The sequence below is a fragment of the Phocoena sinus genome, chromosome 12, assembly GCF_008692025.1.
Source record: "Phocoena sinus isolate mPhoSin1 chromosome 12, mPhoSin1.pri, whole genome shotgun sequence".
NCBI lineage: Eukaryota > Metazoa > Chordata > Mammalia > Artiodactyla > Phocoenidae > Phocoena > Phocoena sinus.
In genome coordinates this window covers 78,698,465-78,842,643 of record NC_045774.1, presented here as the reverse complement: position 1 = coordinate 78,842,643, position 144,179 = coordinate 78,698,465, and the positions used below count along the sequence as shown (strand labels likewise).

Sequence of the window (144,179 nt, the reverse complement as noted above, 5' to 3'; positions counted from 1 at the left end):
AAATATAATGGCCCAAAACATCTAAGTTTGGTGAAAGACAAAAACGTAAGATTGAAGATGCTCAGAAGGAAAAAATACAAAGAAAACCACACCTGGGAATTCCCTGGCGGTCCAGTGGTTAGGACTCCATGCTTCCACTGTGGGGAGCCTGGGTTCAATAGGTGGTCGGGGAACTAAGATGCTGTAAACTGTGCAGCCAAATAAAAAAGAAAGAAAGAAAACCACACCTGTACACTTCATAGTCAAACTGCTAGAAAGCAACATTAAAGAGATCTTGAAAGCAGCCAGAGAAAAATGATACATTGCCCATAGGGGGACAACCATTTGACATACATTTCAGTGTATTTGACTATATACTGAATTCTCACCAGAAACTATACTGATCAGAAGACAGTGAAACAATATCTTTAAAGTGCTGAAAGAAAACTTAAGCTGTCAATTTAGAATTCTATATCCAGTGAAAATGTCTTTCACCTATAAAGGCAAAATAAAGACATTTTCATGCAATAGAAAACTAAAAGAAATTCACGATAAGAAATGCTTTAAAAAAAAAACAAAACTTCTGTAGGCTGAAAGAAAAGTGAAATGGAATGGAAACTCAAATCTTCAAGAAGAAATAAAGAGCTTTAGAAATTGTTACTATGGGTAAATATAAAAGACTACTTTTCCTCTCTTAAAAACTACATGACTATTTAAAGTAAATATTAAATATTGTCTTCTGGGGTTTAAAATACACGTAGATGTAATACATATGACATTTACAGCATAAAGAATGGTAGAGGGGATAGTTAATTGGTTTATAAAAAAGCTTCATGGTTTCAACATTTTTATGTCAAGTAGTCACCAAAACATTTTTATGCAAAGAGATCTAGCTAAAAAGTCTATAGATAAATAAAATTAAAATTTTGTTAAACATTCAAATATCAAAAAGAAGGCAGACAAGGGAGAAAAGAGGAATAATAGAGGACACAAACAGAAAATAATAATAAAATGGGAGACTGGTTCAAGACGGCGGAGTAGAAGGATGTGCACTCACTCCCTCTTGCAAGAGCACCGGAATCACAACTAACTGCTGAACAATCACCGACAGGAAGACACTGGAACTCACCAAAAAGGACACCCCACATCCAAAGGCAAAGGAGAAGCCACAATGAGATGGTAGGGGGGCGCAATCACAATAAAATCAAATCCCATAACTGCTGGGTGGGTGACTCACAGACTGGAGAACACTTATACCACTGAAGACCACCCACTGGAGTGAAGGTTCTGAGCCCCATGTCAGGCTTCTCAACCTGGGGGCCCAGCAGCAGGAGGAGGAATTCCTAGAGAATCAGACTTTGAAGGCTAGAGGGATGTGATTGCAGGACTTCGACAGAACTGGGGGAAACAGAGACTCCACTCTTGGAGGGAGTCCAAGAGTGGAGTGACCCCATAGGAGACTGAACCAGACCTACCTGTTAGTGTTGGAGGGTCTCCTGCAGAGGCGGGGGGGTGGCTGTGGCTCACCGTGGGGACAAGGACACTGGCAGCAGAAGTTCTGGGATGTGCTCCTTGGCGTGAGCCCTCCCAGAATCTGCCATTAGCCCCACCAAAGAGCTGGGTAGGCTCCAGTGTTGGGTCGCCTCAGGCCAAACAACCAACAGGGAGGGTACCCAGCCCCATCCCTCAGCAGAAAAGTGGATTAAAGTTTTACTGAGTTCTGCCCACCAGAGCAACAGCCAGCACTACTCACCACCAGTCCCTCCCATCAGAAAACTAGCACAAGCCTCTTGGATAGCCTCATCCACCAGAGGGCAGACAGCAGAAGCAAGAAGAACTACAATCCTGAAGCCTGTGGAAGGAAAACCACATTCACAGAAAGATAAGACAAAATGAAAAGGCAGAGGGCTATGTACCAAATGAAGGAACAGGATAAAACCCCAGAAAAACAACTAAATAAAGTGGAGATAGGTAACCTTCCAGAAAAAGAATTCAGAAAATGATAGTGAAGATGATCCAGAACCTCGGAAAAAGAATGAAGGCAAAGATCGAGAAGATGCAAGACATGTTTAACAAAGACCTAGAAAAATTAAAGAACAAACAAACAGAGATGAACAATACAATAACTGAAATGAAAAATACACTAGAAGGGATCAATAGCAGAATAACTGAGGCAGAAGAACGGATAAGTGACCTGGAAGACAGAATGGTGGAATTCACTGTTGTGGAACAGAATAAAGAAAAAAGAATGAAAAGAAATGAAGACAGCCAAAGAGATCTCTGGGACATTAAATGCAACAACATTCGTATTATAGGGGTCCCAGAAGAAGAAGAGAGAGAGAAAGGACCTGAGAAAATATTTGAAGAGATTATAGTCGAAAACTTCCCTAACATGGGAAAGGAAATAGCCACCCAAGTCCAGGAAGCGCAGAGAGTCCCAGGCAGGAGAAACCCAAGGAGAAACACGCCGAGACACATAGTACTCAAATTGGCAAAAATTAAAGACAAAGAAAAATTATTGAAAGCAGCAAGGGAAAAATGACAAATAACATACAAGGGAACTCCCATAAGGATAACAGCTGATTTCTCAGCAGAAACTCTGCAAGCCAGAAGGGAGTGGCATGATATATGTAAAGTGATGAAAGGGAAGAACCTACAACCAAGATTACTCTACCCGGCAAGGATCTCATTCAGATTTGATGGAGAAATCAAAACCTTTACAGACAAGCAAAAGCTAAGAGAATTCAGCACCACCAAACCAGCTCTACAACAAATGCTAAAGGAACTTCTCTAAGTGGGAAACACCAGAGAAGAAAAGGACCTACCAAAACAAAACCATGAAATGCACTTTTCTAGCAATGCAGTTGACCTTGCTTTGTCATTGGGCGGTTCAGTGGATGACCACCGAAACTGTTAAGAATTATATTTTTAAAGGTAAAATTATGACTATCATACAAATATAAAATTAACACATATCAAAGGTTTAACTCATTGATTGATGAAGGAACCAGTAAGATGTTACAAATGGTTCCAAGAAGAGTCTAAAGAACAGATAGAGATGATAGAGATAGAGATAGAGATATATCATCAAAAATACTAAAATAAATTTGTTAATAGATACAAAGAAAGGGCCCAGGAGTGGGGCATGGGGAAAGAAATCAGTTGCCTTTCCACCAGACGAAATTCATGTTCATTACTTTGTCTTCTCCATCTCACGGTGTTTAAAATAGCTCTGTTACAGACAATGAAAGACACAGACCCTTACTGAATCAGCCAATATAAAAGGGTTCACTGAAGGATGCTTAGTATTCCATTGAAAAGACAGCCAGTAATCTTTTTTCTTTCTTTCTTTCTTTTCCCATTTCAAAGTCTTTCACAATTTTGCCTGGCAAGCCATGAAATGCTATTAAGACATAAGAAAGAATAAGAAAAAATTTTATGTAAGGATGTGGAGAATTCTAGACTGTTATTAAGTTATAAAAAAGTAGGGAGCAGAGGTGGTCCCATAAATGTAAAAAGGATGTGGGAATAAAGAATATATACATTTCGGTATATATATGAGTAACATATCTCTGGAAAGATTTTTTAAGCACTAACACAGTCCGTTGTTTCTGGAAAGGGAAAGAGGGTGGCTAAGGATCACTGATGAGAAGAAGCATATATATATCCTTCTATGCTAAATATATACAAATATGTATATATATCCTTCTATGTTTTATATATATATATATCCTATGTTTTTTATATATATGTATATATATATCCTTCTATGTTTTTGAATTTTGAAACTTGAGATTATGTTTCTTAGTCAATAAAGTAATATTTAAAAAAAAAAACATAGAACCTACATATTTCCACTTTTCAAGTAATCATAGAAATCACCTTTTTCTTTTTCTTTTCCTTACTTACTTCCTAATTCTTCATATTCGTTTTTATATAAACAAGACATAATATGACTGAATAATCATATTTTTAGAACTCTTCTTTCATTAAAATTTCACAGCAAAAAACTTTGATCCTAATAGGCAAATACTTAAGAATACCTTGATGGTTAAAATTGAGTAAATTTTATGTTATGTATATTTTACCGGAATTTAGAAAAAAGAATACTTTGTGTTTTTCAGGTACCAAGATGATTCTTTACCCTGCAATGTGTCTGGACTGAGTCTCTCCGTAACAGGTAATTTTCTCCCTGTGTTTGTCAAACACAGGATATGTGAGGAATGCTGATAGATAAAAGCTCAGAGGGGGCTGAGAATAATAGTCAGCTGATGTCAGGAAAATCTCCCCAAAGCAGGGCCTAGCACATTACAGCAGATCAATAAATCTTTGTTGAATGAATTAATGAATTACTTCTAATCATCATTTACCACTGTTTTCATACTTGAAATTCTGGATCCTTTCATCCATTATTTATCCTGCTTCTCTGATCCATCAGTCAGAGATCAATTTGTCATAAGCCTTGAGAAGTAAGTCCTCTTGGATTCCATTTGGAAGGGAAAGATGTATTCAACAAGTTTCTGTGTGGAGGGTTAATCTGAGGGACTGACTAACTCTCACCTTCTACAAAGGTTAGAAAAAGTTGTTTGAGCCTCCAGGAATTCTCTCTTAAATTCTGTGTGCACTTCTTACGGTAATAATAACCTTCTCTTCCAATCTGGCAGCAAATTCAATTTAACCTAAAAATATCAGAGGAAGACAAAGCAATATTTTCTCTCCTCAGTGACTCTGCAAAGAACACATTTATGTTCTAAGAAAGTCTTAAAACAGAGCGCAAAAAACAAAACACATAAACCTCAAAGCTTTCCTAAATGCACTAATATATTCAAATAGTACAACTCTGACACCAAGTGGTAAGAAAAGGTATAAGCATGTTGACCAAAAAATATTATAGCTGGTATTGTTATGGAGCAAAAAATTTATACAGTGTTATGTTCCTGTCTAAGACTCACTGTCGATACCATCTAATCATTTTTTAAAATAACGTTAGAATTTCTCTCTACATAGAGCTGCTATAAGAATTAAGTTAATTTAAAAAAAAATTTTTTAATGCCTAGCCTACAATAAGTGCTAAATAAATATTAACTCTTGTTAGTCCCTAATTTCATGTCTGCTAGGTGATAGGGACCCTAAGCAAGCTGTCCTTGTCCTCAAGGTGCAGGAGTGAGGAAGAGAAACAAGGAAAAACCAAATGAAACAGTGTTAACAGGTGCTATAATAGACATGTTAAGTAGATTTTGGGAAGGCACACAAAAGGGAGAAGTCAATTCCATCAGAGTGTTTTCTCTGAGAACTGCTCCCTCCTCAGACACAGACCTTTAGCAACTACATTAGTAATCTGTGACCCTGCTTTTTGGCCATGCATCATTGACCCAGAGTTGTACACTTGTCTCAGGCTGGGCCCATCTAATATGTTCTTCTAGGAATTTGGATTTGAAATTTTGATACTTTCATTAGTCTGAGATGTCCACTTGAGCAAGGATGTAAACGGTTCTCTGGTAAGGTGGTCATGTGTACAGAGAAATAGGAAAAGCCTGCCTGTGGAAAAAAACAAAACAGAAGTACAGAGAGAGGCAGAGATGAGAGAGTTCATGTGTCTCCAGAGAAACAGAGGATCTTCTTTTGAGGAACAAGCTGTTAGGTGTCCTAATGGTCTTTCAAGACTTGGTTCAAGATCCAAAAATAGCGTGACCTGCACCCTGCCCTTGAGTTTTGAGAGACACCCCTGTATCCTTATAATAAATTTGCCTTCCTTGCTAAATCTTGCCTTAGTGAGTTTGTTATTTTCCACTAAAATAATCTTAGCTTAGACACTGGATAAGCTCAAACATTAACTTCCCATCCAAAATGTTCCTCAATAATTCTAATTTTATTCTTTTAAATATTTGGGTACCACTGTTACATAATGTAATTCTATACTAATTTTTTACCAGTGGAGTGACTGTATTTTTATAGGATGTAAAATGCTATCAGTCTTGATTCTTTGATTGAGAGAAAAATATTTATGCAAACTTACAGAGAAAAAAGATCATTTGAACTTAAAATTTTACAAATGTAATCATTTCACAATATATATTTGTATCAATTATCATACTGTACACCTTAAATGTACACATTGTTATATGTCAATTTTATCTTAATAAAGCTGCAAAAAAAAACTTCATGATAAAAAAAGCTTTAAAAATAAATAAATAAATAAAATTTTACAAATATTTAACTTGAACATTGTTCCTAGTTAAATTAACATACAGGCAAAACATGCAAGTTTATGCCTCACAAGCGTAAAATATTAAGATGGAATTGACAGAAAAAAATCATTTGGTGTAGATATCAAGTAAGGAAGAGTGTTAAATTGCTGGCAACCAGGCCTCCACAGCTTATGCATGCCACCATAGTCATTCTATTTAAGAAAAAAAATAAATCAAATTTTGTAAGTAGTCTTTAAATCTAGACTACACAGAAAGTTTTAAGAAAGAAATCATCTAAAGCAGTGGTCCCCAAACTTTTTGGCGCCAGGGACCATTTTCGTGGATGGGGAGCGGCAGATGAAGCTTCACTGGGTAGTCTGCTGTGCACCTCCGGCTGTGCGTCCCGGTTCCTAACCAGTCCGTGGCCCCGGGGGCTGGGGCCTCCTGATCTAAAGCACCATCTCCAAAAGACATTTCCTTTGTCTACTTTTTTTTTCCCTCAAACATAATTTTTACACAGATCATAATAAATACACAAATTTTTACCTGGCTTTTTTCCCTAATAATTTGTGAATATTTTCCTCATAATTAAACAATCTCAAAAAATATCATTTTTGGTGATTGAAAGATGGGGGTAGTGGTAGGAAAAATAAAGAGCTTGACCGTATAATCTGAGCCTTCTTTGGGTACCCCAAGTATCCTATTTTTATATGGTACCTCTACAGACACACACACACAGACACACACACACACACACATTCCCCTGTGTCATGCATAAATAGGGACAACAGGCAGGGTCACATTTCTGTGAGTAGTCTGCTGGCTAAACAGGAGTAGAAAGGAAGTGAACATATCAAACCATTGTTCTATTCTAAGCTTGGTTTACTTCTATGAGTTCCTTGAATATAGGGCCATGTTTTATTTATGTGTTTATCCCCCCAAAAGCATTTATCCTAAAGTACACATGAATGGCAAAAGAAAAATGCGTATTCTCAATTTAGGATAAAAGGTCTCTTTCAGATATCCACTCAGTTCCGTCCAACCTTTCACATCTAGATGTAATCAGCTAGAACTGCTATTCCACATTTTTCGTAAGTTCCTAACCTTCCTCAATTCTTCTACATACCTACTAGGTGGAGCTTAGTTCATTGTCACCTCTGCTTTGATGTTTGTTTCTGCACAATCTATTTCTGTTTCGTACCAAGAAGACTCAGGCATGAAACTCAGCCTTTTACTCAATTCAAAACACACACACCATACCACATTCCCCCAAAGAGAAGAGAGAGGGAAAACTTGCTTATCAAATTTCTTATGATTCCAGTAGAATTTACTGAGGATTGAGAGAGGAGATGTGTCTCAGGAAAGATTTTCATAGTATAAACACAAATTCAAATGGCCTAGTGGACATTACTGACCTGAAAAGTCCGTTTAAGATTATACCGGTAATTTTTCACCAGTTGTTTTGCTCTTCTTAGGTCCAGTCTCAAGCCATTCCCTTTCATCTCCATCCTATTTCTCATTTCCTTCTTTCCAAATTGCCCCAAGAGCTCCAAATTTTTCTTACTCTATTATGGAGCACTAGTCAACAAACCTAAGAAGGGATAAGTGGAATAATAACACCTCTAGTTTAACAGGATCTAAACTTCTGGTTTTTAAACAAAGAATAAAGTAGGCAGCTCCCTCTTCTCCGCCCAGAAATCATTTAAATCCCGTTAAGATAACAAGAAAAAAAATGTATAATTCATCTTTGAAGAGAATCGAGACAGCCAATATTTAAACCACAGTATAGTTTCAGGAGAGGAACCAGAGAAGATAAAATAAAGTCAGAAGGAAAGAGGACGTCTGTTGTTTAAAAGCTCAGAAATAACCAGCAATGTACATTACTCACAGGTAAATGACACCATATTTATTAGTCAGAATTCTCCAGAGAAACAGAACCAGTAGGATATTTTACATATATAAAAGTATATAAATATAACATATATAAACGTATTATTATTATTATGCTTATATATGTATAAAGAGTTGTATTGCAGGGAATTGTCTCATGGATTTATGGAGGCAGACAAGTCTTAAGATGTGCTGGGTCGGTAAGCAAGCTGGAGACCAAAGAGCCACTGGCTTAGTTTCATTCTGAGTCTAAAGACCTGAGAACCAGGAGAGGTGATGGTGTAGCTCCCTTCCAAAGGCCAGCAGGCTCCAGACCCAAAAAGATGTTTCTGTATGTGTCCAAAGACAGTCAGGCAAGAATTCTTACATGGGGTGGGGTCAGCCTTTTTCTTCTGTTCAGGCCTCCCAGTGATGGAAAGAGGCCCATCCACATTAGGAGGGCAAACTATTTTAATCAGTCTCCTGATTTAAAAGTTAATCTCATTCAAAAACATCCACAGAAACACCCCAAATAATGTTTGACCAAATACCTGGGTACCTCATGGCCCAGTCAAGTTGACACATAAAATTGACAGACACACATTGAGGTATAAAACTGAGATCATTTGTCAAAAACAGGAGACACAGCAAACACAGACTAGTAACAAAATCATTCCTTTTGCTCCAAAAAGCAGAAAAGGAAGGGCTAAATGACAAATAAAACAGACAAACCCAATTTGTACAAAAGAGTCTGTCCCTGTGCCAGTGGGACAGGAAGGGAGGGAAGCAGGAAGGTAGGAAGAAAGGGGGGGAGGGAAACAGAGAGGAAATGAGAGGATAAAGGAGGGAAGAAAGACTAGGCTTCTAAGGAAAAATTTTCAGGCCTGGAATAGGCCCTGATGCCTTTCCCACATAGGCCTCCAGCAAAATCTGGACCTAGAAAAATTCACTTGTTTCACAGATGGAAAGTCAAAAATGAACCAGAAGAGAATTCATACACATGATATTATATCAGGAAGGGGGTGAGGAGATGAACAGTAAAAATAGGGGAGATGAGGAGCATTCACGAAAAACTACTGCCGTGGGCGCATATGAAAATTACAATAGAACATTCTGCCACAAGCTTTAAAACATAATGAAATAATGCTTGTATTAAGCAAGAATACAAAACAATGATAAGAAAGAGGTAATGAGACAATCATAAACCATAAACCATTAACTAATAAACCATTAGCCAACTTAACTAAGAAAAAAAGGAGCTGGAAGAAAGCATAAACATAGAAAATATAATAAGTGGAAAATAATCATAGGTTAAAAAAAAAAATTGAAATAAGCTTGAGACTAATTTGTCCACATCAAATACATTTTAAAAATTGAATAAAATGGATAATTTTCTATGACAGTAAAATTTACCAAAATAGACTCCAGAAAAAGAGAAAATCTAGATAAACCAAGGATCATAGAAAATAAAAGAAAAATGTTAAAGAGAACACTCAAAAGAACAAAACAAAACAAAACAAAAAAGCCCTGATGAATTCACAAGGAGATGTTACCACATCTTTAAAGAATAGATTACTACAATACCATTAAATTGTTCCAGATCATAAAGAAGGAAAGTTTAACATGATTTTTTATGAACCGAACAGGACACTGATACTAAAACTTAACAAAGATTGCACAAAAAAGAAAACTATAGGCCACTATTATTTATAAATATTAATTAAAAAATCCTAAGCATACTATTAGCAAAGAGAATCCATCAGCACAGTAAAGGAAGAATACACCGTGATCAATTGTGGTTTATTCTAGGAATGCAAAGATGAAACAATATTTCAGAAAGTCTTTCTAAATATGATGCAAACCCAGAAACCAGAAAATAAAAGTTTTATAAATTCAACCACCTTTTAAATATCTAAAATATTGCAAATTAAAGCCACCATAAACAAAAATACATTGCAGAAAAATTTTTATAATTCATATTACTAAAAAATGACTAATATATATGTATTTATATCTATGTTTTATAAATCAATAAGAAGCCCAACAGCCCTATAGAAAAACAGGCAAATTGTATGAGGAGACAGTTCACTAAAATGTGAATACAAATGGCTCCTTTTCTACTGAAAAAGTGGACTACCCCTCTCATGATAATAAAAAAAATGACTCTGAGTTAAATTTTCACCTATCAAAATGGCAAAGAGAAAATCACTGATACACTTTGCTTGCCACACTACTGCTAGAAGGTAGATTGCCACACCCTGCATGGAAGGCAGCTAAGTATCTATCACAATTCTAATTGTACCTATCCTCTGACCCAGCAATTGCACTGTTGGAATTTATCCTGCAGGTACATTCATTGATTTGCAAAATGATGGCTGTCCAAGATTAATCACAGCAGTATTGTTAATACTATTAAAAGTTTAAAAATAACTTAAATGCCCACCAATAGGGCCTAAGTAATAGATGATGGTGCATGATATAATGTAAGGCCAGGCAGCTGGGAAAATGTGGGATGTATCACAATACACTACAAGAATGTAACATGTTAGTTAGTTTTTAGGACTACAAGAATCTGGTCTTTACTTGCTGCCTTGTGCAACCTCGTGTATTCCTGAGTCACCAGTTGTTTATTGTCCTCTGACAAAACATCAGCAAAGTTAACACCAGTGCCCTCCCCCACCTTTTGCAGCTGTACCCATTAATGAAAAGATGTGTACTTTGATGAATATATTTCACTTGAGTAGCCCCAGAACACATTTATGCTTGCTGACCTGGGTGAGCGCAGTAGTAATTCACTTCTGGATCTCTGGGCTACCGAGCAGGAGTCACACACTGCTTGTTTTCCCCAAGTATGTTTCCGGAAATCCTTTGTGATTTCTATGCCATTAATATTCTATGTTTCAATGCTGGTCTTTTAATTCAAAGAAATTCGTTTGGTTATTTATCCAAAGGATAAATAAACATGGAAATGAAAACCTACCAGCAGCTGTTAAAATTAAGTACATTTTCCTGGGATTCCAGGACAGTTGAGTGGTCTGGTAGTTAAGGGTTCATAACCTTAGTTAAAATCACAAACTCTAAACCAAATGTTGATTATGTTGACCCCTGTACTCATTCTCAAGCCTACTTTCTTCTGATATAGTTTTCCCAGACTATCTCTGTATTAATGGCCAAGCATGGCAAACCAACCTATCCTTTTAAAAGAATTCATCTAATTTGAGACATCAGCATAAATTAAATAAAGACAAACCATAAGCACAAATACTATACCCAAAAATGCACTTTATCAATCTTGTATCAGTACTGGACTATAGTTTCAACTTCTTGCTTTTAATCTCCTACCATGCCTACTCCAATCCTAAAGAAAATACTTGTGTACTAGTAAATAGCTGTGGCAGGAAGTAAGGTGAGTGGGGGGAAGAAAGAAGGAGAATTTTATTGACTTGAAAAATAAGTGTGATCTTAACATTTTGCTTACAATTTGCTAATAATCCTGATCCGAAGGTAATTTAAACCATGATTAGAAATTAGTAACATTTTTAAAGACACTGAACATAAGTCTATATGTTTACATACCAATGAAATTATTTGCATAAAAGTATTTTTTATTGTGCAAAAGAAGCATATGTAAGGTATTGATTCTATCATAATAATTATCATTATCAAAATTGACCTATTCTATGTAAAAGAAGTATTAGATTTAACAGCAGATAAAGCAAGGAATTCAGAAACACATATTTCCTCCATTAAAATGTTCCATATCTTGAAGTGATTGCTCTGTGACACCAAAGAGTATGTTTGTGTATACAAAATACTTGATGCTTAGCATCTGGGGTTCTCTGGACAGACTTCAAGGGGATTCATAAGCCCTCTTTGTCTTTTTTAGTATCAAGAACATTTCCCTTATTTTTAAAATATCAACTCAGATTTAAGAAATCAATATCATACTTGATGAAAACTCAAAAATTATTGCTGTAGTTAAGGTTAAAAAAAAAGACCCTGCCATCACGCAGATAAAGTAAGGACTGAGTTGTAGCTGCCACAGCAACATTTAGTCTTGATCATGTGACGTTTGTAAACTTAAAATCTTGAACACAGGCATCCATTTAAACACAGCAGATTGAAAATATAGAAGTTAGTGTCTCTCCCCCCTGAAACCCCATTAAAATGATGGTAGGCAGATTTTTTTTAAACCACAAAGAGAAAGAGGATAAAAAGATCACAGCAACAATATTTTAGAGGCTGGAAAGCAGATGGATGAGTGGTAACTGATGTAACAAATGAGAGAATATTAAAACGTAAGCCAGCATAAGGGAAATACAGAAACAGACTGCAGGATCCCAGCAATGCTCAGAAAATTGAGGCACCAACTACCTTTAAAAGCCAAAGTTGGTGATTTTTTAAAATAAGATCCACAGATGAATCTTAAAATAAAAGATTGATTGAAACACTGTGTAGTTAAACCTCCATCCCCAATACCTCTCCCAACACGCAGGCTACTAGCCCCTCCCAACCCTGGAAGACAGCTAAAGCTTTGCTCTCTGGAAATTGAACCATAAGGACTTTGAACTCAGGGATAAATACTGAAACAAGATGATCATGTGAAAGTTAACTTGCTGAATAATGAGATCTCTGACCCCTATTCCTAGGAGAAGGAGGATTTCCCCTAGCCCAAGAGAAATTACTTAAAGGTCCTGATAACAGGCCCTGCCAAATGATCCTACAATAAAGTTTACGTTTGACTAGTTCTCTATAAACACCTACAACTTCAAATAGTCTTGCACTGCCTTACCATTTAATATGAGCAGATGGCCAAGGATCACCAGATATTTCAGGAAAATTCTCTAACATGAAGACAGTAATGATAAAAAAGAAATAAAAAGAACTTGAAATAACAAAATATATAGAAAGAAGAATAAAACGTTACAGAATTTATTTTTACCCTTGGAAGTTAAAAATGTAAAAGCAACATCCTCTTCTATTCACAACAGTGTAACTGCTTCCAGACCAGCCCTCAGAAAATTAAAAATAAACAAACAAAAAACTATACAACTAGACAAAATATATGAATTCATTGTTGATATAAATCAGATATTAGACAATTAGAGCACAGGAGTGATCCCTAAATAAAGGGAAACACATAGGTGAGTGCACCACACACATTTGACTGAACTTTCCCTTGGGAGCACATCCTAGACTGTGGCACACAGAGGTGGAGGCCAAGTCAAATACACAGGTCTCACTGCTTGTGAGGAAGCAAAGATCAGAGCTCAGGTCTGCTGAGGCTGGAATTTGTGGGGTAGGGTGCTGGAGAAGAAGTTATATAGAGAATGAGCTCCAGAAACCTGCATCAAAAACTCCTTAAGATTTGGGGTAAATACTAAAGATAAGACGATACAAGGCCTGGTAAAGACCAGCTACTGGAGACCTGTGAGCTGAATGGAGGTTGCATAGTCCAAGAGATAGAGTCCCAACTGCCAGATGGGAGAAATATCACTGAACAGACTAGACATTCGACTGAGATCACAGAAAGTCCACACCTTAGAAGTAGGGTTGCTTAAGCTGTAAAGGAAGGGCTACCTCTGTACCTGCCCTAACCACTTTTTAAAAAGCCTCAAAAATATCAAGTTAATTTTGCAAGTAAATTGAATTTAAAAATGCAATTCTCTTAAAAGGAAGAAAATAAAATCTGGGCTCAAAATCATATACCCGCCACAATGTCCAGTATTAAATTAAAAATTCCTAGGTATACACAGAAGCATGAAAATATTACCCATAAGCAGGAAAAAAACAGAGACTAAAAATAGACTCACAAATGGCAAAATTGGGGAATTAGCAGACAAGGATTTTAAAGCAGGTTTCATAAATATATTAATAGATGTAAAGAAAACATAAGCTGTGAGTATAAAGATGGGGAAAATCCCAGTAGAGAAATTGAAACTTTACAATAGAAACAATTCTAGAACTGAAAAATACAATATCTGAAAAGAAAACTTCATTGCATAGGTTTAATGGCAGATCACACATTGTGTAAGAAAAATAATCAGTGAACTTAAAAACGGGAGGAGGCAGTACAAATATCCAGATTGAAGCACAGAAAGAAAAAATGTTGCATATAATTATGAGTTCCTCTGTGACTTGCAGGACAAAATTAAATGGTCTAAAATGTAACTGAAATCCCAGAAGAAGAGAAAGAAAAGAGAGATTGAAGCAGAAAAAAATATTTGAAAAAATAAGGGCCAAAATTTTTCCAAATTTGATGAAAACTATCAATTCATAAATCCTAGAAGCTCAATACACTCTGAGCAGTAGAAGCATAAAGAGAACAACAGCTATACATCCGAAGGAAGTGAAATCACTGTCTCAAAGAGGTATCTACCCTTCATGTTCATTGCAGCATTACTCATAATAGCCTAGACATGGAAAGAATCTAAGTGCCCATTGACAAATGAATAAAGAAAATGTGATATATATATTTTTTCATATATTTACATTCACTAATATATATATATATATATATATTATTCCCCCATTAAAAAGAAGAAAATCCTGTCATTTGCAACAGCATGGATGGACCTAGAGGGCATTATGCTAAGCAAAATAAGTCAGACAGGGAAAGAAAAATACTGTACAGTCTCACTTATATGTGGAATCTAATAAAGCTGAACTCATTATTTACAATTGCTAAGACATGGAAGCAACCTAAGTGTCCATCAACAGATGAATGGATAAAGAAGATGTCATATGTATATACAATGGAATTCTACTCAGCCATAGAAAAGAACAAAATTTTGCCATTTACAGCAATATATATGGACTTGGAGGGTATTATGCTAAGTGAAATAAGTCAGACAGACAGAGAAAGACAAATACTGTATGATATCACCTATATGTTGAATGTATAAAATACAACAGACCAGTGAATATAACAAAAAAGATATAGAGAACAAACTAGTGGTGGCCAGTGGTGAGGCAAAAGATAAGGGTAGGGGAGTAAGAGGTACAAACTATTAGGTACAAAATAAGCTATAAGGATATATTGTACAGCACAGAGAATATGGCCACTATTTTATAATAACTATAAGTGGAGGATAACCTTTAAAAATTGTGAATCACTATATTGTACACCTGTAACTTATATAATATTGTGCAGCAACTATATTTCAATTATAAAAAAAGAATAAGTCTACTTGCAGAAAAAAAAAAAAGCCAAACTCATAGAAACAAAAGAGTAGAATGGTGGTTGCCAGAGGCTGAGAGGTGGGGGAAATGGGGAGGTGTTGATCAAAGGATACAAACTTCAGTTATAAGATGCATAAGTTCTGGGGATCTAATATACAGCATGTTAACTATAGGTAACAATCCTGTATTACAAACTTGAAAGTTTCTAAGAAAGTAGATCTTAAATGTTCTCACCACTGGAAAAACAAAAAGAAAGAAAGAAAGAAAAGGGAAAAAAGATACCTATGTGAGGTGATGGAAGTGTTAACTAACCTTACTGTGGTAATCATTTTGCATTATATACATGTATCAAACCATTATATTGTACACCTTAAACTTACACAATGTTGTAAGTCAATTACACCTCAGTAAAACTGAGAAAAAATCTCAATAATAAGAAAAAAAAGAGAACCACAGCAAAGCATAGTCAAATTGTTGAAAACTCAAGACAAAAAACAATTTTACAAGGCACCAGAAGAAAAAAATACATTATATTCAAGGGGAAAATAACAATTATCACTGAGTTCTCATAAAAGACAATGCAAGCAAGAAGAGAATAAAATGACATCATTTAATTGCTAAAGGAAAAAAACTAGACTTCTATGTCCAGTGAAAATATCCTTCAGAAATGATGGTGGAATAAAGATATTTTCAGATAAAACAAAACTCAACAGAATTTGTCAGCATGAAATGTTAGAGGAAATTTTTCAGGCTGAAGGAAAATGATACCAAATGGAACCTCAGACCTACATGAAGAAATGAAAAGCACGAAAAATAGTAAATGTATTGTAGAACAGTAACTGATACTTTCCCAGCTGCCTAAAATCCTATAGGACTTAACTGAATTCATCAACCCACATATGACGGTAGTCTTTTGTTCAACAATATACGATGAGACTTGTTTAAAAAAAAAAAGAATCTAAATCAATTATCTAATTAGAGCATTAGAGTTTATATACATTCTTCAACAGCAGATGTTTGATCTTTGGTGCTATCCCGGGAGGTGGGCATTTCCAAATTTGAACAATGTTCATAGAATAGATGAACTGAGTAGCTGTAACACCTTGCCTGCAACCAATGAATAATATTTCCCCTGGAAGTTTATTCTATTCTGATCTACCTAATAAAGTTCTTATTATCTGAAAGATCAGGAGGAAGGAAAAGACAGCAGAATTTTAAAATTCAATAGAACAGCTGCAATAGAAAGTTGAGGAAATCATCCAGAGCATAGAAAAAAAACAAAAAAGATGAAAAGTAGAAGAGAAAATATTAAGAAAATTAGAGGATCAGTGTAGAAGATTCAACAGCCTACAAATTAGAGTTCCAGGGCTTCCCTGGTGACGCAGTGGTTGGGAGTCTGCCTACAGATGCAGGGGATACGGGTTCGTGCCCCGGTCCGGGAGGATCCCACATGTCGCGGAGCAGCTGGGCCCATGAGTCATGGCCGCTGAGCCTGCGCGTCCGGAGCCTGTGCTCCGCAACGGGAGAGGCCACAGTAGTGAGAGACCCGCATACCGCAAAAAAATTAAAAATTTAAAAAAAAAGAGTTCCAGAGAGAAAGAACAAGAAAAAGAGAAAATTTTCAAAGAAATAACTGAAGAAAACTTCTCACAACTTTCTAAATTGAAAGAGACTAATATATCCCCCAGTATAATAAATAAAAATGGATCCATTCCAAGATATGTCATCATAAAATTTCAGTACAGAGATTCTGGGTGGGAAAGAAGGATATATGAAAAGAATCAGGAGTTCAAGATGTTTGAGAGCTGTTCAACTGCAGCTGCAAAGCTTTCAAAATTCTAAGGAAAATTCATTTCTACCCTAGAATTACATACACAGCCGAACTTCCAAACAAGTACAAGGATAGAACAAATACACTTTTAGACTTTAATATCTCAAAAATCTTATCTCCTATTCACTCTTTGAATTAGTTATCTATTGCTACATAATAAATTCCCCTAAAATTTCACAGTTTAAGGCAACAAATATTTACTTTCTCCCAATTTCTGTGGGCCAGCAATCCAGGGGTGGCTTAGCTGGGCGTTCTAGCTAAGGGCCTCTCATGTGATTGCAGGTCAAGCTGTTAGCCAGGGGTGCAGTTATGTGAAGGTGGCACTTGGGCTGAAGAACGTACTTCCATGGTTATTCATGTGCTTGTTGGCAGGTTTCAGTTCCTCTCAGGCTGTTGGTAGGAGATCTCAGTTCCTCAGTACATGGGCTTCTCCATACAGCTGCTCAAAACAAGGCAGTTTACTTCCCACAAAGCAAATAATCTGAGACACAGAGGCCAGTTTCCCAAGACAGTAGCTATAATCTTTTATAACCTAATCTCAGAAGTGAGATAACATCACTTCTCTCAAACACTGTTGGGAGAGGACTGCACACGGTTGTGAATACCAGGAAGTGGGGATCACTGAGGGCCATTTTGGAGGCTGGCTACTACACCCTTTCCTAGAAGCTACTGAGGGATGTATTCCACCAAACAAGGAAGTAAATCAAGAATGAGAAAGAGTGGGATCCAGATAAAAAAGAGAAAGAGAAAGTGAATCCCTAAGAAAGCAGTGAAGTAAAAAACCCAGGTTGACAGTTGAGTCCAAGACCAGAAACAACCAGTGGAGATGAGAACAGGAAGATACAGGTCTCCAGGAAGTCTATCACTAAGAAGAACAAGAACTAATAAATTGGGGCAGAGGGTGGGGGTGGAATCTGAACACATTGTGCTGAGAATTCTATTTCTAGCAAAATTTGGGGGTAACTTTGGTTAAAATGTATTGAAAACTAAGCAACCAAAACCATTTTAAACTCTAAGTTAAATACATAAATTATAAAAGAAAATAAGTATAATCCTGGTATACCACATGAATAAAGTTATAGTAGTTTAAACACTAGAAATTGAGTTAACAAATAATATTATATAACCAAAAATGGCAGGAGGATAAAAAGACAGGAATTATCTGTCTGTGTGAGGGTGTATTTGGATAAAGGAGCTAATCATCATCTTTTATAGTTGCAAGTCAATAGAAATTATAAACTTAAATATTAATAAAAAGCTTAGGTATGTTTCTTAGATATATGGAGGCAAATATCAGAAACAAACAGCTAGAAGATTTGAAAGCACTTGCCTTTGGGGAGGGAAATTCTGAGTGGGACCGGTGGAACAGCAGATAACAACCTTTCTTTCACCTTATAGAGCCATTTGATACTTTAAAACTACCATGTAGGACTTCCCTAGTGGTGCAGTGGTTAAGAATCCGCCTGCCAATGCAGGGGACAAGGGTTCAAGCCCTGGTCCAGGAAGATCCCACATGCCACAGAGCAAGTAAGGCTGTGCACCACAACTACTGAGCCTGCGCTCTAGAGCCCGTGAGCCACAACTACTGAGCCCACGTGCTACAACTACTGAAGCCCACGTGCCTAGAGCCTGTGCTCCGCAACAAGAGAAGCTACTGCAATGAGAAGCCCACACACTGCAACGAGGAGTAGCCCCTGCTCGCTGCAACTAAAGAAAGCCCGTGCACAGCAACGAGGACCCAACTCAGCCAAAGATAAATAAATAAATTTATTTATTTTTGAAAAACTACCATGTATATCTATAACTTAGACTATTTAAAATAACATTTTTATTTACTGAACCTAATTTTAAGTTCAATTCGACTTTAAATTTAGCACTAAGTTAGAGAGACATTGTTTTTTTTTCTGTTCACCCACAGTAAAATAAGTTTATTAGACTACATACATAGATATTCTGAAGATAAAATTATACACCTTGTAGAATATGGTAACAATTGGGAAATTATCTTTAGAAACTGAACTATACTGTTTATATCAATGTCTAAAATGTAACTTTACTATATAGCATATATTGATACTATCTTTAAAACTGACAATTCCTCAAAACGCTATTACAAAACAAGCAAAAATGGATGTTACCATAGTTTTTCATATAGATATTTAGGCAACATGAATTTAGTTGACCCCAAAGAGGTCAACTAAATTATTCATTATATTATTAAATTGCAATTCAAGCTTCTTAATATTTTTAATGTTATTTTTAAAAAATATTTATTTTTATTTTTGGTGGCATCAGGTCTTAGATGTGGCATGCAGGATCTTTCATTGCGGTGCGCAGGTTCTTTGTTGCAGCACGCGGGCTTCTCTCTAGTTGTGGTGCATAGGCTTCTCTCTAGTTGTGGTGTGCCGGCTCCAGAGTGCATGGGCTCAGCAGTTGCGGCACGGGGGCTCTCTAGTTGTGGCACGTGGGCTCCAGAGTGAGTGGGCTCTGTAGTTTGGCGCACAGGCTTAGTTGCCCTGAAGCATGTGGGATCTTAGTTCCCCGACCAGGGATCAAACCCACGTACCCTGCATTGGAAGGTGTGTTCTTAACCACATAGTCACACTTTTTGTTCATCTTACTGGATATAACAGAATCTTTGATTTATTTTGATGTATTAAAAAAATAATTTGTGTCAAGTAATGAATGTCTTTCTGCCTAAAAAACAAAGGAATAAAGGATGGGAGGGAGGGAGGGAAGGAGGGAGGGGAGAAGGGAAAATGTTTCAGGGAGTACAAATTCTTGAGTGTAGGTTAGTTCATTCCAGAGCAGATTAGAGAAGAAAGCCTCTGTACTATGGCAGCCCAGCTGTTGTTCCCTTGTCCACCTAACAATCAAGCCTCAGTAAATGAGAGCTCAAGGAGAAACACTAGCCAGGAAGAACCAAAAGTGTGCTCCTTGCCCAAATGCTGCACTCAAACAACATAACAAATTTGTAAGACAGAAAATTTTACACAGGGTAAGCTGCAAGTACTGGAGTTTCATTTATTGCCAGAACCTTTGGAGTCATCAGGAGTACTGTTTATTTAAAGATCTAATTACTCACTCTTTCTCATAAAATTCAAATGAAAACCTTAGACTCTCTCCTTTCTCTTCCCTCCTTTCCCTTCCTGCTCACTTCCTTTCCTGTTCCTTTCTCTTCCTAATCTTTGCCTATTTTCCCCTTCCCTTCTGCATTCAGGGTGACGAGGAGGTGAAGGAGGATGTACCCGCCAGCGCCCAAGGAGATGGAGTATAAAGCAGGGAGGGGGAAGCCACCAGGAGGCTCTCAGCGGTGCGCAGTGTGCACACCAGCACCAAAACATGCAGGACTGGGATGGCGGGTGGTTGCGAGGACGTGGTAGGTGAAGGAGACATTGAGATTGGGAGATTGATACAATGAGAAAATAAATTGATTGAAACAATCAGCAGTTAGCTTTGAAAATAATGAGAGCCAGATTTCTCACTGTTGGAGAAGGTACTTACATACATGGAAAGGGAGAAGACCAGAAATAGCCTTGATGTGCTGAATTAGAATTGTAAGTATCAGTATAAAGGCATGTTTTAAAATTTCCTTCGATGGGGCTTCCCTGGTGGCGCAGTGGTTGAGAGTCCGCCTGCCGATGCAGGGGACGCGGGTTCGTGCCCCGGACCGGGAAGATCCCACATGCCGCGGAGCGGCTGGGCCCGTGAGCCATGGCCGCTGGGCCTGCGCGTCCGGAGCCTGTGCCCCGCAACGGGAGAGGCCACAACAGTGAGAGGCCCGCATAGCGCAAAAAAAAAAAAATTTCCTTCGATGGAGCTATATTCAGACTACTCCTTCCTCAGCGAGCAGTGACCCAGTTCACACTTAAGACAGTGCCTGTGGAGACCTTAGTTATAGTAGAAAAGGGGTAAAATATATTTTTCTTCTTATTTTTTCTTAAAGGTCACTGACCAAAATCAAAGGCCAAAAGAATACCATAAGTAAAATTTTTAAAAAGGAAAAAGTAAACGAAGTGATAAAATGTTGTATTTATTTACAGTAAAACTGTCCAGAGAATATAAAAATCAATGTAAATACAGTTTACTTCAGTGTGTATGTAATACACATGCAATAATTCTGTATATACGCAATATGTGATAAAATATACTTCACCGTACATGTCATGCTGGCAAATACAATAGAAAAAAGAGCCTGCAGATTGAGTGAAAAAAAAACCTCCCGTGGAAGTTGAGAACAACATTCTAGCTGGCAGTAAAACTGCACAGCAGGTGCCATTTGGGGAATAAAAAGGAAACATATTTTAAAAGCCTAGTAGTTTTTTTAGAAGGTTCTCAAAAAAAATGCCATTTTCTTAAAAAATCATTTTTTGTTAACTTGAAACTTCATGTTTTCCGTTTTCCCCATAGATTTAATAATTCCAGTCAACATTCTAATGGGATACTTATATCAGAACTTAAAAAAATATGATCTTGAAAATCATATATTATGGTTAGGTGAGAATAGAAAGCAATGATGGGGAAAAATAGTGTTACCAATAATTCAAATGTCTTATATAATAGAATAACAATAATCTTAAAGGTATAGTGGTAACATTGGAATAAAAGACCATTGATGGAAGAAAATGGAGAGTACAGAAATAGACCTTGTTATTGGATTTAATATAAGACAAAGGAGGAATTACAAATCAATGAGAGAGGAGAAAAATATTAAGGAAATAATGGCAATTTGTGAATTTTTTTAAGAAGCCAATTTAAGTGTTCAACTCATCCTCTATTTGCAAATAAAATTAAAATAGATTAAATATTAAAACCTTAAGAAATCAAAACCAAAGAAGAAAAAAACTTAGATAATAAAGGTAAAGATTTGTCAAACATCTGATGAAGCTTATTAAATACAAAAGGAACATAATATTGAAAATATAAAAATATTATACATATGCACCTAGATAAATTAACTGAGATACAAAAGAAAGTAGCGGACTGGAAAAAGTATTTTAACAGCAAAAATGACAAGAAAGGGGCTATTTCATTAACTTTACAAAAAGTTCATACAAATCAGTAAGAAAATTGCAAATGATATCAGCCAGTAATTCTCAAATGAAAAAACAAAATTACCTCAAAATAAGTTACAAAACTGTCCTTACAACTAGTCAAAGAAATGCAGTAATTTAAAAAGAAACACTTCTACATCAAAAACCAAGATAATATTTGTGGTAGACTCTTACCTTGGTTTTCTCTTTCAGTCTCCAAAACCTTAGCCTCAAAGCCTTTGCCTGGCCTGTCCTCCAATCAATCCTTAACTATTATATGATTCTTACCCTGTCTTAGTCAAGCTCTCTTATTCAAAGACCCACTTTACATCAGATCCCCCAAAAAGCCTAATAAATATCCCAACTTTGCCCTCATCCTTCTGAGATGCTCCTAAGGTTCTGTCAAGGTAATGAATGGTCTCCTTTACAGAGGGAAGCAATACATTCAGCTTTGCCTTATGACCAGGTTATGTTGGTGGTGTTCCAGGAAAGCTGGTGCCCACAGTATGAGAGCAAAAGACTGGAAAAATACATTCTAAATGCCTAATTAAAGGAAAGTTCCTAAAATGTAGTATATTATTTCGAAGAAATAGACAAATGCGGAATAAGTGGGAAATGCTTAGGTTATATTAAGGTTAGGTTATATTAATAAATTAAGTTAAATATAATAAAACTGTATTTATAATATGGTTCCATCTGTGGGTTCATAAAGGCATGTTAAGAGAGAAAGGAAAGGAGGGCGAGACAAAGAGAGGAAGAAAAGGAGAGGAGAGAGAGAACAAGAGAGCATGAGAACAGTTCCTGCTTGCCTTTGAGTGTTGAAATATAAATGGGTTTTTTCTGCTTTTTTTATTTTCAAATTTTCATGAATGAAAACAATTTAATAATAAAAGTATTTTGAAAAAATGATTAGGAAGTAATTTTTTTTTTTTTTTTTTTTTTTCTTTTTTAGCGTTACGCGGGCCTCTCACTGCTGTGGCCTCTCCCGCTGCGGAGCACAGGCTCCGGACGCGCAGGCCCAGCGGCCATGGCTCACGGGCCCAGCCGCTCCGCGGCACATGGGATCCTCCCGGACCGGGGCACGAACCCGCGTCCCCTGCATCGGCAGGCGGACTCTCAACAACTGCGCCACCAGGGAAGCCCAGGAAGTAATTTTTAAATATTAGCTAAAAATAAATAGGACGAAATGCTCTTTCCCAGATTTGTATGCAGAGTACAAAGGCTATGAAGGTATGTAAGTGAGAGGGACATAATTCATACAATGCTCCCTCTTCAGCTATTGAAGCACCCTCAACCATAAAAATTTTTTAAAGTTACTAGTCAGAGGACTGCTGGTGAAGAGAGACCCTAACTGGTATTTAAGGAAAAAGACAGACTATTTAGGTCAGGTAGGTATACTTCTTTGAGTGTAAATAATCATTGCATCACATTTTCTAAAATCAAGGTGGTTTCCATAATCCCCACAAATAATGGGGCTCTCTTATTGTCTTATATATGTGACAAGATTAAAATTATTAACATAGGGGATGCACAGCTTCTTTCTTTCCTTTTCCCCCAAACTGCTTCCACAAAACATTCAGGGACTGCCTACTTAAGCTTCTTCCTTCGTCCCTTAGGAGTGGAAAAGAAAGGACTAGAAAGAACTACAGTTCTCAGGGGACGGCATGCTTCTGGGAACACATGGCTTGTGCTCCAGAAGCTAGGAGGAAAGTGGCAATCAAGAGACTTTTAGGGGAACTTCCCTGGTGACACAGTGGTTAAGAATCTGCCTGCCAATGCAGGGGACACGGGTTTGAGCCCTGGTCAGGGAAGATCCCACATGCCGCGGAGCAACTAAGGCTGTGCACCACAACTACTGAGCCCACGTGCCACAACTACTGGAGCCAGCACGCCAAAAGCCCATGCTCTGCAACAAGAGAAGCCACCACAAGGAGAAGCCCGGGCACCGAAAGGAAGGGTAGCCCCCGCTCCCCACAATTAGAGAAAGACCACGTGCAGCAACAAAGACCCAAAGCAGCCAAAAATAAATAAAAAATTAAATCTTTTTTTAAAAAAAAGATTGGAATTTCTTTTGGAGCTGCACTTGAAATGTAACACCACTCCCACGCTGAAGCACGAGAGCCTCCTTTTGCTTCATGACTCTCATGTTAAACTCTGAATTAGTAAAGGAGTGTCACTGATTCTTTTTAAGTATGCATATTGAAAATAGAAAACAGAATTGAAAAGCAAAACTGGATTTTCATCTAGAATTTATACAAAGAAAAGAGAAATTCTGCATATGGTAGATAAGAGGACAGGGGCTGGAAAGGTATGTTTGATAGTGAAGGAGGGCTCATTTATCTGGACCTACCACAGCTGGAAGGGAAAATCTCTCTTAACTACCAAACTCCCCTAACTCTGCTTCATATTTACCAAGCAACATTATATGATTTCTTGGTTACTTTGGTACCAGCGAATGGGTGCCAGATAACAGATACAGGTAATCCAGCCGATGGAAACACTGATATTTTAAAAATTAATAAAGTGATCTTCTAGCACACACAGACACACACAGACACACACACACACACACACACACACACACACACACTGACCTACTAAGTGCTTGGCTAGAGTAAACCAGTTATTTGAAAGCTGTGATTATTAAAGTTCCAGAACTCTAAAGAAGAGAGATCACATCCTGGCCAGTGGTAATTTACCAGAATTTAGTGCTGGTCAGTGTGGGCCAAACATCACCACAGGTATTAAAACAAAGAAAAAAACCTCTGATGCATTTATGATCATTAAGAAACTATTAATAGAGTATTGATTTAAAATTCATAGAAGTACTGTAGAATACCAGTCAATAATAACAACAACAAATCCCATTAACTTGTTAGCAAATAGTAAGATTATTTCTTTGAAGAAATTTCATATGTTGGGTGAGGTAGTGCTGGTGTCTGCCAACCAAAGCACATTCTTCATGCACTGAAAGCTGATCATCTATTGTTCTACTCAGCCATGAATATTTGAGAGAATGATCACATTAATCACATTAGTAATAAAAACCACATCAGTACCAGTAATAATAACCCCAACAGCCTTGAGTCTGAAAGATATTTGGTGTTGGTTTACACATATCTATGTGTATTCCGAATCATCCTATAACAGGACACGTTACAGCATGGACTGAATCACATAAAAGCTCTCACTTCAAGCCATTTAAATGGGTGTGTTTTGCAAAATACCAAAAGACCCTACTATACTACTATGTCATCTCTTATAATCTGTCATGGATATAGGGAAGTTCATAAGGGACTCCAGCATCTTTGTGTATTTAAAGCTCATGGGTAACACACATTAAGTAAGAAGTACGGCTGAATTTTTTTAAAACAAAGATTAAATTATAATAAATACAATAAGAATATGTAAATAAAACCATACACAAGAAGGCAAGCAGGCAGGGTGGTTAGTACTTGAAATCAGTATAGTATTACATCATGATTTAGGATTCTTCTGAGTTTGTTTCACAGACACACTACATATTTAAAATAATTTTGTGGCTAGGAGTTTAATTTTGGTGACTAAAAGTTAAAATAACATAACAAAAAGTGTTAGAAATACCTGAAAAATACAGAACATTTGTTGAGTTGTTTTGCGCACATTGAGTAGCAGAGGAAACTTGATCTCAGCAGCTGCACATTTAATGTTACCACCTCACCTCCATTAACAGCACAATTACCTAAAATAAGCGTGTATTCAGAATCCTCTGGTGTTTTGATGTTAGAATCTTTGGTTCATCAAGTCCAATGAACAACTATTAGTTAAGTACCTTCTATGTTCAAGATACTATACTGTAGGAGGCATAAAGAAATCTTTAAAAATATTTCCTGTTCTTAACTAACTTACAAATTAGTTGCTTCCAAACTGTAGCTATTTGATGTTAGTTGATCATATCTCCTTTGTATTTATTATACTTTCAGAATAAAGGCTGAAGTTTTAAATAAAATATAATGTCATCGTTTTAGCATCAGCTGTGCTTTTGTCAAAATTTGACATGGTGGCATTCAAAAATGTTAAACATAAGCATTCTTGGAGAGTTTAAATACGGTCAGATTGAGATGAGGTTTTCTTTAAAAAATAGAGGCAAGAGTATAATTTTGAATGTGAGAATTGATGATGGTTGTACTTGTTAAAGAAGGAAAGGCAATGTGCATGAATCATTACAAACCTACTACTACAGACTGACAACTGAAATAAACAAACACCCAGGGGCATTGGCTCCATAACATTATTGTCACTTGCGCAAGGCAGCAATTTAGGAGGTTGAGAACTATAAGTGTCCAGAGAACTTTTCAGATGACTATAACACCATCAATTCAAAGTTCCTTTTTATTAATGTATACACAAGATACATTTGATACAAATGTATCTTGATACAAAATTCTTGATACAAAATCAAAAAGTAGAACAGGATATATGGTAAAAGGTAAATCTTCCTTCCACCTTAGTACTCTTCTCAGAAGAAAATGACCGCTACCAGTTGCTTGCAGCTAAAACAATCATTTATACGATCTTTCTTCTCCAAAACTTTTCACTCTTTCTGTACTTCTACTTTGTTGTCTCCAACCTTAATCAATACACTTATTCTACACGGTGTTTAAAGAGGACTATATTACAAAGTTCACACTCTGAAACAGGCTAATATAATAAATATGAACTGCTAAAGTTAGCCAACTTGTCAAGATTATGTTAATGGTCTTTGGATCCTTTTCTTAATTATGAAAGAGAACTTCTCACCTTTATCAACGTGTATTTTCAGAACTAGATAGGTTTATCTGAAGCAATCACTATGCCAGGGTGAGTGGAATTAGCCTGAGTTACACAAATCAAGCACACCTTGGAGCTGGGGTCATCCCCAAAGCCATTGAGACAAGGTGGAAATGGACCTTGTTGAGGCACCCTCAGGGTCTAGGACCCTAAAATCTATTTGTGACATTGACACAAATTTGAAGAAGACACAACTTATTTGATTTTTAATTTAGAAAAACAAAACAAAATACATGACTTGCCTGGAATTGTGAGGATAAAGTGAGTATATTTAGCTATACAGGATTAGGAAAAGTTCTTCTATAAACTTAATAGAAAATTATTTAATTGATAAAATTATTTCATATTACACTCTAGTGGGTTTTTTTTTCTTCTTCTTCTTCTTGTTTTTTATGTTTGGCCACCTTGTGTGGCATGCGGGATCTTATTTCCCAGACCAAGGATCGAACCCACGCCCCCTGCAGTGGAAGCACATAGTCTTAACCACTGGACCACCAGGGAATTCCCTATAATCTAGTGTTTTAAATCTATTTTTAGGTTAGAGAAATCTCCTGATGATTATAGCAGGTATTCAGAAGAATACTAGGTTTTGTGTATGCCCACAAAGCCACTTAGGTTGGAAGACTGCTGAGACTGATGACCTAGACTTCACTAAGTTTGATTTCACTTTATTTTACTATGAAAAGAGTAAAAAGAAATGCAAAGATTAAACAAGATATAATGGTACAAATGAGTGGATGGGGTTCCCTGATTCTTCTCTTTTTCCTCACAGAGGTATGTCCTAAGTTCTGCCACAAAGGAGAGGCCAAGTCAGTGCTCAAGGACTGGTTCTATTACCGTATGAGAAAAAATGTTCACCTCCTAGTGCACCACTAAGCCTACTGAAATTCCAGTCCAGTAAGCTTGGCTACAACCTACCAAACCTATAACAGGTCCAGACTCCAGAAAATGAAGAGACAAATTATAAGATAATTCAGCAAATATTTATTGAATACCTATTAAATGTTGTATCTAGTTTTATATTAGGTTCAATTTTTCTGCCATTTTGAGGGAAGGTAGAGATTCCTATGATATTTTATAGAAATGGGTCTATCTCAATAATCTATCTCAATAATACTAGAGTAACTGTTTTATCAAGCAGCAGGTTGAACTGTGGGCCAGTATTTTTCTCTCATTATGGTATTACTGCAGAAGATTTTACATAATTATAGCAATTTTTAAAATTTCTTAGGGATATGAGCCCACGTATTTCTAGTTCATTTCTAAAACCCACATATTCCAGACAGATTCTAAATCTATTAAAGACACCAAAGGCAGACTATCCTATCCACATGACTTAAAAGAAATAGATCAGGGACTTATATTTTTCTCAGGTGAGTTGATTTAGTGACAACAGCAGGTATGAAGGAAGTGGCACCAATTTCCTGTTCTGCTGTTCTTTCATGCCCCGCCTCTGGGTAGACATCTTTCCCAGTCCACACAGCCACCCCAGGGTAGACAGAAATGGCTACTTCCATGGTGTTAATGGCTCCTTCAGGACCATGCCTTGTCCATAAGTCATCCACAAAGCCCGCTCTGGGGAAAGGGGCTAGAGAGGCAAGGTAGGGTCTCAGCACTGGTGTTTATAGCTATAGTCCAGAGTTTACATAATGCACCCTAGCCTGTTCCTGTCTATCAGAAGCAGGAACTTGTCCTACTCTGCCATCTTTGCTACATAAGAGGCAAGGGCCTTTGCATAGTGAAGACCCATTCACAGAACCAAACCTAACTATCTTGCTTAGGATTACAAAGTTCAGTAATATGTAGAAAATAAAATACTTTCATGGACATGAGGTGCTGACTGGTATAAAATATTCTCTAATTTACTATATAATGCATTCCATTCCAAACTAAATTATGAGTTTTTCCCAAGAGGAGATAATCATAAACATTCTTTAAGTAATTCCTCATTAAAAGCCTGACATAACCTCCTAACCAAATGAAATGATTTCATAAGAATGTAATCTCCAATTTGTCACATTATGGCTAATGGCTGATATCTATTCTTAATAATATTATACTATTTGCTTTTTTTTTTTTTTGGCTGCATTGGGTCTTTGTTGATGCACGCGGGCTTTCTCTAGTTGTGGCAAGCGGGGGCTACTCGTTGTTGTGGTGTGCAGGCTTCTCATTGTGGTGGCTTCTCTTGCTGCAGAGCACAGGCTCTAGGTACGTGGGCTTCAGTAGTTGCAGCACGCAGGCTCAGTAGTTGCGGCACATGGGCCCTAGAGTACGTGGGCCTCAGTAGTTGTGGCGTATGGGCTCAGTAATTGTGGCACACAGGCTTAGCTGCTCTGTGGCACATGGGATCTTCCCAGACCAGGGATCGAACCCACATCCCCTGCATTGGCTGGCAGATTCTTAACCACTGCGCCACCAGGGAAGTCCTATTTTTTTTTCTAATAATCAAAAGCAAGGTTGTAGTACATGCCTGTATTATAGGCTTAATAGTCACCATATAAGTTCTACACCTTTAATAAATGGTTTTTTCATGTTCATAATAATAAAGAAATAGAAAATAGAGGAATCAACTGCAGTTGTCCAGAATTCAATTCTGACTGATATATAAAATAGTTTTCCCACTTCCAAGATTATAGAACTCTTTTGTTTTCACACCTAAAAATTTAAAACTTCAAGGATGTTGCCCGTGAAGAAAAATATACAAACTGGGCAAGTCTACAATGACAATATTTTTATTTCTAGAAAACATGTATTTTTATGAAAACGGTAAGATAATACTGTTAAACTTTCGAGTTTTGAGGAAAATGCCTTAAAAATATAGCTTTATTTGTTAGCTTAAAATTATTTGAAAATACTGAAAAACACTAGGAAGAAAGCAAGCTACCTACAATCCAAAAACTATTTAAAATTCCATAAAAAAGAAGACAAACTCCTCCATATCAACCCTCTAATCTCTTTCCTCCAGAAGAGCCTATGCTACACAGATTAGCTATACAGACTTATAAATTTACTTTTTAAAAATGAAATCAAACTGGCCTGGAATTTGCTTTTTCTTTTCAATTAATCATGGATACTTTCCTAATCAGTACAAATAGATCTACTTCACTGGTTTAAATAGCTGCAAAGCATTTCATTACATGGATGCTGCATAATGTTTTTGATCATTTCTCTATCCTTGTAATATACCTTCTGGTACATATTTTATTATGTCTGTGTGATTGGTGAAAATACTGTGGTCCCTTTACACTGGGGTGGGGGAAAAAATTTGGTAAACTTTGAGGTCACCAAAGCATCTTCTTGAAAAACACAACTTTAGAAAATAGCTTACACTTGTATTAGACTATGCTCTTGAGGAAAAAAAGATTCAGAGAAAGAAAAGGAATAAGAAACACACATACACATATATACACACACACGGATGGAGAAAGAGAAAGTAATTATCTTGTGTGTTTATATTTATAATGAGCCAATATTAAGAAAAATGGATGAGAAAGCTAGTTATAAAATGAGACTTTTAACCTCAAAAGGTGAAGATGTATAGAGTCCGAAACTCTGAGTGCAAGTTAACCCATACTTGCTTTGTGCTGTAAAGATTAAATTTGTTGGCCTGCAGAAGAGATGAAGTAGTTCAAATTGCAAAGTGAAGTTAATGAAAAATGCAAAACCCTAATCAGCTTTAGTTGGGAGTCAGCATTACAGAACAGTACTCTCAGGAAATTATGTTGCAAGCCATTACTACAGTGTTTTGCCCGTTATCAACTGGAAGTAAGAACTGAGGCATAAAGAGCCAGAAAGAAGCAAGCCATCAGCCAACTCCAATAAACAGGGGAAATACAACGATGATCTAGGAAATACATTTCTTTACCATTTTTATGCATTATTTCATGTTTCAAAGTTTGCTTCTAAGACCACTGATTATATTCTACCTCTGGGATCATTACCACAGGATAATGATAAGAGAGTATGAACTCTGGAGTCTAGATGGACCTGGGCTCAAATCTCAGCTCTAAACTTTTCTAGCTGAGTCACCTCAAAAAGTTATTTAGTGTATTGGGTCTCAGTTTCTACTTATAAAATAAACATAACAGTAGATGTTCAGTAAATGTTGGTTATGAGATCTTGATAATATACCTCGAAAATCATACTGGGAGCAATGCCTTGGCATGAACAAAACACTTAATTACTCCAAGCACTGGTTCTCAAATCAGCAGCAGAAGCATCACCTTTAAGCTTATTAGAAATGCAAATTCGTGGGCCTTACCTAAACCTACTGAATTAGATGGCCTGAGATGGGGCCCAGGAAACTTTTTTATAAGCTCTCCAGATGATTCTTATGCACTTGCCTTAGAGTTAAGCTAGACATGATTTTTATGTGATCATTTCCATGAATGAACATTAAGGGATCCAGCAATCACCTACAGGGCTGTTATCCATCAGGCACAGGAGGAACAGTGTCTTAGGCCTGTGATACTTTTAAAGGCTTATGAAAATTCCAGTTATAAGATAAATAACTATTAGGGATGTACAACATGATAAATATAATTAACACTGCTGTATGTTATATATGAAAGTTAAGAGAGTAAATCCTAATTCCTCAAAATAAGGAAAAAATATTGACTCATGAAAAATGTTTTAATATTATTCCTCCTAAAGTCAGAAAAACATTAACATAGTGACAATAATAAATATATAATTGTGAATCCAGACTGGATTGTATCTTTATACCAAAGCAGTTTTAAAATTAATTAACTTGAGCCAAAGCAATCTTGAGAAAGAACAAAGCTGGAGGTATCATGCTCCCCTGTCTTCAGACTATACTACAAAGCTACAGTAATCAAAAACAGTATGTACTGACACAAAAACAGACACATAGATCAATGGTACAGGCTAGAATCCAGAAATAAACCCATGCACTTATGGTCAATTAATGGACAATGAAGGATGCAAGAATATACAATGTGGAAAAGACAGTCTCTTCAATAAGTGGTGCTGGGAAAACTGAACAGCTAAATGTAAAAGAATGAAATTAGAACATTATCCATACCATATACAAAAACCAAAAACCTCAAAATGGATTAAAGACTGAAATGTAAGACTGGAAACCATAAAACACCTGGAAGAAAACACAGGCAGAATACTCTTTGATATAAATTGTAGCAATATTTTTTTGGTTCTATCTCTGCTTAAGGCAAAGGAACCCAAAGCAAAAATAAACAAATGGACCTAATTAAATGTAAATGCTTTTGCACAGCAAAGGAAACCATCAATAAAATGAAAAGACAGCCTGTTGAATGGGTGAACATATATGCAAATGATATGACCAATAAGGGGTTAATATCCAAAATATATGAACAGCTCATACAACTCAATATCAAAAAAACAAACAATCCAATCAAAAAATGGGCAGAAGACCTGATAGACATTTTTCCAAAGATGACATACAGATGGCTAATAAGCACATGAAAACATGCTCAATAATCGCTAGTTTAGAGAAATGCAAATCAAAACCACAATATCACCTCATACCAGTCAGAATGGCTATCATCAAAAAGATCACAAATAAATGTTGGCAAGGATGCTGAGAAAAGGTGATCTTTGTACATTATTGGTGAGAATGTAAATTGGTGCAGTCACTATGGAAAACAGTATGGAGGTTTCTCAAAGAAACTAAAAATAAAACTACCACATGATCCAGCAATTCCACTCCTGGGTGTACATCTGAAGAAAATAAAAACACTAACTCAAAAAGATACATGCACCACAATGTTCACAGCACCATTATCTACAATAGCCACAGTATGGAAGCAACCTAAGTGTCCATCAACAGATTCAACAGATGAATGGATAAAGAAGATGAATGGACATGGACATCTATACATATACTACATATATATCATATATATAGTGCTTCATTGTATGTGTGTATATATATGTACACACAATGGAATACTACTCAGCCATAAAAAGAATGAAATTTTGCCATTTGCAACAACACAGATGGACTTGGAGGGCATTATGCTTAGTGAAATAAGTCAGACAATGAAAGAGAAATATTGTATCACTTATATGTAGAATCTAAAAACTGTAACGAATGAATATTACAAAATAGAAACAGATTCACAGATACAGAGCAGCGGTCCCCAACCTTTTGGGCACTAGGGACCTGTTTCGTGGAGGACAATATTTCCATGGACGGGGAGGTGAGGGGCAAGGTTCAGGCGGTAATCCAAGTGATGGGGAGCAATGGGGAGCGGCAGATGAAGCTTCACTCGCTCACTTGCCGCTCACCTCCTGCTGTGAGGCCCGGTTCCTAACAGGCCACGAACCAGTACTGGTCCACGGCCGGGGGGTTGGGGACCCCTGATATAGAGAACAAACTAATGTTTACCAGTAGGGAGAGGGAAGGAGGAGGGGCAAGATAAGGTCTGGGAATCAAGAGGTAAAAACTTCTATGTATAAAATAAATAAGCTACAAGGATATATTGTACAGCACAGGGAATATAGCCAATATTTTATAATACCTTTAAACAGTATAATCGACAAAAATTTTGCATCACTGTGTTGTGAACTAATATTATAAATCAACTACACCTCAATTTAAAAAATTAAATAAAAAATATACATAATTCCAAATTTAAAACTACCTATTATCCGCAAGATATAACCACCGTTAACACTTTGGCTTTTTGGCGGTGAGGTGGGGCTGGGAGACTGTCTTTTTGCTCTGCTTATAAATGCATATATAACAGAGACCAATGGAATAGGACTTTTAAACACTTGATAGATTTTTGCCAAATTGCTTTCCAGGTAGTTGGTTCTCCTTTAAATTAATAGCATCAGTGAATGAGAATGTTCACATCACAGCATCCTCACCAACTTTAAGTATTATCTTTAACATTTTTTTGTTAATTTCATAGTGGGAAACATGGTTATGAATGTGAACTTATAAAAAAATAAATATTGATGGCTGTGAAAAAAATTTTTTAAATATATTTCTTACAGAGGAAGGGCCTATGAAGACAAAAGCGCCTAAGACCCAGGAAAGTAAAAATCCAACCCTGGTCACCTGAAAACTTGACTGATAATTTATAAATGTTGACACTGAAGGTGCCTGGTAGAAATTGACTATTACAAGAAATTTGTTATTTTGAGGGTATATTAATTAAAAAAAAATATTAGTTTGTTTTTCACTTAAAGCGAAACAGGGGCTTCCCTGGTGGCGCAGTGGTTGAGAGTCCGCCTGCCGATGCAGCGGACACGGGTTTGTGCCCTGATCCGGGAAGATCCCACATGCTGCGGAGCGGCTGGGCCCGTGAGCCATGGCCGCTGAGCCTGCGCGTCCGGAGCCTGTGCTCCGCAATGGGAGAGGCCACAACAGTGAGAGGCCCGCGTACCGCAAAAAAAAAAAAAAGTGAAACAGTATCACTCAATATCCTCAAGCAACAAAAATAGCAAATGATAAATTATATTCATTATATTACTCTTACTAAATCAGTAAAGGTTATTAGTTCATTTTAGGAAAAGATTTTAAAAGAAGTTTTAAACAAAAAGGTTTTCAACTTATGCCTTGGTTAACAGGACAATTAAACTAGTTAGTTCATTCCTCAAAGATTGCACTAAATCATAGTTTATCTGTATCATTTTAATTGCTGTTGAATTTTCATGGGTATGGAGCATAAATTTTTGTTTTTTAAGGAGGGATAGTGAGGGATTTAAGAAAAGTATTTAATTAGAGGACTACACAGAGGAAGGAGTTGAGTTTCGTGGTGGGACCATGCAAGACCTCTTTCCTTTTCTGTATTTTCCAAATTTTCATTAATGCACGTGTCATCTTTGTAATTAAAAGGAAAAAAGAAAGTAAAAAGAAAAGCGTACATGACATAGTCACCTGCAATTACAAGGCCTGACTTGTAAGACAGGGGACGAGCTTTGAAGTCTCAGGCACATTAAAGGACAGGATATTTTTTTTTTACACTGTCATCCAAAGGGTACTGTAGAATCCTCCCTGATGAATTATTTTGAAAACTTCTTTAAAAATGAATGAAGACCACAATCATTTCCCCCACATGTGATCGCGCTACCTCACTCTACCTTTTCTCTTCAATTGGCTACGGTTTAAACCGAAGGCCCCCTCAGAGGAATATGAACTCGGAACATTTCTCAGGCCATCGTGGTGCCACAGAAGCCGAATGCATCGCCGGCCCGGCCCGGAAGCTCAGGTCTGCCATGGGGACCTCGGCGGGCGCTCCCGAGGTCGGACCAAACGTGTGCGGGCCGAGCCGGCACCGTGCTGGGCCGGTGCTACAGAGGGCCGGGCGGCGGGCGCCGCAGCCCGCTCCACCCGCGAGCGAGCTCGGGGTCCTGAGGGCGAGCCGCGCTGGGGTCGACAGGGTCGGCGGCGGGGGGGGGGGGGCGGGGGGGGGCGGGGGGGCGAGCGCGTTGTGGCGTCAGCGGCAACCGTGGGGGAGGAGCGGCGGCTGGCGCTGCTGTGGCGACGGACGCGAGGCGCTGGCGGAGGAGACCCACCACTGTCCACATGGACAGTCGCAGAGGTCTCGGCTGATACATTCGCGTCTGGGCGGGGTGGGCGGACGGCCTTAGCGGCGGCGGCTGTGGCTGCGGCTGCTGAAAGGAGCGGAGGGCCCGGGGGCGCCTGACGGTCGCGGAGACCTCACAAACCCGGGGCGGGGGGTGCGGCCATTTTACGGCCCGGGACTGAGGGAGGCGTGTTTGTGTGCTCGCCCTCAGACTCTCTTCCTGCGGGCCCGCCGCTAGGGGAAGCTTCTCGGGCGGCCTGGGCGGGCGGTGGATGGGGAGTCGCGGGCCGAGAGGCACCGGGCCCGGGAAGCGCCGTCGCCGTCGTCGCCGCTCGCGTTTGCCCGGCGGAGCCTGAGGAGCCCAGGCCGCGGGTCTCGCCGCCCGCCCGCGGATAGGCCCGGGAGCCGGCCTGCTTTTGTGTAGGCCCGTCCGGACGGGGGAGCGCCGCCCGCCTGACGGCCGAGTCTTAGACCCGCAACCCTGCGGCGGCTAACCTCCTGCGGCGCGGCCCCTCATCCCGGCGATCGCGGCGGCGGTGTGGGCCATGGATTAGGGAGGCGGCGGCGTGGGAGGAGGAAGATGGCGGCTGGCAAGAGCGACGGCAGCGCCGGGGAGATTACTTTTCTAGAAGGTACATCAATTTCTGCCCTCGAGGGGCTGGGGGTGGGGAACTACAGGAAAATGTGGGCCCCTGATTCCCGGCTATTCAGGTGTGGGCGCCGGCTGGGTTTGGGGGGCTCCGGGGCGCTGGCGGGCGCGCTGGGTCCGAGTCCGTGCGAGCTAGGGGCTCGGCCGGGAGCCGGGAGGCCGAGGGGGCGTCGGTGGACCGGCCGGGAGCCGGAGTTGATGCGTGTCCTTTGACATGTTTTTTCTTTTTTTGGTTTCTCCGTGGTGGCCTAAGGATGAGAGCAGATTACGCTCGGGTCTCGTTTGGTGTTCATGGAAAGTTTCAAATCGCTAAGGTTGGGTGAAATCGGGGGCCAGTCCACGTAGGGAGGGGAGAGGTAGTTTCCTGAGCTTGTTTTATACGCCCGTCCCCGTCTTTCTTTTTTCGCGGAGCTTCAGGCTTCCTCTTGCAGCCAGCATTCAGATTAGGCCTGGCTCTGTCAGGTAATCTTACGAAATGTGTTTTGTTAACGATATTTTAGAAAATAATTTATCGGAAAAAAAGAGAACGAGATTCACAGTGTCAATTTTGGGACAGTCACCCAAGCTGATAGACGAAGTTTGAGTGGTTACATTTTAATTCATTTGTGAGGGAAAGTTAAACATTTGCTGCAGGCGGACTAAGCCAGTCTTAAGTAAGAAAAGCCATCTATTATTGTTGGGGATAATGGGTAACAGTATTGGCTCTTGGCCCACATATAAGGATCCCTAAAATACGGCTAGATTCGTTGTCGTTGTGGAACTCTCAACGTTTATTGCGTAATTCGACTGTGGATTCACCGTTTGTGCCGGTAATTAGGTTTATAAATATGTTTGGGAGAGCGGGTTTATGAGTGTGGGTCTATCTGCTGTGCGGTGACTTAAAAAAAGATTTAACTCCTCTTCGGATAATGTTGCAAAGATGAATTTCATATGGGGTAAAAGGAGTACTTTAAAGATAACTAGTTGGAAACATTTCTGAATTAAGAAAGTACAACTTCACTGTGGTACAAGGTCCTCTAAGAGGGTGTGTGGAAGGGTGGGTATGCCGAGTTTACAGTTTTATTAACTGCACCTGGAATAGGGCCTGGAACACAGTAGGTACTCAGTATTAGGCTAATGAACAAATGGGTACTAATGGAGCTGAGTGGGAAAAGAAACCTTAATTTTCTTAATCTTCCTTGGAGTGTAGCAGAGCCAAAAACAAAAATTTACCTTGTGTGCAAACCAGCCTTTATTTAAAAGTGATGAGAGTTTTATATGAGATTTGTGGTAAGAAGGTGTGGAAAACTTGCAAGTTTTTCTGGGTTCACTTCGTATTTCTTTTATTCTATCTCCATTCTTGTTTGGGCAGAATGGTTACCTGTCAGGGGCTGAGAGTGGTGCAGCTTGTGTTACAGGTGGTGCTATGTGATGAACATAGGGAGAATAGAAAGAGCATAAATAAGGCCAACAGATACAAGGCCAATGTGAAATTTAAAACTGTTGCTTTTAGTTTATTCTGACTTAAGGGTCTGTGAATTGCTCTAGGGGTTAAACTTGAGTTTCACCATGTCTCCTTCAGCATTCTCAGAAAGCAAGTGAATGGTACCTTGTTTAGAATATGAGCATAAGGGAGAGCAGGCATTTCAGTTTTTCGTATACTGTACTGAATCTTTTGAAATAAATGGAATGATATTTAGTACTTGTATTTTTTGTGTTTAATATTTTGTATTTAATTCTTTTGGTTCTTTACACTTTTAATGATAAAATACTCCAATATAGCTTGCCAGATTTCATTCATCAAATATTTATAGTGGCCTACTCTGTACTAGGCACTTTACCAAGGTGAATACAGCAGTGCATAAGACAGTTAGGGTCCTTGCCTTTATGGGACTTACATTTTAGTGGGAGGGACTTTTTATAAATAAGTAAAAGTTAATCCATTTAAAACACTCTTACCCCATTTTTTCCACATAGTTTCCTTCTTCACTTTATTTAGATCTGCTCAGACCTGACAACCTACTTACAGTGTCATGCTGCCACACATGTACAAACACATGGTATTCCCTTTAACTTTTATTTTTCATGGTAGCACTTTTCACATGATAAATTTGGTATTCCCTTTAACTTTTATTTTTCATGGTAGCACTTTTCACACGATAAATTTATGTCTTCATGTTTTTTAGTCCTATTAAAATATAAGCTCCGTGAAAGCAATGGCTTTCTCTTTTCACCATCATATTTCTTGCATGTGGAGCATATTTATTTGTTGTTAGTGAAATAAACAGGGTGATAATAGTGTGATAAAGGCTATGGAAGAAAAATACAGAGCAGTGGATGAATGAGAAAGCCATTTTACAGTGTTAAAGTCAAGAAAGGCCTTACTGAGGTCACACATGTATTAAGGTAATACCTTAACTGTGGGACTAGAGTATGACAGAGGGCATGATGTCTCTAAAGGTTCCAAGATGATATAGGATTCCATTTGTTTAAAAAAAGGAGGTCATTATGGCTGAAACATAGCAAGCAAAGAAGAGAGTGATATGAAAGAGAGGTAGCAGATCATGCAAGATCATGAATTTTTATTTGATTCTAAGAAGTAGGAAGTCATTGAAGTGTTTGGGACAAAGGAGTGTAATGATACGGTTTATCTTTGTTTTAAAAAAAACCGCTTTGCTCCTGGAGTGAGTTAGAGGAGAGCAAGAGTAAAATAAAAGCAGGGGTATTACTTAGGAGAGTATTGTAGCAGTCTGAAAAATAGATGGGCTTGGATTAGGATGGTAGCAGTGGCAGTTGGGGAAGAGGAGTGGATAGATCGAAGATCCGTTTGGATGTAGAGCTTACAGGACTTCCTGATGCATTGCATATTGAGGATCAGAGTAAGGGAGGAATCAAAGATGACTCCTAGGGTTTTGGTTTGAGGTGTTGCAGGGGGGCGCGGGATTCCATTCACTGAGATGGAGTAGACTGGCAGAGGAATGAGAAGTAAGTTAATAGCTCTACTTTGGTCTCCTTAAGTTTGAGGTGCTTGTTTGTTGTCCATTTTCTAAATTATGTTTTACATTCTTATAAAATATTAAGTAAAAAACTAATTCCATTTCCTTTTCTGGCTTCTTTAGGGAAAAGAGACCTATTGGTTACTATTGTACTTTATTTTGTTGGTATAGTATCACACTGAAATTGTGTGAATTTAATTAGACCACAGCTTGTATTGAATTTTTTCTTTCCCCTCTTTGATTTGTTTCTTTCTCTTCTATTCACTTAAGGTTGTCTTCTGCCCCTTTTCCACTTGTGATAGCTAGTTTGGCAGATTTCTCTTTTGTTTATTCATTCAAAGGATATTTATTGAGCAACTGTAACATTGTAGGTACTGTGCTGAGAGTCACAGTGGGGGAGGGAAGGCGGTTTCCCCTTGGAGTTTCCAGTCCAGTGAGGGGAGTCAGTAATCAAATAAGCATACTTGTAAGTGTAAAATTTCAACTGTCAAGTGCAACCAAAGGGGATTATTTGTAATAATGAGAATTTGATCTAATCAGGGCAGTTTGAAGGGTGAATAGGAGAGGGAAGGGTGGAGAGATAGAGCTTTCCAGCCAGGGGGAATACAATAGAGGAAGCATGGCACGTTTAGGGAACTGAAAGGACAGTGTGGTGCTAGTAAGGAGAGTGGTACAAGATAAGACTGGAGGTTAACGTCATCAGCTTTGTTTCAGAAAAGGTCATTGGCTCCCACACGGAAATAGCTCTAGAGAGGGGCAGAAGATTGTTGTCGAGATCAGTTTGGAGACTTGTAGTATAGGGCAAAGGTGACGGTAGTTAGCTCGTTCTTGTAACCTTTCTTTTGATATTCTCCCCCTTCTTTTCTCCTCTGTCAAGTCTACCTCCTCTCTCATTTCTTTTTCTTTATTATACTGTTCTTGTTCATTCTAGCTTTCCCATTACCTTTTTTCTTCTACCAACTAATTGCTTCACCAATATTTTCTCCCATTTTTTCTGCTTTCCCTTTCATATGTATGTATGTGTGGGTGTGTGTATTTTCTACTTTGTTTTCGTTCTTTTAATGCTTGCCTTCTCTCTTATTTGAATTCTAGTTTTTATTGTTGTCTTTCACTTACTACTTTTCTTTTTCTAGGTATTAGCTGATTGTTCTTGATATATTCTAGATTGACTAGTGTAGTGAGACAGAACAGAATGAAGTTATGTATTCCGTATGTCTAGACTTCTGTAAGTTAATTGTTCCTGTTGCCATTACAAAAGTATGTTGAATGTTTGAAATCAAGTGGTGTAGAGGGGTTATATGACCTAGAGCAAGTAAGTGGGGCAGTCAGAACTGGAGCTTGGGACCTGTCCTATAGCCTTAACCTCCTTCAGCATTTCCTTCCTTCTTTCCTCCCTCCTTCCCTTCTTTATCCCTTTGCTTTCCCATTCTTCTTACCTATTTAACCTTGGGGGTGGGAGTGGACAAGAGACGGGAAAATAATAGGGAGTTATGGGGAGTTACCATTTACTGATGAAGCAGCGCTCTTAAGAGGGCAAAAGCTGAAGCCACAGGTCTCTTAAGGCCCAACTTCAGAAATTATACAGTGTCACTTCTGTCACGTTCGAGTGGCCAGAAGGCCACAGAGCCAGCCCAGATTCAAGAGGAGGGGAAGGAGAACCATCACTCAGCAGGAACAGTGGGAAAGAATTTGCAGCCATCTTTAATCCATGCAGCCATCTTTCCTCTCCCAAACCTCCCTGTTTTGGGGTTTTTTTTTTTTTTTAATACTTTCAACAAAGTCATAGTATTTCTTAAACTTGAAAATGACAGTTCTTTTGAGATCCAAAAATTTCTAATTTCTGGACAGTTTAGGAAGCCAAAGGAAGAGAACAAACTAGACCACACATTTGTAATTTGTTTCAAAGGTATAAATAGCAACATAAACAGTCATTGGTTAACTTTCCTTTGATTAGGGACTGATTCAAGAATTTCTGAAACCAAGCAAGCATAAGTAAGAAGAAAAGAGGAAGAATGTTAGGAACTTTTCCTTCCTTTTTTTCTTTCATTCAGTGATGTCTGGGTCATGGTGGAGTTGTTATTGTTATCTTTCTCATTTTCATTACCTAAACTCTTAGAAACATGGTCACCACTATTTACAGTATTAAAAATTAAACATTATCTTGATACAAAACACAACAGTTAATCCATAAAGTCAGAGGCAGACTGTTGATCACAATTACAACCCACTTCATTTGTACAATTAGGTCACATTACTTGCAGTGATGCAACAATGGATGATGCAGTATTGTGAGCTGCAAATTATGGTTACCTACATCACCTAAAAAACAGAAAGTAGATATGTAGTATCCATTTGACCCTAAAAACAGAGTTACTTTTAGCCCGTTTTTTGGGCTACCTTAGGGTCTTGTACTTCTCAGAGCCTTCTGCATCCATCACCAGCAATTAGGACCTCTTGTCTCCTGGCTAAAATTGGAACAGTCCTAGGCAAATTGGAACATGTGGACACTCTGCCTTGTCCCACGTTAACAGCAACTACTTTGAGGCCATCTGAAACTATAGGCTTGAAAAGTAAGACAGCAAGCCATATTCTGACCTTGTTTTGGGAGAATTTTGTTTTTTTTGCAGTACGCGGGCCTCTCACTGTTGTGGCCTTTCCCGTTGCGGAGCACAGGCTCCGGACGCGGAGGCTCAGCGGCCGTGGCTCACGGGCCCAGCTGCCCTGCGGCATGTGGGATCCTCCCGGACCAGGGCACAAACCTGTGTCCCCTGCATCGGCAGGCGGGACTCTCAACCACTGTGCCACCAGGGAAGCTCTCAGAGAGTTTTTTTTGTTGTTATTTCAAATACATTTCATGCTTGGTTTTGAATATGAGGGTTTTTTTCTCCCACATTAACTGCGTTACAATCTTTGAAATATAGCAGGGAGAAAAAAACCAAACAGTGCTGGTGTACAGTGTATAACAAGTGTACTTTTTTATTTTTTGCAAAGACAGAAGCCATTTTTAAGGACATTAAGAGCTAGAAATTTCCCGAGACTTGTTTGTATACTATGTAATAACTTTGTTGTCTTTCCTATATTAAAAAAAAAAATCTGCAAACTTTCTGCCTCCACAACCTCCTGTGTATGAATCTGCCACTAAATCTTGGAGACATGGTGAAAATACTGCCTTTTACCACCATGACCCCTGGTGACTCTGTCTTCATGGAAACCAATATCTTCTCTGCCTCTGAAATTCCTATGCCACTGTTTGGATGAGGAGGGATTCCATATTTTGGCATTTAAACTTCTTTCTTCAGCTCAGGTTTGTCTCCATTCTCTATTATCACAGGAAATAAAAAACACTGATTTAATTTTGTCAGTATAGCAATTAAGTCTGCAAATCTTCATCAGCGTTTCCTTTACAAGTTTGAGTACCAACTCCTGAGTCTCCTTGTCTTCACCGTTCATAGGCTTTCCCTGTTTTTCAAGTTTATCTTCTTTTAATTTAAGTTTAATTATGACACTGTCAATTTTCTCCTTGTTGAATGATGCATTTGCACTTTCAGAATTAAAGTGTTTCATTGGTCCATCTCACTGAATACTGTTCCCCTGCCATCTTGATGGAGTTCTCCCCTTTCCTTGGAGCAGAAGGAGCATTTGGAGCCACTTGTCTCTCGCGATCATTTCTTAGGTTATTCGTTTTCTCTCTTTGGAACTTTGTGTGCTTGTGATAAGTATATTTTAGAGATTGTGTATTCTGTGTGAAGATAGAACCAACTGCATTACTTTGGGGTAAGGTACCCACTGCTTGGTATTTCCATTCCATAGAAGATCAAGATGCTTCCAGCACCACCAACAGCATCAAACTGCTGCCTGATGTTGGCCTTGGACAGAACTAACTTATGCCAGCATCCTGCCGAAAGATCCATAGAAACCCACTGAATGGAATGAAGAGGTAGATAAACTGAGGGAACACTGAACAATACAGCTGGATCCTGAGGCAAAGAATATTGTGCTTTTGGTGGTTCACAGAGAAGTCTAATATTATTCCCAAGGATATAATATATTCAGACTTCATCTTCAGATAGTATTGGACAGTCTATTGGTCTGTCTCCTGTATCAAAAAATAAAGGTTGTATAGATTAGGAATTTAAGAAAACTCATCTCAGCTGGGTGATTTTTCTGCTTCATGAAGCGCCTGTGGGGGTTATTCAGTGGTAGCTTGGCTGGCCTGGAGGCTCCAAGACAGCTTTATTCAAATGTCTGACTCTGGCCGGTATGGAAAGTTGGGCCCTTCCTTCTCCATGTGGTCGAAAGGCCTCTTCATGTGGTCTCTGCAGCGGGGTACCCATACTTGTAACATGGTGGCTTAGGGCTCCACGAGACTGCCTGTGGAGAATCTTGACAGGTTCTTGAGAAAGACTGGGGCTAAAGCACTACAGAGCCACCTAAAATTGCTTTATTGAGATTTCCTGACGTTTGCATTTAATTCGCTCTTTACGTTTTCTTTTAGTGCTTTTATATTTCTTTTTTTTTTTTTTTTTTTTTGCGGTACGCGGGCCTCTCACTGTTGTGGCCTCTCCCGTTGGGGAGCACAGGCTCCGGACGCGCAGGCTCAGCGGCCATGGCTCACGGGCCCAGCCGCTCCGCGGCATGTGTGGTCCTCCTGGACCGCGGCACGAACCCGTGTCCCCTGCATCGGCAGGCGGACTCTCAACCACTGCGCCACCAGGGAAGCCCTGCTTTTATATTTCTAAGTTGCAGAAGTTAACTTCTGTCTCCGTGATCCTTTTTTAAAAATTCTATTTTTTATTATTGTAAAACCTTATCAATAAAAAATTATTAGGAAATATTTCATATCTGTGGAATATAAAGCATAATATAGCAAAAGCTCATGTTCTACTTCCTAGCCTAAAGAAAACATTACTAATACAGTTGAAGCTGGGCTGAACCCTTTCTTTTTTTTTTAATTTTAAACAATTTTTTAAAGAAATTTATTTATTTTTGGCCGCGTTGGGTCTTCGTTGCTGCATGCGGGCTTTCTCTAGTTGCGGCGAGCGGGGGCTACTCTTCGTTGCGGTGCGCGGGCTTCTCATTGCGGTGCTTCTCTTGTTGCGGAGCACGGGTTCTACGTGTGCGGGCTTCAGTAGTTGTGGCTCCCGGACTCTAGAGCGCAGGCTCAGTAGTTGTGGCGCACGGGCTTAGTTGCTCCACAGCACGTGAATCTTCCTGGACCAGGGCTTGAACCTGTGTCCCCTGCATTGGCAGGCAGATTCTTAACCACTGCGCCACCGGGGAAGTCCCGAACCCTTTCTTTTTTGCATCTTTCTGCCTCCTTTCCAGGGGTAAGCACCATCGTTAATTTGGTAGTTATCATTCCCATACATTTCTTTGTACTTTATGTTCTTATCTCTGAACCTGTGTGTGTGTACAAATTGTTTTGAATGTTTAGAATATTTTATAAATCATGGCATACTGTATTCTGTAATTTGCTTTTCATTCTTGCAGCATTGTTTGAGAAATTAAATTATGTTGATAAGAATAGGTCTAGTGCTTTGTCATAGTATGAATATACTACCTTTTATTTATGCATTTCCTTTTTTGTGGGAATTAGGTTGTATCTAATTTTTTACTATTACATACATTGCTACTATGAATATTTTAGTATGTCTCATATTGCTACTGTGAACTTTTTTTTAAAGTATATTTCCTTGTGCACATGTGTGTGTTTCTCTAGAGCAGGGGTCAGCAAACTTTTTCTGTAAAGGGCTAGTGAATATCTTACCCTTTGCATTCCAAACAGTCTGTCACAATTACTCAGTGCTGCCAGTTTATCAAGAAGGCAGTTACAGATAATACATAAGCAAACGAGTGTGGCTGTGTGCCAGTAAACCTTTTTGAACACTGAAATTTGAATTTTATATAATTTTCTTGTAACATGAAACATTAGTCTTGTTTGATTTTTTGTTTTCCCCCCTAGCCATTTAAAAATGTAAAAGCTGTATTCTTAGCTTGTGGGCCTTATAAAATCAAGCAGCAGGCCAGATTTGGCTGGGCCATACTTTACTAACATCTGATCTAGGGTATTTCTTAGCAATGGAATTATCGGGTCATGTGCAATTTCAGCTTCACCTAAGTATTGCCAAATTGATCTCCAAAGTGCTTTCACTAGCACTTTTTAAGTTTTCTGTTTATACACATCATTACCCACTTAATAATGTCTGATGTTTTAGTTTTTGCCAGTCTGATGTGGTTATCAGATGGTGGTTTGAATTTGTAATACTCTGGTTTATAGTGAGATTGAGTATCTTTATTACTGTGTTTTTAAAAATTGTTCATTGTTCATTGAATATTCAAAAAATATTGAGTGCCAACCTAGAGGTAATCCCTATTCTTTGTGCCTGTGGTGTGTGAGTAAACTAAACAAAATACTCTATGAGTTTCTTTTTGTTTTTTGGGTTATTTTGTGTGTTTCCTCAGTTCTTAGTTGCTCATGTTTTCTGCACATTTTGTTCTATTGGAATGTTGGGGTTCTTTATATAGTCTGGATAGGAAACCTTGGTTGAATTACGTGTATTGAACATACATCTTACAGAATTATTACTTGTCTTATTTTTAAACTCATGGAATAATTTTATGAGCAGATTTTTTAAATGTAGTCATTTATTTTTTTTTTCTTAATGTCTTGTGCTTTTTGTGATAGAAGAAATTCTTTGATCTTATTGGTCCCTTATAACTTTACTTTTTTTGGTTTTACTAATCACTGTTCATTTCTTTAGTTTTTATGATAGCAGGAGAGTGCCAGTCGGCTGTACAGGTTGGGGTAACAGAATCTGAAAATCTATTTGTAGTGTATCTACTTCTTATGTTTTCTGTACATTTAAAAAAGTTTTTTAAAAAGACTATTAATGGGACTTCCTTGGCGGTCCAGTGGTTAAGACTCTGCTCTTCCACTGCAGAGGGCACGGGCTCGGTCCCTGGTCAGGAAACTTAAGATCCCGCATGCTGCGCAGCATGGCCAAGGAAAAAAAAAAAGACTTTATTAAATACTTGCAAACCATATATCTGATAAGGGGTTAATATCCAAAAGATATAAAGAACTCATATAACTCAATAGCAAAAAACCCAAATAATCCAATTAAAAATAGGCAAAGGACTTGAATAGACATTTTTTCTAAAGAAGACCTACAGATGGCCAACAGATACCTGAAAAGGTGCTCAGCATCACTAATTATTAGGGAAATGCCAATCGAAACCACCATGAGATATAACCTCACGCCTGTTAGAATGGTTATTATGAAACCATGGTGACCATGTGCTGTTGGTGGGAGTGTAGATTGGTGCAGCCACTATGGAAAACAGTATGGAGGTTCCTCAGGAGATTAAAAGTAGAACTACCATATGATCCAGCAATTCTACTTATGTGAATATATCTGAAGGAAACAAAAACACTATGTTGAAGAGATATCTGTGCCCCCCTGTTCAGTAGCCGAGACATGGATACAATCTGTCAATGAGTGGAAGAACGGATAAAGATGTTGTGTATATATACAATGGACTATTATTCAGACATAAAAGGGAGAGAAATCCTGCCATTTGTGACAACATGGGTGGACCCTGAGAGCATTATGCTAAGTGAAATAAGAATGCTGTGTGATCCCACTTATGTGTGGAATCTTAAAAAAAAAAAAAAATCCCAAGCTCATAGAAAAAGAGAACAGAGTTGTGGTTACCAGAGGCAGGGCACGGGATGTAGGGGACTTGGATGAAAGTGGTCAAAAGGTACAAACTTCCAGTTACAGGATAAATAAGTACTGGGGTTGTAATGTATAAAATGATGGGTGGCTATAGTTAATAATCCTATAGGGCTTATTTGGAAGGTGTTAGAGTAAATCCTAAGAGTTCTCATCACAAGGAAAGAAACTTTCTTCCTTCATTTCCTTCCTTCCCTTCCCTCTCTTCCCTTTTCTTTCTTTCTTTCCCTAGCTTGCTTTCTTTTCTCTCTTTCCCTCTTTCTCTTTCTCCTTCCTTCTTTTCTCTCTCTTTCTTTCTTTCTTTCATCTATATGAGTTGATAGATGATAACTGAACATATTATGGTAATCATTTCACAATATATGTAAGTGAAGTCATTATGTTGTACACCTTGAACTTACACAGTGCTGCTCAGTTATATATCAGTAAAACCGGGCAGGGAAGACTTGTTTTTGCTTTTTATTTTTCTTTTTTCTAGCCATGCAAAAGAGTTACTTATTATTTTTTAAGAGCAGTTTTAGTTTCACAGCAAAGCAGAAGGTACAGAGATTTGCCATACACCTCCCACCCTCACATCTGCCTAGCCTTCACCAGTATCAACATCTCCCACCAGAGTGGTACAATTGATAACCCTCCACCGACAAATCATAGTCCGTAGTTTACGTTATGGCTCACTCATTGTGTGGTATAGTCTGTGGGTTTGGATAAGTGTGTAATGACATGTATCCATCATTATCATGTCATACGGAGTATTTTCATTGCCATAAAAATCTTCATTGTTCCACGTGTTCATCCCTCAGCCCCTCCACCCTCACCTCACCTTGGCAACTACTGATCTTTTTACTATCTCCGTAGTTTTGCCTTGCCCAGAATGTCATCTAGTTGAAATCATATAGTTGATCGCCTTTTCAGGTTGGTTTCTTTCACTTAGTAATAGGCATTTAAGGTTCTTCCGTGTCTTTTCATGGCTATTACTAAGTGAGTTCTTGGTATATTTTGGATAAAGTCCTTTATCAGATGTGTTTTTTTTGCAAATATTTTCTCCTAATCTTTGGCTTGTTTTCTAATTTTCTTGGCAGAGCAAAAGGTTTTAATTTTAATGAAGTCCAGTTTATCAGTTCTTTCTTTCATGGATTATACATTTGGTGTTTCATCTAAAGAGTCATCACCATACCTAAGAGTCATCTAGATTTTCTCCTATGTTATCTTCTAGGAGTTTTATAGTTTTGTATTTTACATTTAGGTCTGTGATCCATTTTGAATTAAATAACTTGCTAAGACTTTGCGATTGCACTGAATTTATTGATAAAGTTGGAAAGAACTGACATCTGGACAGTATTGAGTCTTCCCATTCATGAACATGAAATATCTCTCCATTTTTTTAGTTTTTCTTTCATTTCATTTATCAGTTTTGTAGGTTCCATCATAAAGATTTTGTACATAATTCTGTTAGCTTTATAGATAAGTATTTCATTCTTGGGGGTGCTAATGTGTTACTGTGTTTTTAATTTCACATTTACCTTGCTCATTACTGGTATATAGGAAAGCATTTAATTGTTTTGTATTAACCTTGTATCCTGCAGCCTTACTATAATTGCTTACTAGTTCCAGTAGGGTTTTTTTTTTTGAGTGATTCTTTGGATTTTCTACCTAGACGATCATAGTATTCCAGTCTTTCTTTGTCTTTCTTTACCTTGACATGTTTAAAGTATACTGGACAGTTATTTTGTAGTTTGGGTTTGTCTGATGTTTCCTCATGATTAGATTTAGGTTATGAGTTTTTATAAGGAATGCCTTGGTAGTGATCTTTTGTCCTATTACTGGTGAAATTAACTTTGATCATTTAGTGTTTGCCAGATTTCTCCACTGAAAGGTACTATTTTCCCCTTTGTAATTAAATATTTTGTGGGAAACTGCTTTGAAGCAATATAAATGCCATATTTCTCTTCAGATTTCATCCATTAGTTTTAGCTTCTTTCCATTTATTTATTAGTTTCAGCATTCCTTGATGATGCATCCCTGAATCATTTTTTATTATAATGGTTTTGTTTTGTGAATTATATTCATAATTTTCAAATGTTAACCCTTGCTTTTAGAATAAACCCTACTTGATTGTAATATATTTTTCTTTGTCTATCACTGGATTTGATTTACTGATATCTTATTTAGGGTTTCATATCTGTCTTCATGAGAGAGTGCTTGGTAATTTCCTTCCTTAAATGTCGTTATCAGGTTTAGGGTCAGGTATACTGACTTCATAAAATGAGCTGCAAAGTGTTCCTTTTTTTTTATTTTCTGGGAAAGTTTAGGTAAATTTGTTGCTATATTTTACAAGTTTGAAAGAAATTATGGGAGAAGCCTTCTGGGTCTTGAGTTTCTCTTTACAGAAAGATTTATAATAATTCAGTTTCTTTTATTGACAGCAGTGTTCAAAAATTTTTTTTCTTGTGTCAGTTTGGTAATATCTGTGCCCTCATAGGTGTTTAAGTTTGCTTTCTGTAGTCAACTAAGTCAGTTCCTACCCATCCATCAAATTTTCACCTTTCATCAGTTTAGTTACATCTCTCATCTGCTATTATCTTCTTTCTGGGTTCATTTTGTTTTTATGGGTTTCTGCTTTTTACCCCTCTTTCCATTACTGTCATTTTACTGGAGGGGTGTGGAGAAAAATGCATATATTTAATTTACGATGCTTAACTGGGATCTCTCTTTAACCTTTGTATTTCCTTTCAATTTTGTAAGTACAGTATAGTGGACATAATTTTCCATTCTGATTCTTAGGAGTGTCAACCATAACAGGATATTGAAGTGTGTTGATACTCTCAAGGACTTTTGAAGGTTCAGAGTTTTTGTCCTTAGTGCAAGTTGTCCTAAAATTTATGTTCTTAGAATTTGCTTGCTTTTTGTAATTTATTTTTTCTCATTGGCAGTTATCACTTTCATGAGGTTATTTTTCTTTCATCTGTTAATTTATAGCTTCTAATCTGTCAATTAGGAAATCCTGTGATTACACTTGTTAGAACTGTGTGTACGGAACCCTGCTTCTTTAGAGCGTACACAATATAAAATCTCTTGACTTTTCACTGCTTTTAGTGGCCTTTTTTGTTAACTTGCCTGACTCTCAGTGATGGATAGAGTCTTTATAGACAGTAATCATCATAGTTTATTACCTTTTCTGTGTTGGTGGCATAACTTAAACTTAACCCTTTCTTTTTTTAAAAAACAGGTTCATTTTACATTTGATTTTTGAAAATCGGGGTGGGGGATAATTTTAGATTTATAGAGAAGTTTCAAAGATGTTAGAGAGAGTTTCTGTATACCATTTACCCATCTTCCCCTAAAATTCCCAACTTAGATAATTGTAGTATATTTGTCAAAAACTAGGAGATTAACATGGGCATAACACTATAGCCTAAACTACAGACTTGACTTGGATTTCACTAGTTATTTCATTAATGTCCTTTTCCTTTTGCACAGTCCAGTCCAGGACACCACATTGCATTTGGTTGTCATGTCTCCTTAGTCCCCTCTGATCATGACAGTTTCTTTATCTTCCCTTATTTTTCATAACCTTGACAGTTTTAAAGAGTTCTGGTCAGGAATTTTGTAAAATGTTCCTCAATTTGGGTTTATCTGATGTGTTCTTGTGACTAAACTGGCATTGTGGGCTTTTGGGAAGAAGCCACAGAGCTGAAGTCGCATTTTCATCACATCATGTTAAGTATGCTATGAATAAGACATCACTTCTGATGTTAACTATGATGATCACTTAGCTGAGATAGTGGTTGGTAGGTTTCTCACTGTCAGTTTACTTTTTTCCTTTTTCTATAGTTGACTCTTTGGAAGTGAGTTACAAAGTTCAGCATATACTGAAGGGAAAGGGAATTCAGTTCCATCTCTTAGAGGAGAGTTTGTACATGTATCATTTGGAATTCTGTAAGGAAGATGTGTCCCTTCTCACCATTTATTTATTTATTCAATTATTTATACCCATGTGGATTCATGAATATTTATTTTATTAAGGAGAATTATAATTCATATCATCATTTTTTTAAAAAAACGCCTTCTTCCTTTCTGGCCCTACATAATACTCCAGGCTTATCTTCTATTTTTCCTGCGTCATCTCTAGAATCAGTCATTTTTCCTGGGAGCTCTGGCTCCTTGTATTGGAGAATGGTATTTAGAAAATAAGATCTGGTTGTAGGTGTGCTTGTTGCTACTGGGGTATCACTGCTTCTACACCTTCTGAGGACAGACCCTTAGCTCTGTATACTAACCTATGGAACAGCATATCTATATTCGTGTCTGTATCTATTAATCTGTATGTGTATCACATAAAAGTTGGTACTGATATCTCTTCCTCTAATCTAGCACCACTAGAACGAACAGTTCATTCTAGCTTTCCTCTCTTGTTTTTTTCATAACTTCTTTTTCTGAAAGGGAGACACCTTGCTCCTATTATCTACTATTTACGTACTTATATTTACATTATACATGTAAAGAAGTTTCAGATTTACTCATGATGACTTGTTTCTTCCTGTTTCATGATATTTTGGGTTGTGAACTCATTTTTTTTGGAAACGTTTTTTGAGGCATTGAAATTTTATTTTTTTTAGAGAAGATTTATATTTGATTCTGCTAGTCATTTAGAGGTTTTGGTGATTGTTTTTTTGCCTTTTCAAACAGTTTTTTACTGTGGAAAAATATACGTAACATAAGATTTATTGTTTTAACTGTTTATAAATGTACAAGCGTAGATTGCCATTAAATACATCCATAATGTTGTGCAGCCATCACCACTATCCATTTCCAGAACTTATTCATCATCCCAGACAAAAGCTCTGTACCCATTAAAAAGTAACTCTACATTCTCCTCTCCCTCCAGTCCCTGGTGTCCTCTATTCTACTTGCTCTCTGCATTTGCCTATTCTAGTTACCTCATATAAGTGGAATCATACAATACTTGTCCTTCTGTGCCTCTATTGCACTCATTGTAATGTTTTCAGAGTTCATCCATATTGTATCATGTGTCAGTTTCATTTCTTTATGGCTAAATAACACTCCTCTGTATGTGTGTGTGAACACAGCACATTTTATCCATTCATCTGTTGATGGATATTTGGGTTGTTTCACCTTCTGGCTCTTGTGAATAATGCTGCTGTGAACATTGGTGTACAAGTGTCAGAGTCCATGCTCTCAGTTATTTTGGGGTATATATCTAGAACTAGGATCACTGGGTCATAGGGTAATTCTGTGTTTAACTTTTTGAGGAGTGCCAGACATTTTCCACAGTGGCTGCACCATTTTATATTCCCACAAGCAATGCGTAAGAGTTCCGATTTCTCCTCATCCTCACCAACACTTATTATTTTCCATTAAAAAAAAAACAGCCATCCTAACGGGTGTGAAATAGTATCTCATTATAGTTTTGCTTTGCATTTCCTTAACATCTGGTGATATTGGGCGTCATTTCCGTGAGGCTGTTTTAATTATGGGCTTTTCTGGGCCACATAGGTTTATGAAGATTCTGGTACCAAACCTGAGTGATTGTGAGCTGATGTTTAGGAATTCCCTAAACATGGGGTGGAGAGATACACTTTATTTGTCATTATTAGTTCACCCCCAAACCCAGAGCCAACGGCAAGATGTCATAATTATCCCTACTGTCTCTTTCTTCAGTAAGATTCTTTTTTCTCCCCCCCCATCCCCCCCGCCCCAACCCAGTTCACCCAATTGGATTGTCACCCTTCAGGTCTTCTGGTCTGTGATCTGACCTTTCATTTTACTGAGCCTCCAAACCTGGTCTTCCCAGCCTCTAGGCCTCAGGTGTTTGTCATATGGCTCAAAAACAAATGCCAGCTTCAGAACTTCATTTATTTCTCAGGTTCCCACTTTATAGCTGTTTATGGCCTCGGGGTATTTCAGGCATGCACTTAAAATTTTTCTTAAACTCATCGTGAGCGTGTTTGGTGTTCTGATCTGGAGAGTTATTTCTAACATTGAGTTCACCCTGATGCTAACACAGAAAACCTTGGTTTGTCTCTTTTCTGCTAAAAGGCAGAGATGATTGGCTGAGGTAAAGAAAAGGCTGGTGGTCTGGATTTAGTTCTCATAAATAAGGCAAGCAAATTAACAGGTACTAGTTTCTAGAACCAGTGATCAAATACGGTGGAGATGCAGGGTTGATTTTTATGTATTTCATATTCATGTATCCCCATCCACATTTTTATTATATTTTACTGATTTGAGCTTTTTTTCTGTAGCAAACTCACACATATGGATGAGTGTAAATTAGCAAAAACAGATTTTAATGTGTTCTTTTTCTCTTTAGAGGAAATAATCAAAAGGCAAGCAAATTAAAAGAAAATCCTGACTAAGCAAAGAGTTTGGGAAATGCTCAATTTTATTTTGTATTGAATGGCTCTATTAATGAATACTTATCTGAGTTTGTTTTTATTTCAGCGTTGGCTAGATCAGAATCTAAAAGAGATAGAGGTTTTAAAAGAAATTGGAGCTTTGATCATGGAGAAGAAAGTGAAGGAGATACAGACAAAGAGTAAGAATGTTTTTTTCCCCCTCCGATGTTTTATAAGAATGAAACTTTTCATTAGATAAACAATTTTATTCCATGGAAATATTTTTAAGAGTATGGTATTCTTAAGAAAACATTGAACTCTTTTACAGTAGCATTAAGGAAAGAAAAAGCAATTTTTTTATTGGTATATAATTTTTTGGTTATATTTCTTCATCTTTTGAAATGTATAAATATGTGCATATAGTACATGTAACCTTATAATTAAAAGTTGACCTGGGCTTCCCTGGTGGTGCAGTGGTTGAGAGTCCGCCTGCCGATGCAGGGGACACGGGGTCGTGCCCCGGTCCGGGAAGATCCCACATGCCGCAGAGCGGCTGGGCCCGTGAGCCATGGCCGCTGAGCCTGCGCTCCGCAACGGGAGAGACCACAACAGTGAGAGGCCCGCGTACAGTAAAGAAAAAAAAAAAAGGCGACCATACTACAGGATTCCTATTAAAGAAATTGTTCTTTAAAAATAAAAAAATACGGCATTCTATTCACGTAGTGATTTGAGAAGCCACCATTTATCAGGAGTAAATGAACCCACATTATGATTCCTGAAATTTGTAAGAAAGTTTAGTGTCTTTCTTTCCAGTTGTGACTCACCCTGCCCCCCACCACATTCATCTTAGATTGCTAACAGAGAAAGCAGAAACCCTGTAAATGATAAACACAGGTGTTGACCCAGACAGACGTTAAGCAAAGCGTTCATTACACTTTGTTAATGTACTTGGAATGACTGCTGTAACTTTTTAAATAGTTGTAATAGAGCCTTTTGCGTGTCATGAGATTTGTATTACAAATTTAGTATGGCTATTAGTTTCTTAGTTTACTGATCTGGTTTTCCACTGGCCAGAACAAACAGCAAATTAAGAGACACACAAATATATACACTAACTTCTACCAAAACTGCAAATATTTTTTAGAAATTTTACACAAGAAGTCATTCAGAGTATATTGGCTAAATATTGTAGGTGCTTCACTTCTGTCTGGGCAACAGCTCCGTTCATCATTACCACTTTATGTGCCTTCACCTATGAGATGTTGAACTGAAGTGAAGTTTTATTTGAGGGAGAGCTTTGAACTGGTAAGTTTCTCACTCGAAATTGGTATTTTATGGTTTTCTTTCTTTCATTTCTTTTTATTTCTGATTATATTTTATAACAGACATTTGTTATTTATGTAGTTTTGAAAAATTGGAATTAAATCTGAAATTGAGTAGACCACTTGTAAATGTTAAAAAGTATCCCACCTTTTTTTTTTTTTTGTGGTATGCGGGCCTCTCACTGTTGTGGCCTCTCCCATGAGGAGCACAGGCTCTGGACGCGCAGGCTCAGCGGCCATGGCTCACGGGCCCGGCCGCTCCGTGGCATGCGGGATCCTCCTGGACCGGGGCACGAACCCATGTCCCCTGCATCGGCAGGCGGACTCTCAACCACTGCGCCACCAGGGAAGCCCAGTATCCCACCTTTTAAGCATTTTTGTAAAATGTTTGCAGGACAGAATTTTTAGCATTAAAAAAGTTGGGATGTATACAAACAATAATGAAACAAACATTTTACATTTTTGTTATAAATAGCTAAGATTTTACTAAAAATAGCTTAGCAGAATTGTCTTCAGAAGGGTGTATTTTGACTTTGTTAGAAGATTTGTCATGATTATATATTAAAAAAATGTGTCTTTTAAGGTGCTACCTGTCCTGTATGTTTCACTTATGAATTGTACTCTTTGGTTTATCACTATGTTCAGATTAACATGAACTGTTAATAGATATATCGGTTTTTTAGAATCAGGTCAATGATTCTCAGTAAAGGGTTGATATTTCCCACAATGGTAGAGGTATAACTATTTTATTGGGTTAATACCATTGCAGTTACTTTCTTTTCATTAACTAAAGTTTTCTTACCAGTATGTTTCTTTCCCTCTACTTTGTTTTTCAGCCCCTTCCCCCTAATTTAAAATCCAAGACAGAAAGGAAAAATGAGTGACTATTTATGAAATCCATAGTTAAGAAAAGCAAAACTATGTGTTCATTAATGGCAGAGGTCAGGAAACAGTGGCGCATGGGCCCAGACTGGCCCACCCCTGGATTTTTGTTATAGTTTTGTTGGAACACAGCCACACAGATAGTCTGTGGCTACTCTCATACTACAGTGGCAAAGCAAAGCGGAGTAGTTGCTGCCAAGACTGTATGGCCTGCAAAGTCTAAAATATTTACTCTCTGGCCCTTTACAGAAAAAGTTTGCTAATCTCTATATTAGGTGACGACAGAGGCTAAAACTTCTGAATTTAATGTATGGGTTGTAATTGTCACTTAAGGCTTTTTCCCCTTTATTTTCTGTGTAGTGAGGCAAATCTACTCAGTGTAGATGAAGATGAGGATTCTGAAACCTCAAAAGGAAAAAAGGCAAGTGTTACTTTTTATTTTTATTTATTTATTTTTTTAGGTTATATACTAAAAACTAAAGCTTCAAAAGAAGATTTGTATTTTTGATTGTAAGTCCCAACCACCCACTTTCCTACCCCAAAGGCAAATGATATTCCCAGTTTCTTGTTTATCCCATCAGAAGTATTTTATTTATCACAAAGAAAATATATATTCTCGCCCCACCTTCTTTTTTTTTTTTTTTTTTGCGGTACGCTGGCCTCTCACTGTTATGGCTTCTCCCGTTGCGGAGCACAGGCTCCGGATGCGCAGGCTCAGCGGCCATGACTCACGGGCCTAGCCGCTCCGCGACATGTGAGATCTTCCCAGACCGGGGCACGAACCCGTGTCCCCTGCATCGGCAGGCGGGTTCTCAACCACTGCGCTGCCAGGGAAGCCCAAGAAGTGCTTTAATAAAGCCTTGTGCTTATACCTTTTCACATCTTTACAGTGTATTTGTAGGATAGATTTCTAAAATTGCAGTTGCTATTTCAGGAGGTAGATTTACATGTGATTTTGCTAAATGTTGCCAAATGCCTCATTCATAGGAATTAGCATTAGCCATAACTGCTAGCAATGTATGAGAGTTTCTTTTCTAACTTTGGGGAGTATGTGGTCAAACTTGAATTTTTGCCAATCTGACATAGTACCCTCTTTGCATATTTCCTGTACTTACAGTTGAATAGTATTTTAGAGACTTTTAAAGTTACTTTTTTCTCCCTGTTTTTGTGGGTTGTTTTTTTTTCCCCACATCTCAATTTTGACATAATTTCGGGAGCTTATAGAATTTAAAGTTTTTCTCTATAAGGCTACTCACACTGAAAAACTATAAGGTTTTTTACATTGCAGTTTTCTCTAGCTTTTATTTTAACATTTTGATTCCTTAGAGTGGGGCTATTTAGGTGTTCTTCAGGTGGACACAAATATAGTGAGCTTTGTAGGTAAAAGTAAAAGGTGTTTTTCATCATGATCTTCTGTGACATTGGTCTTTAACTTGAGGGGGGGTTGCTTGCAGATGCCCTTTTTTTTTAATGTTGATACTTTTAAAGTAAAATAAAACTTATATGACACTTATGTATCCTGTGATCTCTAAAGGTAATTCAGAATTGATACTCAGCATCATCTGTCTTAACAGTACATGTACAACAACATTGTAAATCAACTATATTTCCATAAAAAAACTTAAAGAAATACATGTGCCATTTCCTCTTTAACAGTTGGAAATTTATATTGTTCCTTTTTCTCCTTAAATTCATATTTTTGTTCAGTTTTCCCACAAAATTTTAACATTATATGTGTATTTTAACTTCACATGGTGTATTTTTATGCAATTGAAAATCTTTTAATTATTCTATCATACTGTATAGATATATATTCACTGAATAAAAAGATATACATTCACTGAAATTTAATATTAAATGATATTTTCACTAAAAGTTGCAAGTATTAATTTTTTTTGCTGGATTGAGTTATCTTTATAATTACTAATAAACATGTAATTTATAATTATTGAACCTATTGTATAGAATTACATTGGAAATGTATTTCTTAAAGTGATGGTGTTGATGTTTTCCTTCCTTATTCATTTAGTTCATGTGTCCATAAATAAATGTTATTTATTGGTCTAATAAAACTTTCAACAGTGATTTTCTTTTTCAACTTTTTTTAGATATAAGTGCTGAGAAATCTTGGTCATATAATAAATAGATGGATATAGAGTTTTGCTATAGCATTATCATTCAGTTCTTTCCTTTTGAATTAAATGGCAGGAAAATCACCTAGCAATGTAATAAAAGTTTAAAAGTTAAAAATAATTTGTAATCCAGCCTCTGCATTTATTGTCTTTCTGAATTTGGGGAAAATACACTAAAAAGGCCTTATCAAGACTTAATGATTGGCTAGTAGTTACACTTGTTACTTTTATATTCCTTTTAGATTCCTATTTTTTAACCAGATAATCTCAGAAATAATTGGAAAAATTGAAATCTTGTTAATTTTTAATTGGTTTTTGCCAATTTTTTTCGTAAAAATAGTTTTGTAAAATATTGTGGATTTTTTGTATATTTTCTTTAAAAGAACTGCATATTTAACTCTTTTGATCTATGGAAAATGTCTACATATAACTTACTTGTCAAGGCCAGTTCATAGTACAGCCAGTCAATTAAATCAAATGTATTATTTATTTATAATAAATAGTGTTTTTTTTCTGTTTTCATTTCATATATACATGTTAATCTGCATCTTCATGATGACATTTCACTTTAGAATTCTAGGCAGAAAAATGTAGCCTTGGTTTTTTGGTTTTTTTTTTTTTTTTTGCAGTACGCGGGCCTCTCACTGTTGTGGCCTCTCCCCTCGTGGAGCACAGGCTCCGGACGCACAGGCTCAGCGGCCATGGCTCACGGGCCCAGCCGCTCCGCGGCATGTGGGATCTTCCTGGACAGGGGCACGAACCTGTGTCCCCTGCATCAGCAGGCGGACTCTCAACCACTGCGCCACCAGGGAAGCCCTGCAGCCTTGGTTTTGACCCAAGTTTTTTTACCTGGTTGTAATAAAGGCATGCACATTTAAGGGTTTGTTGGTTTTGCTTTTTTTTTTTTAATGCTTTCTTTGAGTTGTTTTCACATGATTTGTTCCTTGGGGCAGTGCTTTTCTTGATAATAACTGGAGTAAAAGATACAAAGTCATTGAATGCAAATTTTCATTACTTTTGCTTTTCCATTTTGCATTATTGTTGTATTAAGAAAATCTTAATTTGGTCCAGAACACCCAGTTTCTAACCTGTGGTTCACTTTTAACAGAAATATATATAAAACAGGGAAAGATATGAAGCCCTACTACTATTTCATGTGCCAAAAGAGATTCCAGATACTATTATGTCAAATTGTTCCTTTCAGGAGTATTTTAGACTCTAGTACAATAAATGAGAATTACGTCTTTTGTAAAGTGGAAAAAGGTTTGGTGTGAAAGTGGAGATAGGAAAGGAGATATTATATGTACCTTTTCTACAGATGGGTTTTAAAGTAAATCAATTTAAGAAAGTGTTAAAGTGGAGATTGAGGATTTAGGAATTGATTTTCTTAAAATTATCCATGTCCATTTGTCCTTTAGAAAGCCTTTGTGTATCCCAGGGTTTTAAATATCCCTGGATTTTTAATGGCTTGTGAGTAATATGTAGGTCCATATGGAACATTGGTTTAAACTAATATAGTCCCTTTTTTGCATTCAAAAATGAGCATGGAATTAGGAGAAAGCCTTTATTTTGGTTCAGAGTGTCTTAGTGTTCCCTTTCTCTTCCACAGAATAATCTCTTTGCCTTTGGATTTCTGCAGTTTCATTATGCCTCTTTATATAAAGGATGCGTATCTTTTATTAATTCTGAAAATATTTTAGTTATTATCTCTGAATATTGCCTTTCCTCATTTTTTCTGGAACTAAATTTTATTAGATATAATAAGGCCATCATTTCTTTCCATGTCCTACATATATTTTATATGAAAAAGAAAAGAAAGGATAAAGGGCAAAGAAAGAAATCATCCCTGTACCATATCCTACATGGTTTCCTCAGCTTTGTCTTCCAGTTCACTTACTTATCTTCAGCTATATCTAATATGCAATTTAATCTATCCATTCTTTTTTTTTTTAATTTCAGTGACATCATTTGTAGAACTTCCGTTGGTTCTCTTTCAAAATTTTGTGTTTTTCATAGTGTCTAGTTCTTTTTGTACTGTTTCAGTTTCCATTTTGTTTTTAAGAATTTCAGTGCCTTTAATATATGTTTTTAATGTCTCTAATCATTTAATAGATTCTTTTAGGTTATCTTATTTTCTTATCTTATTTTAGGTGCTAAATTTCCTGACTACTTTTTTGTTTTAGTTAAATTGGCTTTGTGATGTGTGATAAGTTTGGGTGGAAGGTACCACATGTTGATAACTTTTGCACATTTAGCAGTCCCAATGAGATACACATTCATACAGCAAATATGTATTGAGCACAGTGTTCTAGAGATAGAGAGCAAAACAGACAAGTTTCTTATTCCTGTGGAGCTTATATTTTGGTAACTGGCTGTTTGTTAGTTATTTATTAGTTATTAATGATTAATGTTAAAACAAGGGTTGGCAAACCAATGCTTACAGGCCAAATCTGGCCCACAACCTATGGTCTATGAACTAGAATAGTTTTTACATTTTTTAAATGGTTGAAAAAAATCAGAATACTGTTTTGTGACATTGAAGATTATATGAAGTTCAAATCTGTATCCATAAATATTTATCGGAAAACAACTGTGCTTATTTGTTCATGTATTGTCTGTGACTGCTTTTGTACTATAAGAACAGATTTGTTTCAGCAGAGACTGTGTGACCCTCAAAGACTAAAATATTTGCTGTCTGGCCCTTTACAGAGAAAGTTTGCTGACCCCTGTATCATTGTTTATACTGTGTAAATATTTTCTGTACAGATTGATAATCCAGTTGAGGGCAACATAGCTTTTTTTGATGGCTGGTATATTAGTTAGGCAGAATATCAGATTTTAGGTCTGCTTGCAGCTATCTACTCTATAGGATGGTTGTGAGAATTATGAGAACATGTAATCCACCTAGTACTTGGCACTAGCAAATCTTCCATAAATAGCAGTGTTATTGAACCTTTGTAAGCTGGTTTTCCTTTTCAGATAACGATGTGTTGATAGTTGCTTTTCTGACATCAGTTACGGCCCATGTTTGTAGTTTTATAATCATGTGATTGTTTTGTGCTAATCCATTTGTCCACAGGAGTTCTCCTGATGTTGTGCTTGCATTAGCTAGAAAGCTCTGTTAGGCTGCTAAATAAGGGGTTGGAGGGGAAGGAGAATTAAAGTTTTTCAGGGGCCTTTAGACTGAATATATCATCTTCTCTTTAGTAGTAGTAGTGCTCTAATCTGTGATTTAGCCATAAAACGTTCAATTTTTACTTGTTTACACCTTATTTCTCCCAATAATTTGATGTAGATTACCAAGAGCACAAATAAAGTGAGAGAAAATAAAAATTATTAATTACGTAAAGAGATGTAGATGTGCCACGCATCCAATATAATTTATATGTTGTATTTTAATTCAACAGGTATCTCTAAATTTTCTTGCACCTGGAATTATGTCCTATAGGTTTATGACTGTGTGAGAGGAGAATCTTTTACAAATGTACATCCTGTGATTCTCCTGTGGAGTGATATCCTCCCCCACCACCCCAGCTACTTTCTAAGTATAACAAATAGTAAGGAACCTTTCCTAAGGGAATTTGACAATATAGGAAAAGGTTTTCATGAGATATCTGCAAAACCAGAAGTATTGGTTGTCTTATTGCTGACTGAAGTGCATGTAGCTTTTGATAGTAACTTAGGGCAGCAGAATTGGGAAATTTAAGAATTTGCCTTATGCAAATCTTGCTCTATTGATGGACTTTAGGTTGTCTATTGCTATGCCTAAATGCTTTCTTAAAAAGAAAATTTGGAAATGTTTAAGCACTTGATCAGAAATATGTTGAATTAGCTGAATTATATGCCTATATATTGGGTGAGATAATTTTGGCTTAACCAGTTCTTAAGAGGAAGGATTAGCTTTCTACATTTATATAAAAGAATTTTTAGTGCAGTTCCTTTGATTTTGAGATTTTCTGTATCCTAATGATTTTGAGTGTTATCTGGAATAACATAGTTTGGTTTTGCCTCTTGTTAAGAATTTATATGTCTACAAATAATACTATAAAAATTCCTTATACAGTGTAGTATGGGAAAGCATAGGCTTTGGAGTCAGGCCAGTACTTTGTTCAAATCCTTTTAACTAGTTTGGACAAGTTACTTTGCTTTTTAAGCTCAAGGATCTAATAGCATAGGGGTAGAGTTTCAGTAAAGTTTAAGGTGTTATATGGTGGAGAGATTTTGTTGGAGAAAGAGACTTAAAGTGGGAAATTTGAGCATGTTGATCCTATCACTCAGTAGCATCAAGTAATTGACCTGATACTTTAGGTGCAGTTTCTGAATCCCAATCTGAAGAACTACTGAAATGTATAAAATATGGAGATTAAATGAGATATTGAATATAAAGTAGTTAGCATAATGCCTATCCATAGTAAGCACTCAAATATTAGTTGTAATTATCTATATACGGAGGAATAAAATTATATGGTTAGCCTTTAATGGAAACTTTTGCTTCCCAGATTCTTTTTTTTTTTTTTTTTTTTTTCCAGATTCTTTTTTTAAAAAAATTTATTTATTTATTTTTGGCTGCGTTGGGTCTTTGTTGTGGTGCGTGGGCTTCTCATTGCGGTGGCTTCTCTTGTTGCAGAGCATGGGCTCTAGGCGCGCGGGCTTCAGTAGTTGTGGCTCGGGCTCTAGAGCTCAGGCTCAGTAGTTGTGGCGCATGGGCTTAGTTGCTCCGCGGCATGTGGTATCTTCCCGGACCAGGGCTCGAACCCCGTGTCCCCTGCATTGGCAGATGGATTCCTAACCACTGCGGCCACCAGGGAAGTCCCGCTTCCCAGATTCTTAACGGGACATGTATCAAAATCACGTGCAGCACTGGCTCTCCAGTATTAGTGTACATCAGAATCACCTGGAAGGTTTGATAAAACAGATTGCTGGACCTTACTCCCACAGTCTCTGATTTAGGAGTTCTGGAGTGGGGCCTGATAATTTGCATTTTAAAGTGTTCTAGGTAATGCTGATCCTGAGAACCACTGACTTAGGGCATTTTTGCAAAATAACAAAGGAATAGACCAAAGTCACAGTGACTGGATGTCCTGAAATTTCAGATGAATGTAGCTTAATGACCAATTGTTTATGATAAAATAATTTATGGACTTTCTAATTGAGGATATCTGTGTTTCTACTTGAGTGGGAATTAATAATTACTGAATTCCTACCTATTTGTCCGTTCCAGAGCTAGGCAGTTTGTATATAGCTTTGTTGATGCATAAGATAACCTCGTGATTATAAGGAAAGTTACCTGGCTAGGAGACAATTCTGTTTGATTCCTGAGTTATCTTTCTACAATAGCACTATGTTTCTGTGAAAAAGGGTCACCAGATGCAGAAGTGATTGTATTCTCTTTCTAATGGAAATGAAATAGTGTGATAACCCCTCTTATCTTTATCCCCTATAGTTCTGTTCCTGTTATCAGTTGTTTCTCTTGGTTTTGATCACATTGTCATCTTTATGAGCTTGCTTATGATTGGTAGGTATTGCATATGAAAAATCACAGAGATAATTTGAGGCCTAGGATAATATTCCCTTCCTGTAGGGATACACATTTACTTTTGGCTAGTGACCAGGAGGAGCCTTAGCAGTCTCACATCACCTCGATCCAGTGGCTCTCCAAACGTAGTTGCCTTTTTAGCAGTATCTGCATCACCCGGGGGGACCTGTTAGAAATGCATATTCTCAGGCTCATCCCAAACCTCCTCAATCAGAGTAAACTGTAAGGGTTGGACACAGCAATTTGTTTTAACAAACCATCCAGGTAATTCTGGATTTACTCTAAAATTGGAGAACTGACTTAATTGAGTTGGAGGTTGAGATGAATGGAAGCTGGATTTATAGTTGTAGTTCACCCTTATTCATAGGCTATATCCTCATTCAGATTTTGAGGTGTTTATGAGGCAGTCAATACTTGGTGGATGTTGAACTCTGCTTTTGTCTCCCCAGTTCTCTGAGTCTTCTGGGAGTTCAGCTTAGCTTCTCAGCCTCTCATCTTCTGCAACTCCAGAAGTTGCATCTTCTGGAGACAGCAGGTGTCTCAGAGAAAAATATGAATCTGGGCTCAGATCTCTGAATTTCTTGTCCCTGATCTTAATTCTTAATTCTTCACTGCCTTGGTAGCCCTCAGGTGCTTCAAACAGATTTTCTTTTTTTTAAGAAAATTTCTATTTTGTCCAGCTTTCTGGTTTTCAGAGAGTAGAGGGAAGATTGAGCTGCATTATCTAATCTGCCATCACCATAAATGAAGGAGTCCGAAGTACATGGCTGTAAAAGATTTAGAAGTAAAAAAAATGTCTCAAAATGATAAGCAGTGTTTTCAAAATACAGCTTTTTGGAGTTTTGTGATACAGACATGCCTCAAAACAAGATGGTGCTGGCACAGTGAGCTCTTCTCCAGAAGACATTTTTTGTGGGAGATATATGTTTTTAGGGAACTGTTAGGTTTCTGTGGAGATAATTGGTGGGGCTAAAAGCCAAGTTATTATCTTCTTATGACCACATTTTCTTGTAAAAGAGTAAAAAGTAAAATATTAGACTGCTGTTTCAAAACTAAAAGTAGGTAAGAATGATTTTTAAAATGTTGTTTTGGGTAAATTATCACTAAGAACTGAGGACTTTTGTCTTAAAGAGTCTGAAAACAGCTTTTAAATGTCTTGTGCAAAGAATGTAATAAAGCTAGGTTTCTTTGTTGAGAAGAGCTTCCCAAGGAATGAGCCATCCTGTTGTCATACTGTAATCTCTGCAAAGTGATTGTTATTGATATGTTTATATTATTATTTTCAAGTATGAAAATATGAAGACATTATCTCGGTTTCTGTGTTTATATAGAAATTTTGATGCTAAAGCCCAAGTCCTCGTACAATGACAATTTACTGCCATATTTGGTTGTACTGTCCTACGGGTAGCATCAAGGCCTGTTAAGCAGGGGAAATGTTTATTTTTTGCTTTCGGGAAAGAGCTATCTTAAGATCCTCTACCTTATCCCTTCTGTTTTTCTCTTTTAATTTTCTCAAATATCTTGGGTGATATTGAAATGAAAAGAAAATAATATGATAAACTCCCATGTTCCTACATATTTATGTTGTCCTTAAGGGGAAAAAAAAAAGTATTACAGTTGAATTACTCTTAGATCTGTGCCGCTGCCATCCTTCTCCCCCATCCCCAATATCTGGTACATTTTTATCGCTTTTTTAATAAATGGGTTTTCAAATAATTGTTGATAAATTATCTTATTATGTTGTTTATTGATTTTAACATTTATGGTTTTTACAGTTAAATCGTCAGTCTGAAATTGTTGCTACTAGTTCTGGTGATCCCTGGAAGACATGTACAAAACGAAACAGGACTGAAAGCTTAAAACCTTTGAAAGGCAACCCACTTGGACTTAACATGTTGAGCAGCACTAAGAAATTGAGGTATAGGCACTTCACCACACATTCCTACAGAAAAGATAAAGAGTTTGACACCAAAAACTAATTGGCCATTCCAACTTAACACCTTTTCTTTTCACTTTGTCAGTAGATCTAATCCTACACACTGGGCATCTTTGCTTTGAATCTTGGGAATAGGCTTGATTGCAGTGATTTCTTGGTTTGGAATTAAAATATTGAAAGAAAAGTTTCAGTAGACTAATATTTCATAAGATCTTGCTTTTATGAAGTTAGCAAAATCTTGGTTATAATATTAGAGGTAGGTCACGTCTCCTTTAGGGAATACTTACCAGGATTTTCTCAATGAGGGACTCTTTTTTTTTTTTTTTAAGATTTCTTAATTCCCCTTCTCTTCTAGATATAACTCATCTTTCCTAGTGGTTGTCATAGTGAACCACTATTACTGATACAATTGGACTGTTACATATCCCAGAAATAGGGTTGAAGTCACTATTTTATTTCTACTTTGTCAATTTATAGACAAGTGAGGTACATAAAGGCTAAATAATTTTCAAGTCAGTGGTAGAATCGAAAGTAGAATTTAGCACTTTTTATTTTTTTTATAATTAACATTTAGTATTATTTTGGCATATAAGAAAACTTTTGTATATTCATAGTACATAGTTTGTATACTCATAGTACATAGTCTTAAATAGAGAATAAGAAGAGAAAATATATCGGGATTAATTTACAGGAATTCTTACAGTATGAAACATTCATTTAGGATTCCTGATTTCTGTTTTAGTGTTCTACTCTTTATCTTCTTCCATGAACCGAATTGGAAACATTTCAGAGACAAATTCAGAAAGTGGAAAACTAATGGACAATTTAACATGGTCAATGGGTTTATGTATAAAAAATTTTCTTTAAGTGTTACAGGTTTTTGTGTGGGTATGCTTAAATTTTAAAGGGTTTATTTTGCATAAGTGCATAATTTTTCCCTGTTTAAATTATTCTTTGTTTCTTGACTCCGCAGTGCAAATACACAAAATGCATCATTATGTTCTGGAACTGTAAGACGTTTTCCTCATACTAATGCACAGATAGCAATAGTAAAAACAGCAGCCCAAAGGTAAGGATTCTGATTGCCTTTGTTTAGTATATATACACCATCCTCTTTAATAGGAGTTTTTCACTGCCTTTTTTTTTTTAAACCTTTTTTTTCCTTAATTTGTGGAACTTTATTATGTTTCCATTGTCTCTAAAGAGATATTCATGTTTCTGAAATAATTCATGTCCTAGAATTTTTTTATTTTATATCTGCTTTTGAGTAAATCACATTCTGTAAATAGAGACATTTTAAGTAAAAGCTATTCTATTGCATTATGTTTCTGTTAAATTAAGCTGATTTTTACAACATTTGAAAGAGAAATCTTCAGCTGGTAGTTTAGTTCTGATGAGTAAAACTACAGTTATTACCTTTCTTTGTAAGGTTTATAAGATTTCATAGCATCAAAGTAAATCACATTATTAGTTTTAAATGTTTGAGAAATTTTTGTGTTTTCATAAATTTGAGTGTTCTCATTGATCATGAAAGTATTACTTGAATCTTGAAATAATGAATGTAACAGTGTAATGCTTGGTGTTTTTAAATGCTTTTGAGGTTTTTCATAACCATTTTTGGATGGTTATGAAATTTCCATTGAATTTCAGTTCTTCATCAGTTTCAGTTGACCAAGAAATTCTTAGGCTCCAACAATTAGAAAAATAATTTATCTCTTTATTTCTTGCATTTTGAATAGTTGCATAAAATTTTTATAACTAGTAAAATTTAAGGATTTTTTAAATATATGCTAGATGTTGTTCTTCATTTTTTAAAATGTTGATCTAGACTGCTACTCATTCAGAAAATGTGTCCTGATTCTTACCCTTGCTGTATTTGCTATTTATGTAGATTTGCTATAACAGAGATTTTCAACTTAAATACCTATTTTATCATTCTCATACTTTAGGACAATAAGAAAACCTTTCCTTTGCTTAAATATATTATTTTTCGTAGTTTTGACATAAGATATTTCAGAAAATCAACTAAAAAGATGGAGAAATTACTATACATACCACAAAATTGGCTTGCCTTACAAATCAAGCTTTCTGGCCTACATGTGGCACAAACATGAGAACAAACAATAAAAGGAGAGTAATTAGCGGGAGGGAAGAAGGATAGACACACTGTTTCTCACACACTGATCACATTGATAGAATTCATCGCTAAGAAAGATCTGTCTACTTGCTATTCTGAAATGTGGTCTAAGTTGAAGTACTGATTTATAATCAAGTGATATATTCTACAACCAAAATTATTATTGGTTTAGAAGTTATCTACCAGTTTAGAATTATTTACACTATGCCTTATTCTCCCCATCCCTCCTTTCTTCATTGGTAATGTTAAAAAATTGATTCCAGTTTGGGAATTGGTATGTGTTTTGTTTTATTCTAGGTCCTGGCACATCTTATACCTTGCCATGTGTATCATTGCTCATCTGTATAAAAGATTAGATTCTGTTAATAGGAAGTGGTATTTACTAGTAAAATACTGTTTCTTACACACACACACACACACACACACACACACACACCCCTAATTTAATTTGTATTTAAAGAAACAATCCATTAAGGAAAACAGATTCTACTTATGTTTGTCTCATAAAATAAACATTTCTTAGTCCTACTGCAGTGTGACTTGTTAAAAAGATTTTGAAGTTCAAATACCAGTCATGGAGAGTTTTTCCAGTTTTCTTCCTTCAAAAATACTGAGTGATTTTATGCTACATACCAGGTATAGGTACAAAGTAGTCAAAGATGAATATGACAGTATTTGCCTTGAAGCTCAAGTGTGGTTAGGGTAAAGGACAGAAAGACGAGTAAACAAATGATTACCTGGTGAGTGCAGTGTAGAGATATACAAAGTATGTGTAGTACTGTTTACAGAGAAGGGAGCAGTGAGGAGTTCACAAAGGAAGTATTAAAGAAGCTTTTGAGTGTTATAGCTAAAAGAGAACACTCCATGCATTAGGAACCACATCTTCAAAGGCATGAAAAAAAGCCTTCACCTGAGATGATTGCTACCAAACTTTTGGTTTTAATTAGTATAGTGTTGGCACAATTGTCAGGCCTCAGATGAGGATGAGCACACTGGCTTTTACAGTTTCTCCTAATTTTTCTTATTTTCTCAACTCTTAATTTGAAATTATTAAAGGAAATGCCACCAGTTGGTAATTCACACACATAATCCATTACTCCTGGGGTGAGTGGTATAACTTGTCTTTTAAGTAAATCAGACCTGCATTTTGAATATTTGTAAGATATGGGAACAAGTATAGCACACGTTTTTAGTCTAAAAGAAATGAATGAAGATTGTTAAAGTATCAGATCAGATTAGCTGCTATTTGGAGAATATTATGATTGCAATCAGTTTTCTTACTGCTATTCCAAATGTTAATTTAATTCATATTTAAAAGATTGTTTATATACTAGCAGTGATGGAGGAGGATAGTATTAGTATGGAAGAAATGAAATGCAGAAAATTAAAAATCTTTATAACTATACCATCTCCACTCCTAACTTTAACCACACTTGGAAAAAGAGCACATTTACTGGTTTATGTTTTATTTACATTTTCACCGTTTTGTTTTGTTTTGTTTTTTATTAAGGATAGGTAGAAAGACTTAAAAGGACCATAGGGGGAAATGAATGTCTACAAAAGCATATATAATCCATAAATGGGAAAATGGGCTCCTGGAATAAGCAAGATTTAATTATTAATGAAAAGCACCACTTTGAAAGAATTTTTGAAGTCCAAAATCAGGTCATGGATACCAGAATCAATCACTCTATCTTTTTTCTTTCCTTTTTTTAAATTTTAAGAGCAGAAATAGTCCAAAAAGAATGTACGTCGACATTTTTACAAAGCCCTATGTTACTGATAATGGCTTCCCATCTCATTTTTTAAAAGCTTTTTTCTTTCTTCTTCTTCTTCTTTTTTTTAATATATATAAACTCTTCTAGGACAGGGCTTTGGTAATAAACACATATTGAGGAGTATTGGAGAATTACCATAATGTATAAATTAGATATAGTAAGTGCATTTTTCTCAAGGATAAGAGAAATGAGGATGGTGTATATATTTTTTGGTTTTGTTTTCTTCCTAACTCCCTTGGTTTATTGGAAAGAACCAAACCTGTTTCTTCTACTTTTACTCTGTCTTCTACCTCTTTTACTCTCAACAGGTGAGTTTAAAGAATAAAAGCAAGAGAGTACTAAACTCTTCTCACTTCTTGAGCACAACAGTGTAGGGTTGGAAATGGCTAGATTAGGTATTAACGTCTAACTTTTCGTTTTTATTTTACTTTTCCTGGAAATATTACACCATAAGAAATAAGTATATAAGAATAGACAGACTATATTTAAACTTTTATGTTTGTATTTTGTTTCACTTTAATAGGGGCATGATAATTTTCCTTCATTTTTCTGTCATTTGTCCAACGTAAATTTATTTTATACAGATTATCCCATTTTTTAAATAGCAGAAGTAAAAGTTCAAATGTGGTATTTGTGTAAGTTTATAATAATTCTTTTCCTTACTATTAAAACTTTTTTTTAAAATATGTTTCTTTTCAATGTTATGTAAAACCAACTTACCATTATTATTTTTTCTTAATTTGCTAGGATTAAATTGATATTTTACTGTGTGCTTCACGTGATGGGAATATAAGAGTTAATATGGGGACTCAGGGATTTTTGTGAACTATGTTTTGCTTACAGTTCTGAATATTTAGTTTCTTTTGTAATAGGCATAATTCTAGGATGTGAATCTTATTCTAAATTGAGGGTTTTATAATTTTACCCTTGAGTACTTGATATTGATAGCTTTTTAGATTTTCCATGAATTGTGGAGAAGGGTGGACATTTTATACATTGGACTTTGGGTTAGAGGCCATGATTTTAAGTCCCAGGACTTTTCTTGTGTCCCAAACCGTGTACTGTATTTGTATTTAATCTAAGGCTTTTGTGCAAAAGTTTCAGCCTTAAAAAATGTTTCTTTTCTTACTCAGAAGCAAATACAGTTGGACTTCTGTATCTGGGGGTTCCACATCTGTGGATTCAACCAAGCACAGATAAAAAAAAAAATCCAAGGGAAAAATTCCAGAAAGTACCACAAAGCAAAACTTGAATTTTCTGGTACTCAACAACTGTTTACATAGCATTTACATTGTATTAGGTATTATAAGTAGTCTAGAGATGATTTGCAGTATATGGGAGGATGTGCTTAGGTTATATGCAAATACTATACCCTTTTATATAAGGGACTTGAGCACCCACTATTTTGTTATCTGCCTTGGGTCCTAGAACCAATCCTGTGCAGATAACCGAGGGATGACTTTAATCACGCCTGATAACGGGATTGGGACCTCTAAAAATTTTATAACTTTTAGGAAGTTGTATTGTTCCTTGAAGACAATTTCTTTAACCACTCTAAAATAACATATATCCTCAAGTGTTGGATGGTTAAATAAAGCTCTTTCAAGAATTTTTGAATCTTTGTACATACTTCTTTATTCTTTAAATATGTTTAGATATAAATTATTTTCTGTACTGACAGAAATTGAAAGCCAATTTACATATCTGACAAGATTCAAAACACTAGTATATTACATATATATAATGTGTTTAAAACAAATTAATCACAGAGTTTTGCCTTATTGACTGCAGTTACTAAAACTACAATGATATATCAAAAATGAGGTCTTGCCTCTTACATTTTTTTTCTTTTTCATGTTTTAAGCAGTCTGGACCAAAAGGAAAGGTAAGCTCAATATTGATGAAATTAGAGCATGGATACAGCAGTAAAATACCAGATTATTTATATGCTTTGAAAAATGTCCATTGAACTAGAGTTCATCATTAAGTTTATTAATTATTTTAATAAAAAGGAAACTAATAGCACAACATGATATTTGACTTATGTGGGTAATATTTCACCATAATTCTCAATATATATATATATTTTCCATGAACGATTATTAAATATTTATACTGATATGTAACTACTTTTGTTTTAGAAATAGAATATTTCAGGATCTTAGTAGTAAAATTGTTTTCAGTTACTTAATTTAAATATTTCTTGTATTTCAGTGGTAATATTTTTGTTTTATACTTTAGTAGAGTGAGGGGAAAAAATAGAAGTAGAATACCTTAAGCTTGGAGTTAAAACTCTAAACATCAAAAATTTGTGACAGAATTTTATGATCACTCTTTGTTCCCTTTGTAATAACACTGGCAAACACATCATCCTTTAGCAGAAATGTTGAATAATGTAAATAACATGGAAACAGGTTTTTAAGAACACACATTTCTTAGAATAGTGAAATGATTGTAGTTTTCTAAATCAAATGCCCATAAGAATAGCTCCTCTCCTCAATGTATGTATGTGGAAATTTTTGTGCATGTGTGTATCTTTTTTTCTTGCTTCCATGAGTTTCAAGAACCTTTTATGAATTCTCCCCTCCCAAAACAGGTAAACAGCCCTTGTTTTAAACCAATACTTTAATATCATTGGTGATGGTCAAAAGAAGGGACATTCTATAATTTTATTTAATTATGTAACTTTGACTCTATAATTTTGTTTAAAGGTATAGAGGAGGCAAAGAGGACACCTTGCAATATTTTATAGAATGCTATATATTCCATCTTACTTCATGAACACCAGGTTTCTGAACTGAAGATGATCCTGTCAGCAAAAGATTTAGGCATATTTTATAATTCTGAAATACTTCACAGTTCTTACATGGTTTAAATGAATGCATTGTGCAAATATTTTACTACTTTCCTTCTGGGAAAGAAAAATTATTTTTCTATTGTGTCTGTTTTTCTCTCTGAGTAAATTATTATTTCTTCTCAGACATAGATGAGTCATTTTATATCTTTTGAATTTTTAATTCATAAGTGACTATATTTTGGGGAGAAGATCATTAATAAGATGTTTATAAAGTATAAAGGTCTTAGAATATTCTCTTATAATAGCCTTGGTGGGTTTATACTGATTTTTTTCTACTGTTTTGGCTTCTTATGCATATTTCTGTTGGGGAAATTTATTCATTGATACATTCAGCAAATATTTCAGTGACTCTATGTGCCAGGCACTCTTCTAGGAGCAGACAAAAATCCCTACTCTCTTGGAGCTTATATTCCTGTTGGAATAATACTGGAATAGAAGTCAGAGATGTAGAATTAAGTAACCAGCATTACCAGTAGGCACATAACTTACTCTAAAATGGGGATAATGATATTTGTCCAATTTTAAAGGAGATTTGTGAAGAACAGAGATTTGTTCTGTTATGAGATAATTATTTGAAACTGACATATACACTGTAAAGTTTGAAATTTCTGTAATAATAGGTGCTGAAATTCTTTGTCTTTTTGTACCAACATTACCGCCAGGGGCTAGGCGTGAAGCAGCATCTATTTATAAAATATGTTATGATGAATACACTGGAGTGCTTTATTCAGCAGCTTAGTTACTGTTAGGTTCCATTTAGCCCATTAATCCTTTGGATTATTTTATCTTTGTCAGAGATAAACTGAGAAGAACTTTTGTGTCAGATTTTACTTTGTAAATTTTTTTTACGTAAGCCATTTTTCCTCCCTTATGAACAAAGCCACATCTTTTTTTCTGACCTTTGAAAAGTAATAGAAAATCTTTTATCTTTATCCCTTAACACATGAAGGACTGTAAATCTCTGAACTAAATGATTTCTTTAAAAGAGGATGGTTTATCTAATAAACAAAAGTTAGGTAGTTGTGGAAGGTTAATCTTCTCCAGGTTCTTTCCCTTTGTACTGTATACTGGGCACAATGAGGTATATTTTAGGTTTAAAACCAAGCTGGAATAAAAATTAAACAACGATATTAAGGTCCAGAGCTTGCAAACTTAAAAAATTTGCTGCCATTTTTCTTTGTTGTGGGTGACTTTGACAACTTGAATGACTTGAATTCTTTTCTGACTCTTGGACAGTTGGCTTGTGAATATAGTGTACGTGGTAGCACCAGCAACCTAGAATATTTAATCTGGTATTAGAACTTTTTTTTTCTCCTTAGATAAAGACAGTTGACCTATTATGAAACTGAAGCACATAGTAATTTTCAAATTAAAATTTTTTTAAAAATATTTTTATTATAAATATGTGCGTATCGTAGAGAATTTTTAAACAACAAAAAGATACAAAGGGAAATGAATACAATAAAAGACATATATGAAACACTAGAAATGTTAACTTAAAAGAGAGTATTTGAAAAGACAAGTATTACAATGAAAGATTTTATAATTTTTAAAAGCTCTTATAATCGAAAATTACATCATTAGTATCTTCATGCATTTCTTTCCAATTTTCTTTTTCCTGTGTACTTTTAAATATACCTAATACATGAAATCATAATAAAAGTACAGCTGCATATTCTGAGTTTTCACCTAACAGTATGTCCTAGCCTTTTTCCCTGTTAAGTTGGCTTCTAAAAATGATTTGTAATGATTATGTAATAGCTTGTCCGGCAGATATACATAATTTATTTACCCATTAGTCCATTTCTTGTTGTTTTTCACTGTTGTGTATGACAGCGGTCCCCAACCTTTTTGGTACCAGGGACCGCTTTCATGGAAGACAGTTTTTCCACGGAAGCAGGGGCAGCGGATGGTTCAGGCAGTAATGCGAGCGCGATGGGCAGCGGCAGACGAAGCCTCGCTCCCTCACCCACCGCTCCCCTCCTGCTGTGCGGCCCGGTTCCTAACAGGCCGCGGACCAGCCGAGGCCCGGGGCTTGGGGACCCCTGGTATATGACACATTGAGGAACAACTTTGCGTGTAAATCTCTAAGTGCATCTCCTAAGATAAATCTCTGGGAAAGGATTCTTTGGGCTAGGTTACAGATGTTTTTAATGCTCTTAATAGGTATTGCGAAATTGTTTTGCAGACAGGTGGTACCAATTTATATTAGCATTATAAATTGGTGTCTCAAGGTACCTGAAAATAAAATTATATTCAGATGGTACTGCCTTCCTTAGAATTATGAGAGGCATCTGAAACCCTAGATATAATAAGAGTATAGCAAGATGATAGAATACAAGACTAATAATGTTAATAATTTTTTATTCACTCTGATCAATTGCGGTATATATTGGAATGACCAAAATTTCCTTCACAGTAGCAACTAAGATTAAATATTCAGTAATAAAATTAATGATGTGTAGATCCTTTATAAATATATCTAAAGAACCTGATCTGAGGCATATATTAGGTTCCTGGTTGGTTATTTGATATCAGTGCTCCTTAAAATAAACTTAATGCAATTTTAGTCAGAAATCTTGCTGACTTTGTTATTTTAGGAAATTTGGCCAATTGATTCTAAAGTTTATTTAGGAGAGTAAATACTTGAGAAGAGTAAGAGATGAGACTTACTTTATAAAAAGAAGAATAAGTGGGGGAAGAGAAGAATGACATGTCTTACCACATAATAAAGCATACTGTGAAGAAAACAGTGATTGGATATGGAAACATTGGAAAAAAGCCTAGAAAGTAGAGCAGTAAACAGACTAGAGATTCCAAGTATATTCAGTTTCCAGCTACCCTGTCTAATCAATAAATGTTTAGTTTACAGTGCCTGAATTATGGTATTTGCACATAGGCTAATATTTTGAATTACTTTATGATGGCTCTGCATGGTGGCCAGTGGTTCAGTTTTGACATTACCACCCTTGTTCAGCATGATTGTACACTTATTTGACCTGATAAATACACTTCTAATTACGTACTGCCTCTTAGTTATACACATTTATTACTTCCAAATATTTATCAAGTGCCTGCTGTGTTCTAGGTATAAGGATACAGTGATGAACAAAACAAACAAGATCTCTGCTCTCGTGTAGTTTACATTTTGATGGGCAAAAACTGATAATGAACAAGTAAAACACCAAAAAATAAGTTCTGTGTAAAAAAGTATAATTGGATGATGTGGTATAGAGTGACAGTATGGTTTCTTTAGATGTTCAGAGAGACACTCAACTATGAAGCTAACATTTAAGCAAGGACTGAATGAGCAGCAGTTAGCCATACTGATCATAGTGATCATAGAGATGGCTTTTCCACATAGGGAAGAGGTGGTGCTAAGATATTAATGCTGGAGTGAGTTTGGCATGTTCAAAGAACAGAAAGAAGCACTGCGGGGTGGGTTTGGTAAAGGTCAGCTAGGGCCCCTAGATCATAAAAGTCTTTCTGTAAGATGATCTGAAGAGTTTGGGTTTTATGTGGTGCACTCACTAGAAGATTTCAGGTCATTTTAGGTAGGGAAGTGTTGTTATTACCTGATAAATCTTTGAGATTTAAAAAAATAATCTTTTGTATATGATTTATAATTTGGCACAATTAAAAACTTAAGTCAGTGGCATTCAGTTAAGGCTAAGCGTGATTTACTTACCAAATAGAGATATGCTACAAAAGAAAATCAGGAATAATCTTTGACTATTCAAAACTCTCTCAGCAAAATCTAGGAATTGGAGAGGTAGAAGGGCAGAAGTAAAAGGTATCTTAAGGCCTTTTATTTTTGGAAGGGGGACTGAATGGAGTAGGATGGGGAAGTAAAAGGATTTTAAAGATCTTATCCCCTTAGAGATGATGCAGTAGAATATCTTGTTTGAGGAAATAGTTGTAATCTTGAGACCATGTTGATGAACAAAATATGCAGTTGGAATAAGGGTTGAGAGAGGGAAGGTAACTATTTGTTAAATTAACCAGGGGAGGAAAAACAAATGAAAGGTAATTGTGCAAATCAGTAAAAATAGGGGAAAAGAGTGAAAATAAACAAATATAAGAAACAACTAATACAGTAAGATAAAAGGAAAACATGAAGTTTATCAGATGCAATAATGATTGTGATCAGCTCGAGTATATTTAATCAGAGACAAACTGGTTGAATTAAACCCAGCTATATCATGTTGTTTACCAGAATCAGATATTTATAAAATAACAATTTGTAAGTAAAGGGGTCTCTTGAGTCTTAGAGTCAAAAGAAATGCAAACAAAGGGAAAGCATGAGTAGAATTTTAGCAACAAATGAAATAGAATTAAGGATTAGAAGCACTAAATAGTATAACGGAGCACATTTTATAATGGAGACACTCGTGAGAGTGTAAGTAACAACGAGCTGTGTAAAGCTCCCCTAAAATATCTAAAATGCAAGACGTTCTTGGTTAGAATACAACTTCGGGAGATTTTAATACATCTCTTCAAAAATTAGATTACAGTTTAAACATGAATCTGGAATAATGCATTTTCATGAAAAATGAACATATTTAATTTATTTTATAGGAATTTACATCTTTTGAGATCAGTTCGAGCAATGGAACGATTTATAAAATGAGTTTCAAAACCAACCTAAAAAAAAAAAAGCAGAACTCAGATCCTGGTTTCTAATACCACTCTAATAAAAGGAACATGGAGAAACGGCTGATTCTAGGGATGGGTTAGGGAAAACCAGGATCCAGACAGGTATTCAAAAAACAAAGGGGTACTTGCTTCAGCAGCATATATACTAAAATTGGAACGATACAGAGATTTTCATGGCCCTTGTATGAGGACGACATGCAGATTGGCAAAGCATTCCTTATTTCTGTAAATTTTATGTATGTTTTATCAGAATTAAAAAAAAAAAAGAATGAGGTCACATGAACACAGGAGCCAACTGAAAGAGCTCCCAAGGGCCAAAACTGAAACAATTGGATTATAACCTAAAGTATAAAATAAATATTCATGAGTCATACTGGTATAACTGATTGAATAAGTGATTTATTTATTGAACTCTCCTGGGGTTTTTATAAGCTGCTTAAAATGAATTGGGGTAAATAGGTGTTTATACAGAAGAATTCCAAATAATATGTGAAGATAGTTTCCTCTTCAGGAAGTAGAATTTAACTACCCCTGCCCCTTTTGTGGGCTGGACTGATTGGACTTGCTTCCAAGTAGAATGTCAAAAGGGAAAATAACTTTGGAGTGGAGAAACCTGGCAAACACTACTTTAGCCAGATGATCAAGGATAACCTCACTAGTGATGTAAATCATCGATACCATGTAACCCCCTGATATGATGTGATGAGATGGGCACTGTCCACCAAACCTACAACTTCAGTCTAATCATGAGAAAAACATCAGACAAACCCACATTGTGGGGCATTCTACAAAATAACTAACCAAGTCTCTTCCAAAGTGTCAAGGTCATGAAAAACAGTGGGAAACAAAACAGTCTGGGAAACAAAGAAGAGACTAAGGAGACATGATGACTAAATGCGGTGGATCCTAGATTGGATTCTGGAACAAACAAAGGATATTAGTGGAATAGCTGGCGAAGTTCAAATAAAGCCTGGCATTTAGTTAATAGCAGTGTACAAATGTTGATTTCTTTTTTTGACATATGTATGAGGGTAATGAAGGTGTTAACGTTAAGAAAAACTGGGTAAAGGATATAAGAGAATTCTGAATTGTCTTTTCAAGTCTTCAGCAAATCAAATTATTCTAAAATAAAGTTTATTAAAAAAAAAAAGGTCTGAAGCCTGTCTAACCTTTAATAAGGAGTCTGATGTTATTTGAAGAGTTCTGCACAGAAGGAAAAAAAAGCTCTCCAGTTCATTTTATACAGCTTGTAAAAACGTTGGGTCCATGAAGTGAGGTTTTCTCTAAAACTTCTATGCAGAACACAAGCCCTCAGAAGCAAAAAAAATGCTCCCGCTTGGTAGAAGACAAAAGATAGGGACACTTCTCTGTTTCTGCTTGGTTTGAGGTAGGAAAGAAAATCCACCAGGAGATTAAATTCTAGCCTTAAGCATCATAGTAGTTTGGAGTTTGAAATTTTAGTGTCTGTAGAGTGATGGAACTCTCAAATTAAGAAATTAACATGAAATTTCATTTTTGATTACCTAACAAAGTTTCTTTTAAAAACTAAGTTTTAAAGAACACGAGATTATAGCTAGAAAGTTCTTTTAATTCCCTTATTAAACAAATACTACTTTATTCTGAAATTATTGTATTCTTGTATTAAACTTAAGGTATGCTTTTATTTCTGTAATTTACTCATTATAATACATTTTTTAAAACAATCTGCTCTGTCTGTATAGGGAAAGGTGTAGTAAATATTAGATACAGAATGGCCATAAGGTTTGGAAATGTTGGCAAATAGCATAATTTTTAGCATTACATTATAATACATGATAGGTCATGGATGTTACATGATATATTCAGTGCATTGTTTGTTCCTCATCAGCAGTGCATGGTTCAGTGCAGTGTCAAACAGCAAAGAGCAGTGTGAATTAGTGCAGCATTTTCAGAAATCCCTGCACATCTATGATATGTTGCCTCCAGTGATTTATGCCAGTTATTACTGAATAAACCTGTGTTTATAGCATACCCCAGAATGAGCAATTAAGCAGACAGAAATCCAAAATATGTATTTCAGATTTTGTGGCCACTCTGTCAAATTATTTTGCTTGTTGATAATCCTTAGTATTTAAGAATACCTACTGTTTCTGTTGTCCACTGTTTTAAAAATATATAATGCATAGAGGTTTTGTAGTTTAATATAATTGTATCATCATGTTTTGCTTCAGATTTATTGACTCGGTTGCCTTTTATATTTGGTATCTTTACTTTTCCAGTGCAGAGTTATAAAAATTAGAGATTAAAAAATTGTTTTAAAGGTAAGACTATGTTATATCATTTTTAGTGTGAGCATGTGTAGTATATAAAAACATGCATTTTATTTAAAGCTTAATGTAGTTAGGAGCTGAAAACCTACCTTATTTTTAGTAACACTAGTACCACTATCTCTAAGGCAAATTCTCAACTTCACAACTCGTATCCTCACGAATCTTATGGAAATTGTGGACAGTGCGGAAATTACCCAGTTGTACCAAATGCTGCTCAGTAATAATAATTGAAATGGTGAAAACACCATTACTCATCAATATTGGTGCAGTTTGCCAAGATTCAGATTCTGGTGTTGGTATTTAATAGTTGTGTGACCATGGGCAAGTTAATTAACCTCATTGTGCCTCAGTTTCCTCATCTGTAAAGTACTAACAATAGTATATACTTTATAAGGTTATTGTGAAGATTAAAGTAATTATTAGATACAAAGCACTTAGAACAGTACCTGGTACATGATGCTCACTATTTGCTAACTGCTGTCACAAATACACTACTATCACTACTCTTACTATTTTCTTCTTGTGTCATTTTCATATTTTGTTTTCAATTTAGGTGCTCTGACTTTTACAGTATAAGAATATGAAATCCTTACAGGAAAATTCCTTTAGGATTTTTGTTTAATAATTATATTGCCCTGTGATAAGTATTGATCACTCGGGTGAATGCATTTACAAATAACAGAATAACCTTTAACTCCCCCGTTAAATAAAATGAAAATATTTTTAGAAGCTTTTGTTTAGGATGGGAAGGTAGCTATTGTAGCTCCCTGGTTTATTGCATTTTTTTGCAAACCTCCTCCTTTCATGCTTTTATCCCACAATTAGCTATAGGATTTTTGCTTTTCTCCCAAACTATTGTATATTTGGACGTCTATAGTATTTTAGGATCCTTATTTACTAAGGATTCCTGTTCAGAATTCTGAAAATTGGTTAGGTGTGAAGTCTGACAATGTAATATATTTTTTAAAGTATAATTATACCCCCATAATGTAGTCATATTATAAGACTAAAATATTTATTTCATGATTTCTAGTTTTGTACACAACATTTTTTGTACTGCTTTTGGAATTATCCTCAAGGACAAGATCTTATTCACTCTTTATTCTTTATTCATTGATCTTTAAACAACTAGAAACATTTACAGCAAAATTGGGCAAGTTGAGTATTTATTATAAGCTGACTAACTTTTTTTATTCCAAAAATGCATGTGACAATGAAATATTAGGAGTTTTTTTTTTAAGTTTTTTTTTAACAGATTATGAAGGCAGTTCCAAAAGAAAAATTCTAAAGTTTTGTGTATTGGGGGAATAAATATATAACTTTCCAAAGTGACTACTTTGAAAGGACAAATACTTGTATTTATTTATTAAATATTTGTTTGAAAGACTGCCTGCTGTCAGCTTTCATAGATTGACAGTTTAAATAAAATATAGTCACTGCCCTTAGGGATCTTATAGTGCATTAAGGTTGCACTATTTGGGTAATATTTGGGTAATACAGTGTTACTATTTTATAGTACCACTTTTTATATGACAAACAAGCTATGATTTGCTTTTGATAAACATATTTTAAGTATTCCCTCTACTTTTTCATTTTAAAAATATTTTTTTCTTTTAGACTGAAACTATATAAATTTCCTTTTCTAGGAAAGAATATCCACCTCATGTCCAAAAATTTGAAAGTAATCCTGTAAGGTTAAGTCGGCCCCAAGGTGTTGGTAAGTAAGTGTGCAGTTTTTTTTGTTACACCTGTGAAGGGTTTTGAGTAGTTGTAAGGAAGGTAGAATAGGAATATGGTGCCAGTTTTAGAATATTCCCAGGTATAATAGGAATATATAGACCCATTTTTTATAATTGATTTGAGAATTTATTTATTATAATTGTGACCTGAAATCATTGGGGAATGATTCAAGGAGTGCACATTCAGGTGATTATAGTTGGAAATCTTTTTGATTATATTAGCATTGTTGTTAAACTCAGGATCCAAATATTAACTCTAGATGGGTTATAGCTTCAAAATTGTGTTTTGTTGCTCTTTGTTATAATCTTACATTATGTAATTTTCTTGATTAAAATGGTTTTGATCCTAAAATTTAGAATACATTAGGCACTGAATTAAAAAGAGCCCATACCTGATAAAACTGTGCTAATAGTAGATGTTGGAAAATTATTGTAAGTAGAAGTTTATATTTGCATTGAAGTAATTTTTAATACAGTGATATATTAAGCAAAAATAAAATAAGAGCAGATAGCATTTATGAAAAATGTTTCACCATCAAATTGATGTTCATTATCTAGAATAGATTCTTAATCTGTGTGTCCATCTTGTTTGTCCCAGACCTTTGCTTGTTTATTTATTTATTTTTTGACTTTTAAAAAATATTATAGTTGATTTACAATATTATATTAGTTTGAGATGTACAGCATTGTGATTCAGTATCTTTACAGGTTATTATTTATTAAGTTATTACAAGATAATGGCTGTAATTCCCTGTGCTATGGAATATATCCTTGTTGCTTGTATATTTTGCGAATAGTAGTTTGTATCTCTTAATCCCATAGGCCTTTGCTTATTTAAATAGCACTAGGGGCTCTTATTATCCAAAGTCTAATGATTTTAAGCAGCTCCAGTGGGTAAGACTCTGTGCTCCCAGTGCAGGGGCCCGGGTTCAATCCCTGGTTGGGGAACTAGATCCCGCATGCATGCCACAACTAAAGAGCTCACATGCCGCAACTAAGAGTCCACGTGCCGCAACTAAGAAGTCTGCATGCCACAACTAAAGATCCTGCATGCCGCAACTAAGACCCGGCGCAGCATAAATAGATAGATAGCAGCTAGGTTTTCCTGACTGCCAGCAGTTTGTTGTTTCTGTTTTTTTTTTTTTTTTTTTTTTTTTGAGGCACCTATATTTTTCTTTTAGTTTGGGTGAAAATCTTTTATGCATATATTGAACATATCCTATTTTATAAAGAGAATATTCCAAACTTAGCTTCATCCTTTCTTAACAACTTTGCAGTTATGAATGTGAATTATTATACTTCACAATGCATAGTTCTGTTCACTAAGTTTATTAAGTGTAGTAATAATGACTAGCCTCTTTAACATTCATACCTTAAACCTTTATTGAATTCTTAATCTGCCCTAGATGTTGAGTCAGTTGCTTTACATTCATTATTTGTTTCTATCGTGGCTCCCTACCCAAGATCTCAATAAGCTAAATTCAACTTTACCTACATTTTGTACAGAGGAGGAAATTGAGGCTTGGAGGGATTACACAACTTGCTCAAGGACACAGACTAGTATTGGAATCCAGGTCTATTTAATGCTAAAGGCCATGCATTCTCTTAACCACTGTGCTTTACTATTTTCTCCTTAGATCAGAAAGAAACTTACTCCTAATCCTCAGGGAAGAACTGCACAATAAGTACTATTATCATTCCCTTTACACAGATGCATTTCAGTAAGTTAAGTGATTTGGCCCATTATATGGTTTTAGATACCAATCAGCCCCAGACTTTTTTGAAAAATTTTTTGTTTATTCAATAATATTAAGTAGATAAGAATAACCTTTTTTTAAGAAAACCTTTTTATTTTGAAATCATTTTAGACTACTGAAAAGTTATTAAAATAGGACTCATTTACCCTTTACCCAGCTGCTCCTCATGTTCACATGTTACAATCATGGTACATTTACAAAACTAAGAAATTGGCATGGGTATAACATTCTTAACTAAGCAACAGACCTTGGTCTCATTTCACCAGTTTTCACTGGTAACTTTTTTCTGTTCTAAGATCTAGTTTGGGATCTTACATTGCATTTGTTTGTCACATCTCCTAAGTTTCCTTGACAATTTTGAAGAGTAATGGACAGTTACTTCATAGAATGCCTTTCTCTTTGGAAGTTTGTATGATGTTATCTTGTGATTAGATTGAGGCTATGCATTTTTGGCAAGACTTTCATGAAAGTGATGTTGTGTCTTTTTCTACACGTTATATCCGGGGTTGTATGATGTTGATTTGTCTTACTGCTGGTGATGTTAAACATGGTACCTTGGTTAGGTGGTTTCTGCTGGGTTTCTCCACTGTAAAATTATTTTTTTTCCCTTTGTATTTAATAAAGATCTTGGGAGAGATACTCTGACACTATGCAGATACCCTCTTTTTCCTCAAAATTGCACCCACTGATTTTGCATCTATTGGTGGATCTTGCTGGCAACAATTATTACTTGGTGTTTATCTAATGGTAATTTTCTGTTTTCTTCATTTCTTTTACATTTATTAATTGAAATTCTTTTGTAGGAAAGAGCTGTACCGTCTCCTTTACTTACCTATTCAGTTTATGCCTGTGGACTCATAATAAAGTGTGTGTGTAAATACATACTTACATACATATATATATATACACATACATATATATACACATATACATATATATAACATATATATGTGTGTGTATATATATGTGTATCTATCTATCTATATCTGTATCTATATCTATATAGGGTTGGCCAAAAAGTTTCTTTGGTTTTTAAGCAAAAATAAAAGACACATTTTTTATTTTCACCAAGAACTTAATTGAACAATGTATTCACCCTTTTGTTCCACTACCTTCTGCCATTTTTCAGGCAACTTCATAATTCCATCTTCCCAAAACTTTTTATCTTTTCAAACAAAGAACTGTACCAGTTGCCTTTTACAGTCTTCCGGAGAATGGAAATTTTTTCCCTTAAGAGAATTTTGTAAAGGCCAAAATAAATGTAAATACAAAGGTGCAATGTCTGGTGAATACGGCGGATGAATCAGTACTTCCCAGCCAAGCTGTAACAGCTTTTGCCTGGTCATCAGAGGAACATGCGGTCTTGCGTTATCCTGATGGAAGATCATGCGTTTTCTGTTGACTAATTCCGGATGCTTTTCGTCGAGTGCTGCTTTCAGTTGGTCCAACTGGGAGCAGTCCTTGTTAGAATGAATCGTTTGGTTTTCCGGAAGGAGCCCATAATAGGGGACTCCCTTCCAATCCCGCCATATACAGAACATCACCTTCTTTGGATGAAGAGTTGCCTTTGGTGTGGTTGGTGGTGCTTCATTTCACTTGCCCCACGATCTCTTCCATTCCACATTAGTGTACAGTACCCACTTTTCATAGCCCGTCACGATTTGTTTTAAAAATGGAACGTTTTCGTTACAAGAATCATATGGAGAAATACGCTCAAGGTTTCTTCCGCTTAACTTCTGTGGATCCCAAACATCAAAGCAATTAACATAACCAGGCTGGTGCCAATGATTTTCAACTCTTGATTTGGATATTTTGAGTACGTCGGCTATCTCTCGTGTGGTATAATGTTGATTGATCTCAATTAATGTCTCGATTTGATTGCTATCAAACTCAAGTGGTCTACCTGACCGTGGAGCATCATCCAGCAAGAAATCTCCAGCACGAAGCTTCACAAACCACTTTTGACACATTCGATCAGTCGCAGCACCTTCCCCATACATTGCACAAATCTTTTTTTTTTTCGTTTCGTTTGCGTTTTTAACCTTTCTTGAAATAATAAAGCATAATGTGCCAAAAATGTTGCATTTTTCTTCCATCTTCAGTATTAAAATGGCCACACAAAAATTCACCAATTTTGATGTTTTTTTTAAATGCACACTGATGTGACAGCTGTCACAACACAGTCTTAACAATATTGTTTCAAATGAATTTAAAGACAACTAAGCTACTAGAGGCATCCTATGGAAAAAACAAATGACCTTTTTGGCCAACCCAAAATATATATACACACACACACAATCATGTGGACAGGTAGTATTTTTAAACTTTGGGAAAGGCATATTGGTATATTTAGCTTGTAAACTACAGCTGCTTTGTGTTAGGTAGGTACACGTATACTTGGGTATAGTATGAATGACAGTGCTATAACAATATTGCATATATTGTTACATAAAGATTGCATTTTATTTTAGGATTTCCTTTGGAGATAGTTTTTTTAATAAATTTATTTATTTTTGGCTGTGTTGGGTCTTCGTTTCTGGGCGAGGGCTTTCTCTAGTTGTGGCGAGCGGGGGCCACTGTTCATCGCGGTATGCGGGCCTCTCACTGTGGCGGCCTCTCTTGTTGCGGAGCACAAGCTCCAGACGCTCAGGCTCAGTAGCTGTGGCTCATGGGCCCAGTTGCTCCACGACATGTGGGATCTTCCCAGAGCAGGGCTCGAACCCGTGTCCCCTGCATCGGCAGGCAGATTCTCAACCACTGCACCACCAGGGAAGCCCGGAGTTAGTTTTTAAAATGGTGAGATTTCAAACCCCAGGATCAAGTTACTGGCATAGCACCTGGAATAATTTTCCTCTAAAAAGAAATCACTGTCTTTTTATAGTTCTTACCACTTAAAGTAACTTCCTTTATTATTGTTTTTCTCCTTTATTTTGCATTTAAGAGACACTTAATATGAATTATAGCCATTTATTAGCACTAAGCTAACGAACATTGATAAGCAGTTCTCTAGGATTAAATTAAAGCTTGTAAACTATTAAGTATAATTTTTGGATAGATCAGATATCCCATTGCTTTTTTGTTTGGTGTTCTTTTTATATTTTTTCTAAGTATGTAAAATAACAACATATAACTATAAATTAAGATTTCTTATTTTTTTCTCTATTCTTTCTTTTGTTTCTTAAACTTCCTTTTTGTTTTCCAGTCTGTTCTTTGTGTTCTTGTCAGAGAATTAATAGACGTTATATACTGTCTCTGAGTGAACATTTAATTATATTCTTAATGTAATTACATTATTATTTCAACCTAAATCACCTGACTTAGCACTATTTAACTCATGTGCAGAAGAAAAATATCCGCTCACTCTTAACCAGTCAGGGTATCTTCTCCTGGTACTTTAACATATAACTTGCTACACTTCTATGCATATATACCCTTTTTTTTTTTAATGCGTTTATACTATGTTTACTGTTCTGTAACTTGCTTCTTACTTTGTTACATTATTATCCGGTTTCTGTACTCTCATTAAAAGATTTTGGAATATCAGAAGAAAACCAGAATGAAAAACACAAGGGAAGTTTAAGAATCAAATAGATGAATTTATATATAGTGGACTTTACAAGTTAATATAGCCAAGTCTCCGGTCATTTTTTTCATGAAAGCATAGTGACCCACTATATTTCTGTACCATAATTTAGGTTTTTAATGTTTTGATATTATATATATTATTAACAATTTAGCTCATATTATGTATTTTATCTATTATTTACTTAGGTCAAATCCCTAGAAATAAAATTATAAGGACAAAGTTTATGCACATTTTAAAGACTTCTGATATATTACTGCCAAAATGCTTTCTGTAAAGGGTGTCAGCTCCCAGCAAGCAGAATCTGAGTGTGCCTGTTTTCTCACATGCTCCTCAGCAGCAGTAGATATTACTATCCTTCAGGCTTTGCCAGGCTGATAGGGAAGTAGTATTTGGTTTTTTTTAAAATTTCCTCATTACTGACGAAGCATTTTATATGTTGAGTGGCCATTTGGATTTCTTCTTTTATTCATGTCTGCCTGTTGTCTCCTTTGCCTGTTTATCACATATTTCGCATAGACAAAAGTGATTTTTAAGGAGGTTGTAGTGAGAATGTGATATATGACTGCCATTTTATTCTATACTGAAAACCAGTCATAGTAACAGCTACATGATGGAGAAAACCAGCTGTTTTTCTAATTAGTCTTTCTCTTTTCACAGATGATAAAAATAACTTAAAAGCAAATAAATAACCATAATAAAGATAGTTGTTTGTGTTCTAACCATCCTTGAGGTATATAGTTTCCGGCAGATTAGTAGTATCACGACTAAATTTTCAAACAAAAAAGTGAAGGGCTGTCCTTGCCCCACCCCACCTCCGACTTCTATTATGAAAATTTTCAAAGATACCAAAAAGTTGAAAGACTTTCACAGTGAATACACATATATCTACTACATAGATTCTACAGTTAACACTTTTCTATACTTAACTTTATCACATATCCGTGTATCTAATCATTTATATATAAATTCATCTTATTTTTTCCAATGTATTTTAAAGTAAGTTACAGACACCAGTACAGTTTACTCCTAAACACTTCAGCAGGCATATCATTATCTAGAGTTCAATATATGTTTTAGTTTTCTTTTCTCTTTTGAAATAAAATTTACATACAATGAAATGCACAAGTCATAAGTGTACAGTTAAATACATTTTGACAAGTACACATACCTTACTAACCCAAAGCCCTGGGAAGACATAGTACAAATGATATCATCACTGCAGAAAGTTCCCTCATGTTCCTTTCAGTTACTCCTCATCCCTGCCCTCTCAAAGGTAACTATTTTCATATAAGTGGAATAATACAACGTTTACTCTTTGTTGTAAGTGTTCTTTTCACTCTGGATAGTTTTTTTGAGATTCACCCATGTTGTTGCATGCATTAGTAATTTGTTACTTTAATGTTCCATTGTATGGCTGTACCAGTTTGTTTATCATTCTCCTGATGATGGACACCTGAGTTGTTTCCAGGGTTTTTTGGTTTTTTGTTTTTTTGTTTTTGCAGTACGCGGGCCTCTCACTGCTGTGGCCTCTCCCGTTGCGGAGCACAGGCTCCGGACGCGCAGGCTCAGTGGCCATGGCTCACGGGCCCCGCCGCTCCGCGGCATGTAGGATCTTCCTGGACCGGGACCGGGACACAAAACCGTCTCCCCTGCATCGGCAGGCGGACTCTCAACCACTGTGCCACCAGGGAAGCCCATCCAGGGGTTTTTTGTTTGTTTGTTTTAAGATTATGAGTAAAGCTACTATAAATGTTCTTTTTATGGAGGACATTTTTTTTTAAGTTTAGGTTTTAAAATTTATTCCAAAGATCCAACCTATTAATCACTTTTACTTGTCTCATAATATCTTCCATATTCTTACCTTTTCTACATATCTGGAAATAGTGTGGTATATTAAAAAGACATTGAGCTAGAAAATCCAGCAGGAAATATCCCAATCTTTTTTTTTTTTTCATTGACGTATATAGTTGATTTACAACTGTTGTGTTAGTGTCTGGTATACAGCAAAGTGATTCAGTTATAAATATATATTCTTTTTCATATTTTTTTCCATTATAAGTTATTATAAGATATTGAATATAGTTCTCTGTGCCCTGCAATAGGGCCTTGTCTTGTTGTTTATCTATTTTATATATAGTACTTTATATCTGCTAATCCAAAACTCCTAATTTATCCCTTCCCCACTTTCCTCTTTGGTAACCATAAATCTGTTTTCTCTGTCTGTGAGTCTGTTTCTGTTTTTTGTTTTGTTTTTTTAATAAGTGCATTTGTATTATATTTTAGAATACACATATATAAGTGATATCATATGATATTTGTTTTGTCTTAGTATGATAATCTCTAGGTCCATTCATGTTACTGCAAATGAGGTTATTTAATTCTTTTTTTATGGGGAAGTAGTATTCCTGTGTGTGTGTGTGTGTATGTGTGTGTGTGTGTATACACACATATCAATCTTCTTTATACATTCATCTGTTGATGGACATTTAGGTTGCTTCCATGTCTTGGCTGTTGTAAATAGTGGTGCTGTGAACATTGGGGTGCATGTATCTTTTTGAATGAGAGTTTCCTCTGGATATATGCCCAGGAATGGGATTGCTGGGTCATATAGTAATTCTATTTTTAGTTTTTTAGGGAACCTCCATACTGTTCTCCATAGTGGCTGCACCAATTTATATTTCCACCAACAGTGAAGGAGGGTTCCCTTTTCTCCACACCCTCTCCAGCATTTCTTGTTTGTGGACTTCTTAATGATGGCCATTCTGACTGGTGTACAGTGATTCCTCATTGTAGTTTTGATTTGCATTTCTCTGATAATTCGTGATGTTGAGCATCTTTTCATGTGCCTATTGGCCATCTGTATATCTTCTTTGGAGAAATGTCTATGTCCTCTGCCTGGTTTTTGATTGGATTGTTTGGTTTTTTTCGTTACTGAGTCTTATGTGCTGTTTGTATATTTTAGAAATTAAGCCCTTGTTGGTCGCATCATTTGAAAATATTTTCTCCCAGTCCATAGGTTGTCTTTTTGTTTTGTTGATGGTTTCCTTTGCTGTGCAAAAGCTTATAAGTTTGATTAGGTCCCATTTGTTTCTTTTTGCTTTTACTTCTATTGCCTTGGGAGACTGACCTAAGAAAACATTGGTACTATTTATGTCAGAGAATGTTTTGCCTGTGTTCTCTGCCAGGAGCTTTATGGTGTCTCGTGTTAATCTTGGTGTTTGTTTTGTGTGGTCTTGGGTAAACACTCAGTATTCACCTTCTCATCCCCAGAAGGGGGCATTCAGTGAAAGCAAGAGTGTCACATAGGTTTCATCTCAAGTACCTCCCTGGAGTACTTTGTTGAGGGTTTGGTACAGTTTAGCAAAAATGACTTCCATGATCAGTTAGCTGCTAAAACTTCCATGAGCCTCTTGTTGTTAGGCATTTGCCGTTCCTGGACCAGTCAGGTTTTAAATCTTTTGCCATATTATGTTTCTGGCTATAATTTGAAGCTAGTTAATTTTCACATGAATTGTCATAATCTTCTCAAGTGTTTTTCTCTTTCCATGGAAGATAGAATCCCAAAGGAATTTCTTAATCCTGACATTGACATTAACATATTTATGCTTATTGTCTCTTTGTAGATCTACTCTAGTTTCCCATACACTGTCAGTCATTTGCCATACTTCCACATCACGTTGGTTTCAGAAGTTTCATCTTAAAACGTCTAATTAATGTCATTCTTTGCATTTTCTTTTTTTGATAAGGACCTCAGTAGAAATTCATTACTTCACATTCACCAGAGGCTTCACGTAGGAGGGAAGCCTTTTAAGTGTGATCAGCATGGTAAGTTTTAGTCGGAGTTCAGTACTTATGTTCATCAGAGAGTCCACACAGGAGAAAAGCCATGTAAGTGTGATGAGTGTGGTAAGGGCTTCAGTCAGAGTTCAGATCTTCAAATTCATCAGTTAGTCCACACGGGAGAAAAGTCCTATAAATGTGATGACTGTGGTAAGGGCTTTACCCAGCACTCAAATCTTCAAATCCATTAGAGGGTGCACACAGGAGAGAAGCCTTACAAATGTGACGACTGTGGGAAGGACTTTAGTCACAGCTCGGATCTTCGCATTCATCAGAGGGTCCATACGGAGTGAAGGGGGAAGCCCTATACTTGTCATGAATGTGGGAAGGGCTTCAGCAAGAGTTCCACACTTCACACTCACCAAAGAGTACATACTGCAGAGAAACCCTATAAATGTGAACAGTGTGGGAAGGGCTTCAGTCAGCATTCACATCTTCTCATTCATCAGAGAGTCCATACAGGAGAAAAATCTTTTGTTTCTCTTTGGTTATCCTCTCCTCTCTACAGGTTGACCTCCTGTTTACTCACTCTGCGCATGCTTATAATATTCTTTGCATTTTCTGTCTCTTTCCTTTAGTTCCTTATAGATAATCTTGATTTAGGAGGTCAAGATTTTAAAATCGTTTTTCTCTATTATCTTTTTTTTTTTTTTTCCGTTTTTGGTGCCAAAATTTATTTTCTTAAAAATCTAAAACCCTCTTAAAATCATTTTGTAATAACACAGTGATACAGAAGAGCTTCCATATTACAGATGTAAATTCAATGAAGAAGGGTATACTGGTATATAAACTGTTGTAAAATAAGCTTTGGGGGAACATATGAACATTAGGTGTTCAGTATGAACATTTTATATTTTCAGGTGAGGTGCAGGTACAGAAATCTGAGATTACTGATTGCTAGAACATTATTTAATTGAGCCCACGAAATGATTACAGAGTTGGGATTTTTAGGCCATAAATGAGGATTAAGTACAACGTTGAAGGCAATATTTAAAATGCCATCTCAGGGGGTATAAACCTTTACGTTGGGAAAGCAATTTCCTTTTTACCTGATTTCTCAAAATTAATTTCTCCAAAATTAATTTTCTCGAAGTAATTAGTGAGCCAATTCATAGTATTAGCTTATTTAACATTAGCTCTTTGGGTACTTTATATATTGGTTCTGTGGTTTTTTTGGTTTTTTGTTTGTTTGTTATTTTTGTAATCTATTTTGTGTATAGTAGGGTATATCTGTCAGTCCCAATCTCCCAATTTAACCCTCCCCCTGCCCCCCTAGTAACCATAAGATTGTTTTCTATATCTGTGACTCTATTTCTGTTTTGTAAATAATTTCATCTGTACCATCTTTTTAGATTCCACATATAAGCGTTATCATATGATATTTGTCTTTCTGTGTCTGACTGACTTCATTCAATATGACAATCTCTAGGTCCATCCATGTTGCTGCAAATAACATTATTTCATTCTTTTTTATGGATGAGTAATATTCCATTGTATATATGTACCACATTTCCTTTATCCGTTCATCTGTCAATAGACACTTAGGTTGCTTCCATGTCTTGGCTATTGTAAATAGTGCTGCTATCAACATTGGAGTGCATGTATCTATACATAGAAAATCCTAAAGATGCTACAAAAAACTACTAGAGCTCATTAATGAATTTGGTTAAGTTGCAGGATACAAAATTAACACACAGAAATCTGTTGCATTTCTATACACTAACAATGAAAGATCAGAAAGAGAAAGTAAAGAAACAATCTCATTTACCATTGCAACAAAAAGAATAAAACACCTAGGAATAAACCTACCTAAGGAGACAAAAGGCCTGTACTCCAAAAACTATAAGACGTTGATGAAAGAAATCGAAGATGACACAAACAGATGGAAAGATATACCATGTTCTTGGATTGGAAGAATCATTGTTGTCAAAAATGACTATACATGGGCTTCCCTGGTGGCGCAGTGGTTGAGGGTCCGCCTGCCGATGCAGGGGACACGGGTTCGTGCCCCGGTCTGGGAAGATCCCACATGCCGTGGAGCGGCTAGGCCCGTGAGCCATGGCCACTGAGCCTGTGGGTCCAGAGCCTGTGCTCCGCAACAGGAGAGGCCACAACAGTGAGAGGCCCGCATACCGAAAAAAAAAAAAAAAGACTATACTACCCAAGGCAAACTACAGATTCATGCAATCCCTATCAAATTACCAGTGGCATTTTTCACAAAACTAGAACAAAAAAATCTTAAAATTTATATGGAGACACAAAAGACCCTGAATGGTCAAAGCAATCTTGAGAAAGAAAAACGGAGCTGGAGGAATCAGGCTCCCTGACTTCAGACTATACTACAAAGCTGCAGTCATCAAAGCAGTATCGTACTGGCACAAAAACAGATATATAGATCAATGGAACAGGATAGAAAGCCCAGAGATAAATCCACGCACCTACAGTCAATTAATCTACAACAAAGGAGGCAAGACTATACAATGGAGGAAAGACAAGTCTCTTTCAATAAATGGTGCTAGGAAAACTGGACAGCTACATGTGAAAAAATGAAATTGGAACATTCTTTAACACCATACACAAAAATAAACTCAAAATGTATTAAAGACCTAAATGTAAGGCTCGGTACTATAAGACTCTTGGAGAAAAACATAGGGAGAACACTCTCTGACATAAATCGCAGCAAGATCTTTTTTGATCCACCTCCTAAAGTAATGAAAACAAAAACAAATGGGACCTAATTAAACTTAAAAGCTTTTGCACAGAAAAGGAAACAATAAACAAAACAAAAAGACAACCCACAGAATGGGAGAAAATATTTGCCAATGAAGCGACCGACAAGGGATTAATCTCCAAAATATACAAACAGCTCATGAAGCTCAGTAACAAAAAAACAAACAACCCAATCAGAAAATGGGCAGAATATCTAAATAGACATTTCTCCGAAGAAGACCAAAACATACAGATGGCCAAAAAGCACACGAAAAGATGCTAACATCACTAATTATTAGAGAAGTACAATGAGATGGCCATCATCAAAAAAAATCTACAAACAATAAATGCTGGAGAGGGTGTGAAGAAAAAGAAACCTTTCTACACTGTTGGTGGGAACGTAAATTAGTATGGCCACTGTGGAGAACAGTATGGAGATTCCTTAAAAAACTAAAAATAGAGCTACCATGTGATCCAGCGATCCCACTCCTGGGCATATACCCTCAGAAAACCACAATTCGAAGAGATACGTGTACCCTAATGTTCATTGCAGCGCTATTTACAATAGCCAGGACGTGGAAGCAACCTAAATGTCCATTGAGAGAGGAATAGATAAAGAAGATGTGGTACATATAAACAACGTTTTTCTCTATTATCAATAAAAATTTTCAGTTTCTCTCAGGGCTTGGACCCCTTGTTTTCCCCCCTTGTTAATTGTGTTAAGAGATAGAGAAAAATGTGACATAGACATGATGAGATAGCTGTAGTGGAGAGAAGAGTGTGAGTATATGATCAGGATTGAAATGATAATAGTTTTTAAAATGTCAGTCTCTGAGTAGGGCCTGGCAGGAAAACGATATAGAGACATACTTGAGCAAAATGATTTGCAGTGATATTGTGGGGATTACAAAGATTCCTAAAATACGTTTAAAAGGAAAAAGCTCTCTTGTGTACGTACAAAAATTTAATTACCAAGACCAAGAAAAGTTGGAGGAGAAAAAAAAAAAACCATGTTTTAAGACAGCTGTCTCTGTAAATTAAATTACGCCAATAATTGGTTGTGTATTCCACACACAACCAGTGTGTATTTTCTGAATTCCAAATCTTGTCTGCCTCCTTTTTTACTTAGTGCCACATTCTAGTTCTTTAATACTCATTTGTATAGAAACTGCTTTTTATATCCAATCCATCTAACAAAGTAAGTTAGCCTTCATAGGAATATAGCTAACAGCTAGATGCTTTGACTGGAGCAGCTGGTCTGTAACCTCAGGTGTTCTTGGGAGCAGCTTTCCTTTCCTCTCCCTGGCTGAATCCTTATGTTTCTAGGTCTGCGACTGTATCGTTTCTCTGTGTGACAGAGTTAAGACATTCTCCGAGGTGACATAGTACTAACATCCCTTCCTTTCAACCATGTGATTTCATCTTTTTTGAATGTGTCATGTAGTCTTTTCTGATGTGATTCATTAATCCAGTAAACACTTTTTCAGCCCCTGCCTTGTGCAGTTTCTAAACTCTGAGAAAACAGGTGACTAAAACATGATTTCTGCTTTTCCAGAGCTGACAGTATAATGAGAGGAAACAGATCAGTGCAAATAATTAGCTTAAAATAAAATGAGTACTAATAGAAGTATGGATAAAGTGCTGTGGAAGCTCTGAGTATTTGCTTCATCATGCTTAGTGTGGGATAGAGGTAGCTTCGTAACAAAGAATAGTTTGAATTTACTAGATAAGTAGGGAGGGCTTTGCTTGTGAAGAGAACAGCATATATGTAAGAGGGTGAAAGAAAACATCATGGAGAAATGCATGTGTTTGAGGTATAGTATTTTTGGAATTAAGACTGGAACATCAGTGCAGCCTTCTGCTTGGCAGGATACGGGGTTTAGACTTTTTTCCTTAGCTAATGGAATCATTGAGAGATTTTAAGCATTAGAATGGTAGAATCATATTTGAAAGATGACCTTGGCAGTAGGGGAGAAGGATTTGAAGCAAGCAAAATTGGAGTGAGGGAGATCATTTTAGGTAGGGGTTAAGCATCTGAAATATAGTGGCAGTGGAATTGGAGAGGAAGGAATGAGTTCAAGAGCTATTGGTAGAATTCACTTGACTGTGAGAAAGGAGACACAAGGACAAGTCAACGCTTACTCAGATTTCTAGCTTTGGTGTCCAGGAAAATAAAGGTGTTCAGACTGGACAATGGATGGGAAGGTGGAGTCACTCAGTGGGACTCTGTGATTGCACTAAACCAGAGTAATTGCATGGGTTTCTTAAGACAGTATTGTATACCAAGCTCAGAAAGATAATGCTAATTTTTATGTGTAGATGATCTCCTTATTTTAAAAATATCAGAAGATAAGAGGATGTAAAAGATAGGAAAATGGAAGTATTTAACAAACTTGGAATTATGCAGGTAGAGCATTTTAGTTTGTAGATTCATTAAGTTTTGTTTTAGAAACGTGTTCAGTTTTCTTTGCTGATGAAGTCAGATTGTAATAAATTTTAAATTGTTCTGTTTGGAGTTCGTTAAATCATTTAAAAATTCAAATTATGAATTAATTAGAAATGAAAATGATTGAATTTACATTGAAAAATAATGAAGAAAATTCTCTTTTGTGTGTCTTAAATTTAAAAAACCATTAAATCGAGAATTAGTTTAGTTTCCTTTATCTAAGCAGTTGTACCCAATGTTTGAATTCAAATTTTTCTTATTACCAATCTAAGAAGAGTAACCAACTTAGGGGAGGAAAAAATGTGTGTGTGTGTGTGTGTGTGTGTGTGTGTGTGAGAGAGAGAGAGAGAGAGAGAGAGAAAGGAGAGAGAGATTCAGTGCAAGAAGTGCTCTTCTGCCTTAGTTGCACAGAATAAGCTGAAGAGAATATTGGTACACTTGATGAAAATGGTCCACAGTTTGGGGGCTGGCAGAGAGATCCTGGTAAAGAAAAGGCAGGAGCAACCAGGAGATGGCCACTGGCTCTGACCTAAAGTTCTGTTTTTCTTTATTGTACATATTGAAACATTAGTTTATTTTAACTAAAACATAATTTGATAATATGTTAGTATTTTTTCATAGCAAAAGATCATGAGGAATTTATAAAGTTTAATTTCAGTACTTTTTTTTCCCCCCTTCCTTTAGATCGTATAATGAAAAAAACAGAAGAGTCTGAATCACACCTGGATTCTGAAATTAAAAGGAAAGTTGCACAGAAACGTCACAGTAGTACATGTCAGTCTACCCCACATTCTCTGTCTCCTGCTTCCAAAAAATGTTTAACTGATTTAGAGGTGGGTAGAGAAATTATTCTTTGTTGCTAATCAATTGGTATTTTTATTAATATTATTTTTAGTATTTATTAAATTCTAGGTGACCTTTTGAATAGGACTGGAAGAGAACTAGAAAAGTTATTTAGGCAAACTTTTCTGCCTTCATTAGATCATTTTTCAGTTATCAAAAATCCAGAATATATATCTTTCTGAAAAGAATTTGTGAGTACTTCCCTGCAGCATACTTCAAATGATTGCTCTCAATCAGAAGTTTTTAGAAATAAGTTTAAATTTATAGAAAAAATGATAAGTATCCACATATTCTTCCATTTAATTCCCCAGTTTTCCACATTTGCTTTATTGTTCTCCCTCACTCTGCCTTCCTCTGTGTGTGTGTGTGTGTGTGTGTGTGTGTGTGTGTGTGTGTGTGTGTGTGTGTATTTTTCTGTACCATTTGAGTATAAGTAAGGCAGAATGCCCATTTACTACATAATACTTTAGTGTGTGTTTCCTTAAAAAAAAAAAAATTCCTATATAACCAGAGTACAACTGTCAAATATTTTTAATTAACATGGATCCAAAATTATCATCTAATCCACAAACTTCACTCAAATTTTCCCTAACCAGTGTCCTTTATGGGAACAGGATCATGTACATTTAGTTGTCATGATCTTCAGTCTTCTTTAATCTGGAATAATTCCTTGATATTCCCTTCTCATTAATAACCTTGATATTTATAAGGAATATAGGCCTCTTACTTTGTACCTCAAGTTGGGTTTGTCTAATGGTTCATCATGATTTATACATTTTTCAAGAATCCTCAGAAGTGATGCTTTGATCTTATTGCATCACATCGGGAAGTATATAATGTTGATTTTCACATTACTCACTTTTAAGATGTACTCTTCTAGATTTTTCCCGGTATTTTAGTAGGTATTTTTAATAGATATTTCTATACTCGTTTATTTATTTTACTTATTTATTTTTGGCTGCGTTGGGACTTTGTTGCCGTGCATGGGCTTTCTCTAGTTGTGGCGAGTGGGCTTCTCATTGCCGTGGCTTCTCCTGTTGCGGAGCACGGGCTCTAGGCACGCGAGCTTCAGTAGTTGCAGCATGTGGGCTTCAGTAGTTGCAGCACAGGCTCAGTAGTTGTGGCTTGCCAGCTCTAGATCTTGGGCTTAGTAGTTGTGGCACACGGGCTTAGTTGCTCCACGGCATGTGGGATCTTCCCAGACCAGAGCTTGAACCTGGGTCCCCTGCATTGGCAGGCGGATTCTTAACCACTGCACCACCAGGAAAGTCCCTGTACTCATTTATTAATAAGAGTTTTTTCTTATCCCACGTTTACTTATATATTTTTCTGTTTTTATCAGCTTAGACACATAGATTCTTATTTTACACAAAACGGTTATACTCTATAACTATCATTTTTCATTTTGATGCTCAAATTGTCCCAGACTTGGCCCATGGAAAGTTCTTCAAGCTGGCTACTGTTTCTTTTTGACATATTCCCATCATTATTTGAGTACTTACTTTATGGTATATCCAGATGGTCTAGACTTCTTTGTATTTTCTCTTCATCAGCCCTAGTCATGCATTTCTCCCAAGGAGCCATTGTTTCTATAAGTGGAGGGAAGATATTTGGGCAATAGTTGTGCTCATTGCTACTGGGTGTCACATTTATAGGCCCTCTCAGCGACTGAACTAGGAAATATTTGTGTGCATCTGTGTTAATATTCAGTACTTATTAAAATCTATGAGTTTACATTGACAATTCCATTTCTAGTCCAACACCACAGTGTTTACTTTAGCCTTTTGTATGTTGCATGTTTGTAACTGCCTTCTCTGACAGTGAGAAACCTGTCTCCCATCGTCTCCAGTGTAATTACTTATTTGCTCCGTTGCCTTTTACGTGCCCAGTCCTCTGACATGCCAGCCTAAGGTCGGCTTGGGACATACTGGCCTTCCCCACAGTGCTTCGCCCACTGCTTGACCCAGGGCAAGGAGGAGAGAGGAAGAAAGCTCCTTCCCAGACACATCATCCTTTCTCCATTAGGCATGCAAGCCAAAAACCTCAGAATTTTTTTTTTAACATCTAATATATATTTTCTTCCTTTTTATGTTTATTCCCGTGCCACTTATGCTTTTCTTAGTGGAGATAAAGAATAGATTGGTGCCATCCTGTACATAACTTTAAATTCTTGAATAAGATTAGTGGTAGTCTGTGAAATTTCACACTATGTACTGCTTGTAAGAAAACAAGGTCTTTGGTATTTAATGAGACTATAAAAAGTTCAGAATATTTACACAGTATGACATTATCTCAGTGGTGTCTCATCAAAGGCAGGCTCTTTCTTATTAAGTATAGTTGGTTATTATTGTGTAGAGACTGGCAGATAACTATGTGATATGTAATTTGGATTTATTTTATTTTGTAAGTTTCCACTGACCAAAAGGGAGGAAATGACACTTTAATTAATCTTTGTTTCCCAAAAGAAATTATACTTAGCATACAATTGTTAGGAAAATTTACTACTTTACTAAAAGTAATTGAGCATTATTGAGATTCTAGTTTTTAGGTCACTAGGTTGATAAAATTCTTAATCTCTAGTTTTTATCATGAAAAATTTAATATCATGTTTGGTTCAGCTGATCTGCATTTTACTCCTAATTGTTGCAAATGGTTCTAAGATACATGTTTCTTGGCTGATGGAAGGCTTATGATAATAGCTCATGATATATTTCCTTCTATATTTTAATATTAAAAATTTTAATAGTAGAGAAGTGCTTTTTCTGTTTCTGTATCAATTTTATATAATTTTATATAAGAAAATATGTGAAAGTATGCCTTTCCATGGGGTTCTTTTTATTGAAATATGTCCTTTATTATAGACAATAAAGTATTGGAGACAGTCTGAACCCAGCTCCTCGATTCTTAAAAGGCAGAGTTAGGTCATACATAGCTGATTCCCACTGTGGCAGAGGGGGGTCTAGCTCCCACATAAATGAACGTATTTAAACTTTTTTGAGTGTACCATGATATTTTTTAAACCTAGCTAGAGGTGGAAATATGTCTATGCTCATCATGAAAATAATGGGGTTTAGATAATTTTTTAGAGGATTAGAGCGTAGTATGTAGATAGGGACTGCTCTATTGTTTATGGGTTTCCCTTTCTGGTACAGTAGGACGTGGTCAACCATTTGCATTATTTGTATATTTATTTTCCTTCTTATAGACATAAGTGCTACAGAACCTTGTTCACATAAATAGGTACATGAGTATGGAAAGAGTTTTATTACAGTAATATCACCAAGTACCTTGAACTCCTTCTGTGTTATATGCTTCAAAATTACATGACACTCTACTGTCAAAAAACATTTTTTAATGATATAACAATTGTAAGAGGCCTAGATTAGGCCTTCCTTAAAATATTTTTGAAGTACTGTCTTAGAAATAAATTATCTTGTAAAAGTTTTTGTTAATCAGAACTTAGAATTGATTCATTTTTCCAACATTTAAAATTATCCTTCTGCTTGGTTCGGTGATTTTTATACCGCAAGGCAGTGCACCCTTGTAATATTTCAAATGGAAGATGGGTTTAGTGTTCTTTTTTTGTTTTTGCTTTTAAGTATGAGAAGAACAATTGTGGCAGGTGGTGCTTTGACATGAGAAGCATAATCAAATCAGGTTTTGGAAAGGTTACATGTGTGAATTGAGGATCTAGATGTTGATTCCCTTGAGATTATATATGTCCTGTATGCCTTAGAAAATCTTTATGTAACCCTTGAGGAATATACATAGTCCAATTTGAAGACTGCTGCACTAGATGGTTTGAACATTCCTTCCAGCATTCTGATGCTAGATCTCAAATAACATTCAGGGTTTTGTGGTAGCCATAGTGATGATGATGGGAAGTAGGAGATTTAATTTTGAGATTACTGTTGTTGCTGTTCCATGATGTTGAAATAAAATGCCAAAGTCTTTTGTTTCTTTCCTTATTTTTTGGAATTTAAGGTTTCTAAACAGTGTGGATATTGTCCAAAATGTGGAAAAGAAAAAGAAAACCAGACCAAATGCCAAAGTTGTGGTATTCCTTTTCCTAAGGATTTGCAAAGAAATTGCAGACAAGCTGTAACTTTGAATGAATCTACTGGATTATTAAGAACATCAATTCATCAGAATTCTGGAGGACAGAAGTCACAAAACACAGCATTACCAGCCAAGAAGTTTTATGGCAACAGTGTGGGAAAGGTTCCAGTTGATATTATTGTGAGTTGTGATGATAGTGGACAGAATAATTTACAGACTAATGGGAAAGTCATTCTACCTAGGGCAAAAGTAGCCAAAATCACAAATCTGAAAGAGAGGAAAACAAGCCTGTTAGACCTAAATGACCCAAGTAAGTATTTTACTCCCTTTAGTATTGCTGATATCAATCCGTTATTTTTCACATATATTTTTAATGTGAGCATGAGCATATTTCAGAACTGTAATTTTAAAAGGTATCTTCTTGTGTCAGTTATGTGCCATGGTTTTGAGGTAGATTATTAAAACTGTCCATGTAGTTGGAAAATATAACTGATTTTGTTCTTATTCCATCCATCTTAAATAGTTAAAAAAAAAAAAAAAAAGGCACAGACCTTGGCCCTAGTCTTAGGTCAAGTGCCAGTTATGCCCCATTTTGTAACTTTGACCCGGTTAATTTAATCTCTCTGATCTATAAGTGGATATATTTCCTTCCTGATAGGGTTCTTGAGGGAGTAAATTTAAAAATAACATGAAGTGCCTAGCATAGCTCAGTAGAGCTGAAAATTCATTCCTGTACTACTTTTGTTCATCTCCTAAATCTTTTTTCCTATCTTTAGTCACATGTACATATGTGTATGTATATGAAATGCAGTCCTTTTTGTAACAAATGGCACAAGATTGGAAACAGTCATGAACTGGTTGAATCAACTATAGTGTACGTAGCTGTACAGGGGGGAAGAAAGATCTTATTTAATATTGTGTAGAGTGATTTCCAAGATCTGTAATCAAGTAAATAAAGCAAGGTGCAGATCAGAGCTTATAGTATGCTACTCTTTATTTATGAAGTGTGGGAGGATATAGGTTTTTTTTTTTTAATGAAAAGATATATCAAAAGCTAATTTTAAAAAGAAGTTAGTTGGAAGTGTAGGAAACAGTGTAGGAGTTAGGGATAGATGCTAAATTTCTCCAAATATACCTTGTTTTATAGATTTGACTTTGGAACCATGTAAATGTTCTACATGATTATAAAACAAAATTAAGTCGGAGATTTAAAACAACAATAAAATCAAAAACAAAATGAAACCAATGAACTTAATTATATATCTAGTTGGTGGCTTGAACACACAGAATTATTTCAAATTAATTTACATTAAATTAATATTGTGGCTATACATCCCTGATGTTCAAACAGAACTCCAAATAAATCCTGACTGTATTCAGTAACATTATTATTAATAATATTACTATTGCTTTTTTTTTTTTTTTTTTTTTTTGCGGTACGTGAGCCTCTCACTGCTGTGGCCTCTCCCGTTGCGGAGCACAGGCTCCGGACGCGCAGGCCCAGCGGCCATGGCTCACAGGCCCAGCCGCTCTGCAGCATGTGGGATCTTCCTGGACCAGGGCACGAACCCGTGTCCCCTGCATCGGCAGGCGGACTCTCAACCAGTGGGCCACCAGGGAAGCCCCAAAGTGCAGATTTTAAAAAACAGATTTTTCTAGTTGCAAAGTCTCTATATACTTTATCATTCTTAAATTTGTATTCCTATTAAAATAGTTTATTATTATGAAGCTTTTATTCTGTCCTTGGTGGTCAAATAATAAAATGTACAATGTCTCAAGTAGTGATAAACTCTATGTGGAAAAGTGAAGCAGGTCCAGGAAATAGAGAGTGACAAGTGTCACAATGAAGAAGCTTGCAATTTTAGATTAAGTGGTGGAATTTGAGATAGGTAGGTGAAAAAGTTACTTGATAGAGTAACTTTTGAACATTGCCTAGAATGAAGTGAGGAGGAAGATAGGCTGATTTCTGTGGAACAAGTTTGTAATGTAAATGCAAAGACCATATATTAGTCAGCTTGGGTTGCCATAACAGAATACTATAGACTGAGTGGGCTTAAACAACAGAGATTTATTGTCTCACAGTTCTGGATGCTGCAACTCCAAGATTAAGGCCATCAGGTGAGGCCTCTCTTCCAGGCTTGCCGATAGCCACCTTCTTTCTGTGTATTTACATGGCCTTTCTTTTGTGCTTGCGCAGAGAGGGAGAGGGAGATTTCTGTCATTTCTTTTTCCTATTTCACCAGTCCTTTCAAATTAAGGCCTCACCTTTATGACCTCATTTATTAACCTTTATTACCTCTTTATAGGCCCTGTCTCCAAATATAGTTGCATTGGGGATTAGGGCTTCAACATATGAATTTTGAAGGGACAGAATTTAGTCCGTAGCAGACCCTGATACAGAATCTTATGTATATTCATATAGAATATATTCCATGTTTTATATAGAATCAAAGCAGCTATGAAAACAGCTCTTTATCTGTTGTCATCTTTGCATACTCTCTCCCCATTTACTTTACAGTTATGGTGACATTGAGCACAATCCTCTATTTTAAGTTAATAAAACAAGAGCTATGTAGTACAATTCTATATGTTGCAGTATTGGGGCTTTAAAATAAGTTTGTTTGTTTTTTCTAAGATCTTTATTGGAGTATAATTGCTTTACAATGGTGTGTTAGTTTCTGCTTTATAACAAAGTGAATCAGCTATTCGTATACATATATCCCCACATCTCCTCCCTCTGCGTCTCCCTCCCTCCCACCCTCCCTATCCCACCCCTCTCCGCGGTCACAAAGCACTGAGCTCATCTCCCTGTGCTATGCGGCTGCTTCCCACTAGCTATCTGTTTTACGTTTGGTAGTGTATCTATGTCCATGCCACGCTCTCACTTTGTCACAGCTTACCCTTCCCCCTCCCCATATCCTCAAGTCCATGCTCTAGTTAAAATAAGTTTTTGATAGAGTAGCTGTAGAAGTTTTAATGTTTCTGAAGCACAATAAAAATTACTGTAGGTTGAACACTAGGCTTACCGTTTAATATGTATTTCTGCTTAGCTTTTCATAAACAACATAAGCAGTTCATGGACTTTTTAAAAGCTTACATATGACAGGCACTATGCTATAAACCTTTTACATATTAACTCATTTGTTCTTAAGACAGTCCTTTGAAATAGGACTTTATTGTCCCCAGTATCGCAGAGGAGAACTGAGGCAAATAGCTAGTAAGTAGCAAGACCCTAATTTTCAAGTGTGTGTAAATCAGCTTGGACCTTCTAATCTGGCCTGTTAGATTTTGTGTTAATAAAATACCAGTTCTGAAAAAGATCAACTTTAGCATTTGCTCCTGAGACTGGATAGCAAAATAAAAAAGATGAATGGTGTGATGCTAGGGGTGATGCCTCTCTGGGACTTGTATATGACTCAAAAAATATTAACTAAGCATTTATGTGTATGATACGGAAAAAGAAAATTGCTCGTACAAGTTTATACATTGTTCAATACATGACTTTCTTTGCCAAGCAGTTTTAGATGCTGGGAATATAGCAGTAAGCAAGGCAGTATTTTTGCTCTTTTACATTTTATATTAGTGGGGAGAGACAAATGAGCAAGTAAACATCCACAACAAAAGACAACAGAAATTTAAATTAGTTGATGTGAATAAGTACCTGTGTGCTACTTTAGATTGGGTGATCAATCAAAAAGTGGTATTTAAGCTAATATTTGATGACCAAAATGCAAAAAAGTGTTAGGGGAATTACAGTCAGACAGGAACAGAAAAAATGCCAGTATACCTGGAAAAAATGCCGGTATACCTGGTGGTGGTGTTTGAGGAACAGAAAAAAGCCGGTATACCTGGAACATAAAGAGGGAAAAATGGAGTAGTATGAGAAAGTAGGGTAGGGCCAGATTACGTAAATGTATGAACCAGAGTAAGGAGTTAGTATTTGACTCAAGTACAGTATGCTGGCTCTGTGCAATTACAATATAGAGATGAGTTTGATAAGATTCAATGTTGAGTACAAATTAATATAATGTCTTGCCCACGTTCATTTACTAAACAAGATTTATTAAGCATTAGGCACTGGTCCAAGTTCTCCCAAAGACCAGTTGTGATGTTAGTGATTCCTTGTGTGAGATAAAATTATTTGGTCACATGCAATTTTACACACATTTAAAATGCGTGCTATTTTGTGAATAATTGATATGCAGATTGTCTTCATACCTAAGACTTTCTGGAACTCTGAAATAAACCTACTGATAAACATTTAATTTTTGCTGTAACTTGTGTATGTTTCTGTGTGGGTGATTGTGATGGACTGTAGAATCAATTTTACATTTGTATGTTGTTTAAAAAAATGTCAGTTCTAATTGTTCTCCAAATTTAACTTTTCATCAGATAGAATGAATTATATCTTAATTTTTATTAATCTCAGATCTGGAGGAGATTGAAAGCAAATATATTTCCCACTTTGTTCATGTGTTTACATTTTTAACTGACAGGAATGAAATATCTGAAGTATTTAACATTTTCTTTGTAGTCATTTTGTCCAGTGATGATGATGATGATGACGACAGTGATAGGACTAACAGAAGAGAAAGCATCTCTCCTCAACCTGCTGATTCAGCATGTTCATCCCCAGCACCATCCACGGGAAAAGTAGAAGCAGCGCTAAATGAAAACACCTGTAGAGTAGAGCATGAACTAAGAAGCATTCCAGCAGATTCAGAATTAAATACAGTTACCTTGCCAAGAAAAGCAAGAATGAAAGACCAGGTACTTTTCATATTTATTGACATTTATTCAGATTAAATCTCCTTTGGTATGTAAATATTTGTGGGGGAGGACAATTTGGCAGTATCTTAGGAGAAGAATGAATTAGTCATGAAGTAGAACTTAAAATAACACTTGGAAGCCTATTTGAAAGAACATTAAAACACATACAAAAATAAATTTAAATTAAAGGCTTAAAGTGTAAAAAGTTCAGCAAGAAACAACAATAACCTTATAGTAAGTGACATGTAAGTATAAATATACTTGTATAATCTAGTGGGCAGGAAAAGGTCATTCTAACTTGGGTGTATTTTACCATAATATTGTGGTTTTACTATATTTTATATTTTACTGTATAAAATTTTTAAAATACTCAGATGGCAAAGATAACAGAAATTATGTCTATAGACAATAGATCTAGAAAGGGATATTTGTAATAATGCAGATAACATACACTAATATCTATAATAGACCAAGGGACAGAATTTAGTCCTCTTTTAAAAATTAGAGGAAAAAAGAAAATAAAAGAAGATAGGAATAGATAAGAGAAAATTCAGGTAATAAACTTTTATAGAAAAAGTACATATTAAAGAAAATGAAATATAACCATGTACTTAACAGACTTTCAAAATTAATGCAAAATCGATTAATATGTACTACTGGCAACAATCCAAGGCAAAGGGTACTTCCCTTATATGCTGATGAAAAAAAATTAAGTTGTTATGGCCTTTTGGGAAAGCAATGTAAAACATCTACTAAAATATTTAAAAGGTATACTGAATGACCAAGTAATTCATTCCCTAGACTCAATCTCAAAGGAATTCTCTCTCTCCAGTGCTTAGACTGTATGTATAAATATGATTATTAGCAAACATAATCATTGCCCATTAATATAGAAATGGCTGAAGAAACTATATCTATACCATGGACTGTTATGCAGCCACTGACAATAAAAATCAGAGCTATACCAATGACTTTTAGGATTTCTACATGGCCCTGCTTAGTGAGAATACCAAGATGCAGAAATATGTGCATATTTTCTTATTTTTGTAAAAAGAACTTTAAAAAACTTGTATGTTAAAAAGTTATATGTGTATGTACATATGTCAGGAATTCTAGAAGTTATAGATAAAAATATGGAACCATACATGTTTGATGAAGATAGGAACTGTAAGAAATGAAAAACAAAATAGCTATAATAAAATATAGTTAAAATTATAGAAAAAATATAGATTGATATTTTTAATATAATCTTGGGGAATACCTTTCCAAACATTTCAGTACAAGCAAAAATAATAAATGAAGAGATGAATATATTTGATTAAATGGAAGATACAGAACAGTGAACCAAAACACCATCCACAGAATTTGATAGGTAATGCAAATGGGAAAAAATAGTGAAGTAAGAGACAGAGTATGAGTTGGTCCTTTATATATTTTTAATTTCTTAAAAATCAAGAAATAGAAGCAAACCATAGAAAAATGAGTAAAGGGTATGAATAGAGTTTTTTTTTTAAGTAAGGTACTAAAAAAGAAATTAAAGTAAAATATATTTTAAGTGTTAGATGGCTAAAACATTTAAACTATAGTAGTATTTATTCTTGGCTAGTGTTTGGAGGAATGGAATATTGGCTGTGTAAATTGGTATAATTATGCTGGTGGGCAATTTGGTGATAATTGTATATTCCAGGATTTAGCTGCAAAAATGCTTGCCAGAGAATATTGTGTCATGGGGAAAGGTCAGAAAGAACTCAGATGTCCAGCATAGGAGGGCTCAGTTAAATAAACGTGGATTTCCATGAATTTGTGAGCAGTTTTTACACTGACACACTGAATAGTACGGGTTCCTCTGTGCCAGTTTACAGGCCCCTTGGGAGGATGTGGACCGCCCAAGTTCTAGACTCAGTCTCTCCGCTATGGATTCAGCTGGAGCAGCTCTTAAATTATCTAACTTATTATTGAGCTAAATAACGTCTCATTTGAAGAAATAATTCTAAAGCTAAAAAAAGTTTTTAAACTGCTCTAATAGGTTTCTGTTAATAACCTGGGAAAATATTCATGATAAATCTGTTAATAAGCCTGAGAAAGCAGTTTACAGAAATAAATATGTGTGTGTGTATCACATTTTGTTTTAATACATATTTTTTCCTGTGACATAGATCACAGAAATGTCTCTAGAGGGATAATGGGAGTAGTGACTATTTTGTGCAGTGGACATTTTTTTCTCCTCTTGGTTTTTAATCAAGATCATGTTTTATTCTTGTGATGATAATAAGGTTTTTAACATAATTACTTTTAATTACATTTAATTTAAAGTATATTTATATAAAATACATTTTTATATTATGATTAATTTGCATTTGAGAGTGACTGTGAAATCTTAACAGATCAAGTCATTTAACACTTTTTAATATATAAAGAAGCATCATTTTATAATATAAATAACCATTTTCCTAAATTATATGTTTTCTAAAGAGCTGCTAATTTAATCCAAATACTACAACCACTACCACTATTACTAGCTAACTTTTATCCAGCATTTTACTGTGCATGAAGTACAGTGCTAAGCTGCTTATATGCATTAATTCATTTGAGTAAATACTCTTACATTTTAGCTTAGGAAACCAAAACTTTAGTAGGAGTTATTAAGTTTTACAAGATCAGATCATTAAAAGGTAGCATAGTTGTGCTTTGAACCCAGGCTGTCTGATTCCCAGAGTACCATTTCTCACTGCTGTGCTATTACTGGCGTTTCAGTTAATAGCCAGATAAAATAGAGCAAGATAAAATAGGAAGGGTTTACTGTTATTGTTATAGAATCAATAAATTTTTACTTCATCTAACACTGTTGAAATAAAATCAGTCTTATGTCTTGATAATTATATTTCTTTTTAAAAAATATTTATTTGTTTCTTTTTGGCTGTGTTGGGTCTTCGTTGCTGTGCGTGGGCTTTCTCTAGTTACAGCGAGCGTGGGCTACCCTTTGTTAGAGTGTGTGGCCGTCTCATTGCGCTGGCTTCTCTTGTTGTGGAGCATGGGCTCTAGGCGCACAGGCTTCAGTAGTTGCAGCACACGGGCTCAGTAGTTGTGCCTCGTGGGTTCTAGAGCGCAGGCTCAGTACTTGTGACGCATTGGCTTAGTTGCTCTGCGGCATGTGGGATATTCCCGGACCAGGGTTTGAACCCATGTCCCCTGCATTGACAGGAGGATTCTTAACCACTGTGCCACCAGGGAAGTCCCAGTAATTATATTTCTTATGTTGGGTCTTCTTTGCATATGTCTACTTAGTTTGCAGCTTTGTTTTAGTAACTTATTAAGTGAAATTTTTTTTTCCTTTTTCAGTTTGGTAATTCTATTATCAACATACCTCTAAAACGTCGCAAAGTGATTTCTCAAGAAACTTTAGTTGATCCTGTATCTTTAAGCTGCCAAAGTTCCTTTGATAGCGTAATTTTAAACTGTCGAAGTATACGAGTAGGAACACTCTGCCGACTATTAATAGAGCCTGTAATTGTAAGTACCTTCTAAGCTCTTTACTGTACCAGTTATAAGATTCAAAATTTCATGGCTAAGGCTAATATGTAATATTTTAAAATTTATAAGTTAAAATATTTAATAGAATATTAAAATTATTTCAAGACTTCAGATTGCTTAGGAATATATAAACAATTGTAAATTGCTACTCACCATAAAAATTACTGGGTAAAAAATTTATCATATATACTCCAATAAAATTTTTTTTTAATTTATCATGATGTAATATTCAAGGTAGTACGTATTCATCATGGGAAGATGCTTGTTCTCACTGAGTTAGAATTACCCTCCAGTGTGTTATCGTTTTATTCTCATGCTAGCTCAATGCATGAAAAGAGTATTTTAAAGAACTGTGTGAGAGAAAGAAGAATCCAAAAGCTTTGTGGTCTGCAGAAAAATGTCTTGTAACATAGCGACTCCTAGAAATAGATTAGTGGACTACAGTGGCCACTCAAGAGGCATTGTGGTTTTGAACTAGTTCAGTGTCCATAAAGCCCAAAGGACTTTCTATAGTCCCTTTATCTTACCTGTCATACCTGTCTCCTTATTACTCTACTACCACCAATCCAATTCAAATGTATATTTTCTATTAAAATTTTAACATAATCTCCTTAACCTGCCTTCTAAGTCATAATTTTTCTTCTTTCTAATGTATCCTATACATTGTTGGTAGGTTAATCTTCCTACAGCACTGTACTTATTTTGTAAAAGCCTTTATTTTAAATGTCTTAACTTGGTGTCCCTGACTATTTCCAACTATGTTTTCAGCAAAGGCTGGCTTCATTCTCAGTATTGTAAAGGCCAGATAGAGGAATGCAGTACATGGATCAGTTTTTCTGCCTTATGTGGGCTAAATCCCAAATAACATGTCATTTAGGGTGTTTGTAGCAAAATCTTCAGAAATCTATGATTGTTACTAACATATCTTATTTTTTAGTTTTGTTTAGATTTTATCAAGATACAGCTAGAAGGTAAGCTATTTTATATCCTACTGCTCACTAAAGCTTTGTTTACACTAAAACACTTTAATGGAATAAAAAATTAAATGATATTCTTAGAATTCATTAAGATGGTTAGTTATTACATACATCTTAACAAAAGGCATTATACCTTAATAGTGTAATTTCATACTATAACATCACAAAAGCTATGTTTAATTTTTTAAGTATGCTTCATTAGAATCCTCTTTCCATCTGGGAAAAAATGTAGATACTTCTTTAAGATCAAAGATTTTCCTTCATTTCCCACTAGAGTTACTGTTTACAGAGTATAATAAATATGTACTTAACTTTAAAATTGTACTTCCTTACAGTTTCCTCCATTCATGATTTTGCCCTCTTGAGAATTGATTCCTTTTCCATTTCCATTTGTTTTTCTCCAGAACCAGAAAAGGAACCTGTAGGGATTACTTTAAATACCTCTGATCTAACAAAATGTGAGTGGTGTAATGTCCGAAAATTACCAGTAGTGTTTCTTCAGACGACAGCAGCAGTTTATCAGAAGCTGAGCATGCAACTGCAGATGAACATGGAGGATAAAGTCCAGAATGACTGTAAAGGAATAAGTAAGTTAACAAGTAAGTTATGTAGAGCAAATATAGTAATACATACAATACATTGTTTAGCAGAATGTGAGTTGACTTTGATAGATACCTTAGATGTATCTTAACTACAATCCTTACAGTGACCTTGTAAGATAGATATTACTTTTCTCATTTTATAGGTGAGGAAAAGTCCACAGAAAGTGGAAGTTCTGAAGATAAAACCCGGGTTTACCCATGTAGAAGGTTTTCAAAATGGGTTAAAATTCAAAAGATATATACTCTTTATTTTAACACTGTATGATCTGAATAAAATGAGTTTTTTGTTTGCTTTGTTTTGTTTAAATGTACTGATAGGAGTTCTAACGGTAAATCAGTGATCAATCTGGAAACCTTGAAACTTAGCCTGATTAGGAAGTTTGAACGTTCATCGAACAGGTCTTCAATCCTCTACAATAAATCAGTGTGGTTCTCCATTTTGTTTCCCTTCCCCTCTAACGTTTGTGGTTATAGCATGACTAGTTGTAAAATATTTTTCCTCAGTAATTGCTGCTTCAGCTTAATGATGAGTAAATGATAGCTACTATTAAAGTTGCAAGAGTTGGCACATTAGTGAATAGCAGTTTTTACAGTTAAATCTAGAGATACCAATTCACTTGGCAGTTTCTTATTTGTGTTTGACAAAAATGTTAACTGATTATATATTTAAAACTAATATATTTGGATTCTATTAGATGAAATAAATTAGTTACATCTATGGATAGATTTGTTCTTGAGCTGCTGTAGAGTAATGTGTTCTGGTTCCTTTCTTTTAATAACTTAGGTGACATTGTTAGGTGACACTGTCATTGGTCTTTATTCTAGTATTGTATATCCACTGTATGCCAAACAGTGTTTTGAACATTTATACCAGGATTTCTGGTGATACTCTTGGAAATAACTTGTTGTTACTCTTTTTCTAGTATATGTTTACTTATTTTTTTTCCTTTATACTTACAGTTATATTGATTTCTTTTCAGACTTGGAAGAACAATACATAATTCTAATTTTTCAAAATGGCCTTGATCCTCAGACAAATATGGTATTTGAAAATATCATTACTGACATTGGTATAAAGAATAATGTGTCAAATTTTTTTGCGAAAATTCCCTTTGATGAAGCCAATAGCAGACTTGTTGCCTGTACAAGAACATGTGAAGAGAGCAGCAAAGGAAGTTGTGTGCAGAAAGAAAACAAAATTAAAAATGTAATTACATTTTTTAATGTTTTTAATGTAATTTTAAATGGTACCTTTAAAGGGAAATGTGTTTCATTATCATATTGCTCATTTGGAGTTAGATCCTTTTAATTCCATTTCAGAATTATTTGCTTTTATATGTGATTTGTAAACTACCTTGTGTCGAAATATTAATGGTGGTGGATTATTTGTGACACAAATTGTAATTGGTACAAGTCTCAGGAGCATTTTATCGGTACAAGTCTCAGAAGCATTTTTATTTTAGTTCCTTTCCACATTCTGTTCTTATCTTTACTTTTTGTCTCCTTTTCTTTTTCTCTCATCCTGTTTTCTTTTTCCTTCACTCTCAACATACATATACGTACAGTGCTACATTCAAATCGATTGTTACTCTGTTTCTTAAATTTGCTATTGGTTCCCAGTGGTGACATTGGCTTCAGTACAAATAAAGGAATTTTGGTCCCTGATGTATTGTCCATTTATGTGTAACATGTGCCTACATGGTTGAAAACTTGGAAAGGAAGAATGTATACCGTTTGATTCTGACTCTCAACAATTCTAGAATAACTAATTCTAGAATAACGGATTATGTAGTAGGTGACTCTGAAGCTACCTGAATCGAAGGCTGAAGTACTACTGTAACACATAATATACTGTTAATCAATATGACTTACCTACCACAGCAACTGAAGTTTGCTGACAATTTATTAGAAATATTAAATCTTTCATCTGCCTACAAATTTGGAAATAGGGCTGGCTATCCAAGGCATATTATTGGTGAAGTTGAGCAAGGCTTCACCAGAAAAGAGCTATTGACACAGTTAGTGGGTTGAAGAAAAGAATAGAAGGAGGAAGGGGAACCATTCCCCTTCTTTTGCAGAATTGGCTACAGGAGATAATGCCAGAGGAAGAAAAGAGCAGCTGGAGCCCTAAGGCAGCTGTGATGGACTCAGATTTCAATGGAAGGCTCTTTTCTTTAAGGATTCCTTGATTCTGGAGAACTGAAGCTCAGTGGACTGTGTTCCCTGAGCCTCTGCTCCCATATTCCATGGATTGCCTGAGCTTAGGTAGACCTACACTCCTAGAAGAAAAAAACACTATCTGTTCTTTGGATTTTACTAACATAATCTAATTTAATATGGATGGTTGAGATCTTAGGATACTGGAAAACCAGTTACAAAAATTGGAAGAGTATCACTGTTCTGGAAGCTACAGATAAAAAGAAAGTTGACCCTAGTTTTGCCTATTTCTTATTTTTAATCTTTTTAAATTGAAAAGCATTCTTGCCTTGTACTTTTTTTATTGAAAATGTTTCAAATTGATTTTGTGAATTGATAATTTAATTTTCTTTACCAGGTGTCCCTTGAATCTAAAATACAACTTAAAAACAAACATGAATTCCAGTTTTTTGATGATGAGGAAACTGGAGAGAGCCACACCATCTTCATGGGCCCTGTAGAAAAGTGAGAGGATTCCTTTACATTTGCAACACTCTTAAGTTTCTTCTCTGTTTTATTACATTTTGGTTATATGCATACCTATTTCTGTTTGTTGGCTTATTTTTTAAAATTTTGTTACAGATTGATAGTGTATCCACCACCTCCAGCTAAGGGAGGCATCTCCGTTACTAATGAGGACCTGCATTGTCTAAGTGAAGGAGAATTTTTAAATGATGTTATTATAGACTTTTATTTGAAGTAAGTTAAATTTCTCCTAGACCTTTAGCAAATTTTTAACATTTTATAATGTATACATGTATTTTCTAGAGTCAGAATTGTTTGGATTTTGAATTCCATCACTGCCACTTACTGTATGACATCTGAAAAGTTATTTAATGTCTCTGTGAATGTTTCTTCATTTTAAAAATGGGAAAAATAATATCTAAAAGGATCATGAGAATTAAATAAGATATACATTTCAAGTGGTAGGAAAAATACCTGGCACATGCAAAGTGATCATAAATGATAGCTTATTTTATTATCAGTGTTGTAGTATTTAAAGCATCTAAAATTGTTACTACCCTAGGTTAGGTAATAATTTGTTGAGCAAGGACAAAAGTATGATTTCACTCGTTTCCTTCAATAAATGTTCACCAAGTGCCAACTTTGTGGCAGGTACTGTGTTAAAAGTTTATGATTTTATAGGGAACACGAATGTGGGATTAAAGTATTGGCAGAAGCATTAACATGGTACAAACATATCAGAAAAAGAAAGCTTCATTCTCTCTGGGGGTTGGGAAATACGAGGAATCAAGAAGTTCTCCTAGAAGGGCTTATGTCATGACCCAGAATACACATAACATATACACGTACATGAATACATGTATGTGTAATGTGTTTATACATGTATAAATTTGTATGTGTTTACTGCTTTGTTTTATAAGATGGATGTGTGTATGAAACAAAACAGAACTTAACTATCAGTGTGTTTAGTGCTCTCCAGTATTTTCTAGTTTATTCAAATGTATATCAGAAGACAATATTTTTTTTAAAAAACTGGTTGTTAAAAGCTGCTGGAGGGACTCCCCTGGTGGTGCAGTGGTTAAGAATCCACCTGCCAATGCAGGGGACACGGGCTCAAGCCCTGGTCCGGGAAGATCCCACATGGCTTGGAGCAACTAAGCGCATGCACCACAACTACTGAGCCTGTGGTCTAGAGCCCACGAACCACAGCTACTGAGCCTGTGCACCACAACTACTGAAGCCCGGGTGCCTAGAGCCTGTGCTCCACAGCAAGAGAAGCCACCGCAACGAGAAGCCCTCACACCGTAACTAGAGAAAGCCCACGTGCAGCAACGAAGACCCAATGCAGCCAAAAATAAATTAATTAAAAAAAGATGTGTTCTCTTAATCCTAATGTATACTACCTTAACAAACCAAGCTACTGAAAAATCTTAAGTGACTGTGTAGAACAGTGCTGCCGTTATTGGATAAAGTGGTGTTCTGTGAATGTCAGCTAGGTCATGTTGTGCTAGTGCTATTCAAATGGTCTTTGTCCTTACTGATGTTCCACCTACTTGTTCTGTAATTATTGAGAAAGTCGTTGATCTCCAACTACAGTTATTGATTTGTCTATTTCTCCTTATGTATTTTGAAGCTCTCTTGTTAGGTACATACATGTTTATGTCTTCTTGGAGAATCAACCCCTTTATCATTACATAATGTTCCTGTTTATTCTTGATAATCTCCTTGTTTTTAATCCTACTTTGTTCAAAATTAATATAGCTACTCCAGCTTTCTTTTGGTTTGTGTTTGCTGATGCATGATGTATGTTTCTTCACCCTTTTACTTTTAACCTGTTTAAGTCTTTATGTTTAAAATGTCTTTGTTTTTGAAAGCACATAGTTGGATCTAAAAAATAAATTGAACTCCTGTGTTTTGTTTATATTTTAGTTTATTCTATTTCATACTTAAATCTATATTTTTTACATTACAATAGAGATTTTATAGTCTTTTTTTATTCTTTTGGATTCTTTATATATTTTCAGGAGGCCCCTTGACATCATATAGTTAAACTTTAGAGCAAATTTTATACAGTAAACTTACATTATCTACAAGTTCTGCCTTTCTGATGCAAATCTATTCCAAATAAGATAGAAAATCGAACAAAATCCGTGATTTTTTTTTTTTTTTTTTTTTTTTTTTGCGGCTCGCTGGCCTCTCACTGCTGTGGTGTCTCCCGTTGCGGAGCACAGGCTCCGGACGCGCAGGCTCAGCGGCCATGGCTCACGGGCCCAGCCGCTCCGCGGCATGTGGGATCTTCCAGGACCGGAGCACGAACCCGTGTCCCCTGCATCGGCAGGTGGACTCTCAACCACTGCGCCACCAGGGAAGCCCAAAATCCATGATTTTTTAAAAATCTTTGTTTATATTCATCTCATGACATTCTTAGAAGTGAATTAAGAAGAGGAAACTTCTTTTTAAAGATTTATTATTTTATTTATTTTTGGTTGTGTCAGGTCTTAGTTGTGGCACATGGGATCTTCATCAAGGCATGCAGGATCTTTTGTTGCAGCATGCAGGCTTTTCGTTGCGGCTCACGGGTTTCTCTCTAGTTGTGGCTTGTGGGTTTTCTCTCTCTAGTTGTGACGTGCAGGCTCCAGAGCACGTGGGCTCTGTAGTTTGCGGCACACGGGCTCTCTAGTTGAGGTGCACAAGCTCAGTAGTTGTGGCACACAGGCTTAGTTGCCCTGAGGCATGTGGGATCTTAGTTCCCTGACCAGGGATCGAACCCGTGTCCCCTGCATTGTAAGGCAGATTCTTTACCACTGAGCCACCAGAGAAGTCCCGAAAAGAGGAAACTTTTTTAAACTTCACTATTAAAAATAAGTAATTTGAGTTGCTACCAGAGCTGCTCATTCTTTTCCATTTCTAACTCTACAAGTTAGAAACAAACCTTTAAACAGTTTGCCAGAATTATAAAAAGTAGAAGGGCATTGCCTCTAGAGAATGTTAATAAAATGCAGGGAAAAAGAATAATAAAAACTATTTTCAAAACCTTAAAATCATCTTCTAACTTCATCCTGTAACTAAATGTCATGATTGAATTGTTAGATTGTCTGCTTTATAAAATAGCAGGTGAACAGCTTCACCATGACATCCAATATTTAAATGATTTATACAGAAAGAAAAAAACGAAAGAAATCCCAAAATGAAAGAAATTCCCAAGAGTTTTTTTTGTAATAAACTTGGATTTTCCCTTTAATTCTAAAATAAGAGACTTAGTTGTTTTAATTAAAATTAATAGTTCTAATACATGTACATAAAAAGACCCAGAACTATATATAGTCACAGAAATGCTTATGGATCTATATTAGATTAGAAAGACAAAACTAGTTTTTTAAATTAAAAGGCTTTTTGAAGTTTTGTTTTTTCACTTTTAAGTCCTTAATTCCTCTAGGATTTGTTACGCTAAGATAACAAACACAGTTGCACAGGTCTGTTTTCGGGGCTGTATAGTTTGTTCCGTTGGCCGTGCACCTATCCCTGCATCAGTACCACACTGCCACGATTAGTGTTACTTTATTCTTGTTATCTGTAATAGAAAGGCAAGCTCTCCGCCATATTCTTCTTCACAAATGTTTTGGATATGCTTGACCTTCTGATTCTTTCAGATAAACTTTGGAATCAGACCATCAGATTACTTTTTTTTTTTTTTTTTGCGGTACGCAGGCCTCTCACTACTGTGGCCTCTCCCGTTGCGGAGCGCAGGCTCCGGACGCGCAGGCTCAGCGGCCATGGCCCACAGGCCCAGCCACTCCGCGGCATTGTGGGATCTTCCCGGACCGGGGCACGAACCCGTGTCCCCTGCATCGGCAGGCGGACTCTGAACCAGTGCGCCACCAGGGAAGTCCCAGATTCCATTTTAAAAGTCCTTTTGAGATTTTGATTGTAATTGCACAGAATCAGTGATTCTGCACTTGGGGCACTTTGGGCATTTTGGTCCTCACAAAAGGGAGGGATGCGTGCTGATACCATCTGTGGGTAGAGGCCAGAGGTAAGGCCAAGCACCCTACGCTGCACGGGACACCCCCCACAGCAAAGCATTATCTGGCTTAAAATGTCAGCGGCGCCAGCTTGAGGAACCCTCCGCGAAATTTATGCAATTTGGAGACAACTGATACGTAACATTTTTGAGGATTTCAACAAGAAATATATTTTGCCCGTATAGCCAGACATCTTGCTAAAGCTCTTTTATTTCTAGTATGTCTGTAGATCTTTTTAAGTTTTCTGTATGAAAATCCTTTTATCTTCAAATAAATTTCTTTCTTTCATTTACAAAAATAAAGCATGGATTTGTTTCTATATGAAGTAGAGTCCATTTTCTTAAATCACCAATAACTTTCTTTTTTAAGTTGAACTATCCCTTTTTTTATTCAATTCAGTTTACAAAATAGCCATTGTAGTTTGTAATGGTAAAAGCAGCATGGTTCACCCATTATGGTGTAGTCCCTAAATTCAAGTCCAGTTCACTACATTCTCTGTTTTGAATATAGATGCAGAATTCAGCGATTCATTTAAACTGTGTCATGAGGTGATTCACATATCTTTTGTCGGGGCACACTGAGTTGCCCTGAAGCAAGCAATCTGTAAGTTAGGTCCTTTTCATCAGAACTTGAGCTTTAGAATTATCAAATATTATGACAGAAGTGACAGGTCTCAAAGATGTGCCTTCTGGGTACTTGCTCTTTCTGTGTAAGGTTTCACAAGGCTTTCATACTCTCCTCATTTTAATAAGATGAATATGGTCATAAGCTTGAATTTGCATAGCTCCTTTGAGGGAGTTTGGAGCATAAATAATTAAATTTAATATATCATAATTTCTCTTTGTAATATAAACCATTTCTATTTGTCTTGATATAGACCTATAGAAAAAAACAACTAAGGCAAGGAAAAATTAGAACTGATGTAAGATCACTTTAAAGAGTCATTGTTATAACCTCACCACTGTACAGATTCTTTCTGTTTTATAAAAAGCAGTTTATGGCTAGTCATGGTTTATTAACTGTTTAAAACAAAATAAACATAAAACTAACAGCTTTATTGACGTACAGAGCACATACCATACAATTCACCCATTTAAAGTGTATAATTCAGTGGTTTTTAGTGTGTTCAGACAGTTGTGCAACCATCACCATAATCGATATTAGAACATTTTCACCCCCTACAGACCCTCAATACCCATTAGCAGTGGCTCCCCATTTCCCCAGCCCACCCCAGCTCTAAGCAACCACCAGTCTCCTTGCTATCTCTGGATTTGCATATTCTGAGCATTTCATATACATGGAATCATACAATATGTGGACTTTTGTGACTAGCTTCTTTCACTTAGCATAACGTTTTCACGGTTCTTCTATGTTACAGCATGTATCAGAACTTCATTTTTTAAAATATATTTTTTGCTGCATTGGGTCTTCGTTGCTGCACGTGGGCTTTCTCTAGTTGCGGCGAACGGGGGCCACTCCTCGTTGCGGTGCACGGGCTTCTCATTGCAGTGGCTTCTCTTGTTGCAGAGCACAAGCTCTAGGTGCATGGGCTTCAGTAGTTGCGGCATGTGGGCTCAGTAGTTGTGGCACGTGGGCTCAGTAGCTGTGGCTTGCAGGCTCTAGAGCAAAGGCTCAGTAGTTGTGGCACGTGGGCTTAGTTGTTCTGCGGTGTGTGGGATCTTCCCGGACCAGGGCTCAAACCCGTGCCGCCTGCATTGGCAGGCGGATTCTTAACCACTGTGCCACCAGGGAAGTCCTTCATTTCTTTTTATTGCCAAATAATATTCCATTGTATGGATATATCACATTTTCCATTCATCGGTGATGAGCATTTCTGTCATTTCTATTTTTGGGGTATGATAAATAATGTTTCTATGAATGTTCATAGAAGATTAGATCTTTCAAATCCTAGTTTTACTTTCAAACACCACTTATTACCTACAAATAATCTGATAGTAATCATTGTCTAGAATATGAAATAAATTTTGTTTATGACTTCTTTCAGTTTAAAGGAATAGAGATTGATGGTGGCTAAATAGATACTTGATCACTGTTTTTAGTATAAACTGTTAAATTCATTCTATTTGGAATTACTTTTTATAAAACAGATATTTGGTGCTTGAAAAATTGAAGAAAGAAGAAGCTGACCGAATTCATGTATTCAGTTCTTTCTTCTATAAACGCCTTAATCAGAGAGAGAGGAGAAATCTTCATGAAACAACTAATCTGTCGTAAGTCAAGCTTTTTGAAAATATTTAACAGATGTAGTAAGTCACTTAAGTTTAACTTAGAAAAAATCGCTTATTTGTATTAAAGCAACATTTTTTACTTCCATTCTCAATTAGCAAAATTAATATAATTTATAATAGTCTAAAACTCCAAGAATACCTGGAATTCATAAAAGTGTTAGGTCTGATATCTAGATCAGTATTTCCCAAATATATCTGATAGTTTAAAAAAGAAAAATTACTTGAATACTTATTAAATACCGATTGCTCTGTTTTACCCCAGATGTTCCATCCATAATAGCTAACAGAGGAACCTGTGAATCTGTAATTTTAATAAGTTCTTTGGATAATTCTTCTCAGACAAGTTAAGGAAACAACATTCTACATATGAGGCCTGAGTTATTTCTAATGCCTCTCCATATAGTGACTGCATCCAGCTCTAATACTTGCTGGCAATTGGTCACAAGATACACACAAAGAGTTGGAACATTTTTTGTCATAAGTGCTGTTAAATGTCTTGAATTGATGGCTGCTGTGCATAATATTAATAATATTTTCTACTATTCCAGTGATCCCTGATTTTGCTTCTTAGAGTTGATGGTAGTGGTTGGTTTTGATCAGTGCTGGTTCTGTCCTGTTTCACCAGCTGTAAGATAGTGCTCACTTTTCCTGCTCTCTTCTCCTCAGTTCTTATAGGTCATGGTCTGATATGCTTCTCGATATCGTTGCTAAAACCAGTTCTGCAACAATAAAAATAGTAGCTCTGATCCACCCTAGTAAGTAGTAGGAGGAATTAAATAATCTCTTTCTTCCAGGTTCAGGGACGGGCAGTTTCCCATCTTCCCAGCTCCATCTCAGATGTTCTGCTTTCTTCTCACAACTTGTTAAATCATACAACTGATCTATTAACATCTCAATCTTTGTAATGTATAAATTGCTGCTTAGAGGCAGAAACACTAGAAACACTTCAAAAGCTTGATAGTTTCTCTCTTGTCTTACAGGATACAGCAGAAGCGACATGGAAGAGTAAAAACATGGACCCGGCATGTAGATATTTTTGAAAAGGATTTTATTTTTGTACCCCTTAATGAAGCGTGAGTAAGAATTTCCTTTATGTTAATATGATGGCAGTTTTTAGCAGATGTGTTTTTGAGGTGAATAATTCATCCATTTTTTAACTTCTTTCTGAAATTTGTTGTATATATTGACACTCATATTCTTTATTTTATGGAAATTAATATACTTTTCCAGTGAATCATATAAGATACTGAATTTTACAGACACTAGATAAGAGATCTTTCTAATTTCATTTTATTCATCAATGTAGAATAATGTCATCTTTTAAAAATGGTGCTTGTGGTCTAGCAGACATCCAATATAGAAAAGACTGCTATGTACAGAATGGTGATTAGCTCACACAGAATAATTTGAATCTTTAGTTTAAGGTACACTTTGGCTCTTAATCGAAAAGAAGAAAAGGTGGCTGGATTTATGTCATTTGCTCACTGAAAACCATGTTTACCACTTACAGCTATTTTCTAAGTAAATGGGGGTGGTAAACATTTTGTGTTTTTCTCCCCCAGTGACTAGAGAGGCATAGATGTATAGGATAGTCTTATTATACAATTTAAACTTGAGAGTTTTTCTATTTCATTTTTTAATTTTCCTGTGTCCTCCAGCCAAAGACCTCCAGGAATACCCCTGTAGTTGGACAACTTGGGTTTAGTACTTGCCTCAAGGGAGAACACACAACATGGGCGACTATGGATCCTCTCAGTAAAAGTGTATTTGAAAGAGGCAGTAAAAGAATTTGGGCTTTGGTTTGGTGGAAGGTCTAAGGAAGCAGTGGTTTGTTTGGATAAAGAAGTTGCATTCGCTCATTTAGCAAAAAAAGTATATTTGGTATTTTGAGGGGTTGCATTGTGATCTTATATTTGTCTCTGCTGAGACAAATTATGAAATGGCCTTACTTTGTCTCATTTTATCATGGTTGCAGAGTAACCTTATCTGAGGTTGGTATTCTGTAAGATTGTTTATTTCTAATAAGCCTGTTTGTGCCAAGCTATTTTCTGAATATGCTCTTTTTTCCCCACTATAAAAAACAAATTCACTCTATAGTATAATCAAATCCTATTTATTTATAATCATGCTCTAATCATAAAACCTGTGCCCTCTAATTAGCCCGGTCAAAGATAGGTAGACTAGGTTAAAACATTGGTTATAGCTGTAAAGCCCACCTTCTTCAAAGATATATATTTGAGTCAAACATAGTATCATAAAAAAATTTTAAACTAAGTTTAAAACTAATCTTTAGTTTCTTCATTTTCCTCAAAGTAAAGTTTCTTGACATTAATTTGTCATATAAAGTAGCAAGTGAGCTGCCCACTAGGCCAAAGGGAGGATATACATAGGAAGCCATTTGTCAGAAATTAATTATAAAAATTTAAAATAAAAGTATAATTTTAGGTACACACAGTTTAGCAATAGAGGCATATCCCTCTTAGTCACAGCATCTGATGTGGTTGGAAGCTACATTCAGTGCTTTTAGTCGTCTTGGTGAAAGGTAGAGGATGAACAAAGGTACAGCATTAGTAAAGTGTTCACCAAGAGAACTGTGCTGTTTGTAGGTGAAAGAATAGCTTCCAGATCATGGGTTTTTTTTTTTTTAAGAGATAAAGCTAATTAGATTAGTTAGGCTGCTATGTATTTGTCATCTATTTTATTTTTAATTTTCTTTGTGGCGGTAATTTCTTTAAGCTAAAAGTTTATAAGCTGTTTGTTAAAAATTGTAGCAATTGACAAGGAGCAGAAATTAGATATTTGGATCTAATTCATCTTAAGATAAGCGAAATTACCTGTTTTAGCCTCTTCTCCCACTGATGGCTTAAGGTCAAGGTAGCTGATATTAAAAGGGATCATAAAAGCAAAACCCTGGCTCCTGGCTCTTAGAGGTTGAAAGTGACCTCAGATGTATCTGATTCAGCTTTCTCTTTTCAGCTAGGTGAAGGAAGATTTTTTTCCAAGTTTTTAGGTGAGGCAACAGAAAAACTATGGCTTATCCATATTGTCATAGCTGAAAAATGTTTAAAACTGTGATAGACGTAGGTTTCAGCTATAGGTTGAGAGTCACTGTATTATACCATATTTAATCAATTTTCAAAACACATATTTTCACATCATAACCTTTATGAAGTTGAGATGTGACTTACAATCAGCTGTGTCTTAGAATTGATGAAGTGAGAAAGATGGTGTGCTGCTCTTCTCCTAGCCTCACCTGACCTAAGTCCTTGGGATCCTGAAGATTAATAATTAAGAAGAGGAGAGAGGCATTCCTCTATCTGGCCTTTTCAATACTGAGAATGAATCCAGCATCTGTGACCTTTTCTACTCATACTGTCTGATGAAGAGACAGACAGTGCTGTTTCTTAGTAGTACCTTGGGGGAATTTAATATTTTACAGAAACAGAATATAGAATAACTTTTATCTATGTCAACATTAATTTTTCATTCAGCAAATATCTACTGAACACCCTACTCTGTGACATATATTGAGCTCAGCTAATAAATTACCTGACATCTATAGCCTGTTCATTGTATCTCAGCACATAACACTGTGCCTAGCTAATTGTAAGCCCTTAATAAAATTAATTAAATTAATGAATATTACCCACTTTTAGCTGTACAGCATCTTACTCATGGCTTATATCCTACTGCTGGGACCTGTATTACCTGAATTCAGCTCTATCATGAGTACCCACTTGATAGCTGGAATTCTACTAATACTTGGAATTCTGTGATGATGATTAGATTAGATGTATTATTTCAATTTAGTGTATTTTATTTTAGTATAGCATGAGACAAGAATTATTTAATGTTTTCAATATTAAGGAGTTCCTACCTCATTAATAAGAAAAACACAGACATAAAATTTTTTAAAAGCTATTACTTACAATATTTAGAAAATGTTCAAAATTGTTAAGTCTAATTAGACTTCTGAAGACATTTTAATCTTGAGGCTAGATAGTATTTGTCCTTGGCGTAAATAGGGCAAAGGAAAGGTAAATGGGAATGATGAATTGCAGTGATGTAATTTACATTTTGTCAAATTGCCTGGAAAACAATGAATTTTTCATTCCAAAAGCAAGAAAATGTTCAAAGGATTGTTTGCAAAAGTGAACGCAGGCTATGTAATTCTGACAAAAATTATGTTATTACAAAAATTATGTTATTTTTGAATAGACATTGTATTCTGTTAATGAATCAATGATCCTATGAACAAGTGGATTAATTTGAGAATTGAAAAAATTGGGCATTCTTAACAAATTTGTTTATAAAACCTTTAGAAAAAAGATTTAATATTTATTGCCAAATATAATAAATTTTTCTAATAATATATTCAGTAGTTTCATTTGTTTTTTACAGTGCACACTGGTTTTTGGCTGTTGTTTGTTTCCCTGGTTTGGAAAAACCAAAGTATGAACCTAATCCTCATTACCATGAAAATACAGTCACGCAAAAATGTTCAACTGTAGAGGACAGTTGTATTTCTTCACCTTCAGCCAGTGAAATGGACAGTTATTCTCAAAACTCTGCTGCCAAGCCTGTAATTAAGAAGATGCTAAACAGAAAGCATTGCGTAGCTGTAATTGATTCAAATAATGAACAGGAAGAAAGTGACCCTCGTTATCGGAGAAACCTTAGCAGTGTGAAATGTAGTCTGAAAAAAATAAATCATACTGCAAGTGAAAATGAAGAATCGAATAAAGGAGAATCTGCATGCCAGAAAGTTGTTGATAGGACTAAAAGTGAGAGTGGCCTACAGAATGAATATTTAAGTTCTATGCACCATACAGGTATGTTTCTAAATGTTTTAAAAAATCAAAGAATTAGAATAAGTTGGAATTTTTAGAAATAGGATTAAGATTTCAGGGCACACTTTTTTTTTAAGTCAGGTTTATTGAGGTATAATTTACTTACAGTAACGTTCACTCATAAGTATAGCTCAGTGAGCTTTGATAAATGTATAGTCATATAGTCACTACAACAATCAAGATTTAGAACCTTTCCGTTACTCAAAAAAATTCCCTTGTGCCCCCTTTATAGTGAGTCTCCTCCCCTCACCCTTACAGAGAATGAAGTTTTAAAATTATAGTACAAGGTCTGCATTTTCCATTTATAGGAACTTGGACTTATATTTATTTTGTAGGAAATTATTCAGCATAAACAGTAGTTGCAGTTTTAGATCTGTTAAGGCAAATTAGTTCGATCTTCTCAGGTTACAGATGGGCAGTTGAGATCAAGGGGCAAGAGGCAGAAATTTCTCCTCCAAATAGCTGTTGACATTCAAATTAAAAGCTAGTTTCTGTTCCTCACTCTCTCTCCTTCATGATTTTCAGTGGGAGAAAGGGCACTGGTCCAACCTCTGCTTTTTTATTTCCCTTCACTTCTAATAAATTGTTTTATTCCTTGAATCAGGTCCATATTTCTAGCACTTGTTATAGAAATCTAAGGTTTCTCTTCAAATACTTAAATTATATATCAAGTCAACTGCATAATTTCCACTTCAACCCCAAAGTCTACTTCATAAACCCATAATATGCTATGTATATAGGATAGCAAACTTACTAAACTATGAGTATATCTAATACATTTTCTTGCGAGGAGAAAACTCACTATAAGGCATAGAAGAAATTATGTGAACTCAGTAAGAAAGTTGAGTCCCAACTTTCAAAAGTTGAACTCAAAAGTTCAAGAAAAAGTTGTGAATGCTCAACATACTCTGTGCTTCTACCAGCCTGTATTATTTTAGGAAGTCAGAAAGGTGTTGGCTGCGCTCTTACAAAAATATTTTTTGTTTGACATACTCAGCTGCATAAAGCTGACATTAGCCATATGTGTTGGTCTTTGTGCCCTTTAGGGGGTATAAGATAAAAGGCAGAAGGGGGAAATGTAGCAGATAAAGCAAAAAAGTATATCGAAAGCCAAGCAGATAAATACAGTTGACCCTTGAACAACATGGGGTTTAGGGTTGCTGACCCTCTGACAATCAAAAATCCACCTCTAACTTTATAGTCAGCCATTCGTGTCATACCACAGTTTCACATCCACAGATTCGCATCCCTGGATTCAACCAACCTCAGATTGTGTAGTACTGTACTACGTATTTATTGAAAAGAAATCCATGTGTGGGTGGGCCAGTGCAGTTCAAACCTGTGTTGTTCAAGGGTCAACTGCACTTCCTTTTCTAGCTGACTTTCAAGTCTGTTTCAGCAGGCAGGAAATGGAATGAAGATTAAGCGAAGTACGTAATCACCAAGTTCTGACTAATTTTTTTCAGTTTTAGTATTTTAATACTTGAATAGAAAAAAAAAGGCAGTGAATAGCCACGTTAGAGATTAATTACCATTTTGCTAAACAGAAAGCATTGTGTAGATGGGCACTCTGAAGATTAAGCCTTCAAGGCAGTGTGCACTGTTTCTCATTGCCTTTAAAACAAAGTCCTGGAGGTGGGATAAATTGGGATTTATTTTGGACACATACACACTACTATATATAAAACAGATAACTAATAAGGACCTACTGTACAGCACAGGGAACTCTACACAATACTCTGTGATGGCCTATATGGGAAAAGAATCTAATAAAGAGTGGATATATGTATTTATATAACAGATTCACTTTGCTGTAAACCTGAAACTAACACAACATTGTAAATCAATTATACCCCATTAAAAATAAAAAAAGAAAACAACAAAATCCTGCCAGTTAGTACATGAGAAGATGCTGGACATCATTAGTCATGAAGGAAATGTAAGTCAAAACCACAAAGAGATGCCTCTTCATAGCCCTGACAGCATGGCTAGAATCAGAAAGTCAGATACTAACAGGTGTTGGTGAGGATGTGCGGAAATTGAGGCCTTCATATATCATTAGTGGGAATGTAAAATGGTACAGCTTGCTTTGGGAGACAGTTTTGACAGTTCCTCGAAACGTTAAACATAGAGTTATCATGTGATCCAGCAGTTCCACGCCTAGATAATTACCCAAGAGAAATAAAAACATATGTCCACACAAAAACTTGGGCATGAACATTTATAGCAGCATTATTCATAATAGCCAAATGGTAGACACAATCCAGATGTTCATCAGCTGACAAATGGATAATCAAAACGTGATACATCCATCCAATGGAATATTATTAGGCCATAAAAAGAAACGAAGGAGTGATACATGCTACATAGATGAAACTTGAAAGCATGCTAAGTAGTCATAGAAGACCTCATATTATGTGATTCCATTTGTATGAAATCTCCCAGGAAAATCTGTAGAGTGAGTTAATGGCTGCTTAGGGCTGGTTGCGGGTATGGGACAGGAGTATAGGGAGAAGGGAGTGATAGCTGAAGTGTACAGAGTTTTTGTTTGTTTGTTTGTTTTTTTGTGGGGTTTTTTGAGATTTAAAACATTTTGAAAATGTTTTAAAGTTGACACCAGGGATGGTTGCACATAGTATTTGTAAATATACCAAAAACTACTTACATGTACACTTTAAATGGGTGAATTGTATGTGAATTATATCTCCACAGAACATTTTTTAAGTTCCTTTTTGATCAGTAATTTCATACAGTTTAATGTGAATTCAAGTTTAAAAAATGAATTAAAGTGCATGTCTTAGAGCAATGGGACAAACAAAGCCTTAGGACTTCCTTCATATACACAAACCCCAGAAATTCCTGGTGGCTCTCTCTACAAGTTAATGTTCTAGTTGAGAAATAACCTGTTAAATTTGAGTAAATATACCCATAAATCCTAATGGAGACCAAAGTAAAGAATATCTGTTGTATGTAGTTTGCCCTTTTATAATATCTGTTTATTCTTCTATTAAAAATTATAGTTTGTGCATTTGTTTTGTTTTGTTTTTAGTATGTGTGTAACTTTATCGACTATATCTTCCTTAAAGGAAATTAATTTACCTTTATTGTGTGTGATACACTGGCATTTTTCTATTCAATGCTTATCTTAATCCAATGACCATAGTGTCCCACAGTTTGAAAAATGGTTCTCTAGAATGGGTCTGTATTTTTCAGGAACGAGCTCTCATATCTTTCATCAGATGTTTCCAAGGCATCACTCACCCAAAAGTACATTGAATTAGAGTGCTCTCTAGAGGAGCCTTTACTGCCTTGGAGAGGATGGCTAAGCCGTCTATCCTAGATAAAATAATGACGTATCAGAAATGAGGATAAGGAGAGCTTGTAAAAATTTTTGTGATTATGATTAATATCTTAGTGATCTGTTTCTATTTGGTCTGGGAGTATTGTTGACAGGACTTAAATAAAACATTTAACATAATTTTAACCATTGAACATGTACAGAGTGTTGACTGATGTCGGTTGACATGCTGCAGTAAATAAGGAGTTGTATCTTGCCACGGGGATTAGGTTTTTAAGGTCAACTGTAGGAGAATAATGTCTGTTATCACTACTTTGATTTGGTGTTTTTTCAGTTGGGCACCATTTGAAGTAGTTGTCTTGCTCTGTATGGTACATGAAAACTGTGTATTTTTAAACTCTAGAATCACGCTTGGTTTGGCATCTTCAAGTGATCTCACTATGTGAGAAAAGCTCAGGAAATGGGACTGATTGGGAGAACAGCTGATTGAGTTATTGCCTCTCAATTTATACTAGGGCATTTGTTTACTGAATGAAATAGTTGAAGAAATTGACTACACTATTTAAATTACTTTTCTCCTTTTTTGCAGTGCACACGTATTTCATTTGTATAAGGTTCATGTTTATATGACACAGTTTCTGTGTAATAGATAGGTATAGACAGGAATACTTTGCTACAAAAATAACTTGATTGTAGTGACTAGCTCTTAACTGCCTGAGGATTTGGACAAGTTTTATTTAAATATAGGTGTTCTTGCTTCAAGAAAGCATAAAAATACAGACTTTTGAAAGAGAAATTGAAAAGGTTATTCTTTGCGTGCTTTATTATTTCAAATAGTATGTTTTCGATCACAACGTTTGGACTTTTATATATGTTAAATGTATTTTTCCAGGAGCACTTTTATCTTGCTGTTTTCCCATCCTATCTTGCTTATATTAGTATTCTTTTGCCCTTTTAATAACTTGTACCAAAATAAGTTAAATCCTGTTTAAAATACCTTGAAGTCATGCTTTTAAAAACTTGGAAATGGTATGCTCTATAATAAACAATATTTGTATATTTGGCATCAAAGTTCCTGCTCAGTTTTCATTATTTTCTGGTAAATCTTCTGTTTCTTTAAGAAAATCATTGATTTTTAAGGATTTAGATTCTTGAAACAGACCTTTAAAAGAATTCATTTCAAATATTTCTACGAGTCATTTATTTTCATACTGCCCAGCACCTACGTTGGCTTGTGTCATTTTATTTTGTTGAAAAGTCTATGAATATAACCAAACATGAAGGAAAAATATACAGAGTTGAGGAACTCATCCATAACTACTATCCTAGCATAATTATTTTCATTTTTGTATTTTTTTAAATTATTTGTGCAAAAGCAAGCCTGTTTTACTTTGTTTTAATCATGTTTTTTTAACTTGTATAATTTTCCATATTTTCACAATTTTAATTTCTCTAGTGTACACAGTATTTCATTTTATGTTCTACGTTTGCTAACCATTCCTGTTATTGAACAATTGAGTTGTTTTCAAACTATTGTAGCTTCTGTTACTAAAGATACCTAGCATACGTAGCACAAAATCTTTATATATATATACATGTATTTAAATATACATAAATATTTAATAATATAATTGATACCTAGTGTTTAAAGTTTAATAAATTTTAGGGTCTGAGTAGTAGAAACAACTCTGTAGATGACATAATCCAGGTTTTTTACTTAAAAGTAACTTATTTTATACTTGTGATATTTACATGCTAAGACAGATTTTGTATTCGTAATTACTAGCATTAATTTTAACATCATGTACTATAAGTTCTGTGTGTGTTCTTTTTAAAAATTATGTAATGTTTCTTATTGATACAGATGGCTTAAGCAAAATCAGACTAAACTACAGTGATGAATCAGCTGAAGGTAGTAAAATGCTTGAAGATGAACTCATCGACTTCTCAGAAGATCAGGATAACCAGGTGAAACCTAACGCTTGGCAAAAAGTTCTAGTGTTTTATATAATTAAAAGCTTCCCTGGGCTTTCCCTGGTGGCGCAGTGGTTGAGACTCTGCCTACCGATGCAGGGGACGCGGGTTCGTGCCCCGGTCCGGGAAGATCCCACATGCCGCGGAGCGGCTGGGCCCGTGAGCCATGGCTGCTGAGCCTACGCGTCCGGAGCCTGTGCTCCGCAACAGGAGAGGCCACAACAGTGAGAGGCCCGGGTACAGAAGAAAAAAAAAAAGTTGTTCTTTAGATTTTTATAGGCGATTACTTCAAACGGTTAACTCATGCCTTCTGTACTTGGATCTCATCTCACAACACAAATTTGGTTTTCAGTTCAGAAGTTGCCGGGATAGATGTATGAACGTTGTTTCATTTTTTGTTTTGGGGTTTTTGTTTGTTTGTTTAGTTTGCCATTGAGGACTAAACTAATATCACCCCCCGTGGAAAGTTTCCATGTGAAATGGATCCTCCCGCCGCGACCCAGCGACCGCCCACCACCCCTACCGCACCCCTTTCCGTTGCTCTTTTAAAGCATTTGTGCGCCGTGCTTAACCTTCGGTCTTACTTAACACTCAGGAGGCAAGTGTTCACGTTTTCGATTATGTGGTGTGTGGTGCACGAACACAGCAGAATTACACTATTTTTACCACCTAATGATTTTTCCTTTCATCTAATCTGCTGTATATGCATCATGGCAGGAGCAGATCATGTTTAGTTAAAATTAACGTAGGTCGATTCTCATATTTCCTTAGAGTCTTATTTGCCCTAATAAGCTTTATTAACACCAAGAATAAAGTATATTTTTGAAAATATTTTATAACTTCAGTTAAACAGGCATTTTCTACTGACAGAAAAGCTTATTCCATTTCCTTTTTCTGCCTCTTCCTTAGTTGTTAAGACAAACTTTGAGTTTATCTAGTAGTAAAGATAACTTTGTACTGCACCATTTTTCCTTTTTGCTCAATCCTCTTGTGAACAAAAAACATTTTTGTGATGTCCCTTGGTCTACAGTGCGTGGCTATGAAATACAATTTTTCCTTCTAATATATACAGACACATATCTGGATTACATTCAAGGTTTATAATGAGCACTTCATATGCTCGTTTTTGGTCATAGCAGTTACGTGAACTAGTTAATCTAACCGTGTATTACTACTATTATCATTCCTACTGTTGACTGTTTCATTCAAAAGGTTGCCAGAAGCTTTCCCACAGGACAAAAAAAGCTTTGTTTGTTTTACATTCAAGGTAATCAGTAGAATAAGACACACTATCATAAAGCTGTCTTCTGTCACGTGAAGTGGGTAAAGGGTTTTGTCAAGTAAAACAGTGTTTCCAAAAACCTTTAAATGTTTCTGATAAGAAAAAAATTTTTGTGTGAAAAGATGATAAATATAAGTCATTCATGTCCTATTGTGAAAACAGTTGTTTTAGCCAACAAATTAAATTTTTGTAAAAATACCTAAAATCAGAGCCATAATGTTTGACTAGAGAAGAATCAGTCATGGTATACTTCATCTTTAAAAATTTAGATTGAGTAAATAGATGTAACAAGTTTTCTTAGACCTCTGATTGATGGTTTCTTTCATTAAGATGCCTGTGTTGTAGTGTTACATCATTGGAATTGAGTGACGTAACACATTTTCTAATGTCTGATCACCTAAACAGAAAAATATTTTTTTACATATTTGCTACAAGGATTTTTATCCTCAATAGTGCTATTTTGTTACGTTATTAGTAATTTAGATTGTATATTTTCAATACTAACAGTAGGCTCTCTTTTACAGGATGACAGCAGTGATGATGGATTCCTTGCCGATGACAACTGCAATTCTGAAATAGGACAGTGGCATTTAAAACCTACTATCTGTAAACAGTAAGCATTAACCGTACATCTTGCAAACTACATGATAGTTTTTTTTTTTAACTGTTACTCTTTTTTTTTTTTAATTTTACTTATTTTTGGCTGGATTGGGTCTTCATTGCTGTGCGCGTGCTTTCTTTAGTTGCGGAGAGCAGGGGCTGCTCTTCGTTGCGGTTCGCAGGCTTCTCATTGCACATGGGCTCTAGATGTGTGGGCTCAGTAGTTGTGGCGCACGGGCTTAGTTGCTCCGTGGCGTGTGGGATCTCCCCAGACCAGGGCTTAAACCCATGTCCCCTGCATTGGTAGGCGGATTCTTAAACCACCGCGCCACCAGGGAAGACCCTACATGATAATTTTTATTCACGTACCCTCTTAGAATAAAACATTAACCATACTGTTTTAATTAAAACAGGTATTTAAGCAAAAATCACAGAAGCTTTCAGAGTCAGTGGGGAAAATTAGGTCCTGCCCAATGTCCAAGGTTTGAGTTGGGAAGAATGGAAATTATTTCAGTTCTCCATTTGCCCATTTTCCATGTCTGTGCGTCTGCATAGAAAACCACTACTCCTTTTGGATATATAGTGATTTGGAGCAGGAAAGGACAAAGAATGTCATTCAAATTCACGTCAGTAACATGGGAATTGGAGTTTACACTGGTTCCATAGCTACTGTGTGAAGGCTGTGGAGTGACTTAAGGCAGTCCTAAGGGACATGTTCCAGGTGGGAAACCCAGGGAATTCCCTGGCAGTCCAGTGGTTAGGATTCTGCGCTCTCACTGCTGAGGGCGTGGGTTCAATCCCTGGTTGGGGAACTAAGATCCCGCAAGCCGTGGTGCAGCAAAAAAAAAAAAAAAAAAAAAAAAAAAAAAAAACAAAGAAACAGATGGAAACCCCAAATTGAGAGTGAGTCTATTTTGGTTCTCAGAAGTACATGTTCTGAGATCTTGCCAGGGTCTGCAGACTTCTTAGGCGATGAAGTAGTACTTATTTCTAGACTTCATCTCTTTTGACTTTTTGTAGGAAATCTTGTCTGAAACTCCATTAATAGCATTTGAAAAGCAAACTTCATTTATAAAGGAAAACATAGAGACCTAGAGCAGTTGAGAGATTTTTTCCAAATCCCATAAAATGTTAGCCAGGAAGAACCTAGATCTTTAATCATTTCAGGACTTTTTGCACTACATTAGACTTCCTCACTTACTTGGGTTTAACAACAAAATTTTAAAAGTTGAGTATTATTTATACTGAGTGTTCTGAAGTGGAACCTCGCCCAAAACACTGGATTCTAAACTAATTCTTTTATGTGAAGATCACCTGGGTTTTTTTATCTAAAATAGATTTTAGTTAAAAATGGGATTATTTTTCTTCTACTTTTGCATGGTCTCACTTTTGGTAATTTGGAATATGCAGATGTTCAAATTTTCTGAATTGTTTTGACTTTCTACTAAATTTTTAAGTGTTTTTAGGAACTTTGGTGAACTATATTCATAACTTAGATATGATTAAATTATTACTCTTTAATTCAGTATTTAATATAACCATGGATAGTTAAGTATTATTAGGGTGTTATCCGCCCCCCCCCCCAGCAAGTTTTACTGAGTCATACAAAGTGAATTTTTAAGGTTTGAAATTTTATTGTTAATGTACATCTTTTTATGCCTTTTAAACATTATAAAGTATTAATATTTGGTCATTTCTACCGTATAGACCTTGTATCCTACTGATGGACTCACTCAGAGGGCCTTCTCGGTCAAATGTTGTAAAAATTCTAAGAGAGTAAGTTCAAAACTCTACCTGTACTTTGTATTCTGGTGGGAATGAGGAACTATGTATATTTATATGTATGTATTCTTACTATATACACATCATTGCAGGTATTTAGAAGTGGAGTGGGAAGTTAAAAAAGGATGCAAAAGAAGTTTTTCCAAAGATGTTATGAAAGGCTCTAATCCAAAAGTACCCCAGCAAAACAACTTCAGTGATTGTGGTGTATACGTATTGCAGTATGTAGAGAGCTTTTTTGAGGTGGGTTTCAGTTTGTTGGATCTGATTTAATAAATAATAAAATGGTGTGTTTGATCTCATGTTAGTGTAAAAAACACAGTAAGCAAATATTTTGAAGAGATTGAAAACTGTTGTTTCAAAAATTATTCCAAGGAGCAAAGACTCTTAAATTGGAGAGTTTTTAAGGCATAAAATAAAAATGACCATACTCCATCAAATCCAAGGCTTGTTGACCTCATTACTCATCACTAATCAGTTCCTCTCCACTGGCTCTTTCTGCCTTATGAAATCTCTCCCATGATTCGGGCTATATCTTTTACCTTCTTTTCTCCCCTTCACAGATATATTTCTGGACAAGTGTTTATATTCATTGTCTTCATTTCCACGAATCCTATTTGCTTCTCAAATCTCTATAATCCGGCTTGACCCTCACCCTTATATTGGAATTGTTCCTGACCTCGCAGCACCGTTTGACACTGTTTTATTCCTTCCACATAACACGTTCTTCCTTTGACTTCAGAGGTACAATACCACGCACACCTCCCTTGGATATTCTTTTTTTTTTTAAACATCTTTATTGGAGTATAATTGCTTTACATTGTTGTGTTAGTTTCTGCTTTATAACAAGGTGAATCAGCTATACATATACATATATCCCCATATCTCCTCCCTCTTGCATTTCCCTCCCACCCTCCCTATCCCACCCCTCTAAGTGGTCACAAAGCACCGAGCTGATCTCCCTGTGCCATGCGGCTGCTTCCCACTAGCTATCTGTTTTACGTTTGGTAGTGTATATATGTCCATGCCACTCTCTCACTTCGTCCCAGCTTACCCTTCCCCCTCCTTGTGTCCTCAAGTCCATTCTCTGCGTCTGCGTCTTTATTCCTGTCCTGCCCCTAGGTTCTGCAGAACCTTTTTTTTTTTTTAGATTCCATACATATGTGTTAGCATATGGTATTTGTTTTTCTCTTTCTAACTTACTTCACTCTGTATGACAGACGCTGGGTCCATCCACCTCACTACAAATAACTCAATTTCATTTCTTTTTATGGCTGAGTAATATTCCATTGTATATATGTGCCACATCTTCTTTATCCATTCATCTGTCGATGGACACTTAGATTGCTTCCATGTCCTGGCTATTGTAAATAGAGCTACAGTGAACACTGTGGTACATGACTTTTTGAATTATAGTTTTCTCAGGGTATATGCCCAGCAGTGGGATTGCTGGGTCATACGGCAGTTCTATTTTTAGTTTTTTAAGGAACCTCCGTACTGTTCTCCATAGTGGCTGTATCAATTTACATTACCACCAACAGTGCAAGAGGGTTCCCTGTTCTCCACACCCTCTCCAGCAATTTTTTTTAATTTATTTATTTTATTTATTTATTTTTGGCTGCATTGGGTCTTTGTTGCTGCGTATGGACTTTCCCTGGTTGCAGTGAGCAGGGGCTATTCTTCATTGCGGTGTGCGGGCTTCTCATTGCAGTGACTTCTCTTGTGTGGAGCACAGACTCTAGGCACGCGGGCTCAGTAGCTGTGGCTCTTGGGCTCTAGAGCGCAGGCTCTGTAGTTGTGGCACACGGGCTTAGTTGTTCCGCGGCATGTGGGATCTTCCCAGACCAGGGTTCGAACCCGTGTCCCCTGCATTGGCAGGCGGATTCTTAATCACTGCGCCACCAGGGAAGCCCTCCAGCATTTATTGTTTGTAGATTTTCTGATAATGCCCATTCTAACTGGTGTGAGGTGATACCTCATTGTAGTTTTGATTTGCATTTCTCTGATGATTATTGATGTTGAGCGTGTCCTTTCATGTGTTTGTTGGCAATCTGTATATCTTCTTTGGAGAAATGTCTATTTAGGTCTCCTGTCCATTTTTGGATTGGGTTTGTTTTTTTGATACTGACCTGCATGAGCTGCTTGTATATTTTGGAGATTAATCCTTTGTCAGTTGCTTCATTTGCAAATATTTTCTCCCCTTCTGAGGGTTGTCTTTTTGTCTTGTTTATGGTTTCCTTTGCTGTGCAAAAGCTTTTAAGCCCATTTGTTTATTTTTGTTTTTATTTCCATTACTCTAGGAGGTCGGTCAAAAAAGATCTTGCTGTGATTTATGTCAAAGAGTGTTCTTACTATGTTTTCCTCTAAGAGTTTGATAGTGCCTGGCCTTATATTTAGGTCTTTTTTTTTTTTTTTTTTTTTTTTGGCACTACGCGGGCCTCTCACTGTTGTGGCCTCTCCCGTTGCGGAGCACAGACTCTGGCCGCGCAGGCTCAGCGGCCACGGCTTACAGGCCCGGCCGCTCTGCGGCATGTGGGATCTTCCTGGATCAGGGCACGAACCCGTGTACCCTGCATCGGCAGGCGGACTCTCAACCACTGCGCCACCAGGGAAGCCCACATTTAGGTCTTTAATCCATTTTGAGTTTATTTTTGTGTATGGTGTTAGAGAGTGTTCTAATCTCATACTTTTACATGTAGCTGTCCAGTTTTCCCAGCACCACTTACTGAAGAGGCTGTCTTTTCTCCATTATATATTCTTGCCTCCTTTATCAACAATAAGGTAACCATATGTGTGTGGGTTTCTCTCTGGGCTCTCTTGGATATTCTTTACGGTTATCTTGACTTCTTCCTCTTCTTCATCCACCACCCGTGGTGCCATAAGCCCTGTGAGTTCTGTCACTTAGTGTCACTTATGTTCAGTTATTTACCCCTGCTACCACTAAGTCCATTTCATTATCCTCACTATTCCAAACTGCTGCACCAGCCTCTGACGTGGCCTCTTGCCTTGTATTTTTCACAGTTGTTTTCCCAAAACCCAAATCTAATTGTGTTGCTTTTCTGCTTTAAATCTTATAATGGCTTCCTGTTATTCTTGAGTTAAAGACCAGAATCCTTCAGTGGCCTGCATCATCCAACTCCTGTTCAAGCTTCTAGCCTCATTTCTACCATTCTCACTCCAGCATTCTACACACCATCCCCCTGGATGTCATTCAGCCTCTCCTGTTGTGTCATATTGTCTCTTGCCTCCAGGCGTTGGTATATATTTCATTACCTGGAATACTCTTCCCTGTTGCTTCTGTCATTCCTTATTTGGCTAACTCCTACTCATTCTTCAGGTCTTAGCATAAACATCACTTCTTGAAATTGTGCTAAGCCCTTAGATATGTATTTGCATAGGACTCAGCTTCTCCTGCCTTAATACTTGTCATATTCATTGTTTTAATTGTTGAGTTATCTATCTCGACTGGAGTTAGCAGTCACTTTCATAAGGCACCAGGTAGTCAGGTAGGAAATATTTCAGGCTCTGCGGCCATACGGTCTCTACACTCGGTTCTGCTATTGCGGCATGAAAGAAAGCATCCACAGGCAGCATGTAGATGAGTTACTGTGGGTGTGTTCCAGTAAGGCTTTTATTTACAAGAACAGGCAATAGGCAGAATGTGGCCCACTAGCTGTAGTTTGCTGGCCCCTGATCTAGACTATAAGATCTGTAGGCAGAAACTGTCTTGTCTTACATCTCCAGTGCCCAGCACAGTGCCTGCATGAAATAGATAATGAGTAAGTACTGATTTTTTTCATTTCTTCTCTGGAATGCTTTTGTGATTGAAACCAAGATACTTTTTATTATAGTTTTCTAAGGTGCATTTAATGTTTTTATTTTCAGAATCCAATTCTCAATTTTGAACTGCCCATGAATTTGGAAAACTGGTTTCCTCCCCCAAGAATGAGAACGAAAAGAGAAGAAATCCGAAACATCATTCTGAAGTTGCAGGAGGATCAGAGGAGCAAGGAGAAAAAAAAGCATAAGGACACGACAGAAACATCTTTAGGCAAAGGAGCAGAACGATATATCAGTAGCATCTCAGTTTGACCATTTTTGATGCTTGTCAGTATTGCCTTCAGCAACTGAGTGACTTTCAAGGGTATAGACAATAAAGAACTGAAGTGCTCACTATGCAGTGATTTGGAAATGTTAATGCTTGTATAATAAATGTCATATAATTTCCAATGGAGTCTGTATGAAATAAAAGTCTGTAAATATGTCAATGAGGTCAATTTTTCCAGCATTTATAATTATTTTTTTTCACTTGTTAGGAAGCTGTTGTTATGTATTTTCTGTTAATAGTACTTAAAACTGCAACTTCTAAACACAAAATAAATAAAAAGAAAATATTTATAGGAGGAGATGATTAAGTTGATATCCTTTAGTGAGATTGTATTAAATTCTTCAGTGGGTGTGTATCTATGATAATCTTTTGACCTTTGCATTTGTTTTAAAATAACTTGAAATGTGAAAATAAGATTAAATCAAAGGCATTTTGAACATGAAAGACATCCTCATATGTTTGTATAGCAGGAAAAAGTAACAGCTTTTAATTCAGACACTCCCTTGTGTTTAGAGAACTTGGCCCCAAAAGTGTAATAAATATTTATAGTTTTACTCAAACATTTAAGAAGAAGCAGTATTTAGAGCACGTCAAAGAAAAATAACTTTGAATTATACTACTAAATATTAACTATACTTTATCATACATTATTGTCAAGTACATTTCTGAAGATGTCAGAGACTCAGGTTAAAACTATTTTGGTAAGTACAACTTGAATTTCAAATATCTCATGTTACCTTTCTATATTATAGCTTAAAGTATCTACAATCTGTGATATAGTTAATTGATAAACATTTTTAACCTGTGAGCACAGGAATTTAAATAGGAATTTACTATTTTTTGTAATGACTTTTGCTATTTTATCATTGCTCATTTTGTTCTTGTTATTTTGATAAACAGAGTATCAGACTTTTTGCACCTGAGTTTTTTAGTGTAAATTATTTTTACATGTAAAAGTGCTGTCTTTAATCAGTTGCATAATGCAGAAAAAATCTCCTATATTGAATTCCCCTTTAAAAATACTAAAATGTGATGGTTTTGATGACAGATTTACAACTCATGTAGGAATCTTGCATATATCTGCTGAAACTGTTATTTTCAAATGAAATGTTGCACAGTTCTTTCGAATTAACTTTGAGATGTGAAATTATATATTTTAAAGGTCATTTTTTTGTTAAATAATTTAAAAAGCACATATAACAAACATAGTTGAGAATAAAAGGAAGACCGTTTTTCATCAGCAATTACTTTATTTTTAATCTGGCCATTTCTGGCATTGAAACCAACATTTTAGGCTACTTACTTGGATTTAATAAAGTCCATGGATGTGTTTGGGGCAGATTGTGGGTATTGTTAACAACAACCAAAAAATATGTATATATTTATATTTAGACACACTCATTAAGGGAAACATTAAAATGTAAGTTTAAGGAACATCACCATTAGTGGTATTGATTATGGATTTGTTACTTTGAACTGTCTTAACATTTTTATTTATTATTACATTATTTCTTTTTAAGGAATACCCTAGAGCTCTTAACTCAGATATGAAAAGAGTTTAATTTTATTATTTACTGAATATGGACCAAAAAATGGAAATTTTTTAAAACCTGATAGCAGTAGGCAAAATTGGCATATTTAATTTTTTTACTGTCCTGTATTTTGTCAGAATTTGAAGGTACTGAAAGAACTATTCTGAAATGCTTGTTTTTGTTTCAATTTCTAATGGTTACATTTTGCACTCTTAATTTTTGAAAAGATAAAAAGGTAACCTGTTCCTTGGGCCAATTCAGTCAATCACGTTTTGACACATGAAAAATTCTATTTTTTAAAAGTTATGCTAATGGCTCTGCTTTGGAGATAAATCTTTGGAGACTGCCAGGTTGAGCTCCAGAATTAGACTTGAGACTCTTTCTTCGTTGTTTATGCGCATTTACTCGTTAATTGTGTACTCTGGTACTTTTATATGTGGTTTAAAGTGGGTATCAACCTTTTTAAATGTATTATTAGTGCTTAGAAGTTGTGAAACAGTTTTAAAGCTTAGAGGTTTGTTACTAGATGCTGAAACTGCATGACGAGTATCTGGTGTCTTAACTAATTAGATAGATTTGTTGTATTTGTTTTCTTGTTGGATAGAATAACAGTTAATCATTTTTAGAAGAGTTTTAGATTACTTGCCATAAAATTTGTATGTGTCTTAGCTCTTGGTAGTTTAGGAGCAAAGGTGGCATTTAACTAGTCCTTTTCCTTTGATGTTGCTAAGACAGCTGAAAACTTAATGGTATTATTTCAGATTCACATAAACCTAAATAAGTTAAGCATAGTAACCTGTGCTTAAACTATTAGTCAATTAAATGTAGGCGGTCTTATTTGAAAGGATAAAATAATTATCTAAATTATATCTTGCTTTAAGTCACCAAAATGAATTCTGTATTTTTTTCTTTAAAAAACTATGATCTCCGAAAACTGTAAGATATAAAAAGAATAACAGGGCTTTCCTGGTGGCGCAGTGGTTGACAGTCCGCCTGCCGATGCAGGGGACGCGGGTTCGTGCCCCGGTCCGGGAAGATCCCGCGTGCCGCGGAGCGGCTAGGCCCGTGAGCCATGGGCGCTGAGCCTGCGCGTCCGGAGCCTGTGCTCCGCAACGGGAGAGGCCACAACAGTGAGAGGCGCGCGTACCGCAAGAAACAAAAACAAAACAAAATAACAGTTTTAATTTCCCAGAGATTAAAAATTAAAGTCTCAGAAAATTCACTGAAGAGGAATAATAAAGAATGTATTTTAATATATATGATCAAGAGTTGGTGGGAAAAAAGCTACTGGGATATAGTGACAGAAAGGGTAATATAGTTAGAAGAAACAGAATCTGTAAGAGATGAGGTGGTGTAGTGCTGCATATCTAGAAGAGGTACAGACAACAAGGTGGCTCAGTAGTAGATTGCTCTGAGGACAGAAGGAGAAGGGAGAGATATTTGGGGGAGGATACTACAGCCTGTCTAGCCAGGGGACTATCAATGGATAGTTTAAGGCACCCGAACTCACAGAGGCCAACACCAGACCCTATTAGGAAATGTAATCTTCTGAAGAATGTCCTAAAATACTCCAGCAAGACTTTCTGGTGCATTTGTTGTTTCCCTACTCCCGAGAAGAAGAAAAAAAGTTAAGGGAACTGCTCTTTGAAACTTAAATTTAACCACAGAGGAAGTATTGGTTGATCAAGTGGAAGAAATGTGTACCTTGGGGGGAAATAGACCTCCCATCTTAATTCTGATAATCAGATCAAGAAATAATGGTAGAGAGCCCTAAAGTGCTATTCAGGAAATCAGAGTGCAGTGTACTCAGAGGAAAACACCACAGACCTATGGCCTGAAACAGAATGAAAAAAGCTAAAAAGCTTGGAGGTCTTCACTGCCTTTATCACAAATAACAGTTACGTTGTGCTTATTGTAAAAGATTACAGTGAGGAACATATTATCCAAAACAAGGATTTTCTAGAAATGTTTATCAGAATCACCTGGGGAGCTTTTCAGAATACGCATGCATGCCTAGGGTCTTAACCCCAGTGATGCCATGAATTTTCAAATAATTCCTCAAGTAATTCTATTACGCACTTCCCACTGATGTAAAAGGATCAATATTTGTCCCTGACAACTTTCAAGTTGCTGGTCCCAAAGGTAATGAGGCTTGTCCGCATTTTCTTCTCTCAGATGCCGTGAGATAGCCCTTTACCCCCAACTCCCAAATTCTCATTAAGAACTTGATGGGTAAACTTAATAAATTGCTGTTACTAAGCCTTGCAGAATTATAAAGAAATTATTAAGGTACTCAAAGGTTAGAGACTGGCGGATACCTTGTTAATCAAAAGGCAAAAAGTAGATTCTGCAAATTGTAAGATAGAACATCAACTCTTGATGAGATTCTAAAATGGATTAATAAATGGATGATTTGTGAACTCTTAATGGTCACCAGGAGTTATGGGATCACTATATATAACCAAGGTGGTTTTATATTTTCACTAGGATTCTGAACCTGTCAATCTGTAGAGTGCAGCCAGACTAGCAGTTCTCAAAGTATGTTTGCTAACTCTAGTTTTGAGAGATAGTTATAAGTTCTGTGTCAAATAAGTTGGGGAAAATTTAGAACAAATTAAGCAGGTTGCTTGGAACTAATATGCAGAATGATTAAACAAGAGGAAAATACAGAACACAGTATCCTAAATACAGAATTTGGCCATATCCTTCTCCTCTCCTGCACTGATTCTCTAAACTTCCTTATAAATACTAGCCATCAGAAGACAGAGTCAACTATTTGGAGTGTTTGTGAACTGAACTTTATGAGAAGGTGCTTTTCAAACTTACCTGAGGTCAGTTATTTTTTTACATTTTATTTTATTAATAGTTGGGTATATGGAAACTTGAAAATAAATGACTAGTGTCTTGGGGAGATGAAGTTTCATGAGAATCATTCTTTTATAATTATTGTAATGAAAAAATTACAAACCTAATTCTTATATACAAGTGGATTCTTCTAGGAGGAAAACAGATTTGATGATACTAATATTTGTAAGGTAATCAAATGCCCTAAACTCATACGCAGGTAGAAATTGTGTATAAATATGAAAGTCAGCTGAATGATTATCTAGAGGCTCTTCCTTCTGTTTATATCTGAGCCACTTAACTGCTAGCTTAAACCTCCCCTGACTTCCACTCCATCAGCCTTTTACTTTAGAGTTCAGTTGAAACACACAAACTTTATACCTAGAAGCATTTTTTTCCTCCTGTGCAAAGAAGTACTCTTTATTAACTTAATATGCTTTCAATATGTTTAATCCCTCAAGTAACTGAAAATTAGTTGTTTAAGCCTGTTATAAGACTTACTACATTTATTATAATTAGCTTTATACATGTTGACAGCAGAGGATTTGATCCAAAACAAATTAGTTGAAAAGAAATTGATCCTTAAATATTGAATAGATGTTCTGAGTACCTACTTTGTGCTAGATATTAGGGATTTAAAACAGGGAGCCAAACATACCATCTTCTCCGCTCATGGAGCTTCCTTACAATGGAAAGACAACTGTTACAGCCTCACCAATTAATAATTTTAAATAAGTGCCATGCAGGAAAAGCATAAAATGTATGAAGACAATATAGGCTAATCTAGGGAGGTTGGGGACATCTTCCCTAAAGATGTGACGTTTGAACTATTGGTAGACATAAAGTCTGAGAGGGCAAAAGAAGAATAGTGCTTGTAGACTGTGCAAAGGCCCTGAGGTAGGGGGATGTGTAACCTGTGCTAAATGGTAATGACCTCATTTATGAACTGTGTACTATATGCCAAACATGTTCTAAAATTCTAAAATGTATGAATTCATTTATTTATAATGACTTTATGAGATATGTACTCCCAATTTATAGAACTGAGGTCCAAAGAAATAGTTTCCCCAGCAAAGCTGGGCACCGTCTTACCCTATAAGCTAGGTCAACCTGGCTAGAAAAAAGAAGATGAAAATTAATGTCCATATTTTTTTAGAGATGCAATGTGGCTAAGTCTTGATTATCATGGAAACTGGTTGTATAGGGTTTTTTTTGAACTATGTTATCTTTTAGTATGTTTAAACATTTTCATAATTTAAAATACAGAATTATAGTAGGCCTGTGTAACTGGAGCTCAGAGTAAGATGGAAAGGTAGGCTGGGACCTGATCATGCAGGGCCTTGAAGCCATGTTCAAGATTTTGGTCATTACCCTAAAACGTTACCGAAGCATTTCAAACAGGAAGGACATGATGCACTATGAATGTTGAAAAGATCATGATGGCAGTAATGAAAGCATTAGAGGGGGGCAAGAATGAGTGCAAGCCTGTGCTGTAAGTAACTAATGATGAATTACCATAGCTAGGGTAAAGCATACAGTTATACCTGTGATCACAGGAATGCCAAAATAATAAGACATAATTTGCATATTTCATTTGAAGTGTTCTTCTTAGAAACAGGCAACAAAAACAGGAGGAAAGAGAGTTCCTTTGTCCCAGTCAGAGCTTTGCTTTTTTCTCTACGAACAAATGGTTATCAATGATACTTAAATATAGGACTTCCCTGGTGGCGCAGTCGTTGAGAGTCCGCCTGCCGATGCAGAGGACGCGGGTTCGTGCCCCGATCCGGGAAGATCCCTACATGCCGCAGAGCGACTGGGCCCGTGAGCCATGGGCGCTGAGCCTGCGCGTCCGGAGCCTGTGTTCCGCAACGGGAGAGGCCACAGCAGTGAGAGGCCAGCGTACCGCAAAAAAAAAAAAAAACTTAAATGTAAATGGAACATACAGCTGAAAAACGAACAGAAGATGATTAACTGAAGATATTGTTGACAGAAAATTGATTTTAAAAAGAATTATTTATAAAGCATGTGAAACTGCCAAAGGAAAAGCATTAAAAAAATTTTAAAGTGTTGTATTTTAAAAATATAAACATAATAAAAACGAAGTATAAAATTAGCATAAAATATCAACATTCCATTGTCTTCACAGGAGAAATACTTTATCAACATAAAATTAAAACAATTATAGTAGGTCAATTGCCTGACATTTCCAAACACACTTCTTTGGAAAACTGCCCAAAGCACCTGTAACAGCTAGTTACATTTTGTACCACTCGCTCTCTTATCCCAGTCTCACTTCGGTCACAGCTAACTGGATTTAGGGTCAACACCTGATCTCAAGGATGTTTATGTGTAGTGATGTGACCTAGCAGATAAAAAACAAAAAAACAAAGCCAATCAAATCCGGTCATTGGGAATTTATACTGTAAGTAAGAAAAAATTTGCAAATCGGAAGTAGCACAGAGGACAGTGTGTTAAAATGACAGTCTAATAAGTTACCTTATTTCTAAGGTGGACTTTTTTAAAATCACATTTTGACCTCTAAATTAAGGCTACATCTTATTAAGAACGAGTTTGCATTGGAATCACGTGCAAGGGTTGCTAAGACACATATTACTGGGCCCCACTCCCAATTCCTGATGCTGGATTGTCTTCAGTGGGGCCTGCAAATTTTCATTTCTAACAACGCAGGCAAGAGCACACCTTGAGAAGCCCTGGTGTATTTCTTAGTAGCATTTCCAGCCAGGTACGTGAAAACCTGATGCAGGTAAGACCAAGAGAGCACCAAGCATAAAGCATCCTAGATTCAATGAAATACTGTATGAAATTATTTGATGATACCAGCTCAATAATACTTTATTTGTACTTACAATTAAATATGAATAACTCTGAGGCATGTGATCACACCACACATCTTAGCTTTTTTTTTAAAGTGTTACAGTCTAGATTTATCTTTCCTTTATAGCCTCGTTGAACAACTTTGTATGTATTTCTTCATATTATTCTCCATATTCATATAATCTCTCTATATAGTAATATATGTATAAAGATGTATTGATTGTTTTTCTTATAAAAACTGGGATAATATAAATGTTTCTAAGCATCTTTCTTTTGTCTTTCAGCAATATCTTGTGAAAATCAACCCAAGTCACCTGGTAGAATCAAGGTCAAAGTTAATTATATGATGGACCATAATTTAGCCATCGTGTTACTCTAGGAGTCCTGATAGGCTTGGTTATGCTGTAGTAACAGTTACAAAATCTCAGTGGCTTACCCTCTCCAAAAGTTTTCTTTCTTTGGTTATGCTACATGTCCAAAAGAGGAGGGCAAGTGAGTTCTGTTCCCGTTACTCAGCCGCCCAGACTGATAAAGCTCTAGGTTGATACAAACTTCCACAGCCGCTACAGGGTAGGAAGGAAGCCTGGTGAGCAG

At 36.1% G+C, this 144,179-nt stretch overlaps 1 protein-coding gene and 1 pseudogene across 13 annotated transcripts; both read left to right on the top strand.

The window, feature by feature from the left end:
• The first annotated feature begins 35,361 nt into the window (after nt 1–35,361).
• SENP6 (SUMO specific peptidase 6) lies at nt 35,362–137,220 on the top strand. Of its 13 annotated transcripts, XM_032651028.1 has the most exons (25): nt 36,040–36,060; nt 42,866–42,989; nt 53,251–53,344; nt 55,709–55,768; nt 64,790–64,934; nt 65,926–66,021; nt 70,732–70,752; nt 80,336–80,406; nt 95,451–95,599; nt 99,594–99,978; nt 104,203–104,438; nt 107,778–107,948; nt 108,907–108,940; nt 109,351–109,545; nt 110,529–110,755; nt 112,103–112,209; nt 112,327–112,443; nt 118,340–118,462; nt 119,461–119,553; nt 122,882–123,312; nt 128,493–128,596; nt 130,409–130,497; nt 132,192–132,260; nt 132,359–132,509; nt 136,152–137,220. In XM_032651028.1, the coding sequence occupies exons 4-25, from the start codon at nt 55,732–55,734 to the stop codon at nt 136,356–136,358; spliced, it is 3,258 nt and encodes a 1,085-aa protein (XP_032506919.1). In that variant the 5' UTR covers nt 36,040–36,060; nt 42,866–42,989; nt 53,251–53,344; nt 55,709–55,731; the 3' UTR covers nt 136,359–137,220. The 13 variants fall into 13 exon arrangements, with proteins under 13 accessions (XP_032506917.1, XP_032506916.1, XP_032506918.1 ...); XM_032651026.1 differs by lacking the exons at nt 36,040–36,060; nt 42,866–42,989 and adding an exon at nt 35,362–35,443 and having other exon boundaries at nt 55,709–55,769; nt 64,792–64,934; nt 109,351–109,533; XM_032651025.1 differs by lacking the exons at nt 36,040–36,060; nt 42,866–42,989 and adding an exon at nt 35,362–35,443 and having other exon boundaries at nt 55,709–55,769; nt 64,792–64,934.
• On the top strand, nt 76,506–76,605 carry LOC116763835 (annotated as a pseudogene).
• Nucleotides 137,221–144,179: the final 6,959 nt, after the last annotated feature.

Excerpts from the sequence above, each read along its gene's own strand:
- SENP6 (XM_032651020.1), top strand. The coding sequence starts at position 36,009 with ATGGCGGCTGGCAAGAGCGACGGCAGCGCCGGGGAGATTACTTTTCTA. Across the intron at positions 80,407-95,450 it reads AAGTCGGCCCCAAGGTGTTG|ATCGTATAATGAAAAAAACA; the intron begins GTAAGTAAGTGT and ends CCCTTCCTTTAG. Across the intron at positions 119,554-122,881 it reads TTTGTACCCCTTAATGAAGC|TGCACACTGGTTTTTGGCTG; the intron begins GTGAGTAAGAAT and ends TGTTTTTTACAG.